The following is a 144,179-nucleotide window of genomic DNA, read 5'->3' as shown; positions in this document are numbered from 1 at the left end:
TCTTATACCTCTTACTCTTCTATCTACGTTAGATTTCAGGAAATGATGGCTATTGTTTTCCTTTGACTCCTTTGTTTTCTTAAGATTTATCTTTTTTGTTTTTTCACATAAATGTTACCTTACTCTTTTAATTTAGGCTTGACTCCTCAAGCAGAATATTGTACATGAGCTTGCCTCAGTAGGCCTGGTGGCCAGAACTAATCCTTGACTTGGTGGGAGGAAAAGCCCCTGGATAATGGTGTATGAAATTGACCAGATAAATATAGGATGATATTTGAGTAATTTTTATCTAATAACTGTTTAATATGAGATACTAATGAGGAGATTAATTAAGAGCATTTATCTCACACTATCCATCTATAAGCAGGCCAGTTGCCAAGTCCAACACTACTTATAAAAATTCTGTATGTCTCTAGCACATTATGATATTTTCTCCAGTTTAAAAGTAAATAAATTGCTGTCAATAGCATTACAATGCATAAGCTTAGTTTTAATTGATGGTTCGAGATGTTAGAGAAGAAATTATATAGTTTCAGGATAAGAAAATAGTAATAATAATAATATGTATTATATAATAATAATAAAAATCTCAGTTCAATCAATGAAGGCATCAGCACATTTTTGGACTGTTTGATTATAGGAGCCTATTAGGATGCAAAGAAGATTGTATAACCTGAAGGTAGAAGTAAGAACCATGTGCATCTATAATATAGCAGCAAATAATATCACTCCAAGTATCACTGCAAAACAATGAAGCCGAATAAAGATAATTTCCTCACACTAAATGTGATGGTTAATTTTATATATCAACTTGATTGGGATAAGAGATGTCCATATAGCTGGTGAAACATTGTTTCTGGATGTGTCAGTGAGGGTGACTCTGGAAGAGGATAGTATTTGAATCAGCACACTGAGCAAGGAAATCTGCCCTCTCCAATGAAGTTGGACATCCTCCAATCTGTTGAGAGCTTGATTAGAACAAAAAGGCAGAGAATGGGTGAATTCAGTCTCTCTGTTTAAGCTGAGCTATCCATCATCCTTTGCTCTCAAACACAGGTGCTCCTTGTTCTTGAGATTTTTGATTCAGACTGAGACATACCATTGCCCCTCCAAAGATTCTCAAGATTTCAGATATCAACTGAATTATACCACCTGCTTTACTAGTTCTCCAACTCACAGGTTGTAGGATTCTCTCTCTCTCCCTCCCTCTCTCTCTCTCTCCCCCCCAATTAGTTCTATTTCTCTGGAGAACCCTGCCTAATATACTAAGTTATATTTGCATTTTTGTTTAACCAATATATAAAATGACCACATACTTAGAAAAGTAGTAGGAAGTTTGTGTTCCTCATGTATTTAAAACTAAACCAAACAATGGTGTGGAACAACTGTACTAAAACTTCAACTATTATGCTTTAATATTTACATCTTAGAAATGTTAGCAAGAAGGAGCTATTTTATCAAGCTGTACGTACTGTTCTTTACATATAAAGATTCTTTACTTTTCTAAGGTATAGTAGAAACTCCAAGGTGTGTGTGTGCATATATGTGTGTATTTATATATTATAGTAATTGTATTGGACAATTGCCATGTTCAAGGCACTGTTGTAGATAAAAAGGATAAAGAAGTGAACAGGATAGATGAATATTCTTTCTTCAAGAAGTGGATATACTCGTGTGGGAGACAGATAATATAAACATGAACAAACAAAACGAACAAAAACACAAACATTTGAGGTTATTTCAAATAGTAATAATTGCTATAAAAGGGGAAAGTAAAATCAGAAAAAGAAATCAAGGGTTATATGTCTTGGAAATTACATCGTATATAAAGGATGGGATGATGATGGGAGAGGTGGTTGGGCATGGTTCTAAATGATAAGAAGGAGGTGGTGATCTGGAGATCTGGAACACTGTGCATCAGCACACCTAGCACACATGTATTTGTTGAACATGATACAATCAACATTTCATAGTATTGATTAGCAATTCAATAGCAGAGCCAAAACACTACTAAGAAGGAACATCCCAATTCAGCAACATTTTTAGACACTCCAGAAATGTGCTATGGTTATGAAGGATCTGAACATGTTAATTGACGAGTGCATCTTTAGGAGGTGTTTGTACTTTGTGGTGCAAAATAAATAACCTATCATATGTAGTGCCTAGGGTTTTTACTCAAGAAAAAGTAGCTATTTTTCTGATGTGGAAAGATTCATAGGCTTTGGACTCAGAAAGAGTTGCTTTTGAATCTTGACTTTGCTTCTCAATAGTCATGTCTTTTACCAGTAGTTCAACTCAGTGCTACACATTCTCTACTTTTAGATGGAATTATTGTCATTTTCCCATAGGTCTGCTGGATAAAATTTATGAGATAAGGCATAAAAAATACTCCAATGTCTGGTCCATTAATTACTTGGTGGTTAATAGTGACTAGGTAATATTAGTATGGAAAGAATCACAGAGCATTGTAGGATTATTTAATGAAATATAGGATCTTATATGTATAGACAAACATGTTTCTTCACTAATTTCCCCTCTGTATATAACATATACGTACTTATTTTACCTGCCAATGTCTGTATCTACAGTTATAGAAAAGTTGTTGGTGTTCAATAAATACTGTGTTACATGCAAAATTGATCAATTTCTTCAAATTTATATAATAGTATAGTTAGAAAAATATATAGATAGCATAAGAATGTGAAAAGAAAAACCTAGATTAATATTACTTGATTAAAAATGTGGATACATAAGTAGCTCCAAAACTCAGTATAAGCCAGTAATAAGGAAGAACACACGTAATCTCATTTTCCATTTATAGAAATACAGATTGAACTTTTTATATTTTAGTAGATTTATATTTTTATCAATGATATATGCTGCAAAAAGTAACAACACTTCTTGAGGGAAATAAGGATGATGAAGAGGTGAAAAAACACACCATCTGAAGTATTTTTGATAGTATCCAATGGAAAAATTAAATATGGGCATGATAGCTGACTATACATTTGTGAAGATACAACAGAGAAAAATTGTTGATGTTATTCTGTATAGCTTTGAAAGTAAAATTAATATCAACTGCAAGAAGTTTGAGGCAAATATTGACTGACAACTTAAGATGGATCACAGAAGAGCCAGCTCCCTTTTAGAAATCAAACCCCAAAAGTGTTCAGTAAAACTGAGTAATCATCCGTTAGAAAAATCATAATCAGATTTCCTCCTCCAGGTTCTGAGTTGGACAACATAACTCCTATGACAGTTTCAAATTAAGGAAGTATAAAACGTAAGCAATTAATGTGAGCTCAGACTTCTTCATTCTTTGATTAAATCTTGAGAACCCTAAAAATTTCTCCCATCTCCAGACTCAGTGAATCTGAAGTAAAATAAGTTGGGAAGTGTTATTATCTCTCCGACCCCTGCCTGGTGTACTCAGTTGTCTGCATCTGAGACAAAAAAGACAGCAAGGAGCAAAGTTACCTCTCTAGATTCTCTGATGAATTTTTCAACAAATTTCAAATCAATTTCAACTAGAAAAAAAAGTATTAGAATTACTGAAGAGTAACCCTGCTTCTTTTCAGCATAAAAGACAATGACATTTTCTTCATTAGTTGACAAAACTAGATGAATAACTGAGTCTCAGATTGCTCCTCCTATTTACATTAGTAAAGATGCAATTCAAACTCAATATAGCTAATGCAATTCTAAACTTAAGTGAAATTTATTATCATTTTCCCGGCATAAAATCTTATTAAAATATTAGAAAATTAATTATTTTAGAGTAAATTAAACTTCAAATCAATGTGTTCTATTTCCTATGATTGTTATAAATCACATGATTTTCTTAGCAAAAATGATTGAGAGTATATGTGAGCTTTTTTATTCCTTTTGCATGCTATTTTGAGTGAAAGTCACACTTCTGTAGCTATCTAAATTTTTAAAACGTATCAGTCCTCAACTTACTTTTAAATACAAAAACTATTTACTCTTCTGAAATTCAGGAAAAAAAAACAATTATTGTTTTTACAGAAGATAAGATAATTGAATTCATAAACTGAAAGAGGAGTCAATATTTGCTGCTTCTTATTTAACAAATAGATTTTCAAAATGAAAGAGGGAACAGTTTAAATCATTATCCTTTTTTTCAGTGTTGATTATTGACCATCAGATCAAGTATATCATGATGACAATAAAATAAAAATATTCTTAAGTAAATTATTCATAATTATTTTACTATAATGGAGGATGATATTAAATAATTATGGATAAGGTAATAAAATAATATAAACTTTCAGAAACATAGCCATGACAAAATGTAATATGAGTATAATGTATGCATATATGTATATATATACATAATACATGAGTAAATGCTAAAATTGTTATACAATATTTAAATATTTAAGAAACCCACAAGACTATTATATAACTCACCAAAAAAATGTTTCTTTACTTCTTTCTTTAGTTTTGTTGTTGTTGTTTTGTTTTTAGTTTTTCCCTTGACAGTTTCAGGGGAGTTCCCTGCAGGAACCAGTCAGATGTCAATTCTTACAATCAAACTGAGCCATTTTAAATTACTTTTGGGATATTTAAAGATAAAAATGCAAGGTTTTTAAGTTCCATACAAGCATTTTTGTATAAAATTAATACAGTGGAAATATTACTACCATATACCAGTCTGGTGAATTATCAGTACACAAGTTAATTACCTTAATCTGCCCAAGTCTGACATTCTATATCTATAATAAGAGTACTAGTGCCTTCTTTGCACATTAATTGAAAGATTTAATAAGAAATATTTTAAAACACTGATTCCGATATTATGATTCAACCATTTGTAATATTTTACTTTATTTTGAAACAGGAAATAAATATCTCAAGCTTTCTAGCAATAAAGATACAGATGATTTCAATTCTGCTTTGCCAAGAATATGATAAGGTTCCTAATCCTATGCACTAAAATGTGGAATGCATTGCATAGAAAGAGAAATTGAATTTGGTTCTTATAAAGAAAACTTTTCCAGGAATAATAGCTGTCTAATAATGTGATGAATTTTCTTAATGGGGGAAGGGTGATGAATTGATTTCATTGGAGCTTGAATTCCCCAGTGTGTACTCAGGAGTAGGAAAAATATGCCAAGTATCTTAACAAAAATAATTTAAATCAAAAAAGTTTTAATCAAGTATTAAGAAACTGATAAAGAACAAAATAAGACAGGGACAGAAGTACCTTATAAATAATACCCTAAGGGGGAAGAAAAAGTTACCATCCTTACAGCAGTGCGAACAATGCCAAAGAGGTTGGGCTAATTGAATTTAAGTTGTGGAAAAGAGGGTGTAGCACAATTAGGCTGTTTCTGTGAATGTTGGAAACACTGCAAACAGGAATCAGTTGGAGATAAGGGAACAACGGCTACTGCCAGAGTGAAAAAAAGCAATGCTGGGGCAAAGCTACCAGGGACAAGCAGACTGAAGGAGCATGCTACTTCCTCTTTCTGCCTTGCAGTCTCCCTCTACTGCCTCTGAGGGACAAAGTCTAACTGGGGGTCACTGGCAAAGAAGCAGTGTCATTGTCAAAGTTTCTGCCCAGCCAAGTATATGATTGTGTGTTTAAATGTGAGAGATGACAGTTTAATGAAAAACACAGGGTTGATGAGAAATCACCAGGAATGTGCTAAAACATGGATTCTCAACTTTCTCTATGATAGAAACTATTTGGAGAGGCTTGTTGAAAATAAAGATGCTATGCTCCATCTCCCAGAGTTTACGATTTAGTCTGTGTTAGCCTGGGGATGTGCAGGCAAACCAATACTTCATGTGATTCTAATTTAGATGCACTTTGAGAAGGAATCATTGTTTCAGAGGAACTTCAAGACCAGATGGTGACACGGGATAGACCACTTCACACTTGATTTTTTATATTTCTAACTGTAGAGGCAAAAATTAAGCAATCCAAATTTTATTGGCAGTCCTCAACATATGAATACAACTGAAGTCAAATATTAATAATGTTGTAATGTGGTTGTTTGTAGTATAGTATGCATTTTAAAGCCCTTTGTGGTTGTGAATTCACAGACCATGTCAACAATGTTGAAATATTAGTGGTTGCTTATGGCAATAATTCAGGTTGTATTTACAGACCTGTCTCAGATTCTTAAGATTACATGTCAGGACAAGAAACATCTAAATTAGATAATTAAGCTCATATTATTTTTACCTTCTATTTTACTTTGGCCCATAAAAAGAGAGAAGGGGAGATCCCTAGATGGAGGACAAACTACACCACTTATAATTCCTCTGGTTATTGGAGACGAACCAAGACAGAGGGAAGAAGCTCATCTTGGCAGCCTGTGAATCCTCACTGTGCTCCAAGTTATACAGCGATTCTGTCAGAAGTCCCAGCAGCTTCGGCAGTGCCATTGTGGTCTTGCCTTTTTAGCAGACCAAACAAAGCTATATAGTTGTTGCTGGAGCCTTTTCTCATCAAATCCTGGACATCTCTGAGCATCACTTCAACATTTAATTGTCTTGATATTCAAATTCAAATTCATACAGACATCACCCCCATAAGAATCTTTTCAATTTATTCTATATTATAAGGTCCACCTTAAATGTTTTACTTATCTACTAAGTTTACCTGTGTTTTTCTCCAGCAACTATAGGCTCAAGAGGGGTTGTCTTCTGACCCTGGCTCATTTAATCCACAAAATTTTCAATGTTTCCCAGTGAATGCCACCTTTACTTCCACTATAGGTACTGTTCTTAGTATTAAATAAAGACTTAGAAAGCACAGTGTTTTAGGCTGACATCCACATAAGTAGGGTCTGGGTTAAGGGAGGAGATTGGAACCACTTCAGTGGCAGTCAAGTATCCTTAAAGAATTCATGTTTTCTCAAATGAGCAGTCATTATGTAGCAACTCGCCTCTTTCAGGTGCGGATAGTGATCAAAATTAAAAACAAAAAAGTCTATGTTATTTTATTCAAAGATAGGAAGCTCACTATACTCTAAGAAGAATCAAATATGAAGGAGACATGGGCAACTCAAAATTAACAAGCCTGGGTAAATTATTAAATGCTATTTATAAGTGTAAATAGTCAGTGACATGTTTTAGAAAGAACATGGACTAGGGATTTAGACACAGAGGTTTAAATCTCAGCTTTGTGTAAACCTGGAAAATTATGTAACGCTTCATTGCATTTGAACTTATGTGAGACTATAGGTATAAGGTAGTGACTGACATCTCTGGTAAATAATAAGCGCTCAAAAATATCATCCAGAGTAGCATGTTGATGAAGATAATGGTTGTGACGGTAAAGATAAAGAGCTGGAGACTACTAAACCATGAATCTATTGCTAAACTATTCTGTCCTAAAAACAAGGTCAATATGATCTAACAAAATTTGATATCAGAGTTCTACTTTGAATTGTGAACACATTTATCACAGTCATGATATGCACCATTGCCATTCTTGTTTATTACATAAAATAAAGTTCTTTATGCAGTAAGCTTTTCTTGAACTCTCATTTTTATCATTCTTTGGGCTTTCTTTTATCACCCTTGTAATATTCCCTCCAATATTTTAAATATATCTTATGAAATAATTACATCATAGAAAACAAATTCCACCCATATTCTCATACTTATTCAGAATGCTTATTCCACTTCTTGGCACCTCCAACTTATTTAAAACCTAGCTTATTCTTAAAATTAATTAGAAGGAAAATATTTTAACCACTAAGATTTTAAAAAGTGCAAGAAAGAGAATTGAACATTGTTTCCTCAAATAGAAGACTGAAAATTCTATAGTAAGTTTACTGAATTATATATGTGATATTTTAGAAAATCTCAGCAACACAAAATGACTCTGTTACTGGAAAGTTTACTTAGGGAGCATAAGATTGGTAAAGATTTAGAAAAATTATTCCATGAAATTAAAGAGGGCATTGACTTAGAAGAAATAAAGCGGATATCAATACATTTATCAAACTTCTGAGAGTAGCACACATAGATTTACAGTAAACATTTAGCATAGGAGACCTTTCAGATAATCTCCAGGTTTGTAATCATCAATTTCCCTGAGATTCTGCTCCTTAAAGATATGATTTCTTTGTCACATTTTCTCATAAGTGAGTGGAAATATAGGCAAAAATGTGGCAGAGGAGCCTCTCTAGTTATTAAAAAAAAAAAAAAAAGAAAAGAAAAAAGAAAGAAAGAAAGAAAAGAAAAGGAGAAAGTCAGGTCTGCAATTACTAAGAGGATTAGCTTAACTAAAATCATGGAGTAGATAACTAAAATGAGGATATACCATGTAAGATCTAGAAATCCAAGAGAAGTGTTAGAATTCCAGGTACCAGGAAAAGAAGAAAAAATACACACTTTTCTATTATAGAAATAATCATATTGAAAAGGATTTGATAGTCTTCATTTCAACTGATGAATAGTATCATTAAGAATATCTTTGATTTAGAATTCTATTGATGCCTATTAGCAAGAGAGTTTAACTGTTGGATATCATTTTGGATCCCCCATATATAAAATGGGACCTATATGTTCTGAGGTCACTAGGGGTCAAAGTACAGCATTACTCAAACAAGTTAGCTAGAAATATGTCCTAAGACAAATGATAATCAGGTCCTACTTAGAATATAGAAAATTATTATTTTATCCCCTAAACCATACATTTAAAGAGGTTAATATGTTGGCACTTTTGTGTAGTTAGCCTGAAAGATATTTATACAGAAGGGTGGTTCCTTTAAATGAACATTGTACAAAATAATCTTGCATCTAAAAGTTAACAGCAATTTCATGGAAAACTGTTTTCCAGAATACACAGAGAGCCAACAATAGCAAATTACAAGTGCACAAATTACCTAAGTTGTCTCCAGTTGCTTTTTAGATACATTTGAAAAGAAACATTTGTTTGCTTGCAATATTAAATATTCTATTAAATTAGCTGACACCTAAACAAATATCATCTTCCATTCACAACGGATTCCAGAAGCACTGGTAAGAATTTTTAGAGATTATTTCCAATTACCAGATGACAAAAGCAATAGACAAATGCTGAACTATTTTCCAAGAAGAATATTGAAGTTAAAAAAATAAAGTGTCCTAATGAAAAAGAATATTATCTGGAAAGTCTGACTTTGGAGATTTCCACTATTTCATTGGTTTCTGTCTTAGCACCAGATCTTATTATAGGGGTAGGAAAAATTAGTTTCTTTGGTCTAAAATAACAAATAAAATCTGTCATATCTGTGGGAGAATGCTGGAACTCATCTAGAAGAAGATGGTCTTCTGAGAATAAGGTATTTAAAAACATTTTCACTTACTCACGCTCTCAGACTTAGGGACCCAGAATGGGCAGGAAAAACCAATGTTTTTCTTCTAATAAATATATACATGGGTTCCCCATGAGGATTCCATCGTAGAACATGGACTGAGGATGAGTAGTTATACTCCCATAAGAATTCCCTGAGAGAACTTACCCCAGGAGAGACGTACACTTCCTCTAAGATGTAAAATACTTAGCTATGACTGCCATATATTATCAGTAGGAAAGAAAATTGTTACTAACTTTCAGGACAGTGAATTGCCAATTTATAACAAAGTCATAAAAGACTGTGTTTAACTTCACTTTTAGAAGTTTTTTAAAAATCTGAAAAGAAACATACTCTGTAGGCTCAAAGATAACACTTCAGAGAATTAATCTGAAAAGGTTCATAGTAGATTTCTTACAAATGTATGCATAAGGACATTCCCTGAGGTATATTTTATATGAGAAAAATAGGACCAACCAATACAGTCAACAAATGGCGATTTGTTAAATATATTATATATCTATAAAATTTATTTTCATTAAATTAATAATTCTAGTATAGATACACAGTTATATACACATGAAGTTATTTCTGCATATTTTTGGTTGAAGGAAAAATAGTATGCATAACATGACCACATCCAAAAAAATAACTTGTCCTTATATATGCATAGAAAAAAAAGCTGTAAGATTTACAGCAAAGAAAAAAAGTGTTTAATTCTGGATTTTGAAATTACAGGTAATAAATATTCCTATTATCTCCATTATCCATTTTGAATGCAATAAAATATACATTCTTGCAAAATAAATTAAAAATGTTTAAACAAAAAAGACAAATCAAGTAAATTTCAGCAATGTTAAAAGTAGTTATCATCAGGACAAAAGATACAAGAGTGTTAAAAACAAAAGACAAAGCCTTCCTCTCTCACCTAGGGAAAAGAAAAGAAGACAGTCAACAAGGCACAGGACATCAAGCAAAAATATTGAGATTGCTGCAGCTGGGGAAGGGAGTAGAGGGTGGTTTTGTGGGAGAGTAGACATATGTGTGGAGGAGGAACAGAAACACTTGTAAAGGACACACTCAGGAGACACAAGCCCACTAACATACTGAGATTTGATCAGAAGATTATAGAATACACCCTAAATCTAAAACTATACATTTTAGTTAAGCACATGCTACTTCTACACAAACAGGGCTCCAGAATAACAACAGTGGATTGTAGCTGAAAGTGCCTCAGGATGCAGACACTCAGCAGAAGTACTTAGGGAAACCCTAAGTCAAGATAGGAGATGAAAGCAAGGACACTAGAAGAATTTGAAGTCTCTGGTACTAATACCTACAACAAACATTAAACACACCAACACCTAGCCAGATTAACATCACTTCTCATACTAAAAGGCTATTTAACTCAGTTATGTTGCTGACACAGTGTTTCTGGCTTTCAGCAGAAAATTACAAGGTGTGAAAAAAGGCCAGAAAAACAAAGTCTGGAAAGACAAAGCATCCACCAGAGCCAGATTCGAATGTGATGCAAATGTTGGCAATTTCAGTCATGGAATTTAAAATAACTATGATTAATATGTTAGGGGTTCTATTGACAAAAGGAGACAACATTCAAAGCTAGATGAATAAAGTCAGCAGAGATATGGAAATTATGAGAAAGAATCAAAAGGCAATGCTAAACAAGTACTCTTACAACTCAATAAGTAAATAAACAACTCAATTAAAAAAATGGGTAAAATATCTGAGCAAACACCTCACCAAAGAAGATATATAAATGGAAAATAAACATATGAAAGAAGTTCCACATCACTTGTCATAAAGGATATGCAAAATTAAAATAACAATGAACTCTAGCCACACTCCTATTAGAATGGCTAAAAGCCAAAGAACTGACAATTCCAATTGCTGTCAAGGATGTAGAGCAATAGGGAATCTCATTCACTGCTCATAACTTGTAAAAAGCTAGAGTTAACCATATGATACAGGATTGGAGTTGGAGATATAGAAGGGTAAATATAGACAAATTAAAGATATGTGTATATATACAGATTCATATATTTCCAGGTTCTGCCCACTGAGAAAGCCTAGAAACAAACATATCTCAGGAACAGTGACAAGCACCAATACCCAGAAGTTGGCTCTAATTCCATTCTCTAATAAAATGAACAAGGTTTTCTTGGAGAAAGGACTGATTCTACGGCCGGGGCAGGGAGTACACAAGATGAGCCTCGATCCACTTGTAGTTCCAAAAGATAAGGAAGTACTCAAAAAAGATGACGATGATATGCCAAGCATGCAGAGAAGACAAACAAACAAAAAATTCTTCTAACAGCCAAACTAAAATCAGAGAAACAGAATAAAAAATATACAAATAAAAATACATCTATAGTATTGGATTATAACTCGTTATAAAATAAATATTCATGATTTCATAATGATTTAAATAAATAACAAAGTACATTTTAAAAACAGATAAATGGTGGAGAATAAGAAAATCTCACATATCACATAATTCAAAACAACTTATGTAGATATCCTTCTTCAAGGCCGTGGAGCATAGCTTTCACCACTTAAATGTGGTCTGAACATCACGACTTCCTTCCAAAGAGTACCATAAGGGAAAGGGGGAAACAGTGTAACTTTACTCTGCAAAAACATTATAGGGGACTTCCCTGGTGGTTAAGACTCCATGCTGCCAATGCAGGGGGCGCAGGTTTGATCCCTGGTCGGGAACTAAGATCCCACATGCCATGCGGCCAAGATAAAACAACAACAAATATATATATATGTGTATGCATATATATATATATATATATATATATATATATATATATGCATACACATATATATGGAACAAATGGGGAAGAAATATTTGTAACATATATTGGGTTGGCCAAAAATTTCGTTCGGTTTTTTTCCGAAATTTTTGGCCTACCCAATATAATAAAAAAATTCTTTTAAAAGCCTTAAAAATACCTTACAAACATGACCTCAGTCAGGTGATGAAGGTCAATATTAACAGTGATGAGTCACTTTTAAAAAAAAAATTTATTGGGGTGTAAATGATTTACAAAGTGACTCTGTTATACAAATATGTCATGTTAATTACACGTAACTTTGACATGATGAAGAGAATAGTCCTTTATATTTGCAGTCTTCCTCCTAAGAGCTCATGACTTCTGTGCAATCATCAAGAAAACATTAGCAAAACCTAACTGAGACACACTCTACAAAATACCTCACCAGTCCTCCTCAAAACAGACAAGCTCATCAAATGAAAGTCTGAGAAATTATTCCAGTATAGAGAAGCCTGAAGAGACATAATCACCAAATGTAATGTGGTGATATGGATGGTAACCTGAAACAAAAAAAGGACATTATGGAATAACTAAGGAAATTCAAATGAAGTATAATATTTAGATAATGATAATATATCAATATTATTGATATATCAGTTCATTAATATATTAATTCATTAATTGTGACAAATGCGTCATATCAATGTAATACGTTTACAATAAGGGAACTGAGTATAAAGTACACTGAAATCCTTGGTGCTATTTTTGCAACTTTTCTGTAAATCTAAACCTATTCTTTAAAGCCTACTTTTAAAAAACAAAATCAAATATTCCAAAATTTTTATCAAAATATTTCATGATCAGATTTTCCTCTTTATTTTATTGCTTTAAATGTTATAATTATGTCTTGTTCTAGGAACAGTGGTTATTTTCATCATCTGCTTCCTAGAAATCCTAAGCATAAGGGCCTAGCTCAGTCTGTCAGGTGACTGCTTCTGCTGGCTAGATTCACTGGGAAGCATGTACCCAGGAGTGTATTTCTTGAGGTATCATTTGCCAAGAAAATTTAATAAATCTTTTTCATTGAGAACCTAAGGCTAACTGGCTTTGCTTTTTCTGCTGGAAGACTCTATTTCTAGTCAAAGGTTCTGGTAGAGGCCTCAGGCAAATTTGAAGGGAGAACCCTAACCATCTGATGATTCTAAGTCTGACTGTTTCAGGTTGATTCATCACAGAAACTGAAATAATCAGAATGGGAGAAAGTTGAATCCCTTTTTGGAGATTATAGTACCTGAGGGCATAAGCCTACCCTTAATTATTTCATAAGGACTCAGACAATGATTTCCCCGAAGAGAAGAATGCATTCTAGACAGAAAAGGAATGAGACAAATTTCCCAGCTCTTAAAATCTATCTTACAAGGGTGTGTACAACTGGAAGTAAAATCTCAGATTAAAAAAAAATTCTTAGAGTTAAGAGAGAATAAATTTAGCTCCCACCTCATCTCCATTCGTATATTTTCACTTCTCTTCATTTTTTCTAGAAGAATACTCTTGTCATTTGTGCATCTTTTTAATGTTTGTGAAAATATAAGAAAATATGAATATGTATCTCCCCATTTCTTACACAAAGATAGCATTACATATGTACTCTTGTGCACCTTGCTTTTGTCATTTCTGGTGATGCTTCAAGAGCTCCATTCAAAACGGAGGTCTACTAATTTCCATCGCTTGTGCCTTTCCTTTAATGTGGTTTAGTTATTCTCTGTAATGGCTTCTTTAGAGTATCTCCTATGTCTTCTCTTCTTCAAAGCCTGCTGCAAACTTTCAGTTTCCTGGTGCCACCTATTTAAATTTCTGGATACAGAACATCTGTTGAATTAAAGGAATTGCCTAGACTTGAATGCAGCCTTTATACTCAACCACCTCATAAGCATAGAATTCCCATCTCTTTAAATTAGCTGTAGTCAGATGTTTGAGGTCAGGTGAAAGCAGCTTGATCATTATTCATACAAAAATGGAATCAACCTGGGATGCTCCATGAATAGAGGTTGTGGACCTGGCTGTTTCCATCAGAAGGGTGGTAAGCATGAGAGGAAACGTGATTGTCCAAACTTTGTACCTATCTTAGTTGTCTCTTCTATTACCTGTCAAATAAAAAAGAGATAATTAACATGTCATTCTAGATTTTTTGGAACTGCTTCATTCTTGCTTTCCAGCTTCACTCTGTATTTCGCACTTCTCTGAGAACTATGTTCAAACCACATCAGTATAACAAATCTCATTCCCTGAAGATATTCAGCTTTTCTCATACTTTTTCCTGGCTTTTATCAAATATCAGGAAATACCCCTCATCTCCTGAATCAATATTAATTACTCTTTCACATGCAAACCCAAGGGTACATGTTTTTATTTTAACTTTATGTAGACTAGGAGAAATTATAAGCAAAAAATAATAGAATGAGTGTATAGAACATAACATATTTAAAGAGTTAACTTGGTTCTATCAATGCATGAGAGCTTCTAAGTACTACTGTTCACTCACTCCTCCCACTGATACTGGTCAGAGATTGTTGGAAATAAATTGAGTAAGTATACGTCTGTGATGACTTGCATCTTTGATTTTTTTCTTTATTGAGAGAGAATTAATATGCAACATTATATTAATTTGCATATTTTTTATTGGCATTTTTGCCTGGAAGAAATCACAGAATAGGTAGAGACAAAAATTGACTACCTTATTCCCCTTACTTATTTAGTGAGAAGCTTCTGTCAGCTGCCTAAGTTTGCTATCCATGTCCTTAATATTTGTCAGGAGTTTTGAAACCAAAAAAAAAAAAAAAAAAGTAGAAATGAAAGCAAATAAAGTGTATAGCAAACACATTAATTTTTCTTCTTCTTTTCTCTAGGTGTAAAGGGGACATATTTATGCAAATAAGTCACCAGAAACAACTCTATTCAGGAACAACACCCGTTTAGAAATGACTGCAGCTTCACAGTTCCACCTTCAGAACCAATTTCCAGTTCACTTTACAGTTGCTGGAGATGAAATTGCTTCATTTCTCAAGAAAGTAAAAGAAGATTTCCATATCCCTTAGATGTACAGCCTACAAATATGTTACTTTGAGTCAATTCAATTTCTACTGATAGGTCCAGGTTTAAAATTTCAAAGAAAATTAATTAGACCATGTATTTAGGGATTATGTAATCTAACTTCCAAGGAGTTAATCTGGTTATTTTAACCTTTTAAAAATACACTCTGAATTCCATGTATTCATCCTAAAGAATTATTGCTCAGTGGGTCAGGGAAATAATTGAAAATACTGAACTAACAGTGTTGTAATCAGTTTAGTTACTTACATTGAGTATGGCACAATGAACCCTGTCTATTGCAGGGTAGAAGTTCAAGGAGAGTTAGCCAGATTTTGGCTCAATTGTAGAAATGAAATTGGGTTCTAGAAGCCTAAAGCCAACATAAGGAAGTAAAAAGCAACCAGAAAACTCTAAAGAGATAATAGGTAGATACAAATACAGAAATAGACAGATAGCAAGGGTAGGGAAATGAACTACACTAATGAGTTCAACTGACACAAGAAATTGGAAGCCTTTGCAGCTGGTATCAGAGAAAATAATATTTTGAAAACAAAATGGAGACTGCAAGAAATATTGGGATTTTGAATATTAATGGATATATTTTGTTGCAAATATTGTTTGCAGATAAGTTGACCTTACTAGGCGAGAGCAGGGAGGAAGAAAGATACGTATTTTAAAGTTGGAATGAAACTCCGATATACAAAATTCTATCTAGGTAAAATCAATTTAGCATCTTTGTTAACTGGCGGTCATGCCGCTTCAGTCTAGACCAGGGTTTGATTTCTCTCTTTTCAACACCAAAAGACTATAATCAATTCTATCAGAAAGTTTCACTTTGATGGATGGAACTGAATTACTGAAAATGACCCTAGGCACTCACTCTGCATTTCCTGGACAATAAGCTACATCGTAATGGGGATTTCTCCTTCTCCAAGTAGGAATGTGTTCCGGTACCTTCCTTTCCTAAACAGAAGGGTTGTAATTTTCAATAGCTCCAAGGTGAACACGTGCCGGGCAGTTGGGGTTCCTAAACACCTATGAAACACTGGCAGACAATACAGACTGTGCAGCATCCAAATAGTTTATGTGTTCATTTTTGAAAAAGGCTAACTTCTTATAAGAAGGAATAGGAGCAAGTGTTGAGAGATGCCTTCATGGGAAAGCAGATACTCCCTTTGGGTTTAGCCCTGGCTCCAGGAATCATACCCACGTGTTAATTTGGGGAATCATGCCTTGTTTTCTTGCACTAACACCAGCTTTTAAGTTTCTCCATTGAATCCTATCCCTTAGCCCATGTTATAAGACACTGTAGAATTCTTCCCTTACTCTATTACATGAGAGGTGGCTAATAATAAATGACCCACTTTGACACCCAAATGGTGACAATGAAGGGGTTCTTCTTACAAAATACTTGTTAATTATGCCTTCAAAATATATTTAAAGTGTTACAAAAGCAAAAATAAGCAAAGGTGACCTAATTAAATTTAAAACCTTTTGCACAGCAAAGGAAACTATAAACAAAACATAAAGACAACCTACTGAATGGGAGAAATATTTGCAAATGATATGACAAATAAGGGGTTAATATATGAAATATATAAACAGTTCATACAATTCAATATCAAAAAGAAAGAGAAAATCTGATTAAAAAATAAGAAGAAGACCTGAACAGATATTTTTCCAAAGAAGACATGCAAACAGCCAACAGGCACATGAAAAGATGCTAAAAATTACTAATCATCAGAGAAATGCAAATCAAAACCACAATGAGGTATCACCTCACACTGGTCAGAATGACTATCATTAAAATGTCTACAAATAACAAATGTTGGTGAGGATGTGGAGAAAAGTGAACCCTAGTACACTGTTGGTGAGAATTTAAATTGGTGCAGCCACTATGGAAAACACTAAGGAGGTTCATCAAAAAACTAAAAATAGAACTATCATAAGATCTGGATATTCCACTCCTGGGTATATATCTAAAGAAAATGAAAACACTAATTCAAAAAGATATATGCACCCCAATGTTCATAACAGCATTAATTATAACAGCCAAGATAGGTAAGCAAGCTTAGTGACCATCCACAGGTGAATGGATAAGTAATACATATATTGGTATACATACATAATAGAATATTACTCACCATAAAAAAGAATGAAATTCTGCCATTTGCAACTATATGGATGGATCTAGAGGGTATTATGCTTAGTGAAATAAGTCATACAGAGAAAAACAAATACTGTATATTATCACATGTGGAATCTAAAAAAATAAAACAAATAAATGAATATAACAGAACAGAACACAGACTCACTAGTGTTTACCAGTGGGTAGAGGGAAGGGAGGAGGGGCAAGATAGGGGTTTAAGGGATTAAGAGATACAAAAACCACTATGTTGAAATAAATGAGCTACAAGTATATGTTGTAAAGCACAGGAAAATATAGCTATTATTTTATAATAACTTTAAATGGAGTATAATCTCAAAAAATATTGAATCACCATGTTGTATACCAGAAACTAATCTGATACTGTGAATTTTATATATATTATATATATGTGTGTGTGTGTGTATGTGTGTGTATATATATATGTATATATATATATATATACACATATATATTTAAATGTTTCTATTCTATCTCTACTGACAGCATCATGTACAAAATTGCTACCATTTTCTTCTTGCATGATTGCAAGTATTTCCTGGTTTTCCTGCTTTCAGTCTTCTGAAATTTGTCCATCCCTCTAATTTGAGGGATCTTTTCAAAATGTAAAAGAATTGTATGTCACTCTTCCTTTAAAATCTCACTAATCATGTCCCATTACTCTTAAAATAAAATCCAGACTTTCTACTGAGACATATAACAACATTATTTTCCTTTGCCTACATCTCTACATCTTCTCAGTTCACCTTCCTCTCATGCTCTATATCCAGTCCCAGCTTTTGAATAATTCTTAGAATAAACTAATTTCTTTACTGTTTCTGGAAAGTTCTAATTTTTTAATGCTATGTAACAAACTACCGGCAAACTGCATTATATCTTAATAATGCTTTTGCCCTGAATTTCAACAGAACTCAACAGAATGGTTCTTTTATTCCATGTGACATTGGAGGCCGTAGTTTTCAGCTGCTGGGTGGTCCAGAATGGAGAGTACACAATGGCTTTACTTATATTGCCTTTACTGCTGTTGCCTTGATGTGGATGGCTGAAAGGCTAGACTCGGCTTGGTCCCTCTTTCTCTCCATATTGTCTTAGAGCCTCTACACCTGGTCAATCGTGCTAGGTACTCTGATTTTTACAGGGTATCTCAGGGCTCCAAGAGAATATCTTAAAAGGCAGGAAGTGGAAACTGCCAATCTTTTCGGCCTGACCCATGTACTGGCCAGCATTAATTCTGCCATATTTTATGATTAAAATAGTCACAGAATCTGCCCAGATTCAAGGTAGGGGAAAGACCCCATTTCTCACAGGGAACAAGGTTAAAGAATTTAGGCCACCTTTAATCCTACTCATGGGAACTTACATTTCTGAGTCTTTGCCTAGAATCCTCTCACTAGGTTGACCTCATCACTTCCCTCAAACTAAGCAAAAATGCTGATGCCTTAGATTAAAATACCATATTATACCCATCAAAAGTAGAATCTTCCAAAATTATTCATTATGACAATATCCTATTTATTGACTTTAGATTCCTCAGTGCATTCTTAATTGATTTCGTTGTTTACTTGCATTATTCACAGTCTCTTGTACTAAATGAAATTGCCGCAATGAACACAACTTTATTTTGTTCACTATTTTTTTCTCTAGCTTCCAGCAATTTATTTAATACAAGGTAGACACTAATTTTTTGAATAACTGAGACAGTGATTCCCAGAACATGAAATAATATTCCTGACTATAGAATATTATATACTGGCAGATTCAAGACAGCAGCTATCAAAGAAAACTAACACTGTGCAAGATAAACAGGTAAGGAATAATTTATTCAAAACTACTGCAATGTGGGGAGAGACTGACTCAACCCTGCCGAAAGGAAAGCCTGAAGAGTTTTTAAGCAATGGGATAAACTAGGAGAAAAGTACTGGAAGACTTTTCCAGAAAAGTATCGGAAACTAGGAGAAAAGTACTGGAAAACATACGGGGAGGTAGGGCTGGTCAATGTGATTAGGCCTTCTGTGTTTGCTAATTAATACTTATGAAATTAAGTTCCTACCTTTCATCAGAAACTGGGAGATAGGATGCTATCTTTCTTCATAACTGCATTGCAAAGGGATGGCTTCAGGTCCTTGAAAAACACATGCCATTGGTCTTAAAACTCGCAAAAAGCTGGGAGAAGATTTCACCACACAGGAGCAGAGAAATAATTTGCAATTCCAAGTTTTCTAAATATATTCTCTAAGAAAAGAGAGGTCATGGACCTATAGTCAAGGAGAAAACTATCTAATGTTAATTACACTGAAGGGAATCTTTTTTTGTTGTTTTTGTTTTTATTGGAGTATAGTTGCTTTAAAATATTTTGTTAGTTTATACTGTACAGCAAAATGAATCAGTTATACATATACATATATCCCTTCTTTTTTGGATTTCCTTCTCGTTTAGTTCACCACAGAGCACTGAGTAGAGTTCCCTGTGCTATAGAGTAAGTTCTCATTAGTTATCTATTATATATATATATTATCAATAGCGTGTATATGTCAATCTCAGTCTCCCAATTCATCCCAGTCCCCCCCTTCCCCCTTGGGATCCATACATTTGTTCTCTACGTCTGTGTCTCTATTTCTGCTTTGTAAATAAGATCATCTATGCCAATTTTTTCAGATTCCACATATATGCGTTAATATACTATGTTTGTTTTTCTCTTTCTGACTTACTTCACTCTGTATGACAGTCTCTAGGTCCATCCATTCTCTGCAGATGACCCAATTTCATTCCTTTTTATGGCTGAGTAAAGTTCCATTGTATATATGTACCACATCTTCTTTATCCATTTCTCTGTTGATGGACATTTAGGTTGCTTCCATGTCCTGGCTATTGTAATAGTGCTGCGATGAACATCAGGGTGCATAAATCACAGCAAGATCTTTTTTGGCCCACCTCCTAGAGTAATGAGAATAAAAACAGAAATAAAGCAATGAGACTTAATAAAACTTAAAAGCTTTTGTACAGCAAAGGAAACCATAAACAAGACAAAAGGCAACCCTCAGAATGGGAGAAAATATTTGCCAGTGAAGCAACTGACAAAGGATTAATACCCCAAATATACAAACAGCTCATGCAGTTCAATATCAGAAAAACAAAAAACCCAATCAAAAAACGGGCAGAAGACCTGAATAGGCATTTCAACAAAGAAGATATACAGATGGCCAAGAGGCACATGAAAATATGCTCAGCATCACTAACTATTAGAGAAACACAAATCAAAACTACAATGAAGTATCACCTCACACTGTTCAGAATGGACATCATCAAAAAATCTACAAACAATAAATGCTGGAGAGGGTGTGGAGAAAAGGGAGCCCTCATGCATTGTTAGTGGGAGTGTAAATTGATACAGCCACTATGGAGAACAGTATGGAGACTACTTAAAAAATTAAAAATAGAACTAGCATATGACTCAGCAATCCTACTACTGGACATATACCCAGAGAAAACCATGTTCACACTGAATGGAATCTCGATACTATTCTTAGGCTTCTAAACCCTGCTACAGTTACGATCTATTTAAATACCTCTTTGGCATCCAAACGAGTATGTTATTTATATATATATATGTTTATATATATATGTTTTAACATATGTAATTTCCCACTATACATAATAAATGTAAAATATACTAGCAATTTAACATATACTGTAACAGGGTTGCTATCTTCAAAAAGGAACACAATTCATGATGAGAAATAAACTTGACAAAAATGTGGTCGAGAACCTTCATCTTTTGAAAAGTTGTTAAAATACACTGTATAGACCTAGAAATAATGTTACTTTTTTTATCAGCGAAGAATAAAAATTTAATGGTTATAAATTTATGAGGGATGATGTGTATATAAAAAGATGTTTACATATTTCCATTACTTAAGCTGTTACTTAAATTCAATTGATGCTTAATTATAAGAAGGAACTGTAGGATATTTTTTTAGCAGTAGAAATACACAATCCAGGAGGAGATGATGAGTAGTAATAGCATGCTATGTGAACTTATTTTTTTAATTAAAGTATAGGCGATATACAATATGGTTTTATTTTCAGGTGTACAAGATAGTGATTTAACATTTATATTAAGAATTGATCACCACAAGAAGTCTAGTAGCAATTTGACACCACACAAAGTTATTGCAATATAACTGACTGTATTCACTATATTATACTACATCCCCATGACTTAATTATTTTGTAACTGGACATTTGTAACATTTAATAATCATCATTTACTTTACCATGCCCTCCACTCTGGTGATCATCAGTTTGTTCTCTCTATCACTGAGTCTCTTTCTGTTTTGTTTCCTTTGTTCATATGCTTTGTTTTTTAGATTCCACATATAAGAGAAATCATATGCTATTTTTCTTTCCATATCAGACATATATATATATATATATATATATATATATATATATACACATATACACATACTATACATATATATATCACTTCTTTTTTATCCATGAATCTTACGATAGACACTTAGGTTGCTTCCACATCTTGGCTATTATAAATATTGCTGCAAAGAATATAGGGGTGCATATACTGTTTCAAATTAGTGTTTTTATTTTCTTCAGATAAATAATCAGAAGTGGAATTGCTGGAATGTATGGTAGTTCTATTTTTAGTTTAATAAGGAATCTCCATATTGTTTTCCACAGTAGTTCCACCAGTACATTCTATAAACAGTGTATGAAGGTTCGCTTTTCTATACGTCCTCAGAATCACCTGTTTTATGTTTTTGTTTTGATAATAGTCTTCTGACAAACTTGAGGTGATAACTCATTGTAGTTTTGGTTTGCATTTCCCTGATGATTAGTGATGTTGAACATCTTTTCTTGTGCCTGTTGTCCATTTGTATGTCTTTCTTTGAAAAATGTCTATTCATGTCCTCTTTCCATTTTTTCTTTGGATTGTTTGCTGTTTTCGTATTGAGTTGTGTGAGTTCCTTATATCTTTTATATATTAATGTCTTATTGAATATCATTTGCAAATATCTTCTTGCAGTAGGCTGCTTTTCATTTCTTTGATAGTTTCCTTCAGTGTGGAAAGCTATTTAGTTTCACATAGTTCCATTTGTTTATGTTTGCTTTTGTTTCCCTTGCCTGAGGAGACAGATCAAATAAATTATTTCTAACATCAATTTAAAAGAGTTTACTCTCACCACTATTACTCAACATAGTTTTGGAAGATTTAGCCACAGCAATCAGAGAAGAAAAAGAAATAAAAGGAATCCAAATCAGAAAAGAAGAAGTAAAGCTGTCACTATTTGCAGATGACATGATACTATACATACAGAATCCTAAAGATGCTACCAGAAAACTACTAGAGCTAATCAATGAATTTGGTAAAGTAGCAGGATACAAAATTAATGCACAGAAATCTCTTGCATTCCTATACACTAATGATGAAAAATCTGAAAGTGAAATTAAGACAACACTCCCATTTACCACTGCAACAAAAAGAATAAATTATCTAGGAATAAACCTACCTAAGGAGACAAAAGACTTGTATGCAGAAAATTATAAGACACTGATGAAAGAAATTAAAGATGATACAAATAGATGGAGAGATATACCATGTTCTTGGATTGGAAGAATCAACATTGTGAAAATGACTCTACTACCCAAAGCAATCTACAGATTCAATGCAATCCCTATCAGACTACCACTGGCATTTTTCACAGAACTAGAACAAAAAATTTCACAATTTGTATGGAAACACAAAAGACCCTGAATAGCCAAAACAATCTTGAGAAAGAAAAACGGAGCTGGAGGAATCAGGCTCCCTGACTTCAGACTATACTACAAAGCTACAGTAATCAAGACAGATTGGTACTGGCACAAAAACAGAAATATAGATCAATGGAACAGGATAGAAAGCCCAGAGATAAACCCACACACATATGGTCACCTTATCTTCGATAAAGGAGGCAAACATATACAGTGGAGAAAAGACAGCCTCTTCAATAAGTGGTACTGGGAAAACAGGACAGGTACGTGTAAAAGTATGAAATTAGAACACTCCCTTACACCATACACAAAATAGATTAAAGATCTATTTTTAAATAGATCAAAATAGATTAAAAACCTAAATGTAAGGCCAGACACTATCAAATTCTTAGAGGAAAACATAGGCAGAACACTCGATGACATAAATCACAGCAAGATCATTTTTGACCCAACTCCTAGAGAAATGGAAATAAAAACAAAAATAAACAAATGGGACCTAATGAAACTTAAAAGCTTTTGCACAACAAAGGAAACCATAAACAAGACCAAAAGACAGCCCTCAGAATGGGAGAAAATATTTGTAAATGAAGCAACTGACAAAGGATTAATCTCCAAAATTTACAAGCAGCTCATGCAGCGCAATAACTAAAAAACAAACAACCCAATCCAAAAATGGGCAGAAGACCTAAATAGACATTTATCCAAAGAAGATATACAGATTGCCAACAAACAGTTGAAGGAATGGTCAACATCATTAATCATTAGAGAAATGCAAATCAAAGCTACAATGACATATCATCTCTACACCGGTCAGAATGGCCATCATCAAAAAATCTAGAAACAATACAGGCTGGAGACAGTGTGGAGGAAAGGGAACACTCTTGCACTGTTGGTGGGAATGTAAATTGATACAGCCACTATGGAGAACAGTATGGAGGTTCCTTAAAAAACTAAAAATAGAACTACCATACGACCCAGCAATCCCACTGCTGGGCATATACCTTGAGAAAACCATAATTCAAAAAGAGTCATGTATCAAAATGTTCATTGCAGCTCTATTTACAATAGCCAGGACATGGAAGCAACCTAAGTGTCCATCCACAGATGAATGGATAAAGAAGATGTGGCACATATATACAATAGAATATTACTCAGCCATAAAAAGAAACGAAATGGAGTTATTTGTAGCAAGGTGGATGGACCTAGAGTCTGTCATACAGAGTGAAGTAAGTCAGAAAGAGAAAAACAAATACAGTATGCTAACACATATATATGGAATCTAAGGAAAAAAAAAAAAAGGTCACGAAGAACCTAGGGGCAAGATGGGAATAAAGACCCAGACCTACTAGAGAATGGACTTGAGGATATGGGGAGGGGGAAGGGTAAGCTGTGACAAAGTTAGAGAGTGGCATGGACATATGTACTCTACCAAACGTAAAATAGCTAGCTAGTGGGAAGCAACCACATAGCACAGGGAGATCAGCTTGGTGCTTTGTGACCACCTGGAGGGGTGGGATGGGGAGGGTGGGAGGGAGGGAGGTGCAAGAGGGAAGAGATATGGGAACATATGTATATGTATAACTGATTCACTTTGTTATAAAGCAGAAACTAACACACCATAGAAAAACAATTATACTCCAATAAAGACGTTAAAAAAAATAAAGTTATTACAAAAAAAAAAAAGAGTTTACGGACTACATTTTCTTCTAGGAATTTTATGGCTACAGGTCTTATATTTAAGTCTTTTTTTTTTAATTTTTATTTTTGGTTGCGTTGGGTCTTTGTCGCTATGTGCGGGCTTTCTCTAGTTGTGGCAAGCAGGGACCACTCTTAATTGCAGTGTGCAGGCTTCCCATTGCAGTGGCTTCCCTTGTGGCAGATCATGGTCTCTAGGCACAGGGGCTTCAGTAGTTGCAGCACACAGGCCCTAGGGTACATGGGCTTCAGTAGTTGAGGTGTGCGAGCTCTAGAACGCAGGTTCAGTTGTTATGGTGCATAGAGTTAGTTGCTCCGTAGCATGTGGGATCTTCCCAGACCAGGTATCAAACCTGTGTCCCCTGCATTGGGAGGCAGATTCTTAACCATTATGCCACCAGGGAAGTCCACATTTAAATCTTTAAATAATTTTTTAACATCTTTATTGGAGTGTAATTGCTTTACAATGGTGTGTTAGTTTCTGCTTTATAACAAAGTGAATCAGCTATACATATACATATATCCTCCCTCTTGCGTCTCCCTCCCACCCTCCCTATCCTACCCCTCTAGGTGGACACAAAGCACTGAGCTGATCTCCCTGTGCTATGTGGCTCCTTCCCACTAGCTATCTATTTTACATTTGGTAGTGTATATATGTCCATGCCACGTTCTCACTTTGTCCCAGCTTACCCGCCCACTCCCTGTGTCCTGATGTCCACTCTCCACATTTGCGTTTTTATTCCTTTCCTGACCCTAGGTTCTTCAGAACCTTTTTTTTTTTTTTAAGATTCCGTATATATGTGTTAGCACATGGTATTTGTTTTTCTCTTCCTGACTTACTTCACTCTGTATGACAGACTCTAGGTCCATCCACCTTGCTACAAATAACTCCATTTCGTTTCTTTTTATGGCTGAGTAATATTCCATGTAAATATGTGCCACATCTTCTTTATCAATTCATCTGTCGATGGACACTTAGGTTACTTCCATGTCCTGGCTATGGTAAATAGAGCTGCAGTGAACTTTGTGGTACATGACTCTTTTTGAATTATGGTTTTCTCAGGGTATATGCCCAGTAGTGGGATTGCTGGGTCAAATGGTAGTTCTATTTTTAATTTTATAAGGAACCTTCATACTATTCTCCATAGTGGCTGTATCAATTTACATTCTGACCAAAAGTGCAAGAGGGTTCCCTTTTCTCAACACCCTCTCCAGCATTTATTGTTTGTAGATTTTTGATGATGGCCACTCTGACTGGTGTGAGGTGTTACCTCACTGTAGTTTTGATTTGCATTTCTCTAATGATTAGTGATGTTGAGCATCCTTTCATGTGTTTGTTGGCAAGCTGTATATCTTCTTTGGAGAAATGTCTATTTAGGTCTTCTGCCTATTTTTGGATTGGGTTGTTTGTTTTTCTGCTATTGAGCTGCATGAGCTGCTTGTATATTTTGGAGATTAATCCTTTGTCAGTTGCTTCATTTACAAATATTTTCTCCCATTCTGAGGGCTGTCTTTTGGTCTTGTTTATGGTTTCCTTTGTTGTGCAAAAGCTTTTAAGTTTCATTAGGTCCCATTTGTTTATTTTTGTTTTTATTTCCATTTCCCTAAGAGGTGGGTTAAAAAGGATGTTGCTGTGATTTATGTCCAAGAGTATTCTGCCTATGTTTTCCTCTAAGAGTTTGATAGTGTCTGGCCTTACATTTAGGTCTTTAATCCATTTTGAGTTTATTTTTGTGTATGGTTTTAGGAAGTGTTCTAATTTAATTATTTTCCATGTAGCTGTCGAGTTTTCCCATCACTTATTGAAGATGCTGTCTTTTCTTCACTGTATATTCTTGCCCGCTTTATCAAAAATAAGGTACCCATATGTCCGTGGGTTTATCTTTGGGCTTTCTATCCTGTTTCATTGATCTATATTTCTGCTTTTGTGCCAGTACCATACTGTCTTGATTACTGTACCTTTGTAGTATAGTCTGAAGTCCAGGAGCCTGATTCCTCCAGCTACGTTTTTCTTTCTCCAGATTGCTTTGGCTGTTCAGGGTCTTTTATGTTCCACACAAATTGTGAAAATTTTTGCTCTTGTTCTGTGAAAAATGCCATTGATAGTTTGATAAGGATTACATTGAATCTGTAGATTGCTTTGGGTAGTAGAGTCATTTTCACAATATTGATTCTTCCAATCCAAGAACATGGTATATCTCTCCATCTGTTTGTATCATCTTTAATTATTTTCATCAGTGTCTTATAGTTTTCTGCATACAGGTCTTTTGTCTCCTTAGGTGGGTTTATTCCTAGGTATTTTCTTGTTCTTGTGGAAATTATAAATGGGAGTGTTTCCTTAATTTCTCTTTCAGATTTTTCATCATTAGTGTATAGGAATGCAAGAGGTTTCTGTGCATTAATTTTGTATCCTGCTACTTTACTAAATTCATTGATTAGCTCTAGTAGTTTTCTGGTAGCATCTTTAGGTTTCTCTAGGTGTAGTATCAGGTCATTTGCAAACATTGGCAGCTTTACTTCTTCTTTTCCAATTTGGATTCATTTTATTTCTGTTTCTTCTCTGACTGCTGTGGCTAAAACTTCCAAAACTATGTTGAATAATAGTGGTGAGAGTGGGCAACCTTGTCTTGTTCCTGATCTTAGAGGAAATGGTTTCAGTTTTTCACCATTGAGAATGATGTTGGCTGTGGGTTTGTCATATATGGCTTTTATTATGTTGAGGTAAGTTCCCTCTATGCCTACTTTCTGGAGGGTTTTTATCATAAATGAGTGTTGAATTTTGTTGAAAGCTTTTTCTATATCTATTGAGATGATCATATGGTTTTTCTCCTTCAATTTGTTAATGTGGTTTATCACACTGATTGATTTGCATATATTGAAGAATCCTTGCATTCCTTAATCTTTAAATAATTTTGAGTTTACTTTTGTTTATGGTTCATGAAAGTTCTTTGTGTCTAGCTGTCCAGTTCTCCCAACACCATTTATTGAAGATAGTGCGCTTTACACATTGTATATTCTTGTTTTCTGTGTTGTAAATTAATTAACCATATAAACGTTGGTTTATTTCTGGGGTCTCCATTGTGTTCCACTGATGTATGTTTCTGTTTTTGTGCCTTTACCATACTATTGTGATTACTGTAGCTTTGCAGTATAGTTTGAAATCAAGGAGTGTATTACCTACAGTTTTGTTCTTCTTTCTTAACATTGCTTTTGCTATTCAGGGTTTTTGTGGTTCTATACAAACTTTAGGGTTATTTGTTCTAGTTCTGTGACAAGTGCCACAGGTATTTTGAGAGGGATTGCATTGAATCTTTAGGTATCTTTGGGTAGTATGGATATATTAACAATATTAATCCATCCAATCCTTGAGCACTGTGTATCTTCCTATTTGTGTTGTCTTCAATTTCTTTCTTAAATGTATTTCAGCTTTCAGAGTACAGAAATTTTATCTCCTCGGTTAAATTTACTCCTAGTTATATTATTTTTTTTGATGCAATTGTAAATGGGATTTTTTTTTCTTAATTTCTCTTTATGATAGTTCATTTTTAGTGCATGGAAATGCAACAGATATCTGTATATGGATTTTCCAACCTGCAACTTTACTGCACTCATCTATTCTAATTCTACAGTTTTTTGGTTGGGTCTTTAGTGTTTTCTACATATGTCATCTGCAAATAGTGACAGTTTTACACATTTGTTTCCACTTAGGATGACTTTTATCTTTTTTTTTTTCTTTTGTGTGATTGCTGTGGCTAGGACTTACAAAGCTATATTGAATTAACATGGCTAGAGCAGGTGTCCTTGTCTTGTTCCTGATCCTAGAGGAAATTTTCAAGTCTTTTTGCAGTGAGTATTATGTTAGCTGTGGGCTTGCCAGGAATGGCCTTTATTATGTTTATGTATGTTCCTTCTATAACCACTTTGTTCAGAGTTTTATTGTAAATGGAAGTTGAATTTTGTCAAATGCATTTTTGTACCTATTGATATGATCCTTTGATTTTTATCCTTTGTTTTGTTAATGTGGTATATCACATTGATTGATTTGTGGATATTGAACTGTACTTGTGTCCCTGGAATAAATTCCACTTGATCATGGAGTATGATCCTTTTAATGCATTGTTGGATTCGGTTTGCTAATATTTTGTTGAAAAATTTTGCATCTATGTTCATCAAGAATCTTGGCCTGTCATTTTTTTGTAGTCTCTTTATATGGTTTTGGTATCAGAGTAATGTAGGACTCATAGAATGCATTTGGATGCATTCTTTCTATGTCAATTTTTTGGAAAAGTTTGGGAAGGATAATTATTAAATCTTTTTTAAATGTGGTAGAAGGCACCAGAGAATCCATCTGTTCCTGGACATTTTTCTGGGAATTTTAAAAATACTTTCTAAATTTCATGACTTGTTATCAATCTGTTCAGATTTTCTTTCATTGATTATTCAAACATGGACGATTTTAATGGCTCTTGGAATTTATTGATTTCTTCAAGATTGTCCAATATGTTGACATATACTTTTTTATAGCAATTGCTCATAATCTTTTGTATAACTGTAGTGTCTATTGTAAATTCTCTTCTTTCATTTTTGATTTTATTTATTTGGTCCCTCTTCCATTCTTTTCTGGGTGATTCTGGCTAAAGATTTATCAACTTTGTTTATCTTTTCAGAAAACCAGCTCCTATTTCCATTTATCTTTTCTATGTTTTTTTGCCTCTATTTTATTCATTTCCAATCTGATCTTCATTATTTCCTTCCTTCTAATAACTTTGGGCTTTGTTTTTTATTATTTTTCTAGTTCATTTTGGTGTAAGGTTAGATCTTGTTTCATGAGTTAGGCCTGTATTGCTATAAACTTCCCCTTTAGAGCTCTTTTTGCTATGTCCCATGGCTTTTAAATTGTGTTACCATTTTTGTTGTCTCACAGTATTTTTTATTTCTTCTTTGATTTCTTCCTTTATCCATTGGTTGTGTAGTAGCATGTTGTTTAGCCTCCACATGTTCATGAGTTTTCCAATTCTTATCATTGATTTATAATTTCATAACTTTGTGGTTGGAAAAGATATTTGATGTGATTTCAATCTTTTAAAATTTATTTGGACTTTTTTGGTGGCTTACTGTCATTACCTCCCTTTATGTCCATCAATATTTGCTTTATGTATTTACGTGGTTGGGTACATAGGTATTTACAAGTGTTATACCCTCTTGTTTGATTGATCCCTTTATCATTATATAATGTCATTCTTGGTTTCTTGTTACACTATTTGTTTTAAAGTTTATTTTGTGTGATAAAGTATTGCTACCCCAGCTTTCCTTTTGCTGTTCTTTTGCATGGAATATCTTTATCCATTCCATCACTTTCAGTCTGTGTGTGTCTTTAGATATGAAGTGAGTCTCTTATAAGCAGTATATATATATGACTGTTGTTTTTAACCATTCAGCCACCCTATGCTTTTGATTAAAGCATTTAGTTCATTTACATATAAAGTAAATATTGATAAACTTATTTTTATTGTAATTTTGTTAATTGTTTCCTGGTTGTTTTTGTAATTCTTCTCTATTTCTTTCATTCTCTTGTTAGCTTCCCTTGTGCTTTGATGACTTTCTTTAGTGCTATGTTCATATTCCTTTTTCTTCTTATTTATGTATCTGTTATAGGTTTATGGTTTGTGGTTACCATTAGGTTCATATATAACAACCTATGTATATAGCAGTGTGTTTTAAGTTGATGGTTGCTTAAATTTGAGCACATTCTAAAATCACTACATTTTCATTACCTCCTCATGTTTTATGCTTTTGACATCATATTTTACATCTCTCTAATTTGTGCACTGCTTAACTTATTATTTTATATATAAATAATTTTACTATTTTTTTTCTTTTAATCTTCACACCAGCTTTATAGATGTTTGGTGGTTGACCCACTACCTTTACTATACATTAGCCTTTATCAATGTGTATTTTCATTCATAACTTTCTTGTTTCTAGTTATGGCCTTTTCTTTTCCATTAAAGAAGTCCCTTTAACATTTCTTGTAAGTCAGGTTTAGAGGTGATGTCCTTTAGCTTTTGCTTTTCTATGACTCTTTTTTTCTCCTTCAATGTTGAATGATAATTCTTGCCAAGTAGAGTATTCTTGGTTGTAATTATTTTTTTTTCCTTTCAGTACTTTAAAGAGATTATTCCAGTCCCTTGTGGCTTGTAAAGTTTCTGCTGAAAATTTAGTTCATAATGTTAAGGGGATTCTCTAGTAAGTAGCTGTTACTCTCTTGCTGCTTTTAAGATTCTTTATTTTGAAATTTGAGGTTTTAATCATAATCTATCTTGATGTGGATCTCTTTGGCTTCATCTTGTTTGGAACTCTCTTTGCTTCCTGGACCTGGATATCTGTTTCCTTCAACAGGTCAGAGATATTTTCAGCCATTATTTATTCAAATAGTTTTTCTGTCCTTTTCTCTTTCTTTATCTCTCTCCTGTTCTGGAGGCCCTATAAATAGAATGGTAGTATACAAGATGTTGTCCCATAGGCCCCTTAAACTATCCTCATTTTTTAAGTTCTTTTTTATTTTTGCTGTTCCAATTGGGTGATCTCAACTGCCCTGTCTTCCGGATTGCTTATCTGTTCTACATCCTCTAACCAGCTGTTAATTTCGTCTAGTGTATTTTTCACTTCAGTTATTGTATTCTTCACTTCTGATTGGTTCTATTTTTATATTATCTATCTCTTTATTGATGTTTTCTCTGAGTTCATTCACTTTTATCCCAAGTTCAGAGAGCATCTTTAGTACTATTTATTACTATTACTTTGAACTCTTTGTCTGGTAAATTGCTTATTTTCATTCTATTGTTTTTTTCTTTTTTTTCCCCTCTGAGGTTTTGTCTTGTTCTTTCACTGGGAAGTTATTCTTCTGTCTCCTCATTTTGCCCAACTCCCTGTGTTTTTTGTTTGTTTGTTTTTTGCTTGTTTTTGTTGTTGTTTTTGTTCTTATATATATATATATATATATATATATATATATATATATATATATATGCTAGGTGTATCAGCTACATCTCCCAGTCTTGAAAGAGTGGCCTTATGTAGAAGGTATCCTGTGGAGCAGTGTCATAATCACCCCTTTTCACTAGGCCCAACTGCTCCAGGGATAGTCCCCATGTGGGTTTTGTACTCCCTTCTATTGTGGTTGGACTGTGATTGCTACAAACATACTGGTGGGCAAGGTTGAGCCTCAAGGAGGCAGGCTGTAAGTCCTGGACATGACTGCTATGGACATACTGGTGAGCAGGGCTGGCGTCTGTCCTGGTTATAGATGAAGATTGGCTGTGACTGCTGTAGGCATGCTGATGGATGGGGCTGGCTGCAGCATGACTGACTGTGAGACACATAATTGACTTTTGTGTGTATGCTGGTGTGTTCAGGGCTGGAACTGCTTTGGAAAGGAGCTGTTGCCAGCTCAGGGCTTCCTGCTGAGCATGCTACATGAACTCTTATCAGAGGATCTAACTCAATCCAATAATATCAAGCAAAATTTACCTTAAGAGTTATTTTTCATTCATTCACTCACTCATTTATTCATTGAACAAACATCTAATTAACCGCTACTTTGTGTCAGGAACTGTTCTAAGTTTTAAAGATAAAGCAGTGAGTCAAACATTCAATCTTGCTCTCATGGAGCTTATATTGTAGTTGGAGAACATGATGGTAAGCAAATGTATGAGGGGATAATAATGAAAAAATAAAGCCAGTGTTTAATATAGTATCTGAAAAGAGAGTATAGTGTAGCTAAGCAAAATAAGTGTTAGGAAGAATATTCCAGTCAGAGGCTGCTATCATGCACACAGTACCTGAGATAAGGATAGTATGCAAATTTCAAGAAATGTGGCTGGAACAAAGATTTCCAGATGTATGGGGAGTATTATGAAGGAAATTTGAAAGGAAAATAAGACCTACACTATTCCAAGGTTGGTAGTCCTTTGTGAGGATTTTGCACTTTATCTTAATGAAATTGAAAGCTACTAAAAGGTTCTAAGAATGGAAAAGATATTAATTTTTTAAATATATTAATTTCTGAGTACAGAGACAACTATTGCATTTTAATGCAAAAAATAAAGAAGATGTGCTGATGAAGCCATTATATTTGCCTATCAAAAGCATCAGTCCCTGGCACAAAAACAGAAATATAGATCAATGGAACAGGATAGAAAGCCCAGAGATAAACCCACACACATATGGGCACCTTATTTTTGATAAAGGAGGCAAGCATATACAGTGGAGAAAAGACAGCCTCTTCAATAAGTGGTGCTGGGAAAATTGGACAGGTACATGTAAAAGTATGAAATTAGAACACTCCCTGACACCATGCACAAAAATAAACTCAAAATGGATTAAAGACCTAAGTGTAAGGGCAGACACTATCAAACTCTTAGAGGAAAACATAGGCAGAACACTCTATGACATACATCACAGCAAGATTCTTTTTGACCCAGCTCCCAGAGAAATGGAAATAAGAACACAAATAAACAAATGGGACCTAATGAAACTTAAAAGCTTTTGCACAGCAAAGGAAACCATAAACAAGACCAAAAGACAACCATCAGAATGGGAGAAAATATTTGCAAATGAAGCAACTGACAAAGGATTAATCTCCAAGATTTACAAGCAGCTCATGCAGCTCAATAACAAAAAAACGAACAACCCAATCCAAAAATGGGCCGAAGACCTAAATAGGCATTTCTCCAAAGAAGATATGCAGATGGCCTACAGACACATGAAAGAATGCTCAACATCATTAATCATTAGAGAAATGCAAATCAAAACTACAATGAGATATCATCTCACACCGGTCAGAATGGCCATCATCAAAAAATCTAGAAACAATAAATGCTGGAGAGGGTGTGGAGGAAAGGGAACACTCTTGCACTGTTGGTGGGAATGTAAATTGATACAGCCACTATGGAGAACAGTATGGAGGTTCCTTAAAAAACTAAAAATAGAACTACCATACGACCCAGCAATCCCACTACTGGGCATATACCCTGAGAAAACCATAGGTCAAAAAGAGTCATGTACCAAAATGTTCATTGCAGCTCTATTTACAATAGCCAGGACATGGAAGCAACCTAAATGTCCATCGACAGATGAATGGATAAAGAAGATGTGGCACATATATACAATGGAATATTACTCAGCCATAAAAAGAAATGAAATGGAGGTATTTGTAATGAGGTGGATGGAGTTAGAGTCTGTCATACAGAGTGAAGTAAGTCAGAAAGAGAAAAACAAATACAGTATGCTAACACATATATATACGGAATCTAAGGGAAAAAAAAAAAAAGGCCATGAAGAACCTAGTGGCAAGACGGGAATAAAGACACAGACCTACTAGAGAATGGACTTGAGGATATGGGGAGGGGGTGGGGTGAGATGTGACAGGGTAAGAGAGTGTCATGGGCATATATACACTACCAAATGTAAAATAGATAACTAGTGGGAAGCAGCCGCATAGCACAGGGAGATCAGCTCGGTGCTTTGTGACCACCTAGAGGGATGGGATGGGGAGGGTGGGAGGGAGGGAGATGCAAGAGGGAAGAGAAATGGGAACATATTGTATATGTATAACTGATTCACTTTGTTATAAAGCAGAAGCTAACACACCATTATAAGGCAATTATACTTCAATAAAGATGTTAAAAAAAAAAAAAAAAAAAAAAAAAGCTTCAGTCCCCATTGCAATTAACAGGCTGAAAGACTGTCCATCATTGGCAGTGACTAAATTAATTTTACCTCTCTCCTTAAGGAGGTTTCTATATGAACAACAATAAACAATATTCCAATATTTCCTAATAATGCATCACTTGATTTATTATGCCAACAAAATCATATTGGATTTATACTGTGATGTAAGGGAGACCATTTACATGTTTAAAAGCCATTTTTGGCACCCAAAAAGCTATGGGATTTATTTTACAATGTGAGGAACATTTATGACAAGAGTCAATTTACAATTGCTAAAATTGCATTAGCAGTAAACATGCAAACTATGGTGATTGTAAACCTTTAAACTTATTATTATTGGAAATATTTCTCAGCCTCTAATCCCTGAGTACATCAAACTGTATATTTATTTTCTTTCTTCTTCTTTTTTAAAATAATTACTAGACTTTATCATTTTTAGTATAGTTTTAGATTACAGAATTCCATACACCTCCTCAACAGCCCCCCCACCTTTCCTTTGAGGTACATTTGTTAACATTAATGAGCTAATATTAATATATTATTATTAACTATAGTCTATAGTTTACCTTAAGATTCACTTTTGTAGTGTACAGCTCTATGGGTTTTGACAAGTGCATAATCTCTACCATTAGATATTTAATATCTATAATTAAATTTTCATGCAGAAGAGTTTCAATTTCCTAAAAATCACCTATTTGTCCTTTCTACCCACTCCCTGAATCACTAACAACCACTGAGCTGTTTACTGTATCTATGATTTTACCTTTTCCAAAATGTGATATAGTTGAAAATCATAGAGTATATAGCTTTTGATAAGGTCTCATTTAATTTAGAAATAGGCATTTAACGTTCCACCATATCTTTTTGTAGCTTGATAACTCACTTTAAACAAATTGAATCATATTCCATTTTTTTCTAAATGAAACATATATTGACAAAAGATATTTTTATTATCCAGAATGTCTTTTTTTTAATGGGTGAAAATATATACCTGGCTCACTGTTGCTACTTTGATTATCTCTCATGTGCAGAGTTGAGTGATACTATAGATATGGTCAAAGAATAAGGCCAAAAGAAAAACTATAATGAATGGAATCAGAGTGACGAGCAGAAACAAATAAAGAACAGAGCATAGCCCTAGAGGGAAGCTTGAGGTACAAAGATAGATAATAGGGTTCATTATATATCTCAAGATTAATATCCTTGATGAAAAGAATAGAGAAATGAGACCAGGTAGGGGAACAGGGACTCTCAGAGAAACCACAAAACAAGCTTAACCAAGGAGATAAGGGCTAGAGGTAAAAAATGGAGAAAGGAAACTTGATAATCTATATTGTAAACACAGTGTGTGCCTGAAGACAGAATACATTAGTTTTTTTGTTTTTCTTTAGTAAGTTTACCTCTTATAGGCAGGGGGTCGAGAGAGGGAGAATTATATGAAGGCAGTCAAAAGTTACTACAAACTTCCAGTTATAAGATAAACAAGAACTATGGAAGCAATGTATAACATAATAAATATAATTAACACTGCTATGTGTTATATATGAAAGTTGTCAAAAAAGTAAATCATAGGAGTACTCATCACAAAATTTTTTTTCTGTTTCTTTAATCTTGTATGTATACGAGATGACAAATGTTCATTAAATTTATTGTGGAAATTATTTTATGATGTATGTAAATAAGATAATTATGTTGTAAACTTATAGAGTGCTGTTTGTCAAGTATATTTCAATAAAACTGGAAGAAAAAAAGGTATAGAGCAATAGGAAGAAAAAAAGGAACCACACAAACCCATAAGACTCACTTTCTTCATTTGTAATATCCAATGTCTTTTTAATTGGTGAGATTCTGTGAATATTTCTCCCCACGGGAAAATGACATTTTATTGTTAAAATTCTAACTTGAGAACACACTTATAAGAAAGAAAATATATGTTTTTCATAAATAAACTACCGTTTTCCTGAAAAAAAAATAATTTTACCTATTGAGGGTTAATGTTTATTCTATGCATAAACCTTATGCATGTTCCTGAAAAAGAAGAAATGGGTTGGAAGAAAAGTTGGTCTGTCTTTGCTACTTTATATTAATTGCATATAGGGATCACGTTTTTGCTCCCTTAAGAGAAAAGAAAAAGAAAATAAATTTAAATAATAGAATATTACTATCTATATCTTAGAGCAGAAGAAATTACTTGGAAAGATGAGGAAATGGGAGGAACAGAAAGAAGACAGAATGCATTTCTGCTTCCTACATTTCATAAATATATGAAGAGTAGGTCGGAATAAAACAAGAGCAGAATAAGCTTCCTTGTCCTGAAAACCATCTAATGCCTATTAGCAAATAGTCTGATGTTCTTTTGTGTAGCAAGATCAAGGATATGAGGGCTGATCAAGGAAAAATATATGACCATGTAGTGGTAGTATTAAACAATGGGCTTTGTTTGGGTGGACTTTGACATGATTGCATGCAAGTGGAGGTCCCTCACATCAAAAGACCTTCCAGAAACAACCCAGTGTTACCAAATGCAAGTTCATGTGCCGGACACATAGTGAGGCCAAACAATACTGAAACATTGGAGTTTGGAGCAGAGAAAGTTTTGTTAAAGGACTATGCAAGGAGACAGGTGGTTCATGCCCAGAAAAACCCCAAACTCTCCAAAGGGTTTTAGCAAAGCAGTTTTAAAGGCAAGGTGAGGGAGGGGTGCAAACTTCCTGGTGTAAGAATCCTTTGTTCTTGTAGCTGTCCACTTAGGCCAGGTCACAAAGTTCCTGTAAACCTCCAACAAGACACATGTTATTCTCTGTTCTGCAAATTTTATCTTTATATGAATGGACTCCTAAAGGTCATAGCCTTGAGAATAGGTTAACCTGTATATTTCAGGCTATAGACAACATTGTCTTACAAAAGATGCAGAGCCAGCATGACTCAGCACAGGCAGCAAAGCACAAAGGTTAAAGCAAAAGGAACAGCTCTAATATGGAGTCAGATTTGTTCTTCCCTATTACACCAGGAAGCAAAGAAGGCTAGAGAACTCCTGAGGGAGAGGTTTATTAGAGGGTAACTTTCTAGGTGATGGCACTCAGCAGCAAAATGGAGAGGGGGAGGTCAGAGGACTCAGAAAGGCTGCAGTGGCCTGGGGTCTTTTATAGCCCCAAGGTTTGTATTATTTATGGCTAGCAGATATTGGGTGCTGTTTTGTGGATGATCCAAAGCAAGCAGGCACTAATATGCTTATTGGAGCTATTTTTAAAGCAATTAGAGGTATAAAATTTTTAGTTTTCCCAGCCAGCTGTGGAGAAGTAAACAACATAGGACCAATATACAAGGGCATCTTCAACCCATTTATATACACATGGGCTTTATGATACATGGAAGCCCTTGACTACTACATTCTGCTTTCCTTTTTCTGGTATATGGGACAAGTGGCTGAGGTTCTTTTGCACATTTCCCTGTGCAAAAATGTTTATTTCCAAAGTCTGATATTGAAGGCCTGTATGAATATGGTCCAGCTATAGGCAAATGGATAGATGATAGATAGATAGATAGATAGATAGATAGATAGATAGATAGATAGATAGATATAGCCAAACAGACAGACAGACAGAGAGATAGATTGTACCTTGTAAATTCCACATGGCCTTGTTAAGATTCATTGATTGCAACCATTTCTGGCTTAAAATTCAAATCTTTTCAGATAATTTTCACCCTCACTCCCTCTCTCTTAAGTTTATTCTAGCTCTGAAGCTTACCTAAACTGGAGTGTTGGTGTGGAATATGTCTCCCCTTGCTGGTCCTGATCAACAGTACACCAGATTAATCTACCTGTCATCAGGTAGAAAAAGTGATTGAGATAAAACTTATTCTGCTCTATAGGATAATTTTTTTAAACTTAGGTTTGTTTTTTATCAACGTTTTTGACTTGTAAAAATAATATCTGCACTATATTTATTTTATATACCACTTTTGCTCCCTGTTTCCTCTTCTTAGGGATGCCTGCCTTCTTCTTCTGCCCCTCAGTTTCCTCCAGTCACTCTGTGTATCTCCAAGAAACCTCCTCTGTCTACCCAGCTGCAGAGAAATCTACTTTTTGAGTTCCTAGAGAAATAATTAGCTTTACCCCTTACTCATTACTTTTTATCTATAATCTATTATTGTCAGACAAGATATGTGCATATTTTTGTTCCCCCTGCAACATCCCTTCATTCATTTGAATATATTTATTAAATGCCTACTATGTATCAAACACTGTTTTATGCATTGGGAATATAGCAGAGCACAAAAAGGAAAAAAAATCTCTTTCTTTTTGGAGCTTATACTTCAATGACACAGGCAGACAATACACATGATAAATAAGTAATTATTTGTTATGTTATGTTAGATAGGGATAGCTGCTAAGGAGAAAATAATTAGATGCTAAAAGAGAATTGGAGGTATCAGGAAGGAAGGTAAATTTTTTAAAATGTGTTGAGCAGAGAGGGATTCACTGAGAAGGTGAGAATGATGTTAGTGGGCTTGTCATGTGGATAGCTTGGGGAACAACATAGAGGATAGAGGAAACATCAAGTTCAAAATCCTGTAGTTGAGCCATACGTGGAATTTTTGAGAAACAACAAGAATCTCAGTGTTCAAAATGATTAAGTAAGAGAATAAAGCGTATAAAGTCAGAGAGGCAGTTTCAGGGGGGGAGAGGGAGGCAGATCATGTGAGGGATTTTTAGATCAGAACACAGGTATACATGTTTACTTTGAGTGAAATGGGAAAACAAAAGAATTTTAAACAGAAGAGTGATATAATTTGATTCATGTTTTAAAAGGATCCCACTCTGTTGGGAAGAGACTGCAAGGAGAGAAGGACAGAAGGGGACCTAGCTGGAAGACTTGAAATTATCAATGTTCAAGATAAAGATATATTGGGCCAGAGTGGTAGCAGCATTAGCTGGTGAATGAGGTCAGGTTTTGGGGATATCTAAAAGTAGAGCTAATCAGATTTGATGGTAAATTGCATGTGAGGTATGAATAAAGGAGAATCAAGAGTAGGACCACAGTTTTCAAAACATTTTATTGAAGCATAGTTGATTTACAATATTGTGTTAATTTCAGCTGTAAAGCAAAGTGATTCATATATATATATATATATATATATATATATATATATGTATATATATATTCTTTTTCATATTCTTTTCCCTCATGGTTTATCACTGGATATGGAATATAGTTCCCTGTGCTAAACAGTAGGACTTTGTTGCTTATCCAATCTATATATAATAGTTTGGATCTGCTAATCCCAAACTCCCAATCCATCCCTCCGCCACCACACCCCTTGGTAACCACAAGTCTGTTCTCTATGTCTGTGAATCTGTCTCTGTTTTGTAGGCAAGTTCATTTGTGTCATAGTTTAGATTCCACGCATAAGTGATATCATGTGGTATTTGTCTTTCTCTTTCTGACTTACTTCACTTCGTATGATAATCTCTAGGTCAATCCATGTTGCTGCAGATGCCATTATTTTACTCTTTTTTATGGCTGAGTAGCATCCCATTGTATATATGTACCACATCTTCTTTATCCATTCATCTGTCCATGGACATTTAGGTTATTTCCATGTCTTGGGTATTGTGAAGAGTGCTGCTATGAACATAGGGGGCTCATGTATCTTTTTGAATTATAGTTTTGTTTGGATATTTACCTAGGAGTGGGATGGCTGGATCATATAGCAACTTTATTTTTAGTTTTTTGAGGAGCCTCCATAGTGTTTTCCATAGTGGCTGCACCAATTTACATTCCCACCAACAGTGTAGGAGAGTTCCCTTTTCTCCACACCCTCTCTAACATTTGTTATTTGTAGACCTTTTAATGATGATTATTCTGACTGGTGTGAGGTGGTACCTCGTTGTAGTTTTGATTTGCATTTCTCTAAAAATTAACAATGCTGAGCATCTTTTCATGTCACACTGTTTAATATCAATTAGTTTTCTATGTAAGTATATATCTGTCTTCCCCATATTTCATTAAATGCTCTTTGAGGGCATGGCCTTTGATTTCTCCATAATGCTCTGCAAAAACCAATAACCAATAAATATGGATTTAAATAGTTCATTTCTTTGTCTAATCAATTTCCTTAAATTGTACGTATATATGTGTTTTCTGGTTCAAAGTTCTGAGATAGAAAATGTTAATTCGTGTTGCCCTTCTTCCCCGAAGTGACCATTGCCCTCCATGTAGCATCTTCTCCTTGTGCCTGGCAAAGAAAGTCCTCATTGCAGTTGCTTTATGCAATTGGAAGTCCATTTAATATGTTTTGATCATTAAACAATGGAATTAATAAATATTAAAAGTGGAAGTAACCTTAGAGGATGGATATTTTACTGTATCTGAGAAATCTCTATAACTACACTCTCCAAGCCAGTAGCCACTGGGCATGTGTAACTGTTAAAATATGACTAATCCATATTTCAAGGAAAACTGAAGTTCACATGGAATTTCAAAAATTTAGTACAAAATTGTAAAAATCTCATTTTTATATTCATTGCATGTTGTAATGATAATATTTTGGATATATTAGGTCTAATCCAATACATTATTTAATTAATTTCTACTTTTTAAAGTTATTTTTAAATGAGAATACTGGAAATCTCATAATTACATATATGGCTGGCACTTCTGATTCACGTTTTGTTTCCTTTGTACAGTGCTATTCTATAATATGCATTGCAGCCTAAGTGTTTGTGATGACAAAGAGTCCACTGCTTATCTAGGCAGCAATGCACCCACCATCATTAGACAACTCCAGACTTTGACTTCGTCTTTCTTATTGTGAGCAAAATCTGCTTTCTTAAAATTTAGCTCTATAGATTTTATTGATGTTCTCTCCATTTATGAAGAACCGGTAAAACTTTTCAAATATGCTAAGTCCATTCAATTTATATAATGTATTAATTTAATCTGCATTGCTGTAATAAACCTTCCAGGAGTTATATTTATATTTTACTATGTGCTTTAATCCAACAGAATAAATTTTGTTTGAGTTTCTGGGACAGTTTTAAGCTAATAGGTGAGGTCTTTTGGGATAGATGAACCTTGGAGTCTCTGCCAAATTGTAGCATGTGAGTAGAAGACTACTACTTTTCTGGCTACTAGGTTATCCTGAAGTCTGGGCACTGCTTTCTCTAAGCTTTTCTTGATTCTTCTCATATCCCCGTTTGCCCTGTTGAAATCCTTGTGATTTCTTTTTACATTAGGCAAAGGCAAAAAACAGCCTTTACTTACTAACACCATACACAAAAATAAACTCAAAATGGATTAAAGACCTAAATGTAAGGCCAGACACTATAAAACTCTTAGAGGAAAACAGAAGCAGAACACTCATAAAGCACAGCAAGATCATTTTGACCCACCTCCTAGAGAAATGGAAATAAAAACAAAAATTAACCAATGGGACCTAATGAAACTTAAGCTTTTGCACAGCAAAGGGAACCATAAAAAAGACAAAAAGACAGCACTCAGAATGGGAGAAAATATTTGCAAATGAAGCAACTGACAAAGGATTAATCTCCAAAATATACAAGCTGCTCATGAAGTTCAATATCAAAAAAACAAACAACCCAATCCAAAAATGGGCAGAAGACCTAAATAGACATTACTCCAAAGAAGTCATACAGATTGCCAACAAACACATGAAAGGATGCTCAATATCACTAATCATTAGAGAAATGCAAATCAAAACCACAATGAGGTATCACCTCACACTGGTCAGAATGGCCATCATCAAAAATCTACAAACAATAAATGCTGGAGTGTGTGTGGAGAAAATGGAACCCTCTTGCACTGTTGATGGGAATGTAAGTTGATACAGCCACTATGGATAACAGTATGGAGGTTCCTTAAAAAACTAAAAATAGAACTACCATATGACCCACCAATCCCACTATTGGGCATATACCCTGAGAAAACCATAATTCAAAAAGAGTCACGTACCACAATGTTCATTGCAGCACTATTTACAATAGCCTGGACTTGGAAGCAACCTAAGTGTCCATCAGCAGATGAATGGATAAAGAAGATGTGGTACATATACACAATGGAATATTACTCAGCCATAAAAAGAAATGAAATTTGTAGAAATGAAATTTGTAGTGAGGTGGATGGACTTAGAGTCTGTCATACAGAGTGAAGTAAGTCAGAAAGAAAAAGACAAATACTGCAGGCTAACACATATATATGGAATCTAAAAAAAAAGAAAAAAAAAATTGTTCTGATGAATCTAGGAGCAGGACAGGAATAAAGACGCAGATGTAGAGAATGGACTTCAGGACATGGAGAGGGGATACGTTAAGCTGGGATGAAGTGAGAGAGTACCACTGACATATATACACTACGAAATGTAAAATAGATAGCTAGTGGGAAGGAGCTGCATAGCACAGGGAGATCAGCTTGGTGCTTTGTGACCACCTAGAGGGGTGGGATAGGGAGGGTGGGAGGGAGGTGCAAGAGGGAGGGGATATGGGGATATATGTATACATATAGCTGATTCACTTTGTTATACAGCAGAAACTAACACAACATTGTAAAGTAATTATACTCCAATAAAGATGTTAAAAATAATAATAATAAAAAAATTTTAAAAACAGCCTTTGCAAATGTTTCTTCTGCATGATAAACTCCCTTGATTATGGAGGATGCAAGGAAGGTACTGTAGAAGAACTAGGGGAAGATCAATTGAGTTAATTAAAAACACATATATATATCAGCAGTTCAAATTCAACCAACTGGGCTGGTTTCTTCTAACTCTGTTCCACCACATTAACTCTCTTCAAAATCACTGGTATCTGGAGTGAATATCAACTTTAGAGTTATTTTCTCCCAATTTTAAAGTGCTCTGGTAGTATCACAGACTCCACAGAACTCTGTGACCTTCATGCGTGCTTTTCTGAAGGCATAATTGCTTGCTAAATTCTGGATCTGACAGTCACGATGCATTTTGGTTGTAAACCTGTAATATGTAAACTTGACAATTTTTGCTGCTATACGGAGATGGAAGTGGGTGTGAGAAATACTTTTCTCCGTAATTAAGAGGAAGTATATGATTTGGCTTGACCCTTTATATTCAGAACAATGCTAGACCCTGCTTCAATCCAGAGAGAAGGGTAATCTTTTTCAGGAGTTATCCCATCCATCTGGTGTGAGAAGTAGGCCCTAACCCCAGTCAGAAAATAAAGTGCATAATATGAGAGGTGACATAAGGCTCTAAGTAGAGTAGAAACAGCAGTTAGAACACTTGACAGTCCCATACATTTGAAGAGTACTTTTGAGGTAATAGCGTGGTTTTCTATATATAATTTATTTTGTCCATTTCAATTAATGTTACAGGTAAGTTCAGTATTATCTTTAATATTAATATATAATAATATAATATTATTATAATGTATATAATAAATTGATAGTAGGAAAGGGTAACGAAGTTAATGTGTGGTAGAAGGGGCTGTATGAGGTTCTCTCTTAGACAATATTCACTCTTTAATATGCCTCTTGGAACTGCCATTTATATTTTGGCTTATTAATTTTTTTAATGAAATATGCACAAGTTACAAAGACAGTAGAAGGATGAAAATGGGAGGTCTCTGGTGAATATAACAACTAAGATTTATTTATTAGATTATCAGCCAAATTCAAAAATAGTAATCGGAATTGAAGAGGATAGTTAAATGTTGGGGTGGCATTCAGGGAGTGAGGGCACATGATGTGACACAGCACTTTTTGCCTGAAAGAGGGTAAATGCATGGAAAAACAGAAGTGTGATTCAACAGACATAGTGTGGCCTAGTGTTGACCCTTGTTAAAAGCATGTCAATTTTCGATGAGGAAATTTCCCATCAAACCTAGGGTAAAAGAAGAATTTTTAGAGGAGGAGTGCTGGCATGAGATTTTTGAAGAAATGAAACCTGTTTCACTTAATAGTTCAGAGGTTGTGGACAAAACACCTTCATTGCACTGACATGACATGACAAATAATAATAATTAACAGGGCAAACAAGGGGCTTTGTGAAAGTAGTTGGGCAAAATTATTTTATAAAGGGGTCAGTTTCTGTTACAGTAGGGGATTTTGAGGCCCCTTCAATTTGGAACACTTTATATAAAAGGCTTATCTGTGGTTCATATTTAGCTCAGACTGATATAAAACTGAATCAGAGGAGTTATTTTTGAAACTGGCGTTCTATAGCCAGTGACTATGTCCAGTCAAGAGTGACATATCTGAAAAGTGTGTCCTAAAGCAAGTAGTCTAATGTTGCTGGAAAGTGGCTGAAGATGTCAGAGCTGAAATCCCTAATGCAAAGTAATAGAAGACAATGCACACACCTCAAGATTATGCAGTGTCTCCTTTATGAAGCATCATCAAAGATCATTCTACTTACATAAATGTAACCAAAAATTCTTGTGATTCAGTTGAAGAGAAATAGAAAGTGAAGAAACATTTATTGTTCTCTCTGTAAAAGTAAAGCTATTTGAAAGAAGGCGGTGCTGTAGTAAAAATTATGATTGGAACTCGGCAGACAGTGTCATTGCTTCTAATTTACTAGTATTTAGCCATAGGAATAGCTAACAAATCAACACAGAAATGCTAATCAGTGTGCAGGTATGCACAATGCCATCTGACACTAATCATATGTGACAGGATTGAATGAATACAGGCATTTGGGGAAGAAACAGAGCAGGCAGATTCTCAAAGATGACTGTGTCAGGGGTGGGATCCACAGTTACCTGTAGGAGGTATACAAACAGGTGAAAAATTATATACTTCCTTCCCTCCTTATTAGTAATGCTTCTAATAAGCCAAACCTACTATATGTCAATCGCAGTATTCATGCATATTTGAACAAAGGATTATGCTAGCAAATGGTAAAGTCAGATCCTGTCTCTAGTTCATGTTACTCCAAAACTGGATACATTTTTTTCCTTATAATCCACATCTTCCAAAAGAAAAGTATTTCTAAAACATCCACCCCAGCTGTCCATGAAAGGTGAGCATGAGGTAAGAAAGTGAGTCTCATTTTCAACTTGATAGAGGAGGAAATGAAATGCTAAGATACTGGATTATATATTAAATATATTTATACCACAGACTATCTTTATAAGAAGCTGGTGTAGCTATCAGACCAAACCAGAAAGCAGTCTATGTCTTTACAAAGTTGGTGCCTGGTATAATGCCCCAGTTCCAAATTTTCTGAACTCTAGGGATCCCTGTATTGGCTGCCAAGTAGATTATTATCTCAGAAAAGTGCACAAATCAGGTCATTAGACATTTTCTGATATTACTGCCTATCTTTTGTTTGGTGCTTCTAATTGATACATTTTTCCATTTAGCATTATTGATAAAGTGTTTATATTTTACTAAAAGTTTTATGCACTAAAGTTAAATCAAGGACAAGACAGAAAACGATCCTGCCCTTATAAACCCTGTTTTCTGGAGAAAGAGATGGAAGCACAGGTATACATACATGTAAGAGCGACAGGTGCTATAAAGAAAAACAAAGTATGCCAATACATGATAAGAGTGTGACTCAGAATGCAAAGGGAATTTTTCTTGAGAAGAATGAGAAAATGAGCAATGTTGGGAAAGCAAGTAAATACCAAGTGAAAGTTCCTGAGATGGAAGCAAGGTTGGCTAATTTAAGGAACCACAAAAAGCTAATGGGACTAGAGTTATGTAAGCAAGAAAGAAAATGTTAGGGGGGTCGTTTGGAAAGGCATGCCAGAGCCAGGTCATGTAGGAGAATGTTTTTCAACTATGGGGAGCTATAAAAAAATGAATACTCAGACCTCTCCCCAGAGAGTCTGATTTATCTGGTCTTGGGTAGGTCCTGGGCATCGGTATGCTATCAAAGCAGTCCAGGCAATCTTAATGTAAACCTAAGCTTGAGAAAAATGGAAGCAGGGTGAGTAGATCATCTTTCTCCCCTTAAATATGATGGGAAATTCTTCATGGGTTTTGACTGAGAGAGTAAAAAGATCTGAGTCATCTGCTAAATGTAAAATTTTGGAAAGATTGACACCATGAGTAAGAGCATTGAAACGATAATCTTGTAAAGAATCAAGGTAATCCTGGAAATGGTTGAATTTACTCTTTAAGTTTTCATGATATACTTTGTTCAGAAAGCAGTAAAAAAAGAAAGAAAAAAAAAAAGCACTGTGGACCACTATGTTTGTTGGAAGAGTGGGCAGCAAAAATATGTTTCTCAAAATGTTGGCTGATATGATTCATTTCATATTTTTCAGCTTAGAATTAAATGGAGTAATTTCTTTAGCCATTGAAGATAATCGTTCTTGCTACAGGCAATATTTAAACTGTTTTTAGAATAAATTAAGATTTATAATCCAGGCAGTAATTTATTTTTAATTACACATTCATTCATACTGGCATAATGTAAAAAACATTAATGCACATGTGCACCAGATATCAAAAACCTTGGAGATGTACTGGTAAATAAGACACAATTTTGTCTCATATTTTATATATAAACAGGCAAAATATTGTGAGATTTGTACTGATATCAAGGAAAATGTAAAGGAAAGGAGAGAATAGAGTAAAAGGGAAATATCAATACCTTAAAAAAATAACTTTTTTTAATGCATAAAGAACTGTATTAGTCAAGGTTCTCCAGAGAAACAGAACCAAGTGTTTTGTGTGTGTGTGTGTGTGTGTGTGTGTGTGTGTGTGTGTCCCAGTTCTAGTCTGAAGGTCAGAACCTGCTGTAGAACCAGGAAAAGCCAACATTCCAGTACAAAGACCATCAGTCAGGAAAATTCTCTTACTTGGGTGAGGGTCAGCCTTTTGCTGTATTCAAGCCTTCATCTGACTGAATGAAGCCCACCCACATTATGAAGGTCAATCCATTTTACTTTGTCTACTATTAAAAACATTAATCCTATCCATCACAACCTTCATAGAACACCTAGAATAATGTTTGACCAAATATCTAAGAACTCTGTGTCCCATTCTAATTGACGTAAAATATTAAACATCACAAGAACTTTAAGGATTACCTTTTCCTCACTTATTTATAAATAAAATCTAATAAATTAATTAAGATTATTGCTAACTTAAGGAAGTAACTATCCAGGGAATCAATAAAAATTTTTGAGTGTAGTGATTTTATTGTTTGTTTATCTGTTTTGTTTACTGTAAAGCAAGTGCTGTCTCTGCCTCAAGAACGTACCTAATGGCTGGGTCACTGGTGGCCAGGCAAGCACATGCACGGTGGCTTGCTGTTCCAAGATATTAAATTCAGATCACTAAATATTTCATATTTTAAGAGCAGCAGGCATTACTAGTATTCATTTATACAATACACTTTTGCTCTCTCTCTCTATAGATAGATAGATATAGATAGATGATAGATAATAGATGCATATATATATATATATATATACACACACGTACACACATATGCATATATGTATGTATACATATATGCACTATGTGTATGTATGTGCATGTGTGTATATATATATACATACATATGTAAATATATGTGTGTGTGTATATTTATATATATATATAAAATGTATATATATTCCAAACATTACCACAGTAAATGTATCCAGACATTTCCAAATGTCCCTGGGGAACAGAATTTCCCCAGCTGAGAACCATTGACCTAGATAGATGCCTGAACACACAGTGGGTTCTATTACAGGAGAACAATGAGCCTGGGGAATCCACTGCTTTATAGCAGCCTGTTAGTAAGTTTGTTCTTTTCTGCAGAGAGACATTACCTCATTCCTCAAGGTTGCTTATCACAAACACAATGATGGCCTGAACAAAGAGTAGTTTTGGGCTTGAATTTGGGGTATAACCGGAAAACAGGCTGGAATACAAGAGACTCATGACAAGTGTCTCCTGACAGCCACACAGTCGACTATAGAGTTTCATTTATTAGTAAATGCCCAGTGATAAAGTAAGCCCAAAATACAGTCCCCTCTAATTTGCAATGTTTCCAAATTTAACACCAAGATCCTATGTTCAAAAATTTTAGTTCCTTTTTTTTCAGAAAAAAGAGCCACATTTAGACAATCTGGATTAATTCATCACTTGGGCTTCCTTCCAGTGTAGGAAAATGAGCTAGTTCAGCACTCCTAACTGCTTACATTGAATTATAGATAACCCGCAACATAGAAATAATAAATATGTCTTAATCATTGATTATTTTCTGTGATAGTTTGGACATCTCGTCATCATATGTAATGGCTGTCATGAGAAATGATTACTTCCTTGAAGGATGTGGTTGATAATGGTCTTTTCCAATGACAGACCCACATGATCAAGATAGAAAAATGCAGTAAGTCCAATGCATTTGACTTTAACTTACCAGATCTTGCACATGGGAGCAGAAAACACTAGGTCACCTCATTATCAGTATACAATCTACAAGACCCACATTGCTGCTGTGGACCAGGACCAAAGCAGAGACTGACTTACTGTTGTGGGCAGAAAGGAAGGAAGCAGAGGCAAGGGGAATACTTGCCAGTACTCCATTCACAGGGAATTCATTAGGATTTATTAACGACTCTCTAAGGGAATTGAATTTTAAATGCTTCTTTCTTCTGTGAATTCATAAATTTAGAAATTTGTATTATTATCAGCTTTGGTCTCCAGATCCTAAATATGGTTCTTTCCTTCCTAAAAATGTCCCCCATGAACCTTTAAAACCTTGAAAATTTCATCTTCCATTATTTGGTGCTTATTTTCTTTTTGCAAGTTGCTCAGATGAACATGAGCTCAAGGCAGAATATGCAGTAATCTAAACAGGGTCCTCAAAATTATACTTGCAAGTTCTGTACACTTATCAGTGGTCTCCCTGTCAAATCATCCCAGGTTTAATGCAGCTATACAGTATGGTTCCCAGAGATTTAAAGGTATGTTTCCCCTTTTTAATATATATTTTTAGCTTTAAACATTTTAATGTTTTTGAATCAAGTAATTATTTTGAATGTCATTTAAATTCATACTTTTAAATTGTCTCTTCTGGAACTTCCCTGTTTGTCCAGTGGGTAAGACTCTGTGCTCCCAATGCAGGGGGCCTGGGTTCAACCCCTGGTCAGGGAGCTAAATCCCACACACATGCCACAACTAAGAGTACGCGTGCCACAACTGAGAAGTCTCGATGCCACAACTAAGAATTCCGTATGCTGAAACTAAAAGATCCCACATACTGCAACTAAGACCCAGTGCAGCCAAAATAAATAAATAAATAAATAAATAAATAAACATTTAAAAATAAATAAAAAATAATAAATTGTCTCTTCTGTTATCTATCTGTGTATCTATGTATTATCTATCTATCTATCTATCTATCTGTGTTTTCAAACCCATTTACCCTATCTGATCCAGAATTAAAGAGAAATTGACTAATTTTTTTTAAAGCAGTCAAATATGAATGTATCCCTACTTTTTTTTTTTTTTGAAGTTTAATCTAGACTTTCATCTTAAGATCTGAAGCTCTCAATTAAAGAGTTTTCCCTTTGTCTTCTTAAAGTAGATTTATAGTAGATAGTAGTACTAGTAGTAGTAATTTTTTCTATTGCTTTCTTTTTCAGTATCAGTAGCTTTGTCAGTTTTCAGTATCTTGAAAATTTTCATTAAGCTTCTTCTGGATCTCATCCCAAACACTCATCTACTGCATAATAAAGACCTATTCTTTACTTAACCCTCTCAAGGTTTCAGACTGTTTTTTCAAGGCAAAGTTTTTTGTACTCCTTATTTATTCAACATGCTCCTTTGCCCACCAGAATTAAATCTTAGCATCAGAAAACTGTAGAATAGCTCATGTACATGTCCTATTGACTACCCATGTTTTCTATCTTTCATCATTGTTAATCCCCACTTCTTTCAATCCCATGAATTAAGAATTTAGCACTTTTAGGTCCTGTGACATACTAGAAAATAAATATTGGTCTCTGCCCACTCCCGTTCCTAGCACAGACCTCCTGAAACCCTCGTAGTTTCCTGGATGAGAGGAACATCTTTGTTCTAATGAAATGACTCAAGTTTGGCTCTTGCTGGCCACCAGAAAGAACAAACCATAACTGGAAGCTTGGGATTTTTAGCCCCCCCTCCCATTCTATTAAGAAGAGAGAAAGACTGGAAATGGAATTAATGATTTATCATATTGTTACTGAACTCAGGTTTGGCTGCTCGCTGCTCAAAAGCAAGTAATCAAGAGTCAAGTGTCAGTAGAAAGGAAAGGTGCTTTATTCAGAAAAGCTGGCAATCTAGGGAGAAGGTAGACTCTTGTTTGGAAAGCAACTCCAAAGATTCTGCTCAGCCATGACAATTTTTAAAGGGAAAAAAAGGGAAACAATCTGAATTACTAAGGTAGGAGGTCAGATTCTTCATTATATTTCCATTGCATGAAGACTCACTGACTTCTCCTGATCTTCTTTTGGATGCTATTTTGCCTACGTGGTCTGCCTGCAAATTTGCTAAGGGATAACTGGGGGTAGAGAGTCAGCTCCTGAAGCTACAAAGTTACTTCTTTCCTAGTAACTGCCAATAGATTTGCACATAAAACCCAACCATTCTTTAAAATGGAGTTAAAATTGGTTTTATTTAAATGTATTTTTCTGACTCAATTCCAGATGAGTTCTATTTGCAATAATATGCCAGGAAACCAGAAACCTAGAAAAGAAAGTATTTGTGTTTGATGTGTATGTGCATTTGTACACATGCGGGGCTATGTAGTTTAAGAACTGAGTTTTCAGAAAAGAATCCAGGTAGAAAGAACTTTTTAAAACAAAGAAACAAGAAACAAAAGCCTTTTAACATACTATGCTGGCACACACAATGGTCTACTTCATAAGTGGCATGCAGCGTGTCTTTTATTGGGTTACATGTGCATTTTAATGGCATTCTTTTACGACCATAGCAGACTGGCTCAAAGGGAGTAGATATCATTATCCACTGGCCACCCAAAGGATTCAAGAGCATCCAAAACTCAGATGGGGGATTTTAACTTTTGAGATATGAGCCAAAGGATTCATTTACATTAGAGTCCTTTTGAGATTTAAGAGTTCCAATGTGTTCATCATCAGTGAATGAGGGAAGCTGTCCCAGACAGAAGTCTCACATTTGAGCCCTCAGTAAGGCACTCAGATTAATTCCAAACATGAATAGGGCCTATTCATGCACTCAGGCAAGAACAAACACTAATACTCCCTGACCAAAGAAAACTGTGGATGGATCTATAACCCCTGCTTTTTAATTTCACCTTTTTAAAAAATTTACATAGAGCATAATAAGGATTACAAATGTATAATCAATAAATGTTCACAATACATACACCTATGTGGCCATAATTCAACCTCAGTTGCAGAAAAATTTCAATACCCCAGAAACTTTTGTTGTGTACCTTCTAGTCAATATCCCTCACACATAGTGAACCATTCTTTTTTTTGCTATTCTTTTTATAAAATTTATTTTATTGAAGTATAGTTGATTTACAATGTTGTGCTAATTTCTGCTGTACAGCAAAGTTATTCAGTTATACTTATATATACATTCTGTTCATGTTCTTTTCCATTATGGTTTATCACAGGATATTGAATATAGTTCCCTGTGCTATACATTAGGACCTTATTGTTTATCCATTCTATATGTAATAGTTTGCATCTGCTAATCCCAAACTTTTGTTGTTCTTGACTTTCATATAAGGGAAATATACAGAATGCCAAAATAGTATCTTTTCTTAAATCTGTATCATTTTCTAAAAACTTTTACTAAATCACTTTTTGGGTGATAGTATGCAGGTCTTGATGAACTTGCCAAAACTACAGAAGGTCATCTATAGTGTTCTAAGTCACGACTAGATACTGACACTTGGCCTAGAATTATTTTATCATTTATTTTACTATTACAATAGTAGGTCAATGATATTAAACAAGAAAGGTTTAAGAGAACAAGGTAAAAAAAAAAAAAAAAAATGGTAGGCGGAAGTGCATACCAGTGGAGGTAGTATAAAAACTTGAGACTCATAATGTGCAAGATAAGCAGGTGATAGCTGAAAGAGTATTACTGTAGTACGCTTTCCTAGTAAGCTCAGTTTTCCCATTGAAGGAAGCCCTTCACACAGAGAAAAAGACAAAATACCCATTCTTCTGTGACTTCACCTATTTGAGCTTTTATGAAATTTAATTACAGAGGACAGAGAAAAGCCCTCCACATGTGTCATTTCTTGTTAAAGAATCGCCTCTGGTTGTTTAATAGAAATAGGCATCCATGCTCTAATCATTATTTTCTTTTAATAGAGGAGAATGTTTTTCTGTCTCTAAACAGTGACCTTGCATTGAACACACACACACACACACACACACACACACACACAAATACACACACAAGAGAAAACATTTATATTCCTCTAACCAAGATGTTCTTATTATGTCTGTTTCCCAGGAAGATAATTATGGTGCAACACATAGAAAATATGGGTATCAAGAGCTGCATTGTCAGCTTAGCTTACTGAAGGTCCAAGTGGGATAACCTCACAGAGGAAAGCCCTCTAGTATGAGCACATCATTCATTGCATTATGGGCAGCAAAGATAACATTAGCTTTTGTGATTTCTGTCCTGTGCTTGAAGGGGATAATCAGGAAAGGACATCTTTGAAACATTCAATCAGCTTTGGCTTGGTTCATATGTACCGACTTTCAGAATAGGATGGTATTGCCACTGATGAGTTTCTTTTAAATGACTGTCTTCTCCAGCTGTATTTTATAAATGGTTGTTGCATTAAAGAGTAAATGAAACTTCCCTGAAGAACACACTCCACCATGACTTTAGTGTCTTTACTGACACATCTGTGAAGATGGATGGACCCTAAAGAGCTAGCTGCAAACTGAGTGAGTCATATTTGTCTCTCAGGAATGTTTTATATGCTGCAAAATGTGACAAAGGCCATTACAGAGATTATATTTCCCAGCAATAAATCTGTTGTCCATCCTCTGCTATTTCAAACATTCAGACAATTGCTATGGAATTACTCATGGCCCCTGAAAGCTAGCAGTCATTGACTAGCTGCCCTGGTATTTTCCCTGAAGATAGGGCAATGTCAGTAAATTTCTGAAATTGAGAATGGGTGTTGAAAAATATATTTAAAAATTACTTTCTAAATCCTACTCATTCAAAGTTTTAAAAAAAGTTTTCCAGAGTTTATGTTGATAATTAAGTATATGTTCCTGATGATCAATTAAATGAAAATCTTCAATTCCACAAAATATAGTTAGTTGTCCTCTAAAATGGGCATCCATGAAAACTGTTTACAGATGTTAAATTGGTCAAGTCAAGGCAAGTAAAATTCTTCTTCTATTTATTAAGATGTTCTAAGCTGGGAACTTGTCTCTGACCTTGAGGGGATGATGATAGTAAAAAGAGATCACACATAGCTGCAAAAGCATACAATCAAGTAGCTGATTATTTGATGCCTATCTGAAAGCATTCACAGTAGCACACTTACTAAATGCAATAATTACCAATGTTTCCAGGAAATAAGGTCAATTCAAGGTGGTTGTTAAAGGATGAATTGATTTGACAAGTGTGAAATTAGACTATGGTTTTAAGACACATGGATGCAGGAAAAATGCCTGTAACTGCTTATTAGAGCCACATCAGACCCAGGAATGAAAGGTGCTGTTTGGCCCAGCATACCCATCTCCGTCTATGGTTTAGATCTCCGTCTATGGTTTCTCATGTTGCTATTGGCTCACATCCTGTGTCTGTTCCCAAATTCCTCAGTTTTGTGGCATACTCTGAACCATAACTCTTGGCATCTCCACAATTGTGTCCATTGTATCTCCCATGGAGTTTCACTTTATACCCAAGACTCCTTTTCTCACATCAGGGACAGAATCTTCTGTTTTCTCTTCACTGACCTTTGGTACTACTTTCATGTGCTCCTGGAATAGGGCCATGTTGAACTTAGTTGAAATAAATGCGAAGTGGAATATTAGTCTGAATGGACCCAAAAGTAACGAAACAAGCAAAAACAACAACACCAATGCATTTTTTTTTTTACCTGTGTACTAATTCTCCTGAAACTAATTGTTTACACATATTAGAATGACTGTAATGATATAGTCATATCATTATATATGATATATACGTATATATCATATATATTAGAATGATGTTATGATATAGTTTCATCATGTTTTTCTTTTTAATAAATAACAAAAACTCTGTATCTTCATCCTGCCCTTTGCCACATGAGCTGAGAGAAGCCATAATATTCAGTGGAGAACCTGGTGCATCCCCATCAGTAAAATCACATGAAAACAGCAAAAAGTAGTGAACAAACCCACTTTCTGTCATCTTAGAAGACCAATCAACTTCTTTCAGGAACAGTCTTATATTTAAAGGACTTGGGGTGGGCATGGCAGGCAGGGGAAAACATAACATGGCTGAGACTGAATATGATAAAGAATTAAACTTGCATTCCTGGGAAATGTCTAGCTCCTGCTTGTTCCCTTGTTACTGGAGAACTCTGAACCTACTTCTTCTATGTAGACCCCAAAATCACTTATTGCCATGCTGGCTAACAGTTAGTTACTTAGAAATAATCAATACAGTTTGTTGTAATGCATTTCTCCTTCACCCTTAAAAAAGTGTGTGTATGTGTATATAATATAAGCATAACATGTAGACATTCACCTTTATTATACAACTTGGACAGTTCTGATAAGCTGCTGAGAAAGAATTAATAATCAGGGCTTGGTGTGGGTGGTGAGGAAAAACCTACATTTCAACGACTAGATCAGGGGCAAAAACCAGTTGACTAAATTGACTTAGAACATAGCAGAAAAATGGAAGTAATATCAGGAGCTCGGGAGAGCAGAGTAAAGTTGATAATTCAAAATTTTACATATGTAAGATCATTTTCAGAAAGAACACTGAAAACATTATGAAGTATGTAGAGTAGAGCTAGATGAATCAGTTTTTATCCAGGAGCCCTAAAGATCTTAAATTGTTCAATGAGCCTTGAGTGTTCTCTGCTTCTACCTCTATTTCAAACCCAACCCACTATTTAAAACAAACAAAAAAAAGGAAAAATTAAAACAAACTCCATAACTGGAATTTCTGCTGCTGTAAAAGGAGGTAGCAGAAGAAAACAAAGCATGAGTTTTTCATATATAATTTTTCATGTTCTGTTTAGGAAATATTCATAACTACAATGTGTCATTAAATACGTGTATAACATCAAAATATCTGCCTATATTTTATAATTATAAATGTATATAATTCATTTCTCAATTTTTATGGAGAGAGGAAGAAAAAGTGTAAAAGTGAAGATTTGGGAAGTCTGAGACATTTTGAAATGGGATTGTATGGGAAATCCAAAGAACAAATGTATCTAAAAATGGCTTAACGAATTTGGAAGAGGGAAACAGGTAGATATCACAGTGGGTGTCCATGTGTTCAATGAAGGTTGAGGAATAATCAAATAGCCCTCTGGAGATTGTCTCTGCCAAGCATCTTCCTATTTGCCACATTCTTTTGTTAGTGCCACCAGTTAATAACTAGGGAAAACCATAACTATACATAGTTCTATGCTACCTGTAGCCTAGCATTATCTCAGCAAGTGACTACTGAACAGCTCTGCAGTTTAAATCCATGTTGTTCATCATCCTTCCAAACTTTATCCTTAGAATTACAGGAGAATTTCAGGGCAGCCTCATTTTACAGTTTTCCCCCTCTAGAATGTTTTGCTTTGCATTATTTAAAATGATTGATGTAGATTCACTTAGTATATAATGTCATTATGTTACCACTCTTTGGGTCATTTAATCTTACTTAGCACATACTGCATTTTATCACAAATGAATGCACAAGAGTATGAAATATGTGCCCCTAGCAAATCAAGATTACATGAGGTCATTCAATTTTATTTTATTTCACAAGGGAATTAGGAAGGACTTGTCTGAATAAGCAGCAGTCTTGAACACTTTGCACTGGAATGTCCAATGATGAGACCAGCTGGTGAAACAAAAATCAAACTAGGAAGCATAGTTATTTTAGATTATTCCCACCTGGCAACTTGTTTTAGTGCTTCCTCTAGTCCCCATAAAAAATGTCCACTTCATATTTCATTTAAGGTCTCTCTGATGAAAGGAATGTCTCTCCTTTTTCTCAGCTCCCATATTGTGTTTATAGTTGTCTGCTTAGTTTAACTCTGGAATAGAAATGATATGTTTTAAAGAACATAACTATAGAAGATAATATGAGTTAAGGAGTTCCTAAACTTGTTGTGTTGTTGGAATCACACTTGATTCCTCTATTAAGAACCCTTTTCACCCCTCAGGAGTTCACCATTAAAGGTGTTTTCCCTTCAATTTAGGATTTAACTTCTTGCTAAAATCCAAAAAAAAGGCTATGGATTATGTAACCATTTAAACTGTCCTCAATTACTTATACTGTACAGTAATTGAAGGATATGGAAATCAGTATTTATAGGAAGATCAAGTTATTCTTTGTTGTATTTACTCCCTTTCTGGTAGTGAAGGAAAGACACTCAGTAACGTTTATACCTTTAACTTAAAAAACTATATGTGAAGTTGCTATACAAAGTGTAAAGTAGATATCCAAACTGAGCTATTGTGTACAAAGGTAACTGGTATTCTTTGTATTCAGCACATTAACCCCAAACCTCCACATTATAAATCAATTTAAGTAGTTGGAAAATAAGTGCAGTACAAGATATTAAGACAGTTTTGTGTTCAGAGACACGGAAAGAACATGGTCTTACGATTTGACCAAAGCTACATTGGAATCTCATTTCTCTCATTGACTTTGTTACCTTGCACACACTTTATATCACTAGTTTCCTTCTCTTCAGCTATAAAATAGGAGGAATGATAGATAAGCCATTGTCTGCTGCAATTTATTGTGTATATTCGGTAGTGTATGATAAGTGCTCAATGGAAGATAATCATGTTGGAAGTAGTATGATAATGAGAGCTCAGGAAACATTGGCTGGTAGACAGGCAGTGTACTGCACACCATTGTAATGCAGCATGTTAAATACCAAATATCGGGGCTTCCCTGGTGGCACAGTGGTTGAGAATCTGCCTGCCAATGCAGAGGACATGAGTTCGAGCCCTGGTCTGGGAAGATCCCACATGCTGCGGAGCAACTAGGCCTGTGAGCCACAACTACTGAGCCTGCGCGTCTGGAGCCTGTGCTCCGCAACAAGAGAGGCCGCGACAGTGAGAGGCCCGCGCACTGCGATGAAGAGTGGCCCCCGCTCGCCGCAACTAGAGAAAGCCCTCGCACAGAAACGAAGACCCAACACAGCCGAAAATAAATAAATAAATAAATAAATTTATTTTTAAAAAAACCAAAACAAAAACAAACAAATATCATCTGTACTTAAACCACCAAAATCTCTAAATTGCCCCTCAGGAGACAAGAACTGCAAATTCACTCTTTCTACAATTTCAATTAGGAAAAATATTCTACATCTGGAGAGTTCTTAAGAAAACAATTTCACAGTTTCAGAGAAACCATGAAAAGTAATAAAAGAGAGAGTCAATCATTTGAGAATCAAGGCAAGAACCCAACTGCTAAAACTAAGGTATTTAATGTTTTTCATTTAATCACAACAGAAAACCCATTGTCATTATTATTGTTGTCATTATTACTATTAGCTTACAGTTTAGAAAATGTATTCTATACTAAGCATTGTGTTGGGAAATCTTCACTCTCACAACAACTCGAGGTTCATCATCAATAGGATCATCTCTGTTTTACAAATGTGACCTTTGAGGCACCACACTTAGAGCAGAAATCCACTAGATGTGTTAAGTAAACAAATGAATATATGAATGAATTCACTAAATGACCATTCCTGTCAGAAAAATTACCCAGTGCTATACAATTTGGAGTTTGGAAGCACTTAAAACTAGGGTCCTATGTAGGAGTGGAAACAGAAGAAATACTGACCTGATTGAATGTTGTTGGTGAGTGCCATTGCTGAAATTACAGTGAAATCAACCCCTAGACCTGTGCCAGGCTTGGGTCTCTGTGTGCCCAGGGGAGGGAAGGTCAAGGATTTGAAGACCAGAGCCATTGAGGACTTTGCATCTGGGTACACAATCCACAGAGATCAGTGACTGTGATGAGTTGTTCCTGGCATTCCTCTGTTTCCACCTTTGGAACATTTTAGACATACTCCTGGGTCCCACTCCACAGACACAAACACAGGGTGTCAGGAGGCTGAGGCATTTCATTGATCAGCCAGAATTGGGAATAACTGAGATTCTTACCAACCCTGAGGATAAAGTTGAATGTTAAAGTTTTCCCTCTATCTGTCTCATGCCTAAAACAACAGAACTCTATTAGATGTGTTGAGTAAATAAATGAGTAGGTGACTTAATTAACTGAATATCCCTGACAGACTTCCTAAATTAATATTTGCATTTTCATGTCTAATCTTAAACACAGTCAATGGCTTCCTATAACCACTCTGACCAATTTTCCAATCTCTTCCCAACTTGACTCAGCCTCACACCCCTTAGTGCTCACAATCCCCTAACTCCTTCCCTCTAGTCAATACCCCAGGGACAAGCAATAATAGACATTACCATTCACTGATCATTTCAATTATTCGAGGCACTTTAAAAGCCAGATGCTATAAGTTCCTATAGTCTCATTTCCCACTTATAACCAATATACTTGCAGTCTATTGATAGCAAAATATTCACCCCAGACACACAACCTCACAGCTCCTCACCCAAGGCTTTTGCTCATGCTGGTTCCTCTGTTGGCCTCTAGTTGCTAATGAGACAAGCTGAGGCTCTCTCCTCCTATCTCCAAGGGACCAGTACCTGAAAGCTAAAAGGACTCATTGCCTTCATCAATCTTGATCATAGTCATCTGTCATTCGGATAGACCACCATTAATCATGGGCTTCAAGGAAATCCTCCCTGCTCATGGAAACCCTCACATACCATGGTGAACTTTAAATCACACCAGTGAATAAACAATATTTAACAGACTGCTACTACTTTGTCACTTACCTCTTTGTCTGGCTAAGCAGTACTATTTTGGAAACTTTAAAAGGAAATATGACTTAAATTACACATTTATAATGCTTCATCTTCAGTAACACTTTTGGGTTTGAGATACTTGCTTAGTCTTGGATTGTAAAGAAAACATGTTCAAGGATATCTACTTATAATGAAAGCAGTACAGCTGAAACATTCTTTAAAACAAATTAACAGGAGGGATATATCACATTGGAGATAAAATATAGAGCTAAATTAATTTGGCATAACATATGAATCCAGACATATTTCTTATAATCCTACATTAGTTTGTGGAATGAAAGCATTACTATTTAGTGATGATAATGATGATGGTGATGATGATGACATTAACCACTATAATTTTTGGCTTCTGTACTAGATTCTTTTAACTCAAATCTCAAAATAAAGATATATAATATCAATTTATTAGTGAGTTGAAAACATCACTAATGGAGGTTAATTCATTTAAATATTGTTGCTGAGGTACTCAACTGTGATTTCACAATTTGATTCAATTATGTATTACCATCCAAAAAGACCTACCATTGTATTTAATGCTCTACTTTTCTATAGATAGAAATAATGATGAAGTTTTAATTGGAAATTTTTATGGTTCCTAATCATAAATAATTGGAAATTTAGTGCTATTTGATAATTAATTTAGCCTAAAATCTAGTTAAGTTAATGAGAAAATATTTCAAAAACTATATCATTTATAACTAAGAGAAAAAAGAAACTAGTATCAAACACTAAAAATAATAGCTATATGGAGAGCCTTTGTAATGTCTTTGTGATTGTGAGATTCTTTCTTTATTATTTTGGTTTAAATCTTTATTTAGATGTGTAATTTGGACAACCTTCAGCTTCCCAAAAATAATAGAAGGCAAAATATGAAGTTTAAGAAGAGAGTCTCAAAACAAGTACCTTTAAAGAAGAAACATGAATTGATTGCTCTAATTACCTTAGAAAAAGAGAGAAAATCCCACTGCAGTTTGTGAATTCATCAAAATAAAGTGGATGGAAGAGAGAATTTCACATGATTTCTTTCCTTTGTTTAAACTCAGGTACTATAAAATATAAAAATATGAAAGAAATTTCTCATGGTTATGGACTCTCTGAAGGGAAGAAAAACAAAAATACAACACATAATTAAAAAATGAGTGTACTATTAGCAGAAAATAAAATTTAATGAAAAGAAAGTTACCAAACACATATGACTTTGGATTTTTTGTTTTTGCTTTTGTGTTGTATGGTTAATTACACTTTGCTGCAGATTTATAGTCTTACACATTTAAGGAGGAAAAAAAATCTGGACTGACATCATCTTGATCTGAGGAATGAACTCCTAGCTCACATTGTCAACTTTGATTATTAATGCGTTCTGACAAATGAATTGATTAAAATTGTACTTATATATTCTCATTTATCTCATTCTTTGTTAAAATCAACTATTTTCTCACTTAAGTAACTCAATAATCTATCTAATTCCAGCAGAAATCCTCTGAATGTAAACATGTATCAGTAGATTTAATGGTATAAGCAACTCTATGAATGCCCTTATGTAATCTCTATTACTTGAAGCTGGAATTGTTTAGTGGTTAAAAACATGAATTTTCACATTGAGCATATATGGGTTTAAGTTGGTATTCTTCCACAATGTAACCTTAGGCAAATAACTTAAAAACACTAACTCTCAACATTCTCATATATTAAAAATGTGGATAATATCACCTTAGGTATTTTTTGTGAAAATTGAATAACATTTTCCATACTAGGCACATACTAAGCACTCCATAAATGGTGCTTTATTAAAAGCATCATCATTGTCAATATAAAAAGATATATTCACCTTATATTTGTTAAGCAACTACCATATACTCTTCTAGGTGTTCCAGACACAACTATGAACAAAAAGTGAAAATTTCTACTCTTGTAGATCATTTGTTCTTCTGTGAGAAGATATCTAAATAAAAGTTAACAAGAACAATCTGTAGTGTTTTAGATGGTATTGAGTACTATGGTGAAAATAAAATAGGAAAGTTTAACCAGGCTTAAAAAGAGGAAGGGAATGTTTGTAATTTTAAGTGAGGTGGATTGGCTAGGCTTCACTGAGACTATGATATTTTAAAATATGTATGTTCCCAAATTTGTATGTGTGTGTCAAAACACAAAATTGCTAATACAGTAAATTTCCCACTCTATTTTATTTTCTGTTTTGGTATGAAAAAATATATGTCCAGTGTAAATTACAGTTGACCCTTGAACAACAGATTTGAACTGTGTGGATCCAGTTATAGGTGGATTTTTTTTGTAGTAAATATCACAGTACTATACCACCTACAGTTGGTTGAATTCACACATGCGGAACTGTGGATATGAAGGAACAAAATATATGGAGGGCCAACTACAAATTGTAAGCCGATATGAGCGCACAGAGTATTCTTACACCAACACTCACATTGTTCAAGGGCCAACAGTATTTACATATGTACTTCTGTACCACATTGCCCTTATTAATTTACACACACAAAAACATGCATTTTATATATATATATATATATGTTTTTATATATGTTATATGTTTATGTATTTACACTTTTTATGTCCTTATACATAATGTCACGTATTTATACATAGTTGTATACCCTTATTTTTATATGTACCTAATATTTTTCACAGCATTTTCACAAACATTATCAAATGTTGCTTTAGGAATGGACAATCTGACTTTACATTTTTAACTTAGTTTTTGCTAGATAAAGTTGTTCTCTAAAAGTGAGTATTAGCATTTTTCCATTAGCATTAAGGAAGTTCTAGAAATATAATTGTGCATGCAGAGTAGGTACAGTGAAGCCTAGGATTGCTATTATTTGAGAAGCAAAATTGCTCTGGGCTTTGAGCATTGGTAAAAAAGAAGGGTGGGTATCTATCTGAACAAATTACTGGAGGTCTAAGACAAAAGTAAAAACAAAGTCATTGGGAATTCCAGAGAACATCATGAAAAGTATTATGAAGAAAGTATCAAGTCAGTCTAATTCAGTAAAATGCTCATGGCGTTAAAGGCATATAGAATGAGAGAAAGTCAAGAAGACTTTTTTAGGTTATTGAGCTCCATCTCAGACAGACTTTTGTATGACTTTCATGGAGTCTTTGAAACCAAGCACTAACCAGACACTATCCCAGGAGGGTACTGCACACCATAGCCCAACCAATTCTGTGCCTGACAGATGGAGGTGGAGAGGCCTTGAGATTCATTATTAAACAAACAAAAAAGCATACTAGATAATTGCTTTTGTTTTATGCACAATACAAGAAAAGATAAATCTCCTCTTTTAAACGAAAGAAAATTGAAAAAGAAAAGAAAAACCAGATAGAGTACTTTGCCCATCAGAAAAAGGTAATCAGCATTTTGCTTGGCAATGCAGGTTTAATTACATAAGTTAATGTAGGAGGTGAAATTAAGGAGCAAGGTCTTATGTTGAATTAAAATTGATTGACTCTAGAACATGTCCTTAAATTGAAGAAAAGTAATAACTTGACCTTTGAAGTCATCAAAGTTATAAAACTTCTTTAAAAATATAATTTTCTCTTGGGGAAATTTGATTGATCATTTCTAAGCGGCTGTCAGCAAATGTTATAATTTTTCCATAATTTGGACAAGCCTCATGTAAAGATGGAGATTGTTATTCAGACAAAAGTGGAGGAAACGTTATTTGCAAGCCAGGTAGGGGAAAGGAATAATTTTCAATCTATATGCAAAACAACAAATATGTATAATCCATTCCTTCTGGCTCAATTAGTTAAAAAGTAAAAGAGAGTGGATGAGAGAGACTGACTTAGCAACACTGTATTCTACGCATAATATTGGTGGTTCTAAAGGGAGCCAACTAATTGGTTACATCAGTACTTTGCCAGCCAAGCAAGTCACACATGAGTTGTGCCATGTCCCTGATTGAAAAACATAAAAGCCAAAGCTCATGGAAGACAAGGAGAGAGGAACATTGGAATATATTTCTGAATATGTACTTAAAGACTTACCAGACATAAGGTTAAATCAGACATTGAGTTGGCAATAAAGGAGAATGTTGATCTCTAGTTGCATTTTCTATTGTATTTCTAGGAAAAAAAACACCTCCTTAATTTTTAATTTATTCTAAATAAAGCTGTGTCCTAGCTCTTGTTCAAACTTGTTCTCTGCCCCCATCTCTCTTTCCATCTCTCTCTCTCTTTCTTTCACACACACACACACACACACACACATACACACACACACAAAGTAAACATTAAGTTTATGCTTACATGAACTTAATAGAGAAATTAAATGGGGGAAATCTGGTGCTCTAGCATTCATATGGTTGAAAAAAATAGCACTATAATGCAGTCTTATTTACACTTGTGCAGATATCCTGCAGTTTGAATTATTTCAGGAAGAGTCCATCTTTACATTTTAATGCAAATCCAAGGTATATACTTATCTATACTGTGATCAAATGTAAAGTAGAAAAAGTGCTGTTGGAAAAATGAGAGTAGGCTAAATAGGAGAAGGTGCCTTATGCTATTGGTATCTTTAAATATTCAGTGACTCCAAAAGACTACCAAAATGTCCTCTGAATTTTTGATGAAACTGGCTTGGGTCAGGTCCAATACTCTGAAATCCAGCATTCTTTTCTTGATGTCTATCCTTTTTCCTTAATATGTGTCCTACCCTAATAGATAGGTCCATACCACTCTGTCCATCCTAGATCTTTTATTGCTTGTACTAAAGGTGTGTTTATATGTATATGAGTGTGTTTGTGTGGGGTAAGTGGGTGGGGGGAGTTAATGATAAAAAATTTTTATTGGAGCAAACCCGGCTAGCACTCAACATCTGTACCTGGTGGTTGGCATATCCTAATCTGTAGTTTTAGTTATCTATCTTGTATCTTCCCAATATTTCTGCCACTTGCTTGTAAGCTCCCTGTATATTTCTGCCACTGTTTATGCTCTCAGAAACTCCAGCTAAATTCCCAAGAAAAGTTGTATAGTGGAATAACAATGAACTTGGAATATAACATCATCTATGAGATAATGTAGTTTAAGAAAACACAGGATTTGTAATCCCAAAGACTTGGATTTTGAGTTCTTATTGTGACAAACTTGACATGGGAAAAAATAATTTAACCTTTCCTCATCTATAAAATGGAAAATTTTGAGTAATTGTTGAGGTATTCAATTAAAGTGTGTTTAGAATGTAAAGGAAGTGATGTTAAATTAATTCACTAAGTGGAGTTAAGTTACAGAAATCATGCCTTTTAATTCAGCAATTTTTTTTGCCTCTTAGCAAATTCAGGTACATAATAGTATCAAGATGCATTTTACTTTAAATTATTAACCATTACTAGGATTATGTCTATATGACACTCACTAATAATACAATAAAACTTAGAGCATTGTAAAGCCTTGTATATTTTGATGTTCTTCATCAATGAGGCAAGATTTACTATATTTTTTCACTTAATTCCAATCTGTTGCCCTTGTTATTAAATACAGTGTATGACTAAGATCTTAAAATGTTACTTAGTTATTATTCTGTCATATCTCCTCTTGGCTTAATCTCTGGAAGAATTATCAGTATTTGGAAGATAGCTAAAGGTTTGAAGAGAAGCAGCATGCATTCTAAAATGGAATTTTATTAAACACATTTGTATTTGCTACAAAGAGCAAGGAGCAAGTGCAGTTTCAAATGTCTGCATATTAGAGGTATATTTCTAGGAGCAATATTATTATTTCTTCATAGCAATATTAAATTAAATGGTTATATCCATAATAATTATCTGAGTGCTTACACAAGCATTATATCATGTAACTGTAGGAAGTCAGGAGGGAATCTGTGACTGGTTCTCGTTCAATGTGTGAAGAAAATAGTGTAGATTCATTTGTGTAAATAGTCATTTGTTAAATGCCTACCATATGTAAAGCATTATAATGGGTACTGGGAAAGGAAAATGCAGTATTAACAAAGCAGCCCAGGCTTTCAAGAAGTTTACAGTCAAAACAGAGAAAAAAAATATGTATGAACAATTATCCATATTAGGTAGGAATCAATAAAACCACCTTCCTCTGGGCTACTTCACATGCATAGTGTTGTGTATCAGCAAAACTTTCTTTACCTAATGTATTTTTGCCAAGAAGTTACCCTACACTCACCTTCTGTTTGGGACTCTTTTCTTTTTTTTTTTTTTTTCAGATTTTTCTAGTATTTTCTTTCCCTTTCTTTTCTAGCATTTCCTCACTTTACATCTCTTATTACTTGCTAGGGTTCTCTCCTTCAATAGGACATATTTTGAATAGTGCTATATTTTCTGTGACAACATACTTGCTTTAAAAATTCATTTGTGTAATAGTGCACTCTGATGTGTATCTCCATCTCCAAATATTTTGTCTTAGTGGTAGTTTGCTCTCAAAATGTTCAAAGCAGGTATTCCAGAAAACATATTCAACCTTCAAAATTCTTCATATATCTTTATAGCAAAAGTTTTGTTAATTAACATAAAAATTTAAAAACTACATTTTTTTTTGTATGAAATGAGTAAAGCTCAAGAAGAATGTTTGGTTAGAAACATAGTAAGGACTCCTCCACTTTTCATGAACTAGGCAGAAAATCTTGCAGGCACTTCTCGCCATTGGGCAGTCAAGCAGATTCTTCAGTCTTGGAGGATACTCTTCCCTTGGTCCACATACAAAGCTTGCTACTCGTCATCAGAATATTGCTGTGTTTTCCTTGGAATGAGCTCTTCAAACTGTGTGCTATTTTGAAAATGTCTAATAATGTATTCTCTGTGATACTAAAAGGAAACTTACTTTTTGGTATGTCCACTTACCTGTTTTCTAGAGTTTGGTCTAAGATTTGCTTTCATTGTGCTTACCACCCATAATGAGATTGAAAAAGGGAGACTTATAATCTTCAAGTATCTGCAAACATGCTCTGCCACCAATACTTATGAAATTATTTGATATTTCCTAATAACCAAAGAGGATTAGTTACAGATGACCCACCAGGTTTAACTTGGTATTTTCCTGGATGTGGTCCCTCTACTCCACTCCTTCCCTCCTAAAGTAAAGGGGCTGCACTGACAAAGTATTTTGATCTGGACTCATCATTTCAGGACTCCACTTGCCTGGTTGGGGAAAATGTTCAATTAATGCTATATAGAACTAACTATACACAATGTACTTTTGAGTGAAAAATAAGAAGTGTTAATGAGAAGCCATAGACATCTTCACAGATGAGTTCACTTGAAATGATCCTTAAATAATGAGTATAATTGCTGTAAAAGTAACAGGAAAGATCATTCTGGGCAGAGGGACTAGCCTGAGACAAGGCATGGAAGCCTGAAAATACATGATAATTTTTAAATTGTGATTAATACACATTTGGATATATTTGAAGATGTGTGTGGAAGCTTGTTACACTAAGAGGATAGTTTCCAACTCTTAAACACTACTAGATCAATATTTTTCCTATCTTTATAAAATATATAATAAAATTGGATTAATACATATTTTAGTTCTATCTCACATAGAGAATTGGAATATAGGATTGTGAAGAAATGCAGGTAGCAGAATCAATTGGGATTTTTTTAATTGTAAGAGACAAAGGAGAGGTTTCAGGGACTCTAAAAACTGATACCATGTGGGAGGCCTACACATCCAGTGATAGAGAAAAACATGGAGGAAACCCACTCTGATGTGGCTCACACAGTTCTACTCACTACAAAGTCCTTAAATCTCTCCAGTTTCCATTCAGATTTTACCCATCTCTCAAGGACCTTTCAATCCCACCTCTTCTGAGTATAATGCCTTTTCTAATATTATCATTATTGCCCTTCAAATTACTTTTAGTACCCCTAACATATCTCTTTAGTACATAACACCATGCATATAATTAAGAATTTCAGAGGAGAACACCTTATTTTTGTAATCACACTATGAACTATTAAGGAGATAAAAGCAATGGTTGCTTTAAATATAACCTTGTAACATATTAAGGCTTGATCAAATATTTGTTTAGGAATAATTATTACAGAGAATCTAGGAAGTAATATTATAGTTCTTAATCAATTACATGTTTGAATGCAGGTAATTTTAAAATGCAATGACACCTACAGCAAATTAATACCAAGTAGAAGAAACCCTTAAATAGCATTTAATTTTAGAAAGAAGGATAAAGCATAAGAAAATATTCCAAATATTTTGGGATTTTATTTAAGAAAATAACTTCGTAGAACTGACTGGAGTAAAGCCACATAAAGTTCAGTATCACAGCCTTCTCTATCTTTTCTTGTCTCCATCGGTTAGAAGGATGCATTCCCCATGCTTCCCCTTTTTCAGTGTGTGGAGCCCATTTGTGTAGGTCCTTTTATTTGATGCAAATTGTTACCTTGAGAAGTCAAGACAGGTAACATTATTAGAATCTTTTAATATGAGAAAATCAGTTAGTTCTTCAAATTCATATATCTACTGAGAAAGGTACATTCTAAAACAGAACCCAGACCTTATGTATTTTGAATTACTTTTTTTCTAAAACAAGAAAGTAGACTCAACATATTATATAGATTGCTAACAAAAAAAAAAAATGATTTTGAATTAAATGCTCAGTTAACCTGACGTTTTGAATAATCACACACCCCCATCCATTAAGCAGTTCTTTTAATTTAAATGTTCTTATATAAAATGTATGATAATATAGTATTTAGAAAAAATAATAAACATTGAAATTTTATGCTGTATCCCCTCTGCAAATTTCCTTGTATATATTGTTTTCCAAATAACGAGAGTTTACAGAGTAGTAAACAGAATTTTTAGAAAGAATATCACAATTCTGTCTGCTTGTTTGAGTGATGCCATGATCAAGCAGTGTGAGTTTTATTTATATCTTAAAGAGATGTAATTTAATATTAATAATATTAATAATAGTAGCTCAGATTTCTCCAATTTTGATGGCTGGATAAGTTCATTTTTGAATAATGACATAGGCACAGTTTTTAGAAATATATATATATATATATATACACATACATGTATTTACTTCATCAATTATATGTCCAATATATATTTAGTGAATACCCACCAGATGAGAGGCACTATAATACATGCATGTGATACAAGGAAAAGCAAACCTGAGATGGTTCCATTGCTAGTGGAACTTTGTTTCCTACCATTTGAGTATATTTTGCCATAACTTTCCCCTATTATTTCTGTTTGTATAAGAATATCACATGCATAAATTTAGGGAGAAAGTAATTTGACAAACGAATTGTTATTTTTGTGATTATAAATCACTTATCCTTAAATAAATTGTATACATGTAACTTCTCCTATGTAGCAATACCTAACTTATTTGGTGGGGGGGAGTTGGTTGTGTCTATTAAAGTAGATATTGGCTGGTCAAAACATTAATCCCTAATATTATCAATCTAATTGTTCTACTTTAATGTAGTTTTTGTCATAAAATATAGTCACAGAATATTAGCACATAAAGGTACCCAGAGTTCATGTAGTCCAAATCCCAATTTTAGTATAAACTATTGCCTAGAGAAGCAAAGTAAATCATTAAACATCATAAACCAAATTATTTGTGACTAAACATGGCCACTTTGATGCATTGCAGTGGAATGCAGAGAGAATTCACTGCATGCCTGATATTTGAATGGCACATGGTATGTGTTTGTATCCCTGCCATGATGTCCCATTGCCCTCAAGTAGATTATACAGAATGTAGTATCATTTTGAGAAGCTTATTTTTGGCATGGATGACTTTATTTAGCAATTTGTGTGACAAAAATATTTATTTAAATATCTATTTAAAACTGATAATTAACAAGCAATAAAAATAAATGAAAATTACTTTTTTAATTTGCTTGAATGTTCTAAATATAGATTTTTTTAAACAGTTAACACCAACATATTCCTTAAAGAGAAAGGACATTCAGCCTTTACTCTATGTGCCTGTATTCTCCTAATATAACATCAAATAATAGATTATTGTAATTTCTTAGCTCTATACACTCATGCTATTAAAGGAATGTGACTCTTCTATTAGCCAGCTGTGACATTGCTATGAAGTTTTTATGATAGCACGTGAGAGACACACACACTGCTACTCCCTGTGCAAGGCCCAAGTCAGAGATACTTCAATTCATCATTGTTCTTTCCACTTCTGGGTCAACCCAAAGATTCTCCAAGACTTTTGCAACAGAGTAAGCTTGGCAGCCACTTTAACTAATCACTTCTGGCAAATGAAGTGAAATCTATTTGATTTCCTTTGGATAAATAATAATATTAACATAAATTTACTGTTGTCTTCCTCTTTTCTTTCTGTTTAGTTAATTTTTTTAGAATCTGACACAAGTTTAATTCAATAGAAAATCACATGCTATTTTTCTGGCCAACATAGTGCAATACAGTGCAGTAGTATATGTCCCACATGAATATAAAAAAAATCGAATGAACAGGTTTTTGTTGTGCATTAAGTATGTGTTGAACACTGAGTTCCATTTTTAATATCAGAGATCAGATTCTGGCGGGGAGCATATGAAAATACATTATGTGATTAAAAGACTAAAATGAATTTTAGGGTCTAAATTTTGTAAAAGTTCAAAGATGGGAAAAATCACTTTGGTTTTAGTAGTTTCAAAGGCTTTATAAAAAAATGTGACATTTATATTAGACTTGGGAATGTTGGTAAATTTTTAATTTTCTGCAAAGATAATAGAAAAAGCAGTGATGGTTAAGGAAAGGCTGCATCCTTTTTTACTATATATACATATATATATATATATATATATATACACAATTTAATTCTTATGAAAACAAGAAGAAATGTAAGAAGTCATTTATTACATATTCATTTGGGGATCACTATTGTTATAATCTATGAGGCAAGGTTTACCTCATTTATAAAAACTTTGGGAAAACTAGAAAAACTGCAGGCACCTTTTTGAATATAAAGCAAGCCATTCATTTGTTATTCACTTAATCTATATACACCCTGAAAATATGGTTTTAGGTGAAACTATCAATAGATTAATATGAATTAAATATCCTTGAATAATAGAAGTAGAAGCAAAATGTTTTTAGTGATTACTCTTGGCCAGATACTGTTAAGTATTTTTTTTTTTTTTTTTTTTAACATCTTTATTGAAGTATAATTGCCTTACAATGGTGTGTTAGCTTCTGCTTTATAACAAAGTGAATCAGTTATACATATACAATATGTTCCCATTTCTCTTCCCTCTTGCATCTCCCTCCCTCCCACCCTCCCCATCCCATCCCTCTAGATGGTCACAAAGCACCGAGCTGATCTCCCTGTGCTATGCGGCTGCTTCCCACTAGTTATCTATTTTACATTTGGTAGTGTATATATGTCCATGACACTCTCTTACCCTGTCACATCTCACCCCACCCCCTCCCCATATCCTCAAGTCCATTGTCTAGTAGGTCTGTGTCTTTATTCCCGTCTTGCCACTAGGTTCTTCATGGCCTTTTTTTTTTTTTTTTCTTTTTTTTTTTTTTTCCCCTTAGATTCCGTATATATGTGTTAGCATACTGTATTTGTTTTTCTCTTTCTGACTTACTTCACTCTGTATGACAGACTCTAACTCCATCCACCTCATTACAAATACCTCCATTTCATTTCTTTTTATGGCTGAGTAATATTCCATTGTATATATGTGCCACATCTTCTTTATCCATTCATCTGTCGATGGACATTTAGATTGCTTCCATGTCCTGGCTATTGTAAATAGAGCTGCAATGAACATTTTGGTACATGACTCTTTTTGACCTATGGTTTTCTCAGGGTATATGCCCAGTAGTGGGATTGCTGGGTCGTATGGTAGTTCTATTTTTAGTTTTTTAAGGAACCTCCATACTGTTCTCCATAGTGGCTGTATCAATTTACATTCCCACCAACAGTGCAAGAGTGTTCCCTTTCCTCCACACCCTCTCCAGCATTTATTGTTTCTAGATTTTTTGATGATGGCCATTCTGACCGGTGTGAGATGATATCTCATTGTAGTTTTGATTTGCATTTCTCTAATGATTAATGATGTTGAGCATTCTTTCATGTGTCTGTAGGCCATCTGTATATCTTCTTTGGAGAAATGTCTACTTAGGTCTTCGGCCCATTTTTGGATTGGGTTGTTCGTTTTTTTGTTATTGAGCTGCATGAGCTGCTTGTAAATCTTGGAGATTAATCCTTTGTCAGTTGCTTCATTTGCAAATATTTTCTCCCATTCTGATGGTTGTCTTTTGGTCTTGTTTATGGTTTCCTTTGCTGTGCAAAAGCTTTTAAGTTTCATTAGGTCCCATTTGTTTATTTGTGTTCTTATTTCCATTTCTCTGGGAGCTGGGTCAAAAAGAATCTTGCTGTGATGTATGTCATAGAGTGTTCTGCCTATGTTTTCCTCTAAGAGTTTGATAGTGTCTGCCCTTACACTTAGGTCTTTAATCCATTTTGAGTTTATTTTTGTGCATGGCATCAGGGAGTGTTCTATTTTCATACTTTTACATGTACCTGTCCAATTTTCCCAGCACCACTTATTGAAGAGGCTGTCTTTTCTCCACTGTATATGCTTGCCTCCTTTATCAAAAATAAGGTGCCCATATGTGTGTGGGTTTATCTCTGGGCTTTCTATCCTGTTCCATTGATCTATATTTCTGTTTTTGTGCCAGTACCAAACTGTCTTGATTACTGAAGCTTTGTAATATAGTCTGAAGTCAGGGAGCCTGATTCCCCCAGCTCCATTTTTCGTTCTCAAGATTGCTTTGGCTATTCGGGGTCTTTTGTGTTTCCATACAAATTGTGAAATTTTTTGTTCTAGTTCTGTGAAAAATGCCAGTGGTAGTTTGATAGGGATTGCATTGAATCTGTAGATTGCTTTGGGTAGTAGAGTCATTTTCACAATGTTGATTCTTCCAATCCAGGAACATGGTATATCTCTCCATCTATTTGTATCATCTTTAATTTCTTTCATCAGTGTCTTATAATTTTCTGCATACAGGTCTTTTGTCTCCTTAGGTAGGTTTATTCCTAGATATTTTATTCTTTTTGTTGCATTGGTAAATGGGAGTGTTTTCTTAATTTCACTTTCAGATTTTTCGTCATTAGTGTATAGAAATGCAAGAGATTTCTGTGCATTAATTTTGTATCCTGCTACTTTACCAAATTCATTGATTAGCTCTAGGAGTTTTCTGGTAGCATCTTTAGGATTCTCTATGTATAGTATCATGTCATCTGCAAATAGTGACAGCTTTACTTCTTCTTTTCCGATTTGGATTCCTTTTATTTCTTTGTCTTCTCTGATTGCTGTGGCTAACACTTCCAAAACTATGTTGAATAATAGTGGTGAGAGTGGGCAACCTTGTCTTGTTCCTGATCTTAGTGGAAATGGTTTCAGTTTTTCACCATTGAGGACAATGTTGGCTGTGGGTTTGTCATATATGGCCTTTATTATGTTGAGGAAAGTTCCCTCTATGCCTACTTTCTGCAGGGCTTTTATCATAAATGGGTGTTGAATTTTGTTGAAAGCTTTCTCTGCATCTATTGAGATGATCATATGGTTTTTCTCCTTCAGTTTGTTAATATGATGTATCACATTGATTGATTTGCGTATATTGAAGAATCCTTGCATTCCTGGGATAAACCCCACTTGATCATGGTGTATGATCCTTTTAATGTGCTGTTGGATTCTGTTTGCTAGTATTTTGTTGAGGATTTTTGCATCTATGTTCATCAGTGATATTGGCCTGTAGTTTTCTTTCTTTGTGACATCTTTGTCTGGTTTTGGTATCAGGGTGATGGTGGCCTCGTAGAATGAGTTTGGGAGTGTTCCTCCCTCTGCAATATTTTGGAAGAGTTTGAGAAGGATAGGTGTTAGCTCTTCTCTAAATGTTTGATAGAATTCACCTGTGAAGCCATCTGGTCCTGGGCTTTTGTTTGTTGGAAGGTTTTTAATCACAGTTTCAATTTCAGTGCTTGTGATTGGTCTGTTCATATTTTCTATTTCTTCCTGGTTCAGTCTCGGCAGTTTGTGCCTTTCTAAGAATCTGTCCATTTCTTCCAGGTTGTCCATTTTATTGGCATAGAGTTGCTTGTAGTAATCTCTCATGATCTTTTGTATTTCTGCAGTGTCAGTGGTTACTTCTCCTTTTTCATTTCTAATTCTATTGATCTGAGTCTTCTCCCTTTTTCTCTTGATGAGTCTGGCTAATGGTTTATCAATTTTGTTTATCTTCTCAAAGAACCAGCTTTTAGTTTCATTGATTTTTGCTATTGTTTCCTTTATTTCTTTTTCATTTATTTCTGACCTGATCTTTATAATTTCTTTCCTTCTGCTGGCTTTGGGGTTTTTTTGTTCTTCTTTCTCTAATTGCTTTAGGTGCAAGGTTAGGTTGTTTATTCGAGATGTTTCCTGTTTCTTGAGGTAGGCTTGTATTGCTATAAACTTCCCTCTTAGCACTGCTTTTGCTGCGTCCCATAGGTTTTGGGTCGTCGTATCTCCATTGTCATTTGTTTCTAGGTATTTTTTGATTTCCCCTTTGATTTCTTCAGTGATCACTTCGTTATTAAGTAATGTATTGTGTAGCCTCCATGTGTTTGTATTTTTTACAGGTCTTTTCCTGTAATTGATATCTAGTCTCATAGCGTTGTGGTCGGAAAAGATACTTGATACGATTTCAATTTTCTTAAATTTACCAAGGCTTGATTTGTGACCCAAGATATGATCTATCCTGGAGAATGTTCCATGAGCACTTGAGAAAAATGTGTATTCTGTTGTTTTTGGATGGAATGTCCTATAAATATCAATTAAGTCAATCTTGTTTAATGTATCATTTAAAGCTTGTGTTTCCTTATTTATTTTCATTTTGGATGATCTGTCCATTGGTGAGAGTGGGGTGTTAAAGTCCCCTACTATGATTGTGTTGCTGTCGATTTCCCCTTTTATGGCTGTTAGTATTTGCCTTATGTATTGAGGTGCTCCTATGTTGGGTGCATAAATATTTACAATTGTTATACCTTCCTCTTGTATCGATCCCTTGATCATTATATAGTGTCCTTCTTTGTCTCTTGTAATAGTCTTTATTTTAAAGTCTATTTTGTCTGATATGAGAATTGCTACTCCAGCTTTCTTTTGATTTCCATTTGCATGGAATATCTTTTTCCATCCCCTCACTTTCAGTCTATATGTGTCTCTAGGTCTGAAGTGGGTCTCTTGTAGACAGCATATATATGGGTCTTGTTTTTGTATCCATTCAGCCAGCCTGTGTCTTTTGGTGGGAGCATTTAATCCATTTACATTCAAGGTAATTATCGATATGTATGTTCCTATTCCCATTTTCTTAAATGTTTTGGGTTTGTTATTGTAGGTGTTTTCCTTCTCTTGTGTTTCTTGCCTAGAGAAGTTCCTTTAGCATTTGTTGTAAAGCTGGTTTGGTGGTGCTGAACTCTCTCAGCTTTTGCTTGTCTGTAAAGGTTTTAATTTCTCCATCGAATCTGAATGAGATCCTTGCTGGGTAGTGTAATCTTGGTTGCAGGTTTTTCTCCTTCATCACTTTAAGTATTTCCTGCCACTCCCTTCTGGCTTGCAGAGTTTCTGCTGAAAGATCAGATGTTAACCTTATGGGGATTCCCTTGTGTGTTATTTGTTTTTTTTCCCTTGCTGCCTTTAATATGTTTTCCTTATATTTAATTTTTGACAGTTTGATTAATATGTGTCTTGGTGTGTTTCTCCTTGGGTTTATCCTGTATGGGACTCTCTGTGCTTCCAGGACTTGATTAACTATTTCCTTTCCCATATTAGGGAAGTTTTCAACTATAAACTCTTCAAATATCTTCTCAGTCCCTTTCTTTTTCTCTTCTTCTTCTGGGACCCCTATAATTCGAATGTTGGCGCGTTTAATGTTGTCCCAGAGGTCTCTGAGACTGTCCTCAGTTCTTTTCATTCTTTTTTCTTTATCCTGCTCTGCAGTAGTTATTTCCACCATTTTATCTTCCAGGTCACTTATCCTTTCTTCTGCCTCAGTTATTCTGCTATTGATCCCATCTAGAGTATTTTTAATTTCATTTATTGTGGTTTTCATCATTGCTTGGTTCCTCTTTAGTTCTTCTACGTCCTTGTTAAATGTTTCTTGCATTTTGTCTATTCTATTTCCAAGATTTTGGATCATCCTTACTATCATTATTCTGAATTCTTTTTCAGGTAGACTACCTATTTCCTCTTCATTTGTTAAGTCTGGTATGTTCTGACCCTGCTCCTTCATCTGCTGTGTGTTTTTCTGTCGTCTCATTTTGCTTATCTTACTGTGTTTGGGGTCTCCTTTTCACAGGCTGCAGGTTCGTAGTTCCTGTTGTTTTTGGTATCTGTCCCCAGTGGCTAAGGTTGGTTCAGTGGGTTGTGTAGGCTTCCTGGTGGAGGGAACTAGTGCCTGAGCTCTGGTGGATGAGGTTGGCTCTTGTCTTTCTGGTGGGCACGTCCACGTCTGGTGGTGTATTTTGGGGTGTCTGTGGCCTTATTATGATTTTAGGCAGCCTCTCTGCTAATGGATGGGGCTGTGTTCCTGTCTTGCTAGTTGTTTGGCATATGGTGTCCAGCACTGTAGCTTGTTGGTCGTTGAGTGAAGCTGGGTCTTGATGTTGAGATAGAGATCTCTGAGAGATTTTTGCCATTTGGTATTACGTGAAGCTGGGAGGTCTCTTGTGGACCAGTGTCCTGAAGTTGGCTCTCCCACCTCAGAGGCACGGCCCTGATGCCTGGCTGGAGCACCAAGAGCCTTTCGTCCACACGGCTCAGAGTAAAAGGGAGAAAAAATAGAAAGAAAGACAGAAAGAAAGAAAGAGGCTATAATATAGTGAAGTAAAATAAAGCTATTGTAAAGCAAAGCTATACAGACAAAATCGCACCCAGAAGCATATACATATACACTCACAAATAAAGGAAAAGGGGAAAAATTAATATATCCTGCTCCCAAAGTCCACCTCCTGAATTTGGGATGATTCGTTGTCTATTCAGGTATTCACCAGATGCAGGCACATCAAGTTGTTTGTGGAGTTTTAATCCGCTGCTTCTAAGGCTGCTGGGAGAGATTTACCCTTATCTTCCCTGTTCGCACAGTTCCTGGGGTTCAGCTTTGGATTTGGACCCGCCTCTGCGTGTAGGTCGCCTGAGGGCGTCTATTCCCCGCACAGACAGGACGGGGTTAAAGGAGCAGCTGCTTCGGGGGCTCTGGCTGACTCAGGCCGCGGGGAGGGAGGTGTACAGAGGAGGCGGGGTGAGCCTGCGGCGGCCGAGGCCGGCGTGACGTTGCACCAGCCTGAGGCGGGCAGTGCGTTCTCCCGGGGAACTTGTCCCCGGATCACGGGACCCTGGCAGTGGCGGGCTGCACAGGCTCCCGGAAGGGGCGATGTGGAGAGTGACTTGTGCTCACACACAGGCTTTTTGGAGGCGGCAGCAGCAGCCCCAGCGTCTCACGCCCGTCTCTGGGGTCCGTGCTGATCGCCGCGGCTCACGCCTTTCTCTGGAGTTCGTTTAGGCGGCACTCTGAATCCCCTCTCCTTGCGCGCCGCGAAACAAAGAGGCAAGAAAAAGTCTCTTGCCTCTTCGGCAGCTGCAGACTTTTTCCCGGACTCCCTACCAGCCAGCTGTTGTGCGCTAATCCCTTCAGGCTGTGTTCACGCCGCCAGCCCCAGTCCTCTCCCTGCGATCCGACCGAAGCCGAGCCTCAGCTCCCAGCCCCGCCCGCCCCGGCGGGGGAGCAGACAAGCCTCTCGGGCTGGAGAGTGCTGCTCGGCGCCGAGCCTCCGTGCGGGAACCTCTCCGCTTTGCCCTCCGCACCCCTGTGGCTGCGCTCTCCTCCGTGGCTCCGAAGCTTCCCCCCCCTGCCACCCGCAGTCTCCGCCCGCGAAGGGGCTTCCTAGTGCGTGGAAATCTTTCCTCCTTCACGGCTCCCTCCCACTAGTGCAGGTGCCGTCCCTATTCTTTTGTCTCTGTTATTTCTTTTTTCTTTTGCCCTACCCAAGTATGGGGGGAGTTTCTTGCCTTTTTGGAGGTCGGACGTTTTCTGCCAGCGTTCAGTGGGTGTTCTGTAGGAGCAGTTCCACGTGTAGATGTATTTCTACTGTATCTGTGGGAAGGAAGGTGATCTCCGCGTCTTACTCTTCCGCCATCTTCCCGAGGACCTGTTAAGTATTTTTATGCATTATCTCCATCTTCATAACAGATGAAAAATTTGAGGATTAGAGATTACATGGAATGATCGTGGTCATATACTTAGTAAGTGGCAAAACCTGGACTCGATTTCATGTTTTAGTGGTTACAAAAGTATCATAGGATGAGGTATTGAATTAAGGAGCTCTTGTTTCAAATCACCGTCAGTCTCACAGTCTGAGTGAGTTCACGGAAGCATCTTCTTTTCTTATCATTTGTCATCAGCAGTCACCTTTTTTAGTCCAGTGTTTGACCCTCTGTGTCAAAAGCCAATGTTAGTCATGTACAGATCCAAGAAAACAGTACTTCATTTATTATAGCTGATTATTATAACCACATAATATCCATAGGAATTATCAGAGGTAAAGGAAGAAGATAAGCATTTCATTTTTCAGGGTGGACTGTTGGAATTATTTGTTTTTAAAAAGAGGATCCTAAGGCTTTGGTTATGTTATTGTGTTTCAAGCACATTAAAATTTGTACAAAAAGCTAAAGTTTTGAAGCATATTTTATAAGCTGGTTTTTGTAGAAATATCTTACTTTATGGAAAATCAGTATCAAATCTGTGTTTCCTTTATGCAAACTTATGGTGTTTTTTAAAGTTATATTTCTAATAAATTTACTAAAAGATTGTGCTGGATTAGTCATACCTAAAGAGGGAAGAAATTTAAATTCATGAAAAAAATAATTATCTCAAAGGATCAGAGTTAACAGAATTTCTATTTAGGATTGGTCCTTAATAGTATTAAGGAATAAGTTGTGATGTTATGTGTAAGATTTTTTCACCTGTTTCAAAAATCTCTACAATTCATGTTCATATTTTTCCCTAGGGAAGAGCATCCATTAAAAATAACTTTTTCTAATATTTTCAAAAATTCTTGATAAACATAATTTATTAATTTTTGGATACTATTTTTAATTTGAAACATTTTATAATTTCACTTATCACATATTGAGATGATAAATTCAACAAGGCTATACCCCTTGTTATGTAAATGTTTGTTCTGTTAAACTTTCAATTTTCAAGGCCCTTGTGGTAGGGCTATTTAAGATGTTTTTTTCTGATAGGACATGAAAACATGCTTAATTTGGTGAATGGCAAATGAATGGCAAAGATGTTAAGAGGTATAAAATTTAAGAAGTTGAATATTATCAAAAACTTTTTATCTCAGTAATATACTATTCAAAACTAGGTCTTATTTACCAGCTAATTTTTCCCAGATGTTTATCCTTTAAAAAAGGAGTCTTCATGGCTTCAAAAGACAGATAGTTGGAATTCTCTACATTAAATAATTCCTATATCAACCTAGACACAAAAGTTGAGATTGATTAAATGAGTAACACCAAATCATAGTAAGGCTATGGCAAAGCCTAGAATTAAATTATTCTAATACTTCCTATCTCAATTTCACACTTTCCAGGAGAACCAAACTTTCTTAATTATTTAGTCTGTGCTTAGAAAGCAACATATCTTTGTTCATTACTCAGGTCAATTTAGTTGTTTAATTATATATGTATATATAAATATATATAATATATATAAGTATGCATATAGTTTCCCTGCAGAACTCTCTTGAGACCAGGTCACCAGGACTGAGTGATATTCAAGATGTGAAATTTCATGATGTAGTCTCATTCCTTAACATCTTGCCTAGTATATAATACATATTTAACTAAAGGTATATTTTTATTTGAAAAAGGGGTGGAATTTATTTTGTTCTATTCCTTTGTAAAAGGAAATAGAATGAGAGATTCCTTGTGAGCAACCTGTTCAGTAAACAATGCACTGTTCTATCCAGAAACACATAAACACATAAAGTGGACTACTTTCCTCCTGATAGGAACCATGATCCTATAAAAGGAGATGTCCTCTTAAAACTCCAAGATTAATTTTATTTGTTCTAATTATAATTAAAATTATAATTATAATTAAAAATAATCAATTCACAAGAGTGGAAGCTTTATTACATATTTATTTTATAGTCCCAGGCACTACTTATTAAGCAGTCCATTTTGCAGTGCCATCAAAAAAGTCCTAAGTTAGATATGTACATAGTTGCTTTGTGTTAAACAATGTTGGCATTTTAGATCTATAATTTGGGGTTGAGAATTAATTCATTTAAATGATAGTTTAAAAATCCAATAGTCATTTCCTTAAAATAAATATGAACAAGAAAACAAACTCAGGCATTTTATTTCATGTCTTCTGTGGGTTTCATGATAAAGTAGTTATGAAATCAGTAATTAATCACCTCTAGAGAACAATAAGGGTATTGTAATTCTGGAAAATAATGTATTCTGCTTAAATGGTTGGATAATAACCAACTGAGCTTAACACAAACATTGAGATAATAAAGATGAGAAAATGAAAATAAAGCATGATCTTATGGAAAAGCAAAGACAAAGTAAATTAATATGCAAATATGCAAATTAGTGCATGTTATTCCTGGATGAATATTAAAATTGAACACATATTGCTAGAGAAGTTTCAGCTGGGTTTCCTTGTAGGTCCATAGACATAGAATATTTTGATAAGATTATGAGATTGAAAACCTTTATTCTAATGTCATGTATTCATTTGAACAGGGAAATTACAAATTTGTGTGATATATATAGAGTGAAGACAATATGTTGTTACTATTATTTTTTTTGTTTATATTCCACATAAATTATGTTCCATTGAAAGATTTTATCTCCAGTGATGACTCTTAGGCTTATTGGTCAGTAAGTAGAAAGAGAATCCAACTTCCAAAGCAATGAAAAATATGAAAACCTTGATAAGAAAAAAATGGATTCCCCAAATTCAAATTAAACCCTCATTTTACATATAAAAATTCAGACTAGATGAGGACAAATTCAGGTTATAAACCAGAACTAAGAGCAAGCTGGATTTTCTAATCTCAAATTATCAAACAAAAGAATATTTAATGAGTTTGAAGGCAGGTGATGAAATGTGAGTTCTGATGATTCTGTACCTTCTGCACCTCAATTATTGTTAGCAGGAGATGGTAAAGCCAAAAACAGAGGATTTCTTGAGGAGTTTTTGTCTGGACCTCATGGCAACGAGAGGAAACCCCATAGTCAGGTACTCCCAAAGAAACCTGAGGAAATCATATTATTAGGTAGAGAGTAAGCTCATATCTGCATTTTCAAGTCACATAGGTGCCAATGAATGTGAAAAGAATATGCACATATCAAGGAATGTCCAGGTTTCCTGTTACTGGGGAAGGAAAAAAAGTCAGAAAGAAGGGAAGATCAGTAGTGGGTGAGAAATTTAGGGACTATATATGATGAGTAAGAAGTGAACCTGTGACCCAAGTGGCAGGACAGATCTATGGACAGTGGATTGGGTGAGAGTGGAGGTAGGATTGACTAGGCACCTAGTACTCTTAAGCATCAAGTTGAGACCTTCTTGGCACAGAGGACCAGAGGTCCTTAGTTGAGGAGACAAATCTCTTTGAGGTCATTATACTTAGTCTTTGGGCAGAAAAGCCTTCAGGGTGACTGACATCCAGAAAGAAGGATCACTGACAGAGACATCAGAACAGGAATAGGACAGGACAAACACTTGTACCTGTTAACAAAATTCCTCTCTTCATCTTTGATATGAGCTTCTGAAAGCTTCCCTTCTTCATACACTCAGACACCATCTTGAAGAGTAGCAGTGTATAAGAAAGAAGGTCTGAAGGAGTAGGGGTTTATCAAAAAAGGTAATGTATCATAAGCTATTGCAACTGAATGACTAATTTTTTTTCCACATTTTCAAGATGGAAATTCAAAAGACGAGCAAGTCACCTAAGGTCAAAGAGGTTATCACTTCTTAAACAGCTGCAGATGCATTTGACACTCACAAACCAAGTGTAATACCCAGCCTGTAGCTTTGATGTAAATAAGCTGGTGTGGAGTTAAGCACAGCACCCAGGGGAGTTCATTTTATGCCATAGACAGAACAACTGATCTAAAAGTTATGGAGCTTTTATGGGAACTTCTATGCTCAAATGTCCTTGCAAACATGGTACCCAGAAACTCCATGGTAAATGATCTGAATTCTGGTCTCAATTGGGGTTGGATATAGGCTGACCTTATACATAAATTTAGAGTAATAAGTTGATTTATGCAACACCGAAAAACTGGTAATAAAATGTCTGATTAAAAGAGGGAGAGAAAGAGAGAGAGGGAGAAGAGAGAAGAGAAGAGAAAAAGCAATTAAAAACAGTATTAAATAGATGGATTTCTCTTTCCAGAAACATGGGGTAAATAGACTTTTCCCTATTACTCCTCCTAAGTACAAACCCTGAAAATTACAGGTAAAACAAACATAATAAGCCTTTGGAAGTTGGGAAGAATGTTAAAAAGCCAGGGACCTCAGAACCAGGAGAACAACATGGCAGTGAGTTTCCTCATTTTTTTGCCTCATATATCACCACATAGAACTGAAAAAACAAACAAAAAAAATCAACTTCCAGTAGGTACAGATAAAAAGCCCTAACAAGAGCCTCCTTTCTCTACCCAAAGGACTAGAAAGGGGCCAAGAGGATCAAGAAAGTGACAATTATGTACATATAATGTACTACTTAGAGCAACCAGTAAAAAAGCCATACAAATGTATACACTGAAACACACTACAGATAAATCAAAATGGAATTATAAAACTGTGTAAACAACTCAAAGGAAGGCAGGAAAACAAACCAAAAAAAAAAAAAAAGTGATAAGCAAATAAAAAATAAATCGTTTGACTTAAATTCTAAAATCTCAATAATTACATGTGAATGGCTTAAATATACCGATTAAAAGAGATATTATCTGAGTAGATTATAAACAAACAAACAAAAAATGTGATTATTATAACCTATATACTGTGCACAAGGAACCTATTTTAACTATAATGGAATAGGTAGGTTGAAAGTAAAAGAATGGAAAATATTAATCTAAAAAATCAGAAATGGCTATATTGATGAAGTATATTTCAGAGCAAAAAAAAAAAAGTGAGATAGAGACATTATGCAAAAAGTTATTTCACCAGTAAGACAAAGTAACCCTAGCTGTATATACACCAAAAAATAGACCTACAAAATAGGTGAAACAAAACTGACAACTGAAAGAGGAAATAGACAAATCTACCATTGTAGTTGAAGACATCAATATCCCTTTCTTAGAAATAGATAGAAAACTAGATATAAAATCAGCAGAGATATACAAGAACTAAACATACCATCAACCAACAAGATCTAATCAAAGTTTACAGAAAATTCCATCCAAAAGGAGACTACAGTCTTTTCAAGTTCCATGGAATATATATCAAGATAGCCTATATCCTGAGCCACTAAACAAACATTGGCAGTTTCTAAAGGATTAAAATAATACAGACTGTGATCTTCAATCACAGTGAAATCAGACTAGAAATCAATAACATAAAAATAACAGGAAAGTTTCCAAACCCTTGTGAACTAAATAACACACTTCTAAATAATCCCCAGGTCAAAGAAGAAGTCGCAAAGGAACTCAAGATTTATATTGAACTGAATGAAAGTGAAAATACAATATACCAAAGTAGGATGGACACAGTTAAAGTAGTGTTGAAAGGGAAACTTAAAGCAATATATGTATGTGTTAGAATAGAGAAACTGTCACAATTTAAATAATCTAATCTCCCACCACAAAAACCTAGAAAAAAATGAAGCAAACTAAACCCCAAGTGAGCAATAGAAGGGATATCAAAATGATAAAAGTGGAATATATAAAGAACTCACAGAATATAAATTAAAAAACAAACAATCTAATTAGAAAATGAGCAAAATACATGAATCAGTAGTGATCAGGAAAATGTTATTGATATGTGCAACAACCTGGATGTATCTCCAGAGAATAAAGTTAAGTGAAAGAATCTAATCCATTAAGGTTACATACTGCATGCTTCCACTTACATAACATATATTTTTTTTACATCTTTATTGGACTATAATTGCTTTACAATATTGTGTTAATTTCTGCTGTACAACAAAGTGAATCAGCTATATGTATACATATATCCCCATATCTCTTCCCTCTTGAGCCTCCCTCCTACCCTCCCTATTCCACCCCTCTAGGTCATCACAAAGCATGGAGCTGATCTCCCTGTGCTAAAAAAAATTAGAATAGGTAAACAGATAAGTGATTTCAAGGCATTCAGACAAAGGTTGGGGGATGGGACTGAATACAGCTATAAAATAATAGTATGAAGAATTCTTGTTGTGATGAAAGTGTTCTGTAACCTTTGTCTAAGTCCTCTTTCAACTCTAAAAATTCTCAAATAATAAAAGTGAATAGGGTTCATTGTTGCCATGAAATACAGGTAACTATACAGTGATTGAGATGATAAATTAATTGTCTGATATTCCATTTGATTGTGGATGTAACTACAAGATCTTTAGATTGAATACCACTAAATATAGCTACCTGAAATAAAGAAAATTCACAAATATGTTGCAAGTGGAAAATAGAGATAACCGTGAGACACTGTAAGACCAGTAGTCACTAAATAAGAAGATCTGTGGTATCAGAAATCTTCTCAACAGCAGACACACGGTCAGGGACAAAGCATAGCATATAAGTAAAAGGTGTTAAATGAAAATGAGAATTGATTTTATTTTGAAATACCTGTGGTTTCAAATATGTACTTTTTTCTGGAAAAAAAAATCCTTATTATCTGATCTTAGGGCTCTTAGTTCATGAGAAAGTTGATTTTGTTACCATGAGATATTGAACAAGAGGAAAAGGATTTTTCATGTTTATTAGAACTCCTCACTTTTCTACCATTGTTGCTCCCCATAAAAAGGTTTGGTGAAATGTCATTTGAACAGAAGAAAAAGATAATTTCTCTCTGCATCAAATATACGTGCAAAGCAAAACACTCTGCTTGAATACTTAAATATTTAGCTGAAAAATGTAGCAAAAATAAGCTGCTTTACTGTACAAGTTAATAACCAATCATTCATAGGTAGAGAGATGGATAGATAGATAGATAGATAAATAGATAGATAGGATCAAACCTCCCTCAATACTGGATCACAAGGAAAGAGAATTGGGAGAGAGAGTCTTTATACCAATTAATATTAGAAAGAGATCAATATCGGGCAGTATGTTTCCTTCCTGGTAGGTTAGAGGACCACGGAAGAATTTAAAGATAAGCTAGCCTGAACTTAAAGCAGTTTCTAAAATATGAGACAGGAACTAAATATTTATCAAAGAGAGTGTGATACAACATGACCTCACTGAAAATCAATCAACCATTCATGCAACAAACATCCCTGAACTCAACTTCCTGGCACAGAGCTAGGTATGCTGGATACAAATGACTATTATCTGAGTTCCTATGGAACTGGAGTCTTGACATGTCCCCAGTCCTGTTCTTCTGGGGACATGTGTTCTTTCCTGATCATAAAGACAGGTTCCTGATTTTTTTCACCTTGAGGCAGGGAACTATAATTAATGGATTTTTGTTTGGGTTTCATTTCCTGCATCTTAAAGTATTAAAAATGCCATTAAATCTGGTGTAAGTTGAATGGTGAGGAAACTGATGGTAGTAAGGAAGTTTGGGAGTAAGAATTAAATGTTATAATTTATTTGGTAAAAATTTGAGTTTTTAACTGGATAACTAGTTGATCAAATGTGTGTCCTAAAAGAATGACGGCAAAAGTTGAGATTACACCCAATCTTCTGGAATGCCTACTATGTCGTACATGATCTCGGAGAGTTTCATGTGCAATGCAACCTTTGAAAAAGTATTATTGCTTCCACTTTTGGAAGAATCTGATGTTCAATGAATTCATATTACTTTACCAAATAAAATGCACTAAATAATGGTAGAGCTGTCAAACCCCTGCCTTTGTGATTCAAATAAAAAACACCAGGACTACTTTTAAGAAAGGCCCAAAATATCCAAGAGATTTTTCAAAGTTTCAGAATAAATAGGAAGAAGTTTGTAGTAAGTCTTTGGTGGTGGGATATAAACTAATAAAGCAATCTTTCCATGATTTAGGGGGGAGGATAGTTGATTAATTAAATATTGGATTTAAGTGTGAAGGAGCAGGAACAGTTAAGGATAGTCACAAGCTCTATAATTTGGAAGACTGGGGAGTAAATGAAGGAATATAGACGAAACATTTTTAGCAAATATAAAAATAAAAGAGCAATTTGGGAAAGAATGAGTGGCCTATAGAAGAGTCAGTTGGAGATCATTTATGCTTGTTAAGTCCGTGTTGCTGAATGCTGTGATAATTACAAATCACTTGAGGAATTAATCTCACTCAGACTCAAAAACAGCAAAACCCTAATTGATAGAATATCTGTTGTTTACTGTATTAATTAGCCAGTGGGGTTTTACAATTCTCTCATCTTCAGCAGCCTGGTTTCTGTGCTCTAGGTGTCTGAAAATAAGCAGAAAGCCAGTTCAAATAATAACATTGTAGCCCTCCTACTTAGATGGTTTACCTAGCAGATTCATCAGCCTAGCTTATCTTTAAGCCTGTAGCCCAAGTAACTAAATCCTCTAAAAATTCATCAATTTGATTGCTCTGGATGCTTTTACCTTCCTAGCCTGGACTTGAAATGTCATGTAGTTTCATCACTTTCCTTTGAGGCCCAGAGTCCCTCCTTGAAGGTTGGCTTATTTCTCCCCAATATTTTACTCATACTTGTTTGGAGCCCTCATTTCAACACATGCCCACTTATTTTTAAGATATAGTATTCATCAGGGAAACATGTATATTTATGAGGAAAAGTTCCAGAAGTTGATAAGCAACATGCATTTTGTTTTTCAGAAGACAGGTAGTGTTACCAAGCAAGAGCTTAAGTGCCTACAGTTCAGAAAGTCAAACTCTTGCTTGCAACAAAGTAAGGGTTTATTTGCAGGGCAACAAGAAAGGAGAATGAGAAGCTCTTGCTCAGAAGACCAGAACTACCCAATGGCTTTCAGGCAAGGGTTTTAAAGACAGTGTTAGGGGAGAGGTTGTAGCATGCTTGATCAGCTTCTTGACGGTATTCCGATTGGTTGGTTGTGAGGTAACAGGGTGATGTTTCTGGAATTTCAACCTTCTGGTTCCAACCAGTCTGAAGTCTATGTGCTTGTGCTTAGCATGTTGACCTGGGCGGGGTGGGGGAGGGAGGGGCCTAGTTTCTGCAGAAAAACTCAAAGATATGCATCAGATTGTTATCTATATCCCATCAGAAGGAGCTAAGAGTCTGGTGATTCTATTGTCCTGATAATTAACTGCTTGAGCTTGCTCTTGGGGAATTCCGGGAAGGCCTAGGAGACTAAAGACTTTTTTTTTTTTTTCTACAAACAAGAAACAGGGGGCAATGAGAGGCTTTTGTACCTTGGAAGGCCTCACAGGGACCTTCTTGGTTTCAATCCACCTTTTCTTTGATATTCATCAATCCCGAGGAGAACAGGGACAGGACAAGAATGAGAATAAAGTTTTGGATGGAGAGACTAATCATGAACTCAGCAGGGGAACTCAGCTTTAGGGGTCTCAGTAACACAATTTACATCTGGTAGAACAAGTCATGAGAGGATATTCAAACGTGGAAAAAAAAATACAAGACTCAAAAAAACTAACTCAAAATCCACAGTTAGAAACTGCTCTGTAAAATTATTACTAGACAATTTTTACATTCAAGTGGCAAAAATATATCTTGAATATTGTAATTGTTATATCCCTATTTAACTAAAATTTTTGAATTGTTTAACAATGTGATTCTTTTTTCATTATTGAATCACCTATAGGATGTGAGCCTTCACACCCCACGAGAGAGAAGAAAAGAGAAAACACAAGAGATAAAAAGAGAGATTCTTTCATTACTATTTGGCACTTATGTTCCTATATTTTTAATCTAGTCCACTAAGATAATTCAACAAAATCCTATTAAAAATGTTCATGTGTTTGTTTGCCCAGAATGGCTATAAATACATCAAGCCAGTAGGAAACAATTTTATTTTTATTAGCAGTATCTTATATTTTTCATTGTAGTATTTTCAATCATTCAATTTTATCATCTTATGTTATACTATGGTATATTCTGTGGTCCTGTATATTTCTTCTATCAGTCCCAATATAGATAGGCACTAAGTTATTAGCCATGTCTTCTATGGATTAGAACAATGAATCCTCACTTTAAAAAGCAATTACATAATTTGGATAGGTTATCATGTTTGCTTGCCAATATCAAAATAATATGGATGTAGGGAGAAACTTAACAAAGGAGAAAAGTATCCCCAAGAAAGTTAAATACAGATAGGTAAATTTTAATTACTATTATACAAATGGAGTAGGGACTAGGAGTTTTCAGTTGTTGTGTCATAAAGGAAAGCAAAATCTCTATCTCCTGGGGAAGAAGTAGGTGTGCTTTGGAATTCATCAAATCTGGATCTTAATTCTGGATGTGCTGCTTTCTACTTGTGTGACCTTAGACATGAAACTTAATCTCCGTGAATCTCAATTTCACTCAGTAAAATTGGGATAATTATATATATTTGCTCAAGTCAATATAAAGATTAAAAATAAATATATATGTAAATATATATATATATATATATTAAAAATAAATGCTTAACTTAGTACCTGGCTTAACTCATTACCTGGCTTAAAGTGCTTAATAAATGGATATTTCATATTATTTTTTTTTTCCAGGAATGATGTTTTTATATGTAGGTGTGGAAAAGTAGAAAGATAACCAATGAATGGATAATGTAAACTGGGTAGGATATGGGAGGAGAGACTAATGGAAACTGAGAAAACAAGCTCCACCCATTTCACAGTGTTACCTGGGGCTGGGCTTGCCTGAAGAAATTCTAACTGTATCTTTCCAAAAAGTTCCTAGTGTACTGATTCAATTTTGGTCATTTATAGAAAAATATCTTTTTTTTTCACACTGTTAATATTCAGATAACTGGAAATGGGAATAAGCTGACTTCAACTTTCTATCCTAATAGCCATACTAAACTCTTATGAAAATAAAGGATGAACAAAGGAAGAAAGGATAAAATAACTGCAGTTTCTTGCTCTGGCTCAATTGAACTCTAACCTGACCTCTTTATCATCATAATTAGAATCATTGTTTCACTGCTTTGTTCTTCAATGAAGGTTCTGTAGATAAGAATAGAGTTCAGTGTTATTCCTTCATTATTCCCACATGCTGAATGAATTTAGATGCACAACGTTAGTGTCTAGGGTAAGTAGTCTCTGAGATTCCCTACCCCTATCTTCGTTCCTCTGCCAAGGTTGAGGAATGATCAGAGGAAAAGGCATTCTACCGAGGTGCAGTGTATGTGAGTAAAATTTTAATGTAAGAATTACAGTGATTCAAGTTTTAGCCTGAATAAGGTTTTTATACCCTATTAATGATCTTCTTTCTTGAAAAATGTTTGAAGTATGGACTAGAGGGCAGTTCTTTTTTGGGAAATATCCGGGAAATATCCCAGTCTGAAAATGTCCAAGGTGAGTAGTTTTGTTTTGATGCCTTAATAAAATGATGTTTCCTCATACTGAATCATTTACTGTCACTTAATGGCCTAGTCGGTTCTTACCATATGGTGGTAAGTTGCAGAGGATAATAGATTAGGTCCTGGCTAAGTAGGGAACTCGGTATCTGGTCCTACCTCTAAACTGAGAAAAATAAATACTTCATTTGACCTGCACAGTAGATCTCAACTTGGCCAGCATGTGGAGGTTTATAATAATACCTATTCCTGGCTCCTACTCCACACAAGTCAATTAAATCAGAGTTTATGTGTGTGGAGCCCAAATACGGGTATACTTTTTATAAAAATATCTTAGGTTATTTTAATATGTGGTCAAGTTGGAGAACCCTTGCCTTATAGTCTTAAGTCATTCAAGTTGTACTCTAGAATTTAGGGCTCAATCTAATGTAGGGCTAGTAGAATGCTCAGTTTATGCCTCTGTGCTCATTTCTCTGTTGTAGCTTTTAGAAGAGTGAATGAGTCATTTGTAGATGAGATTTAAGATTGCAGGTTCCTGAGTTCCGGTGACTTCTCTCCACACTTCACATGGTATATCCTTCAGAATTCAAGCCACAAAGCAGAACAAATAGAATACACACACACACACGCACACACACACATATATTTTTTATATTTATATAACTTAACTGCTTAGAAACACTTGTCTTTTTCATAATTGGATCACTCACAGGGTGTAAGCCTTCATGTGCAGGAGAGAAAAAAAAGGAAAAGAAAAAAGAGAGAAATTTATAGTTATATAATCTATACATGCATGTATAATATATATTTACTTTATTTACATATTTATTGTATATAAAAATTAAAACAAATTATTTATGTATTTATAATATATAAAATAAAATATATATTTATTTTTGTAAGAAATTATGGGAGCTGGCTAAGCAGTCATAAGACTGTCCTCACATAACTAATATTGTAATCCAGAGTCCACAGACAGGCAGGAAGGGAAGATTATGTGAAACCTGGACCCCCATGAGCATGAGCAGGAACCCTAACAATTCTTGATGCCTCTGACCTAATAAGTTATCCTGCAGAAGTCGGAAATCTCTGTCACGGAGCTAAACACACATACACACCTGGCTCAAGATCAGTTACTTCTCTCAAAATCAACTAATCCACGATTTGAATTACATCTGCAAAATACCTTTATAGTAGCATCTATACTATACCAGTGTTTGATTGAATCACTAGGAGACAAAATGACATGCTACAAAATGGCTGCTGCCTTCCACTGCCCACCTAATCTCAGGAGAGAATCTCCTTCGTGGTCCACTCCACAAAAAATACTAGGAAGGGAATTCTGGGGAATATATTTCAGCCTAACCAAGTCGACACATCACAAAGCCATCCTTCATGGCTTTCATGACTCAATAGAGTGTTCTAAACATTTTGGGTATGAAAGAAATCTCGGGTTTAGCTTCATAGCTAGTCAAGAAATATCTGTACACCAGAGTACTTAGACTGTACAGCTGGTATTTGGAAGCATTGCTTCAGATATAATGAGCGCTACCTTTCTAAAGAGAAGCACCTCAGATTGAAGCTTTATGTCTCCCTTAACCCTTGCTTTCCTGTCTATATTCTTTGTGTCTTCCAAGTTTCATACAGGTAATTAATAGAAGTATCAGAACTCAAAATGGCCTCTTGAGACTTAGTTTCATTCTCTTTATGTTTCTATCACTAGTATAAAGAAATCAAAATGCTATTGATGTGTTAGAACCTTTATACAGGCATCCCAGAACTCCTGTGATGTGCTTAACTCCACTGATAGGAGAGACCTGGTTTTTTTGAAGCATGTTCAAATTGCTTGTGGGATTGAATTGATTGTGCAATAATTTGTTCAGTTACTCATTCATTGACCTGCAAAGAATCACTCTAGTTAGCCAAGTAGATATGACGCCCACTCTCATTAATTACTGTAAATAAATCCAGTTTCTGTTTAAAATAGTCATAAAGAGGAGGATTCAGCAAAAAATGACAGAAAGTAAAGAGCTGTTTGGAAGGACATCATTCACTCTCTCCCACTAATATGGTAGCTTGAATTGCAATTGCACATGGCTAGTGAATGTGTTGTAAAGATAGGGCTACTTATATGTCCTCAGAATAGACTGATCCTAACCAAATTTACAAAATGACATTTTATTTTCCTTTAGTGCCCCAAATCTACCCTTTAGACAAAACTTGCAAAAAATAATGTTTCAAATACATTCTGGTGGATAGTAGCTTACTATCTTCTCCCATCTTCTCTCTTTTCAAAACTGTTTTGAATCTGTATGAATATGTTCCAACTCAGTTTGAATACATTTAAAATTTTATATCTTAGAAGAACCTGTTTTAAGGTGGACAAAATACCTACTGGGATTAAATAAAATAAAATAAAATTTTCATGATGGAATTTAAAGCATAATTAGTAAGTAGAAACAAAAACAATTTGCTAGGCAGAACACATTTAAACTCATTATGCAGGCATTTATATACTGAGACTCTAAGAATGCCTAAAATTTATTAAATTCTTCTAACGGCTCATATAAGTATTGATAGGAGGTATGTACCACTGGATTTAGCAGACAGGGCAGTGGGATAGATAAAACATTGGAAAAGTCATTAACATATATTTAAATTTTGCCCCAGAGTTGTATGACCTGAGATAATTCATCTTAAACTCAAATACTCACATCTCTGAACTTAAAATATGACATTTTCTTTTCCTCTTTTTGTGTATGTACTTCATAACATTTCTGTTAGACTCAAAAACCCAAATGCAATAGTATATTGGAAAGAGCTATGGATATTACATTATACTGTATTTTAACGGTATAATGTCACATTTAAAATCCTCTATATTATAAACAGGAGAATAAAATCCCCAAAGAATGTGTACAAATATAGTGCATGATTTAATTTATGTATTGTACTTTTGCTAGATCTTGCATAATCAATAAAAATGTTCCATTGATTATTGTCCTTAATTGTCTTAATGAGAATCTATAAACTAGAAGCAACATGAGTTCCACAGACAGGTTCTGTGTCTGTGACTGCATTGTCTTAAAAGACAGTGCAATTTGCAAGGACTTAAACTCAGTGCAATACAAGCAGCTTGGCCCCTAGTTTCTTACAACAACCAGCTGCCTTTAGAGTATGTGAAGTTGCCATCTCTACCCTAAGGGAGTGATACATTTTAAAAGAATGAAAATAAACCTAACTTCAAAGTCGAACATAGCACTCTATTATAGTTACTGACATAATCATGCAAACGTATCTCCTTTTTTTTCTAAGGCTATACTAAAATTATGCAAAAAAATTAAAAGGTATAAATCCAAAATGATAAGAAAACATGATGAGGTCATTAACTACTAAGCATTCAACAAATTTCTACATCAAGAGAGAATAAATGGAAGAATAGTTGATAAATCTATGGAGAAGAAGCTGTATCCTTAATCATGTGACATGAAGGATCAGAGCCAATGAAAGAGGTGGTCAGCACAGCAGAAACCTTGGAAAGTTGTGATGTGCTGGGTTCCAAGGAGGTGAACGTGAGACCTGGGGTCAAAAGGACAGGTTAATTAAAGATTTGGGTATGTAAATGTCTACCAATCCTTTTCTACACCTGTGTGGGCTTCTGGGCAAGGAAACCTGTGGTAAAATCTTCCATTCAACAAGTTCTAGAGACCTCTGTTAACTTCTAACAGATTAATTTTAAAACACACCCACACATGCACAAAAATGAAAATATGCAGAAATGTGTTAGAATATACTGATTGGAAGCATTCTTGCACATCTAACACATAGTCAATAAAAGAGAAGAAGAGATAAAGAAGAAAAAATCAAAAGAAAATGGTATTAAGTTCATCTGAAATACATTTTTTCATTTAAAGTTAGTAATACAAATTAATGCTGTGTGTGAATGTCCTTGCTCACAGGTACCTGCATGAAAACAAACCAAGTCAAGGAAAAAATGTAAAAAACCTAAAATAAGTAACCATTAGGATAATCAAAGCCATTAGACCTGTATTAGATCAAATAGACTGACAAGACACAGAAGGGGAAATGTATGATTCTGTTATCTATATGGTCCCCTTCAAGGAATACAGAAATTTCCAGGTGAATAAAACATATATAGAACATCAGTCTCATGGCCTTCATACTCTCTGACATTGTAGAATTAAGAAAACACCTCTCAGAGGCTTCTTGAGGGCCTGCATTATTGGATTTATTTCCCTTATTTATTTATTCATCTATTTATCCAACAAATAGTTAAAGGGAGTGTCTTCTCTGCCAGGAACTGTGCTAAGCAATGGGAAATGAGCAAAAGATGGACGTGACTGGTCAACATTGACTGAGTTCCGTACACTGATGCTAACATAGTGGGGAGAAGAACAAAGAGAAGTATGAGTGTCCTTGGGCCCACAGTCCAGACAGATTCATAACAGCTGGTTGGTGTTGCATGAATTCACATCAACAAACGTTTGTTTAGGGATCTCTGTACGGACTTTGTGTCTGAGCCTATAAAATACCTAAAGATTGACAGTTGTGTTCTCTGAGATCTCTTCCATCTTGTTTCTTTCACAAAAAGTTGCTAACCAGAAATATTTAAACATGTTCAAGTCTCTCCCATCTTAAAACAAAGGAGTTTAAGCAGGCAAACGTTGAAACAACCAAAAAAACACATACAACTTGCTCAGTTCTTCTTTATTTTGGTGGGGAATGGGGTTGGGGGTTGTAATGTTTTTTCCCCTCCCTTCGAAGACAAACTTTTCCAAAAAATGTTTTTCTACACTTAGTTTTCATTTTTTCACCTCCTATCTTTTATTCCTTACTCAATCTACCATCATTCCCCTTTGGCCCCAGGCATGACAAACACAAGTACTCTTGCTAAAGTCACCATGTAACTATACGTTGCTAAACCCCAGAAGCACCTCAAATATATCTTATTAACCATTTCTTAAAATTTTCTTTCTTTGTCTTCCATGATATTGAAGCCTCTTTCTCCTGCTCTGGAAGCTCTTTCTCAGTCTGTGTCTCATTATTCTCTACCATGATGGTGAATAATGGAATTTCCAAGCCTCATTTCTATGATTCTTTGTTTTTCTCCCTAGGCCACCTTATCTATGCCTATGGTGCAGATTACTCAACACTGATAACTTCTAAACTATTATTCCCTGCACAAACATCTTTCTGACCTAAAAAGTCATATATTATATATAACCTGATAAAATATTTCATTCAGACGCTTCAAGAATACTTCAAAAGAAGAGTCCCCAAACTGAATTCATGCTTTCTCCAAGCCTCTCTTCTCCTCTGTCTATTTTCATAATCAGCACAAACATTCATCCAAATGCCCAAACTGAAAACCTGAATTATCCTTGAAACTTCTTTTTCCCTCCCTGCTCACATATAACTCATAACAAAGGCCTATTAATTTTGTCTCATAGAACTATTTTGAATGTGTCCACTTCCCTCCTCCATTGAGACCACTTTTATATAGAGTAATAACTGTATTACTGGCATCACCATCCAATTACATATCATGAAAATTTATTATCCATTTTGTAGCCAGAAAGGGCATATGCATGTGGAAATTTCATTGTCATTTTACTGCTTAAAATAGTTAAATAGTTTCCCAAATTCCTAAACAATGCCTACGACTTTGCTCTATGAATCTTTGTGATCATGGGGAGCTTATCAAGGATTTGTAAGCTTTTGTTTATCATCTCTCTGTGTGCTTCACACATTCAACACATAATTTTTGAATTTCTACTACATAAAAGGCATTGTGCTGTGCACTAAAACATTGCTGAAAATGAAAAAGCCCTCATGAAAATTATCTTCTCAGGTGGGAGACTGGCGGGGGTGTGGGTGGAGATGTCACTTTTGTAATTGTAATAGAGAAAAATGCCATGGAAATAAATTCACTTTACTTGCTCTCAGGAGACATCAGTGGCTGGCATAAGTGTGGTTCCTCAGAACAGGGAAAATACACTGAGTCAATGTGAAAGGAGAATTCCCCTTAGGCCTAGACAAAGGCACACTTAAGTCCCCAGAATAGATCCTTCATTCTTATGGTCCCAGTTTGGCTCCCAAAATAGGATACATTTTCCAGTGAGACTGAGGTTGCACCAAGCCCATCTTGCCACACCACTCTTATAGTTCCTAGAAAGAGAATGCAAATAAGACAACATAATTTTAGAAAGAAGGAGTTTAAGAACTAGATTCTAAAGTAAATATGTATGCCCTGCAGACACAACAATGTTTAATATGTTTCTCTTTCACAATCAAACTTGTCCTATTAATGCCCAATATTTTTCTAATATTTGAATCATGTCAGAGCTCCTCCTTGGCAGATATAAGGGAGTATGGAGTGGATAAAAGAATACATTACATAAAAATATAAGAAAGATAGAAGGAACATCATCATCAATATGGAGATAAGCCCACACATGGAAAACTAAGGGAAATGGGAAACTATGTAATATATGACATATTTGGAATAGAGATAAAGAGATTTTGTTAAAAATAAAGCTCGACATGTACTTAGAAACAAGATCATAATTATTCTGAATAGCACATAAGGAAACATGGATTTTAGTCAAAAGGCAGTTAAGAGGTTTATAATTTTTTAAAAGAATGTAATAAGATAAAATGTAGGAAAACTGTTCTAAACTCAGAAAATTAATATTTGTATTAGAGACCCAATTGAGTACTTTATATTAAAAACTATTATGTTCCATTAGGGCAGTCCAGAAGCCAAGTTTCAGATTAGGAAAATATTTTGTAAGTAGAAAAATGTGAAACAGTAGAGCATTCTATCAGGCTACTCATCATAATTTCTCAATTTTACTGCTGGCTGCACAAGCCTTTCTTCCCCAAGCATATCTTGAAGAGGACTTCTCAGTTTTACCAATCTAACTCTACTTCTTACTCTCTGGACATATTCTAGTCATCTCTATAATTGTATTTTTTAATTTTTTAATTTTCATTGTTTTCCATTTTATAATTATTATAGTTGACTTAAAAGATTATACTAGGTTCAAGTGTATAGCATAGGGATTCAATGTTTTATAGATTATACTTCATAAAAAATTATCATAAATAATATCTGTATTCCCTGCATTGTACATTACATCCTTGTATCTTATTTATTTTATACTTAATAGTTTGTATCTCTTGATCCCCTTCACCTACCTTGCCATCCTTCCACCTGCTCCCTGCTGGTAACTGCTAGTTTGTATCTGTGAGTCTGTTTCTGTTTTGTTATATTCATTCATTTGTTTTATTTTTTAGATACCACATAAAAGTGAAAACATACACATATTTGTCTTTCTCTGTCTAACTTATTTCACTAAGCATAATACCCTCCATGTCCATCCATGTTGCTGCAAATGGCAAAAGTTTAATTCTTTTCTATGACTGAGTTATAATATATATAAATATAAATATATATATACACATATATAGATATATACACACATATATATGTGTGTGTGTATATATATATATATATATATATATATATATATATATATATAATTTTCTCTATCCATTCATCTGTTTCTGGATAATTAAGTTGCTTTCATATCTTGGTTATTGTAAATAAAGTCCCCTATGAACATTGGGGTGCATATATCTTTTCAAATTAGTGTTTGCATTTTCTTCAGATATATACAAAGAAATGGAATTCCTGGACCATATGGTAGTTCTATTTTTTGTTTTTTTCAGAACCTCCATACAGTTTTCCATAGTAGTTGCTCCAATTCACATTCTCACCAAGAGTATACTAGGGTTCCATTTTCTCCTCATCCTCACCAATATTTGTTACTTCATTTTTTGGATGATAGCCATTCTGACAGGTATGAGGTGATATCTCATTGTGGTTTTGATTTACATTTCCTTGATAATTAGTGATGTTGAGCATCTTTTTATGTGTCTGTTGGCCACCTGTCTATCTTCCTTGGAAAAATGTCTGCCCATTTTTAAATCTGATTGTTTGTTTTTTTGATACTGAGTTTTTTGAGTTTCTTATATATTTTGTGGTATCAGTTGTAACTTCACCACTTCCATTTTTAATTTTGTTCATGTGGAACCTCTCTGTCTCTTTTTTAATGAGCCTGGCTATAGGTTTGTCACTTTTGTTTATCTTTTCAAAAAACCAAGTCTTAGTTTCATTGATCTTTTCTTTTTTGGGGAGGGGGTTACCATTTTAGTTATTTCCCCTCTGATCTTTTTATTTCCTCCCTTCAGCTATGTTTGAGCTCTTATCATAATTTCTCTAATTCATTTAGGTGGAAAGTTAGGTTGCTTATTTGCAATTTTTCTTGTTTCTTGAGGTAGGCCTGTGTTGCTGTAAACTTCCCTTTTAGAACTGCTATTGCTGTGTCCCATAGATTTTATAAAGTTGTGTTTCTATTTTCATTCATCTCATGGTATTTTCTGATTTCCTATTTGATTTCTTCATTAACCCATTGGTATTTCACTTGCAAGCTGTTTATTATCTATGTGTTTGGGTTTTTTTTTTTTTCCATTTGTCTTCTATAATTTATTTTTTAGTTTCATACCATTGTGTCAGAAAAGGTGCTTGATATAATTTTAATCTTCTTATATTTATTGAAATTTGTTTTGTGCCTAGCATGTGATCTATCTTGGAGAAAGCTCCATGTGCACTTAAAAAGACTGTGCATTCTGCTGCTATGCAGATGGAATGTCCTGTATATATCATTTAAATCAAGCTGGTATGATGTATCATTTAAGATCACTGTCTCTGATTGTCTGTCTGGATGATCTATCTAGTGAAGTAAGTAGAGTGTTAAAGTCTCTTACTGTGTTACTGTCTATTTTTTTTTCCTTTATGTCTCTTGATATTTGTTTTATATATTTAGTCACTCCTATAATAGATGAATATATGTTTAAAAATGTTATTACCTCTTCTTGGATTGATATCTTTATCATTACATAATGTCCTTATTAGTATTTTATTATAGACTTTGTTATAAAATATAATTTGTCTAATCTGAGTATTGCTACCCCAGCTTTCTTTTTGTTTCCATTTGCATGGAATAGCGTTTTCTATCCCTTCACTTTCCATCTGTGTGTGTCTTTAGCTCTGAAATGAGTCTCTTGTAGGCAGTGTATAGATGAGTCTTGTTTTTTATTCAATTAGCCACCCTATGTCTTTTGCTTGGAGCATTTATTTCATTGACATTTAAAGTGATTAGTATGTACTTCTTGCCATTTTATTACTTGTTTTATGGTTATTTTTGTAGTTCTTCTCTGTTCTTTTATTCTTTTTGTTTCTTCCCTTGTGGTTTTATGATTTTCTTTAGTGGTATGCTTGTGTTCCTTTCTTTCTTGCTTTCATTTATCTATTGTAGGTTTTGATTTGTGGTTACCATGGGATTTATATATGTTGACATATAACAATAGCTACTTGTTTACACTGATAGTAATTTAAGTACAAACATATTCTGAAAGACCTAAATTTTTCACTCATGCACACGTTTTGTGTTTTTGATGTCATATTTTACATTTTCATGTCTATGCCTTAACTGTGTATTGTAATTATTATTGATTTTACAATTTTTGTCTTTTAACATTTTCAGTAGCTTATTTAAGTTGTTGATCCACTGCCTTTATATTTGCCTTTACCAGTGAGACTTTCCCCTTCCTTATACTTTCTTAGTTTTTGTTAAAGTCTTTTCTTTTTCACTGAAAGAAACCCGTTTAAAATTTCTTGTAAGTTTGGTTCAGTGATGACGAACTCTTTGTTTTTGTTTGTCAGGGAAACCTTTTCATCAATTCTGAATGATAAACTTGCTAGTAGAGTATACTTTTTTGTAGGTTATTCCATTCAGAACTTTAAATATATCATGCCACATCCTTCTGGTCTGCAAAGTTTCTACTGAAAAATCAGCTGAGAGCCTTATGGGAGTTCCCTTGTTGTGATTCTTTGTTCCTCTCTTCCTGCTTTTAAAATTCTCTTTATCTTTAGCTTTTGCCATTTTAATTATGATATGTTTTGGTGTGGTTCTCTTCAGATTCATCTTGTTTGGAACTCTCTGTGCTTCCTGAACCTGCATATTTATTTCATTTTCTGGTTAGGAATGCTTTGAGTCATAATTTCATCAAATATATTTTATGCCTCTTTCTCGCTGTCTTCTCCTTCTGTGACCCCTATAATGCACATGTTAGTACACGTGACGATGTCTCAGATGTCCCTTAAACTATCCTCATTTAATTTTTTTCTTTTTGTTGTTCTGGTTGGATGATTTCCACTAGTGTATCTTTCGGGTTATTTATGCATTTTTCTGTATCACCTAAGCTGCTGTTAATTCTTCCTAGAGTATTTTTCATTCCAGTTATTGTATTCTTCATCTCTGACTGGTTCTTTTTTATATTTTCTAGTTCTTTGTTGAAGTTTTTTCTGTTTTCATCTATTCCATTCCTAAGTTCAGTTAGCATTTTTTATTACTATTGCTTTGAAATCTTTGTTACATTATTTATCTCTGTTTCATTAGGTTTTTTATTTCTCTTTTTTGTGTTCTTTCATTTGAAACATATTCCTCTGTCTCTGTCTTCTCTCTTTTTTTTTTTTTTTACTTTCTTTGTGTGCCTCTATGAAATTAGGTGAGAGTTACCTATTTTTGTCTAAAAGACATGTCCTTGCGTGGAGGCATCCCTATGCAAACCGTGTGCTCAGTGACTTTGATAGGAGAGCTGGATCTGAAGTGAGCACTGGTTGCATGTTTTCTTGGTGTGCACTGGCAGCCTTTTCCTAAGTGGGAGTTAAGGATGTAGTGGGAGGAGCTAGAGCAAGAGCCAGGTACCAGCCAGGGTCTCTCTTAGGCTCAATGGTTATCACCACTCTATCAAGATGGGGCTGGGGCCCAAGTGGCTGGAGCAGGAGCCCTGAAGGTGTAAGGCTTCTCCCTGGAGTGATGGCAGATTGGTTCAGGTCATTTCAAGAGTCCAGGGGCTTGGGACTACACTTCTGAACTGGCTACACTTTTTCTCCAGTGTGCTGCATGCACTTTGGTTAAAGGTGGGGTTGGAGCCCCAGGCATTTGAGTTGCACTTCTAAGCTATTTGTTTTGTTTGTTTGTTTTCTCCAGAAACATGTGCACGTTTACATGCAATAGTAATGGTGGACTCTGCCATGGCTAGAGGCAGGACTGGACCCAAGCTGGCTCTGCTCCTCACCCTGTGCACAGGTATGTGTTGGCAGTGGTGGTCTCCATCTTAGCAAGGAGCAGTGTTAGAGCAGGAAGGGCTGGAGTAGGAGTCAGGTGTGGGCTGGGGAGCACTGGAGTGGTTCTGGCAGGCCTGTTAGAACAACAGGCAATTTTCAATCTACTGCCTCTGTACTGGGACTGGGAGCAAGCAAGTCTGTGCTATGCTGTTCAAGAGCAGAGTCTCAGTTTTTTACAACCTCCAATAGCCCAACCGATTTTCAAATCAACTAAGGGGGCTCATCTTCCCAGTGTCAAATCCAAGGGCTGGAGTGCCTAATATGGGGCTCAAATTCCTCTCTCCTTAAGGAGGACCCCTGAGCCTGTGATATCTCCTTCTCCTTCTAGGGGTGTGGGTCCCAACAAGATTGCTTCTCCTGCCATCTGACCAGGCTCCATGTGGTTCTTTCTTTATAGCCTTCATTATAGAAGAGCTATTCCACCAGTCTTCACATCATTCTTAGTGAGTGTTACTTTCTATATGTAGTTCTAGTTTTGCTGTATTCATGGGGATAGGTGAGCTCAGGGTCTTTCTACTCTGCCATCTTGACCACCCCCATCTCCATGTTTGTATTTTAATCTAAGAATTCTAATTTTTACTCATCTATGAGTTTCTTCACGCCTGACTCAAGCCACATTTCCTCAAAACATATTGGCTAGCTTCATTTTGAATATCATCCTATGAAGTGTTTCTGTGTTTATTCTTGTGGTCTCCATTTCAATTTTATTATACCCCCTTATATTCATTTCCCCACAGCAATGACTGCATTGTTGGGCAGAGGAGAGGCAACTCCTCTTTTCACACACTGTTTTTCCTCAGTATAAATAATCTACCAATCAATATATGTATGTATAGTCATACATAATTATAAATTATAAGTATAATTAAATATAAAAATATTTTTATTTTTTCACACACATTATTGCATAGTAAGAAGAATTTAGAGTTGACTTAAAGTCTATATAAAGATAACAATTTATAATAGCAGATGGATTTAGAAACCAAGAGCCCTTGTAAGAATAACTGAAGGAGAAGCTAAGAAAGAGAGAGAACATGCATTTTATAACCTAGATGATATGGACCAATTCCTTGAAGACACAATTTGCTAAAAGTCACACAAGAAACAAATAGACTATCTGAATAGGCCTATATCTATCAAAGAAATTGAATCAATAATTATAAACAATAATTGAAACCACAAACATGACTGAGTTTACCAATATAAATAGGCAAATTGGAATTTAAGGAGCCCACATCTTTCCTGACATTGACATCTTTAAACATGTATGTCTCTATTTCAGAAATGCTTAATTCAGAATATCTCTTTGTAGCATACTGTATTTCCCCTTGATAGCAGCTTTATTCTTGAACTTCACTGATTCTTAAACTTCAATTTGCGGCATTTACTTACACAGGCCTGCCTCCTCGTGATTGGTTTAAACTCTTCCTTTAACATTATGTATTTAAAATTTGGTTAGTTATCTGTTATTTTAAGATGTCTACACCCTAGATTCAGATTGATAATAGGCCTCACTTTGTTTTACATATTTTTGATCTTTGACTTTCTGAAAAGATATTTAAGCTAAATGACTCAAACCATGATTAGCTCGAGATTACAAATAATTTTCCACAACTACTTTTTTTGTTTTTAACATCTTTATTGGAGCATAATTGCTTTACAATGGTGTGTTAGATTCTGCTTTATAACAAAGTGAATCAGCTATACATAAAGATATATATCCCCATATCTCCTCCCTCTTGTGTCTCCCTCCCATCTTCTGTAGCCCACCCCTCTAGGTGGTCACAGAGCACCAGGTTGATCACCCTGTGCTATGTGGCTGCTTCCCACTAGCTATCTATTTTATATTTGGTAGTGTATATATGTCCATACCACTCTCTCACTTGGTCCCAATTTACCCTTCCCATCCCCGTGTCCTCAAAGACATTCTCTACATTTGTGTCTTTATTCCTGTCCTGCCCCTAGGTTCATCAGAACCTTTTTTGTTTGCTTGTTTTGTTTCCATATATATGGGTTAGCATACAGTATTTGTTTTTCTCTTTCTGACTTACTTCACTCTGTATGACAGACTCTAGGTCCATCCACCACACTACCAAGAAACTCAATTTCATTTATTTTATGGCTGAGTAATATTCCACTGTATATATGTGCCACATCTTCTTTATCCATTCATCTGTCGATGGACACTTAGGTTGCTTCCATGTCCTGGTTATTGTACATAGAGCTGCAATGAACTTTGTGGTACATGACTCTTTTTGAATTATGGTTTTCTCAGGGTATATGCCCAGTAGTGGGATTGCTGGGTCATATGGTAGTTCAATATTTAGTTTTTTAAGGAACCTCCATACTGTTCTCCATAGTGGCTGTATCAGCTTTCATTCCCACCAACAGTGCAAGAGGGTTCCCTTTTCTCCACACCCTCTCCAGCATTGATTGTTTGTAAATTTTTGATGATGGCCATTCTGAGTGCTGTGAGGTGATACCTCATTGTCGTTTTGATTTGCATTTGTCTAATGATTAGGGATGTTGAGCATCCTTTCATATGTTTCTTGGCAATCTGTATATCTTCTTTGGAGAAATGTCTATTTAGGCCTTCTGCCCATTTTTGGATTGGGTTGTTTGTTTTTTGATATTGGGCTGCATGAGCTGCTTGTAAATTTTGGAGATTAATCCTTTGTCACTTGCTTCATTTGCAAATATTTTCTCCCATTCTAAGGGTTGTCTTTTAATCTTGTTTATGGTTTCCTTTGCTGTGCAAAAGCTTTTAAGTTTCATTAGGTCTCATTTTTTTAATTTTTGTTTTAATTTCCATTTCTCTAGGAGGTGGGTCAAAAAGGATCTTGCTGTGATTTATGTCATAGAGAGTTCTGCTTATGTTTTCCTCTAAGAGTTTTATAGTGTCTGGCCTTAATAGGTCTTTAATCCATTTTGAGTTTATTTTTGTGTATGGTGTTAGGGAGTGTTCTAATTTCATTCTTTTACATGTAGCTGTCCAGTTTTCCCAGCACCAATTGTTGAAGAGGCTGTCTTTTCTCCACTGTATATTCTTGCCTCCTTTATCAAAAATAAGGTGACTATATGTGCATGGGTTTATCTCTGTGCTTTCTATCCTGTTCCATTGGTTTATATTTCTGTTTTTGTGCCAGTACCATACTGTCTTGATTACTGTAGCTTTGTAGTATAGTCTGAAGTACAGGAACCTGATTCCTCCAGCTCTGGTTTTCTTTCTCAAGATTGTTTTGGTTATTTGGGGTCTTTTGTGTTTCCATACAAATTGTAAAATGTTTTGTCCTAGTTCTGTGAAAAATGCCATTGGTAGTTTGATAGAGATTGCATTGAATCTGTAGACTGCTTAGATAGTATAGTCATTTTCACAATGTTGATTCTTCCTATCCAAGAACATGGTATATCTCTCCATCTGTTTGTATCATCTTTAACTTCTTTGATCAGTGTAATAGTTTTCTGCATACAGGTCTTTTGTCTCCCTAGTTAGGTTTATTCCTAGGTATTTTATTCTTCTTGTTGCAATGGTAAATGTGAGTGTTTCCTTAATTTCTCTTTCAGATTTTTCATCATTAGTGTATAGGAATGCCAGAGATTTCTTTGCATTAATTTTGTATCCTGCTACTTTCCTAAATTCGTTGATCAGCTCTAGTAGTTTTCTGGTAGCATCTTTAGGATTCTCTAGGTGTAGTATCATGTCATTTGCAAACAGTAGCAGCTTTACTTCTTCCTTTCCGATTTGGATTCCTTTTATTTCTTTTTCTTCTCTGATTGCTGTGGCTTAAACTTCCAAAATTATGTTGAATAATAGTAGTGAGATTGGATAACCTTGTCTTGTTCCTGATCTTAGTGGAAATGGTTTCAGTTTTTCACCATTGAGAATGATGTTGGCTGTGGTTTTGTCATGTATGGCCTTTATTATGTTGAGGTAAGTTCCCTCTATGTCTACTTACTGGAGGTTTTTTAGCATAAATTGGTGTTGAATCTTGTCGAAAGGTTTTTCTGCATCTATTGAGATGATCATATGTTTTTTCTCCTTCAATTTGTTAATATGGTTTATCGCATTGATTGATTTGTGTATATTGAAGAATCCTTGCATTCCTGGGATAAACCCCACTTGATCATGGTGTATGAACATTTTAATCTGCTGTTGGATTCTGTTTGCTAATATTTTATTGAGGATTTTTGCATCTATGTTCATCAGTGATATTGGCCTGTAGTTTTCTTTTTTTGTGACATCTTTTTCTGGTTTTGGTATCAGGGTGATGGTGGCCTCATAGAATGAGTTTGGGAGTGTTCTTCCCTCTTCTATATTTTGGAAGAGTTTGAGAAGGATAGGTGTTAGCTCGTCTCTAAATGTTTGATAGAATTCACCTGTGAAGCCATCTGGTCCTGGGCTTTTGTTTGTTGGAAGATTTTTAAACACAGTCTCAATTTCAGTGCTTGTGATTGATCTGTTTATATTTTCTGTTTCTTCCTGGTTCAGTCTTGGAAGGTTGTGCTTTTCTAAGAATGTGTCCATTTCTTCCAGGTTGTCCATTTTATTGCCATACACTTGTTTGTAGTAATCTCTCATGATCATTTGTATTTCTTCAGTCTCAGGTGTTACTTCTCCTATTTCATTTCTTATTGTATTGCTTTGAATTTTCTCCCTTTTTTTCTTGATGGGTCTGGCTAATGGTTTATCTATTTTGTTTATCTTCTCAAAGAACCAGCTTTTAGTTTTATAGATCTTTGCTATTGTTTCCTTAATTTCTTTTTCATTTATTTCTCTTCTAGTCTTTATGATTTCTTTCCTTTTGCTAACTTTAGGGTTTTCTTTGTTCTTCTTTCTCTAATTCCTTTTAGTGTAAGGTGAAGTTGCTTATTTGAGATGTTTCTTGTTTCCTGAGGAAGGATTGCTATAAACTTCCCTCTTAGAACTGTTTTTGCTGCATCCCAAAGGTTTTGGATCATTGTGTTTTCTTTGTCATTTGTTTCTAACTGTTTTTTAATTTCCTCTTTGATTTCTTCAGTGATCTCTTGGGTATTTAGTATTTTATTGCTTATCCTCCATGTGTGTGTATTTTTTACAGTTTTTTTTTCCTGTAATTGATATCTGGGCTCATAACATTGTGGTCAGAAAAGATACTGATAAGATTTCAATTTTCTTAAATTAACCAAGATTTAATTAGTGACCCAATATATGATCTATCCTGGAAAATGTTCCATGAGCACTAGAGAAGAAAGTGTGTTCTGTTGTTTTGGTATGGAATGTCCTATAAATATCGATTAAGTCCATCTCGTTTAAAGTGTCACTTAAAGCTTTTGTTTCCTTATTTATTTTCATTTTGGATGATCTGTCCATTGGTGAAAGTGGGGTGTTAAAGTCCCCTACTAATATTATGTTACTGTCGATTTCCCCTTTTAGGGCTGTTAACATTTATTTGCCTTATGTATTGAGGTGCTCCTATGTTGGGTGCATAAATATTTACAATTGTTATATCTTCTTCTTGTATTGATCCCTTGATCATTATGTAGTGTCCTTCTTTGTCTCTTGTAATAGTCTTTTATTTTAAAGTCTATTTTGTCTGATATGAGAACTGCTACTCCAGCTTTATTTTGATTTCCACTTGCATGGTATATTTTTTCCATCCCCTCACTTTTTCTGTATGTGTCCCTAGGTCTGAAGTGGGTCTGTTGTAGACAGCATATATATGGGTCTTGTTTTTGTATCCATTCAGCCAGTCTATGTCTTTTGGTTAGAGCATTTAATCCATTTACATTTAAGTAGTTATCAATGTGTATGTTCCTGTTACCATTTTCTGAATTGTTTTGGGTTTGTTATTGTAGGTCATTTTCTTCTCTTGTGTTTCCCACTTAGAGAAGTTCCTTTAGCATTTGTTGTATAGCTGGTTTGTTGGTGCTGAATTCTCTTAGCTTTTGTTTTTCTGAAAAGGTTTTAATTTCTCATTCAGATCTGAATGAGATCCTTGCTGGGTAGAGTAATCTTGGTTGTATCTTGTTCCCTTTCATCACTTTAAGTATATCCTGCCACTTCCTTCTGGTTTGCATAGTTTCTGCTGAAAGATCAGCTGTTAACCTTATGGGGATTTCCTAGTATGTTATTTGTTATTTTTCCCTTGCTGCTTTTAATATTTCTTCTTTTTATTTAATTTTTGATAGTTTGTTTAATATGTGTCTTGTGTTTTTCCTTGGATTTATCCTGTATGGTACTCTCTGTGCTTCCTGGACTTGATTGACTATTTCCTTTTCCAGTTTAGAGAAGTTTTCAACTATATTCCCTTCAAATATTTTCTCAGTCTCTTTTTTTTTCTCTTCTTCTCCTTGGACCCCTATAATTTGAATGTTGGTGTGTTTAATGTTTTCCCAGAGGTCTCGGAGACTGTCCTCAATTCTTTTCATTCTTTTTTCTTTAATCTGCTCTGCAGTAGTTATTTCCAATATTTTATCTTCCAGGCCACTTAGCCATTCTTCTGCTTCAGTTCGTCTGCTATTGATTCCTTCTAGAGAATTTTAAATTTTATTTATTTTATTTTTCTTCATTGTGTGTTTGCTCTTTTGTTCTTCTAGGTCCTTGTTAAACGTGTCTTGTATTTTGTCCATTCTTTTTCCAAGATTTTTGATCATGTTTACTATCATTACTCTGAATTCTTTTTCAGGTAGACTGCCTATTTCCTCTTCAATTGTTTGGTCTGGTGGGTTTTTACTTTGCTCTTTCATCTGCTGTGTGTTTCTCTGTCTTTTCATTATGCTTAACTTACTGTGTTTGGGGTCTCCTTTTCGCAGGCTGCAGGTTTGTAGTTCCTGTTGTTTTTGGTGTCTGCCCCCAGTGGCTAAGGTTGGTTCAGTGGGCTGTGTAGGCTTCCTGTTGGAGGGGACTGGTTCCTGTGTTCTGTTGGATGAGGCTGGATATTGTCTTTCTGGTGTGCAGGACCACATCCGGTGATGTGTTTTATGGTGTCTGTGACCTTATTATGATTTTAGGCAGCCTCTCTGCTAATGGGTGGTGTTGTGTTCCTGTCTTGCTAGTTTTTTTGGCATAGGGTGGCCAGCACTATAGCTTGCTGGTCATTGAGTAGAGCACAGTCTTAGCATTGAGATGGAGATCTCTGGGTGAGCTTTTGCCATGATATTACGTGGAGCCAGGAGGTCGCTGGTGGACCAGTGTCCTGAACTTGGCTCCCCCACCTCAGAGCACAGGCTTGACACCCAGCCAGAGCACAAAGACCCTGTCAGCCACACGACTCAGAAGAAAAGGGAGAAAAAAAGAAAGAAAGAAAAACTAAAATAAAATAAAGTTATTAAAATTAAAAATAAAAAAATTAAAAATTAAAAAATTAAAATGTAATAAAAAAAAGAAAGAAAGAAAGAAAAAAGAGAGCAACCAAACTGAAAAGCAAATCCACCAATGATAACAAGTGCAAAAAGTATACTAAAAAAAACAAAAACAAAAAACAGAGAGACAGAACCCTAGGACAAATTGTAAAAGCAAAGCTAAACAGGCAAAATCACACAAAGAAGTTTACACATACACATTCACAAAAAGAGAAAAAGGAAAAAAATATATATATTTTTTTTTTAAAGGAAGAGAGCAACCAAATCAATAAACAAATCTACTAATTATAATAAAGTCTGATTATTTAACCAAGATGAACATAAAACCAGAAATAAATTAGATGCAGGAAGCTAAATCCAAGTCTACAGTTGCTCCCAAAGTCTAGCTCCTCAATTTTGGGATGATTCATTGTCTATTCAGGTATTCCAGAGATACAGGGTACATCAAGTTGATTGTGGAGATTTAATCTGCTGCTCCTGAGGCTGCTGGGAGAAATTCCCTTTTCTCTTCTTTGTTCACACAGCTCCTGGGGTTCAAACTTGGATTTGGCCCCGCCTCTGAGTGTAGGCTGCCTGAGGGCAACTGTTCTTCGTTCAGACAGGATGGGGTTAAAGTAGCAGCTGATTCTGGGGCTCTGCCTCACTCAGGCCAGTGGGAGGGAGGGGTACGGAATGCAGGGCGGGCCTGCGACAGCAGAGGCCAGCGTGATGTTGCAACAGCCTGAGGCGCACCATGTGTTCTCCCAGGGAAGTTGTCCCTGGATCACGGGATCCTGGCAGTGGAGGGCTGCACAGTCTCCTGGGAGGGGAAGTGTGGATAGTGACCTGTGCTTGCACACAGGTTTCCTGGTGGCTGCAGCAGCAGCCTTAGCGTTTCATGCCCGTCTCTGGTATCTGTGTTGATAGCCACAGCTCGTGCCCATCTCTGGAGCTCATTTAGGCAGTGCACTGAATCCCCTCCCCTTGAGTACCCTGAAACAATGGTCTCTTGACTCTTAGGCAGTTCCAGACTCTTTCCTAGACTCCCTCCTGACTAGCTGTGCTGCACTAGCCCCCTTCAGGCTGTGTTCATGCAGCCAACCCCAGTCCTCTCCCTGGGATCTGACATCTAAATCCGGAGCCTCAACTCCCAGCCCACACCTGCCCTGGTGGGTGAGCAGACAAGCCTCTCAGGCTGTTGAGTGCTGGTAGGCCCTGATCCTCTGTGCGGGAATCTCTCCACTTTGCCCTCTGCACCCCTATTGTTGCGCTCTCCTCTGTGGTTCTGAAGCCTCCCCCCCACCACTCCCTTTCTCCGCCAGTGAAGGGGCTTTGTAGTTTGTGGAAACTTTTCCTCCTTCACAGCTCCCTCAAAGAGGTGCAGGTCTTGTCCCTATACTTTTGTCTCTCTTTTTTCTTTTGCCCTAGCTAGGTATATGGGGAGTTTCTTGTCTTTTGGGAAGTCTGAGGTCTTCTGCCAGCATTCAGTAAATGTTCTGTAGGAGTTGTTCCACATGTAGTTGTATTTCTGATGTACTTGTGGAGAGGAAGGTGATCTCCACGTCTTACTCCTCTGCCATCCTTAAGGTCCCCTCCCCAACTACTTTATAAAATTTATTTTATGTTCTGTGTGACTGAGAATAGCAAAAGTCTCAGAGTTTAAAGTAGGTCTTTCAGGGGAATTCCTTGTGGTCCAGTGGTCAGGACTTGGTGTTTTCACTGCTCAGGACTTTGTGGGGGAACTAACATCCCTCAAGCTGCATGGCATGATAAAAAAAAAAAAAAAAAGTAGCTCTTTCTCACAAAGGTAAAACAAGAATGAGTGTGAAAAATAATGCATCACTTGCCCAGTGAAAATATATATCCTAGTTCCTCACTATGTTGAGTCTCATAAGTCTAGTATCCTTACATAAGTTGCAGGAAGGTTCAGTCCCATTAATCTTCTTGTGTGTATTTACTCTTTCGACAAATATTGATCAATAAACTTCTGAATTAGCCTTACCACATATTCATAAATAATTTCACAGAGTCAACTTTAACATATATATTAAGTTTTTGTTGGATTTGTTTGTTTTTATCTGCATTTTGTCATGTAATCCTCATATCACCCTTTGAAAAACACAAAGTAGGTGGAAATGTATGGAACTATAAGTAACTCACCAAAGCCTAGAGGCCCTAGAAACATTCTTTTTAATCCTAAGATTGTGTATTGCACAGGTTGCTAACCAAAGATCAGAGATTACTTCCTTGGCACTGAATTATGCCCTGGGTTTAAAGGTAGAAATCAGAGCTTACCTACATAGAAGGAAATGGGCCAAATATTGAGTAGAGGAAATAAATTCTTATCTGTTTCCAAAGTGTAATTTTTTTTGACAAATGCAATTTCCCATTATGAAGTGTTTTTCTTTTTCTTTTTGTGACACATGGAATAATGAACTCTATTAATATTTGCTGGGTAGAAGACCATGTAGAACAGTTATTTGGTATAATGAAAAATCTATTTGCTTTACACCTGAAACATTGTAAATCAACTATACTTCAATACAAAAAAAAAAAAAAATTGACCTATCTTAATGAAATTAAATGGATGGCTTAAAAGAGTTAAAGTAATTAAACAAGTGCCTTAGACCTTGTAAAGAAGTAGGTTATTTCTTTATTTTCATTGTCAAGTAGAAGACACATAAGATCAGACTAGTATAAGGGATTCATTTTACAATATTAAACATATTGGTCTATTAAATTTCTGTAGCCAGAAATATTTAGAGGTAAGAATAGCAAGGATCACATAATGTAAAGAATAATGTTTCAAAAGTCCATTTATCTCCCAAGTTTTTATTGGTTATCCAGTACATTACTAGACATCACCAATATCAAAGTTTATCATTTTCTCCTTGGAACATTGCTAATTGATATTTCTTGCCTCTCTTCCATTTGGTAGAAACAATGAAACTTGTTCTTATTAACAAAATTTTCTTCTAAAATTAGGTGACTAAAATCATATCTACCCTTTCTTCTCTGAAGGCTATATGTATAGTATTAAGTGACAAAACTAGAGACACTAGAAGCCACCACATGAAAAGGTATTATTTACTGAATGACCCCTAACTAACTGTGATTTGATTAAAAAATAAACATTATTGACTGAGCCACTTGCATTTTGCATGAATGCTTATTTAAGTGGTTTCTGTTATTTACCTAAACAAAGGCAGATTTTCACTTGTCACTATTACAATAAAAATTGAGTAACCAACCATACTAATTTGGAGATGTGTATCAGATTTACATGGGAAACTTTTGAAAAAAAGAAAAATGATTATCTGTACCAGTCAGCTTAGGTTGATGTTAAAAAGCATAGCAGGCATGTATATGTCTCAAAAAAAAAATCACATATGATTTTGATATTCACTTCCAGTTAAGAATCATACTATGATTTCTTATCTCTTAAGGTGTATATTATTCTTCACAAAGACTGTCTTAAATAAGTCAATTCAAATTCATTACATATATCACTGCAAGATTTGGAGATTTAGTATTATAATTTAAAATAATTATAACTGACTTCTTCTAGCTCAAAATTCTCTATAATATATTCAATGAATATATTATATATACAACTCTTCCAGTTTGGATGCAAAAGAAAAAAATGGATGAAATGAAGAAAAGTACTCATTTTATTTTTTATTTTATTTTATTTTTTTAGTGTGGCATTGTGGATGAGTTGAAGTGTAGTTTTATGCAAAGATATATTAAAGGTAGGGTTATTTCATTGGTGAGTTGTACATGTCAAAGTTATCAGTAGAAACTTGGTAATTTCGGAGTGTATGCCAGAAGATAAATATGGTCAACAGTGGCCTTTAGACAGTCACATATGTCAACAATATATTCTGAACAATGTGATGGGTTCTCCACCTGAATGTATGAAAAACAATAGGTTTGTGTAAATTTAGTTATGGTAAGTAAAAACTTGAGCAGTAACGACAAACTGCTTTACATATTTTAGGACTAATCTGGAACATGGTCATTGATTCCATCTGGTTTCTCTCACAGTCCTGGTCTCTGCCAGTTGATCAGGCCAGAATATGTGATGTTCTTTGATATAAAAGTAAATGGGATAATTCATGTGGAAACACTCTGAAAGTTGTTGACTGAGCACTGGTTTATATACTGCATTATTCATGAATAAGTGTGATGTTCCAAACCTGGTAGTAGATCACTCGTTATTTTTTTGGCACTGGGAATGAATCCCTGCCTACTAATAGTCACAGAAATTTGTCATAGGGGCCTCTACTTGGGGGTTAGAGATTATCCCTAAAGGAAAACATGTGTCCTATTTGAATGTCATGTTCTTGGGGAAGCTAATACACTAAGTAACTGGTAATTTTCATATTAGAATAAAATAACATATTTTTTTCCCTTTGTTAGCAAGACATTGAAGAAGTGAGGATTTGTAGGAAAAAAATTGAGTAAGAATGTGTAGCAGAGTCGTCTTCTCTAAAGAGGGCAAAAGTAAATAAATTTCCCTTGAGAACAGAAGGAAATTGGAATGAATGAGCACTGGTCAAGGGGTCAGCAGAATCCTGTTTGCATCTTGGCTTTATTACTGATTAGTTTTATTACCTTTGGAATTTATAATTCTAAATATACATATTTTAATAGCAATATTGTGAAAGTTTAAAACTTCTAAACAGTTAAGAAGATGCACAAACATCCTAGGAAACATTTATTTCTATACAAAAGATATGATGATAAATAGATTTAGGGTCAATTATCTCAATGAAACCTCAGTAAATATTGCTTCCATGATTAAATGCAAATGAGTAAGTAACATATAGATTAGGTGCCTTTAAAGAGAAGTAAAAGAAGTATTGCAGACAAAACACTATTTGAATGGACAAAATGTGTTGAGTTTAAGATGTAGACAATGTTAGATTTATTCTAGCTCTGCATACAGCTACAAAGAATCATTTTTTTAATGACTTTTTAAAAAAATTTTTTTGGCCGCTCAGCATGTGGGATCTTAGTTCCCTGACCAGGAATCAAACCTGAACCCCCTGCATTGGAAGTGCACATTCTAAACCACTGGACCTCCAGAGAAGTCGCTACAATGAACCTTTTCAGGGAGTATCCTCTATGTGTATCTAGGGAGTAATTGATTAGATTTACCATCAACTATTCATCCATTTATATTATCACTTATACCCCCAAGGTTTAGTATATTTCTTAGAGTCAACATGTTAGTAGTTAGAGGCAGAACACATGCAGAATCAATTGGAAAATAAAATGTCAAACTGAGAGAGAAATTTATGCTCTAAAGCAACTTTTTCAGAGGAAACTCAGCTTTGCTTTACATGTCATATTACTTCTTCAAGCCACTTCCCTGTCCTCTGATGCTCAGTCACACTCTTCTGCTTCAGTGTCTCCTGTCTTGTTTTCATGGATTATGTTTATAAAGGAAAGACCAAGTAGTCAAAGGGAGGAATGTAAAATTTTATTTTGTTTGGTTTTACATCAGTTATTACATGTTTAAGCCATCTCCCAAAATATACAATTTTTAATGCCCTGTAAAGCCATGTACATATCCAGAGTTGTGCATATGTCCAAGAATGACTAAAGAAGGTCCTAATCTCTCACCTCTAGCTGACCTTAAATCTCTGTACAAACAGGAAGTGAAGACTAAGACAGTGATACCTGACAGAAGTTTTAAGTGGTATCACAACACACACATGGGCTGTGAAAATTATTCATCTAATATATTTAAGGATATTTAAAGAATATCTTCCCTATCAGTGACTGACCAAAATGAAATCCAAGCAGAGAATTGCACACAAGAAACAATAAAATTTTGGAAAATTAGTCTGTGAAAATTACTAAACTAACAAATGGCCAAAAGAACAACAAATAGCAAAAGCAATAAAATCTTAGGATCTAATTTCCAGGATTGACATATTATATTATTAAAAATGTCTGATTTTAAACAAAAATTTATGAAAGCTACGAAGAGTAAAGTGTGATCCATGCAGAGGATTAATAAAATTTGTCAATAGAAACAAATCCCTGAGGAGACGCAGATATTGGATTTACTAGACAAAGACTTTAAAGCAGCTATTATAAAAATGTACAAACACCTAAACAAAATCATGAATAAGAATTAAAGGAAAACATGAGAACTATGACTCACCAGAGAGAAAATACCAATAAAGAGATAGACACTATAAAAAGAGAGTACTATTATGAAGTTGAAATTAAAATAACAGTAATTAAAATGTTATAGAAGGGCTCAGCCGCAGATTTCACCTTGAAGAAGAAGGCATCAGCAAACTTGAGTACAGGTTAATTAAAATATATCAGCCTGAGAAACAGAAATGAAAATGTACAAAAAATTGAATAAAGGCTCAGAGTCTATGGGCACCATCAATTATATCAACATAGGCAATATGGGTGCCCAAGAAGAAGAGAAACAGAGAAAAAGGGGATTAAGGAAGAATATTTGAAAAAAAAATTCCTGAAAATATCTCCAGTTTGATGAAAGATGAATTTACACATCTAAGAATCTCAACAAAATCCAAGTAGGATACAATTGAAAAGATCACACTGAAACACATCATAATCAAACTGTTGAAATCTAAAAGACAAAGAAAGAATCTGGTCTGTTTGTTTGAACATCTGGAAATCGATAAAATATCTATCAAAATACTAGCTGAACACAGCTAAGGAACAGAGACTTCACTGACATTGCACAAAAAAGTATACAGTCTCTGAAAAAATAATTGAGAAAAGTAAGTTCCCAGCCTTCAATAATTTTTTTTTAAAAAGAAAATCCTTGAGTAAGTATGAGAATATTATTTCCAGAGTTATCACATTATAATATTCAAATGTTCGGTTTTACATTAACAAAAAATGCAAACCATACAAAGACACAGGAAAATATGGCCCTTTCAAAAGAACAAGATAAATAAACAGTAATTGTCTTCAAATGAACTCAGCTATCAAAATTACTAGAAAAATACTTCAAAACAACTGTCTTAAATATGCTGAAAAGACAAAATAATACCATGGACAAAGAACTACAGAAAATCAGGTAAATAATGTATGAACAAAATGCAAATGTTAAAGAGTTGGAAATGATATTAAGGAATAGAACCGAAATCCTGTAACTGGGAAGTATAATAACTAAAATGAAAATTTATTAGATGAATTCAGTAGCGATATGAGCAGACAAAAGACAGAAAGAGTAAACTTGAGAACAAGGTCATTGAATTTATCCAGTCTGGAGAAAAGTAAGAAAAAAATAAACAAAGAAAAGTGAACAGAGCCGAAAGGTCCTGTGGGATACCCTCAAGTTATTCCCAGAATGAGAAGAAATATTTTAACAGTATTAATTCTTAAAACTTTTGAACATGGGATGTCTTTCTATTTATCTATGTGCCTTCTTTAATTTTCTTCATCAACACTTTATATTTTCAGTGTGCAAATTTTTCATCTCTTTGGTTAAGTTTATTCCTAATTGTTTTCTTATTTGTGTTGCTACTTTGAGTGGGATTGTTTCATTAATTTTATCTTCAGATAGTTAATTGTTTATGTATAGAAACATGAATGAGTTCAGTATGTTGACTTTGTACCTTTCACCTTGCCTGAATTCACATTTTAATTCTAAAAGAAACTTTTGGTTAGGGTTTTCTACATATATGACCATGTCATCTGCAAAGATAATTTTATTTCTTCCTTCTTTACTTATTTCTAAATCTTTAAGTTCTACTTATTTTTTGCTTTACAATTCAACCTTTAACTAATTTTCTCTTCTGGAATTTTATTCTAAGCCATCAGGAGGAACCAGGCTGCTCCAACAACACTTTGCTTAGAGAGTTCCTTGGCCAAATATCCAATTTTATCACTTGCAATTTCAACCTTCCACAAAACACTAAGACACAGACACAATTCAGTCAAGATCTTTGCCAAATTATAATAAAGATGGCCTTTCCTCTAGTGTCCAATAACATGTTCATCATTTCCATCTGAGACCTCATCAGAATGGGCTTTACCATCCATATTTCTGCCCACATTCTGTGCAGGATTACTTATGTATTCTCTAAGAAGATTGAGACTTTCTCTACAGCTCCCCTGTTTTCTTTCTAAGAGCTCACTAGAATTGCCCTTAATGGACCATTCACAGAAATATGGACTGTTTCTAGCATACACCTCCAAAGTCTTTTAGCCTCTACCCATTTCCCAGTTCTAAAGCTGTTTCTACATTTTTAGGTATCTGTTACAGTAGCACCTGTATTTCTCCATACCAATTTTCTGCCTTAGTCTCCTGCTGTAACAGAAAATGCCATAGACTGGGTGACTTATAAGCAATAATCATTTATTTGTCAGTGTCTGGTGATAACCAGCTTCCTGGCTCATAAACTGCTGTCTTTTTGCCATGACCTCACATGGCAGGAAGGACAGGAGAGGTCTCCGGTGTTTCTTTTATAAGGACTCTAAACCTATTCTATCTGCTTTCATGACCTAATTGCTCCCCAAAGGCTCCACCTCCAAATACCATCACATTGTGGAATAAGTTTCAATATATGAATTTGGGTGGGACACAAATATTCAGTCTATAGCAATTATTCAAGATGACTTGTTCAGGAGATAGTGGGACTGGAGAAATCTGAACACTCCTAGGTTTCTGTTTCTCTCTTAAGGCTCTTATTTCACAGTGTCTTGCAGTATTATTATTACTATCAGCTGGTCAACTTTTATTTGATATATTACTGAAACATTTTATTCTTATCTGTGTCCAAATTAGTTTTCACAATTTATTTGCAAATATCTTGCAGTCAGAATATGAATTATATTACTTAGTATCATATAATGTGAAGCAAAGTCTATTATTTACTGTAAAAAGTCAGTTATATTTAAAAAGAATAGAGGGCCCAGGTTTTTAGTAATTTGAATTCTACTCTAAGATGGTAGCAATAGAAACAGAGGAAATAGGATGTGCAACAGAACCTTGGAAGAAAAGGTGAAAATCCAGTTTAGATAATTGTATATGGGGCACTGAAGGGATCTGCCCAAGATCTTTTTAGGCAACTCCAGGATCCATGTAATGTTTGAAGTACTTGACTTTCTGACAGCAGAGAGCTACTTGAGGAAAGATACTCTTAGAAGCAAAAGCAGAAGAGGGATATCTTGAAGAAGGGATGTTAGGCTGAAATGCCTCCTTGTGATATCCCAGCAGATGTTTCCAAAAACATAGTCCCTACAGAACTTTCACAGCTTTCTAAGTATATGACTTATAATTATCAAATGGGGAGTATTTGCAGTTATCATTTTATAACCTCTATTACCTCATTTGTTATGAAGTGCAAGCAACATTTCTCTCATGATTAACATAGACCAGGCATGAGAGGAGGAATGGAAAGTGAGGGAGAAAGGAACAAGACACAGTCTCTGATATCAAAGTGCTTACAGTCTAGAGGGTTTAAAAGATAAATAATCATAATGAATCAGGATAACTGCTATAATGGAAGTGCTTCTCTAGGTGAAGGGAGCATGTACTGTGAGTCATTCTGTTTGAATCCATTGATAAAAAGGACGGCTCATATATTATGTGATCTAGGGGGCAATGAGAACTCTGTTTCCCCAAATCTCCATGACCTGATTAAAAAAAAAACAAAACCTGCTTGAGAGCTATAGATGGGAAAAGTGAAGTCAGTATCAGGGAGACTCTCTGATAAAATCTTGCCTGCTTGGCGTGCAATGCCAAGAATCTGGGCTGATCTTATTTAGAAAACCATATTAATGAAGTTATAAGGATCAGAGATTTTATTAAATTTGGCAATGCTTATTTCATTAATTAATTTGATCAACACCTGCATTCATTCTTTCATCAATTAAGGAAAAATTATTAAATAATTTCTGTGAGTATACCAAGCTATCATCAAGGGTCTGTACATGTTTAAAACTTACCTCATTTTAAAGCTTCTCACTATATACCTAAATTTAGTTATTTATCTGAAAATGATGAAACATTCATAACAAATAATTTCATAAACTGTTAACAGCAAACCCTTCCTGTTAAATGTGAAAAGTCAAATTCTTTTTTTCACATCATCATAAAAGATCACCAGACTGTAGCAACTTAGAGGCCATAGAGAAGCAAAACTGAGACCCACAGAGGGAGAGTGACTTGGCAAAGTCACATTGCTAATTGGCAGGCATTACATTTAGAATTTAAGGTTTGCTTCACTGAGCTTCTTTTTGAGAAGATAGATTTTGTTTTCAGAAATCAAACAAATAATTTGACAGCATAGAGATTTCACTGATGGTGAAAAAAAAAGCTTCCGACAAGAGAGCAGGAGAGGCAGAGAAGAATGGTTGGTATGTGTCATGTGCCTGTTAGAAGTTATTGATAAGAACCCTCCACTCTTCATCAGCAAAGTAGCACAGCATAGTGTTTAGAAGGACAGATGCTGGAGATGCTGAACTTTGAATCCCAGCTCAACCTCTTACTATCTATGCAACCTTCACTTATGTACATAAACTCTCTGTGTCTCTGATGTTTCCTCTGAAAAATGGGGAAAATAAACTATCTCATAAATTACTGTGCAGATTCAATATGTTAATATATTTTAGAGGAAGGATATGACATATTGTAATCCCCAAGTTGTGTTTATTCTTATTAATTGTGACAATGGCCTCCAGGAGGACTGTGTCTGTCCTGACCTTTCTGATCCAAAAGAGAGTTAGGAATCATTGATAAGGAAAGCTTGAATGATGAAGAACTTAGAGACTAACTTCTCAACATACACATTTGAAGTTTGAGGTGAGAGATGAAGTTGTGGAGTACATGTTTCTCTATGTCACTAGAAAATAAATCATGTAGATGTGAGTGAGCACAGCAATACAATCTGCAAGTACAGGGAGAAACAATTTAAAAAGCACTTGTAGCACAAATGGAAGAAAGACGATAAGCACAGTGTCCTTGTTTTCCATGGTAAAATTGTGAAACCCTAAAATATCAGATGTTTGTGATTATTATGAGTATATTAGAGATTATTTAGTCCAGAAGACCATTCTACAGTTCTATAATATAAAACTTGATATTTAGGGAAATGATTTTATCAATATCACATCTTAACTCATGGAAGAATTGGAAGAAAATCACTGTTCCTGCCTCTCAGTCTAATGAGCTCAGATAAACACAGTTGACCCTAACCAAACTGGCATTGGCAACATTCATCTATTTTACATCTTAATTTCTTTTGTGTACCCCAACCCAACAGTCTGGATTTCAGTTTTATAGAATGCACCAAGCCAGAAGCTGTAGGGGGATGGTAACTAGGCAGCTTCCAGGCACAGAACGCTAGCCAGGAGTCCCAGGGGTTGAGCCTTCCACGTGGAGCAGCAAGTTCATCAAGCAAACATGTTATTGGCACAGCCAGTGGGGCCCAACCTGAGACTAGCAAATAGAATTCATACTCCAAATTGATACTGTAGAGAACCAAGCAGAAGCACTGCCTCAGAAGTATTGAAATATTGCATTATGAATAAACAGTGAGAGGGTTACTCCTTCTTAGAACAGTACAACAGTATAAAGTTGTGGGAACAAGAAATGGTACAAGAGCCCAGTAATTAGAACCAGGCAGTAGGATTATAGTAGAACCAGCTAACCGATTGACGTAATGCAGAGCCTCAAAGACACAGCCTCAGGTCCTTTACATCTCTGCTGATTTTAAGGACAGGTTGCTAAACACGGGGCACATCAGAACTTGCAGTGGATGAAGAGTCTTCAGCAATGTCACTTTAAGTGTATAGGGGCAGAGTCAGGAGAGTCATCAAAGCTGTTCCACACCTTTGGTTGTGTGACTGGAAGAGACCCACACCTGTACAGAGACTAACCTACTTTCTTTATTCTGCACCACAATCCAATAGTCTATGCCCACAGCTGTGCTTGCTTACAGAAAAGAAGGCAGATGGCCATATAAGTCAAACTGCAGAACCAGCCAGAGCCAGCACGGGCCAAGAGGGCAACAGTCAACTGCCCTGAACCAGTTCCAGCCTGACCATGAGGGTAGCACCCATGCAGATGAGACCCAAAATGTCCAAAAGTTGCCTTTGTCTTATTACCATGCTATGATCTCCACCCTAAGTGGGGACTTGCATTTAGCTAGGCAAAATTAGTGCCATGTGTAAAGAAGCCCAAAGGACTGTGCATGATCTGGCACTTTCTAGAAATTGCCTTCCTTTTTCTCGAATTCTGATGGAGTATCCACTTCTTACCCCTTAAAAGTTTCTCACTTCTCTCCCCCTAGGAAGAAGGGGTCTTTAGAGCATGAGATCTCCCTTCCCCATTCCTTGATCAACAAATAAAGTTTCTGCTCTGCTTTGCCAAACCTGGTCTCATTCAATTGGCTTGAGTGACAATGGGCAAGAAGAACCCAATTGGAGTCCACCCAATCCAAGAGGGTCAGCAACAGTTGGATGTCCTATGAGCTTATGGTCTTGAGTACAATTTAGTTCAATCATTCACACAAACTGATGTGTATCAACTTAGAGTTACTTAGAGATACTCTTGGGTAAAGGCAAAAGGGTCAAACAGTTGGATATCCCTTTCCTCATTCTCCTTTGTAATTTTTATATATAGGGTTTTACATAAATTTTATTTGAGGAACAACAATATTATCAAAATATAATAATAAAATTGAAAGACTATTATTGAATATCTTGATTTCCCCATTGTATCAAATTTTTCCTGTTCTGAGCTCCATTCTTTCAGAGTCTTGTTAAAATCTAACAAGGTTTATAAACTTACTTGAACTCAGTTTTTCACCAGTGATAATAGGTTTATTCATTCATTTCTTCATTTATCATCCATGGATACCCTCAGCAAACCCTGAGAAGATATAAAGCACATGAGAGTAACAGTCCTGTGTGCAGATAGACATCCAAAGGAACAATATAGCTTAAAACAAAAATATGCAGATATGGATTTCCATGGAGGAGCAAGCTCTGCAGGTAGGGGTTGATGTTAGGGGGCAGTTAGGGACCTCCTCGAGTATATATATTGGGAGAACAAAGATGTTTGTATTAATCACAAAAGAAGAAGTAACTTAGAGTCTAAGAAAATATGTTCAAGGGCACACTGAAGTAAAACAAAAAATCAGTAAATGGCTTCTGCTGGGTACTACATTATCATTGAAACAATGTTCTTCTCCTGACTCTGAAGCTAAGTTTTGTGAATGTGTCTGTAATAGTCTTTGTGGCAGGCTGGCTGGGATGCTATCTTGGGTATGACGCTCACCACCAGCCTAGCTCCTTTGTGTAGGTTATAGCTAGACCTGGACAGTACAACCTCTTGGCTTGCTTGTATCAATGGAGTTTGTCCTGATTTTTCTCTAACATATGAACCACTACTTCATGCAATTGTTAATAAACCCTTTTTTAGAAATACATCAGCCCAAGTGCGCCTTTAACAACAGAACAAGGAAATTCTTATGCTCACAAATATTTTTTTTTTTTTTTTTTTTTGCTCACAAATATTTTGACATTGGTACCATCACATGCCCAATTCTGCAGTGCATTGTCTACATTATTTTCACAGCAATTTTCTTGGGTCCCAGTCTCAGAAAGGACTCATCCAGCAGACAAATAAGTTCACCTTATCTCTCACAATTGGATATAGTGTGATATTTTCAGTTTTCTAAAAATAACAGGAACATTCATTAAAAGCTTGACTCACGAGCGGATGAATCCATTTATAGATACAACACAAAGACTGAGGAAGCTTTGAAATAGAAACTTCCAGAAGAAAGAACAGAACAGAGCATAGCAGGAGAAAAGGGGATTTTAACAAATAAAGATGCAGAGCTGTTTTGTGCCTCTGGGATGCCATCTTGTGTGTTGCCATCACAAACAAGGCAAGGAATCCGGAAGGTGTGTCCCTCTCCTGTATGCTTCCCCTTCCCTTGGGAGTCTACTTAACATTTGTTAGAGAAATCCGGGGGTTGTCTTCACTTTCACACCTGCATAGCAACTTCAGTTACTGATGAACCCCGTGAGCAAAGGTCTCCCAGCAGGAAGAGCAAGACAAGTCGCAGTGACAAAGAGCAAGAAGCAGAGAAGCACACACCTGTGATCTATGACTCAGCAGCTTTCTGGAAAGATTGTTTCCTGAATGTTGTTTTGTTTTTGTGTTTTGGTTTGTTTTTATTTTTACCTTTAAAAAAAAAATCTCCCCTGTAGTCTGAATCAGATTCACAGCATTTGTAATGCTTTTTGGTTTGTGACTTAGCTTAGCTCAGATAGTTAAAGCTAGTATAGAGTCCTAAAGAGACTAATTTCATGGGGTCAGGCCTCTGTTAAATGGGTTCTGTTAATTATACTACTCATCTGGTCCTGGGTCCCTTAAATGCTATTACAAGGTCAGGTAGGTGATGAGTCTGAATGACAAAAAAATTGAAAATCAGAACAAAAGCATCACATATACCAGAAAACATACACTAAAATAGCTTTTTTTTTCTTTCTTTCTTTCTCTCTCTTTTATTTTTTTCAGAAACAAAATGGGTTTAGGAAGGACATTACCTGTGGCAAAAGCAATGCAGTGAATATTCTTAGCCCATCCTGGTGCTGAAAAGAAGTAATAAATACCCAATAATAAGTCTATTCCAACTGCTTCTACTATGTTCTCAACTATCTCGTGCTTCTCCTTCAGTGACTGGAAGTCAATCAAAAATTCAACATTGGCCTAATTACCACCAGAGTTTTGATTTTATCCTCAGAAAGTTCAATCAGATCTTAGAAAGAGAAACAAACAAACAAATTTGAAACAATGCTTACTATGAAATACACAATGTAAATAAGTCACAAAAGTGGATTAGGAAACATATAATGTCATACTCCCAACTACCAATACCTCACAATGGAGCAATGCATTCAACACCATGAGAGAAAGTATTTTGAATTTTAAATTCTATATCCAGTTAAATAATCAAATATGAAGGGAAAGAAAAACATGAGTAGATATGCAAATACTAAAAAAAAAAACTTGAAACTTTTTTAGGAAAGTAGGAAGCTTAGCATGTGGTCCCTCAAAATCAAGGAAATAAAACAAAAACAAAGAACTCATGCCATCTACAAAGCAGGCAACTAAAAGTAGAAGTGAAGGGTGCCACGTGTGCATAGCTCTGTAGCAGCCTAGAGAACAATCAGTCCAAAATGGTGCCAGAGAACTCAGGCTCCATCACCAAAGGACAATAACAAAACAGAGATGATCAACTTATTACCAACCAGGGTCCTTGGTTTCCTTAATCAATAGAAATTGGTAAGAGGCCAGATAAGAAATTCAGGCAAGGCTTTATTGGGGCCCTTGATACAGTGGGGAGGGGCAGGGGGTGCAAAAACAAGTAACAGGTTCCCTTGCTTGCTCGCTGAGGGGGTGTGAGCTGATTCCCTAAGTGGGGTGAGGGAAGGAGGGGGTCCAGGGGTCAGGCCAGAGGGGTGGATTAGGTGGCCTAAATACCCCCTTGGTGGTGCTGTGTGGGGTTTTGGTTTTTTTGTATCCTGTTGTTCATAATTTGCCCCAACTGTGCATGCATGCAGTTATTTTTAGTCCCTCATAGTTTCTTTGTATTTTGTTGCTCCAGGGGATGTTTGTCCAGCTGCAAACACTGCAGCAAAGGGTCCCAGGTCCCAGGTCCCAGTCTGTCTCAAACTCTCTGAGTTTGCATTTAGGAACAGTTGATTTAGACTTTTATCAAAGAGCTTATGCAGGCAGTAGTGATAAACGTATAGAAATACCATAAAGAAAATAAATGGCAATTATTAATTACCTGTGAAAAATTCTCAAGAAAGAAATATAATCATAGCTTATGACAGACTCAGCAGTGAAGAATAATTTGCCCTCATGGTAATATAAAGAGAATACTCATTTAAGTAAATATGTAAAACATTCAGGGATGGAAAAAAGGCATACAGTTACATGAATGCAGTGTGTGTGTGTGTATGTTTTGTGTGTTATTTGGAGGAGAAACTGAATTTGGGCTTAGAGTGGACTTTAGGAAGAAACTGCTTTTCTTCATTTTAAGCCTTATTCTAAGATTTAACTTTAGAATTTCTACATGTTCTACTTTGATTAAAGCATAAAGTAAGATGTTAGGCATTTCTCCAGGGGCTGTTGACTCACTCAGATTGGGGTGTTGTAAAATTGAGGTTTTGAGGGAGTATATGTTGTCTCACATGTTGCATAATTTTGGCAAAGACACCTGAGAAAACTTGTGGAAATATGTAGGGATGGAAAGAAAAAAAAAAAAAAGGAAACAAAATGCTGATGGCTACTTCTCTCTTTATAATCAGCCTCTGTGCCATTCTGTCGTGCATGCTACAAATTGCTCAGCACTGATTCCAAAGTGTGTGTGTGCAGTCCAACTAGATCATTTTTATCCTCTCTCTGTTTTTTCTTTACTGCTTCCCAGTGGTTTCCCATATTAAAAATTACTCTTGGAAAATTCTCCATCTGTCCTCTTTTAAAAACTCTAAGGCAGGCACTGCTGTACTATGCAATAACTTGTTTGTTTCTTTTCTATATAACTTCCTTTTACTTTATTATGAGTATGTTGGTTATTTTTTAAAGACACATTCCAAAAATTTTAACAGGGTTTTGTGGCTTGGGATTTTAACTGAGTTTGCTTTTGTTTCATAGAAAACAGTTTTCCTCTTGGGAAATAAATTGTGCTAGCAAAATTAAGATTATCCTTTTTTCAAGCTATTTCTGCCTTACAGTTTGGCTTTTCAAATTGCATATATTTTTTCTCTGAGAAATGATAATGTCAAAAATGTGGTCAGGCTTCTTTCTGAAAATTAAAGACCCAGGAAGACTAATTTTTGATTTAGCAATGGATTACTATAGACTGATTCCAGAACTTCTTTTTAGGTTTCCAGTTTCACTGACTCACTAGGTTTATTATTGTTGAATATTTCACTACAGTAACAATTCATCCGATTTGCTAAAGAAGTATGTGACCCTCACTGTTTTTAACTCAATCTGAGACTCAGACATTTGTGAGGATTCAATATATTAAGGAATTAATATCTGGTGCAAAACCTATGGTGAGAAAATATGATGAACAACCCCATTTGTAAATGAGGTTGTAGAGGACGTGTTCAGCCTATTTAAAAGAACAAAACTATGTACTGGCTTTAACATATTAGTTATCTCTATGGAGATAAGTTCTGCTACTAATGTGGCTAATAGATTAAAAGGACTTGCTCCTTGGAAACAGCTCCTAAGCTAAATGTTCTGGTTACTGTGTGATTTGGAAAGTAAAGTTTTCTTTCATCTTAAAAGACTTTCCCTTCAGCTGGAAGTGATGTCTCCTTTTATCCAACAATTTCTTTATGTATTTAGTCAACACAAATTTATTTGGTGTTGAGGTTGCCAGGATGAATGAGACATGCTGTGTTCTCAGTTTTTTATAGCTCATTAGAAAGGGATGTATAAAGGATTGGAGCAAAATGTTTCTAATAAATGCAGTTTTTTACATTAAGATATGATATGGCTCAAAGGGGGAAATGCTAAGACTTTTTCCTAAAGGTATAGATAATGTAGTGTGTTCCAGATGGAGAGAATAGCACCTACAAAGCTCAAGGGAACACATTTCTTATGTGGAAAATAAGTAATTTTTATCTCTGTACAATGAATGAAGAGGCTAGAGATATAGTTGTATGCCATATCAAAAAAGGCCTTATAATAAATATTAAGACCTGAAAGTGTAGATAAAACAAATGGCAATAGAGATCCATTAAAGGTCTCAAATAGATGAGTAATATGAATAGAAATTAAATCAGGCAGCTGTGTAAGAGTAGCTACAAACCTAGGGTCAGGGAATTGAGAGACAAAATAAATCACACAAGAGAAAATGTAGACTTAGGGTAGCAGAAATTTGATAAACAATTATGTTAAGACAGTATAATGTAAAAAGACTTGTTGACCTGTAATGTAGGTGTATGTTTTTATGTATTTGAGTATTTGTGTGAAAGTGTGTACTATGGGAGGAGAGGTGATAAAATGGTGAAGTAAAAAGTCATTGATTATTACTATAAATTGTAGATCATCTTATATGTCTGTCTTTCTTCTCAAATAAATAACAAGTTCCTTAAAGTCGGTGACTCTCATGCATTTTTAAAAATTGTGGTGAAGTATAAGTAATAAAATGTGTTTAAATATTTTTAAGTCCATTTCCAAAAATTTTTGTCATCCTAAACAAAAACTCTATAACCATTAAGCAGTAATTCTCTATTTCCCCCTCCCTTTATCCCCTGGTAACTTATAATCTACTTTCTGTCTCTATGAATTTACTTTTCTAGATATTTCATGTAAGTGGAATCATATGAAGCAATTTCTTTTGGATCTGGCTTGTTTCACTTAGCATAAAGTTTTCAAGGCTCATCAATGTTCTAGCATGTATAGAACATTTTTTGGCTGGATAATATGTCAATGTATTTATCAATTCAACTGTTTTTTGAATAATATGTCATTGTATTTATCCATTCAACTGTTAATGGACACGGGTTGTTTGCACCTTCTGACTAATGTGAATAAAGCTACAATGGACATTGGCATACAAGCATCAGTTTTAGTCCTTCCTTTCAATTCTTTTCAGTATGTACCTAAGAGTAGAATTGCTGAGGGTAATTCTATGTTTAAATTTTTAAGAAACAACCAAACTTTTTTCCACAAAGCCTGCACCATTTTACATTCCAACCAGCAATGTACAAGGGTTCCAATTTGTCCACACCCTCTTAGTAAGTGTGAAGTGCTTTTTCTTATATTTTTATGCTCATTGTGTCTTATACTACCTCACATTGTATATTTATATGTATATACATATACATTCGTGTATATGTATATACATATATAACATGTATAAAATGACAGATACATAATTATATATATACATGTGTATATATGATAAATAAATTGTGGCTATTCATAGAAAGAAATGCTATACAAGAATAAGAATGAACTATTGCTACTACATCAAAAAAAATAGATAAAACTGCCATGATAATGATGAGAGAAAGATGCTACATACAAAAACTACCTAAAAATGTAATACTATGTACACTTCAAAAACAAGCAAAAACTAACTAACTAACTAAATAAATAAATAAGATTAAAAAACATAAAAAAGGGGCTTCCCTGGTGGTGCATTGGTTAAGAATTTGCCTATCAGTGCAGGGGACACGGGTTCAAGCCCTGGTCCGGGAAGATCCCACATGCCACGGAGCAGCTAAGCCCGTGCACCATAACTTCTGAGCCTGCGCTCTAGAGCCCATGAACCACAACTACTGAAGCCCACGCACTTATAGCCCGTGCTCTGCAACAAGAGAAGCCACTGCAATGAGAAGCCTGCGCACCGCAATGAAGGTAGTCCCCACTCACCGCAGCTAAAGAAAGCCTGCGTGCAGCAATGAAGACCCAACACAGCCAAAATAAATAAATAAATAATAAATAAATAAATATCAAAAACAGGCAAAAATATATCATGTTAAAAGTAAGGATAATTTTTATTTTTAGGCTTACGTGGCTAGTTCCTGGAAAATAACATAAGGAGGGTTTTTGGAGTGCTAGTCACATTCTGTCTCTTTAGGTCCTGGTCCACTTCATGAATATTCATCAAGCTGTATGTTTATAATTTTTGCACTTTTTCTTATAGAATATTTGTAATCAGCAAAAGAAATAAAGAGAGAAAGAAGCTGCAATAGTTTCCTATTTGGCAAAAAACAATATTCATGGATTTAAAAAAAAATTGAGCTATATGAGTTGAAATCTTGGCCAGCCTATTTTCAGACCTGGGGCATGGAATACTATATATCAAATATCAGTGCCTCAGTTACTGTAACTGTAAGATTAGGGAATGTATATTTCCATGAAGGATGTTTTAATGATGAAAAGATAGAGTATAGGTATTATTTCTGCCATTAATACACAAATAATAAATGCTGCTTCCCTTTCTCTCCATCCACCATATTTGTGATACTGCAAAGCTGAGGTTGTTATTGTGTACAACAAAGATGATAAAATTATAATATTATCTTGCAACCATTTAAGAACAGTAAATTTAGATGATTAGTCTTTCTTTCCATGAATACTAAGCATGGAAATAAATATTCATTTTTAGAAGATTTACTAACTAAATAACTAAAATGTATAAGTAAATATTCATTTTTAATTAAAAGATACTTTTGTGATTCCATGAGTTATTGTAAACTATAATTTAGGAATAGAAAAGAAATATATTATGAATTGATTTAGCATATATGGATAATATATATTAAAAATACATCAAAGAGAAATTATAAATTGAGTTTCAAATGAAAGGTACTAATCAATCCAATACTATTTACTCCACAACTGTTATTGTGCAAAAAATATTTGGTATATTACATAAAATGTAAGTTTAAAAAGTTCTAGAAAAAGTATGCAGACAGTAACCAAAACATGACCAGTCTATTAAGGTGATCATGCTTAATATTTCTGCAGGGAACAGTATAATGCGCTCATTAGAGTGGAACTGAATTTAATTGAGTTATTGTAGATAATTAAAATTATGAAAGCATGTTCAATGTTCTAATTTTTGATATCACACATTATCTCATTTAACTCTAGTAACATGGTAGTGTTCCTACTTTTAGATACAAAAAATGAGACTTAGAGAGTTTAACTAAACTTCCAAATGTCCCACAATCAATAAGGCAGACTTCGAGCGGAGGTCTTCTGATTCCTGACCAGTTTCTGATGAGCGAGAGCTCCAAAATTTTCCCATTTTGGAGCCCAAAAGAAATGTTTAGCTCATTAAATATGCAATTTTTGAATCATACTCAACCAACCTCTGGGGATTCTGAATAATTAATTCTGATTTCTGTCCCAGAAATCTGCATTTTCAACAGTTGCTGATTCTGTAATGGTTACTCTGTGGATCACATTTTGAGAAACACTTGTTCTGGTCTTCATGCTATTTTACCTCAATTCCTTGCTGTCCTCTGCTCAGTACTGCAGACACTGGCAGGAGATTACAGAGTGAGAGGAGAGAAAATTCAGAGTGCCCCCCTATTCCACCCCAGGCTGGGTATCTAACAGTCCTGGTGTATGTTGGGGGTACAGTCTCCTCCACAGCTCCAGCTCCCACCAGAAAGCTCCACCTTGGTTGTATCTTCCACCAGTTGACCCTTGGTGCCTGGTCCCCAGGAATATCGCCTCCTCTTTGTCCCTATGTTCCTAGAAGTGAAAGTATTTTCCTGCTTTTGCTAACGTTTGGGTTGCCACACCCTCCTTTTTTTGGCTTCTTAGTTATTCCCTCAGGTTTTTAACCAACTTTCTGTGTTAAATTTCATCTGTTTTAAATATTACAAGTAAGTTTCTCTTTTCCAGTTTGGAGTCTGAGTGATACAACTGCCATAGCTTTTTGCCTAAATGAAGTTAATTCATGATTTCAAATGTCATGTAAGGTAATTAATATTCCACACTGTTCCAAATCCAGGCCACACCTATTGACTGCCAACTGGAGCACAGGAATCTAATTGGTCACTTGGGGCCAAGTGTAAGAGTACAAAGGTTAAACAGAAGTGCTCCTATGAGATGTCCTAGTGAATTAGCGAGTAGAGATTTCATTTATTCATTTATATATGTATTTATTAAAGCACAAAAGATAGCACAAAGATGAATAAAAGGCCAAAAATATGATGAAAGCACTGGATGATTTTTCTTGCTCACTAAGGTTGCTATACAACATCAAGCTAATGAAATAAGATTCAAAGACTTGAGGAACTGGACTCGTTCTATCTTATAGGAGTCCACCATCATTTTTTGCCTTGAGGCTCCTATAGGGAGAGAGAACTCCAATGCCTTTCTTTATTTCTATTTCTTTCTGCAGAGAAAAGATACTAGACTAGTGTGTAAAGTTCTGGGTTCTTCTCCCAACTTTGTTGCCAATTCAATGAATGACTGTAGGCCTCACTGTGCTCATATTTAAAATGAGGAAATTCTGAGATATCTTCCTAATATACTATGATTCTTGCTTTTGTTTTCTTCTTGAGCAACAAGAAATCCTTGATAAGAGATAAATAAATATTTGTGAAATACATGACTGCTTATAATGCCAACAGAAACAAGTGAATGAGCTAAATATCTAGCAACAAATATGCTTTTTACATTCAGAGGCTTCTTTCCATATAGCAATCAGCTCATTCTCTACCACATCAGCCAGGCAACTTGAGTTGGACAGAATTATGATGCAAACTTGTTTAACTTATTAAGATAAGTATATTACATTTGCACCCAGAGTGTTTTATTCTGTAGTTAAAAAGACTGAGCTTTATACATGTCATCTTTGTAATATATTCTTAGGAAGTATATTCAAAGCAAAGCTTTGAGGAATTTAAAAATTTCCTTCCAAAAACATTTATTAGTCATGATACACAAAATATATCTAAATGGAGAATAGTGAGTTTTCTCATTTATCATTTTGATGTGCATATCAATTTAAAAATCTTTTAAAATGAATTCTCAAAATTAACCATGATGGGGGGCTTCCCTGGTGGCTCAGTGGTTGAGAATCTGCCTGCCAATGCAGGGGACACGGGTTCGAGTCCTGGTCTGGGAAGATCCCGCATGCCGCGGAGCAACTACGCCCATGAGCCACAATTACTGAGCCTGCGCGTCTGGAGCCTGTGCTCCGCAACAAGAGAGGCCGCGATAGTGAGAGGCCCGCGCACCGCGATGAAGAGTGGCCCCCACTTGCCGCAATTAGAGAAAGCCCTCTCACAGAAACGAAGACCCAACACAGCCATAAATAAAAAATAAATAAAATAAAAAAAAAAAAATTAACCATGATGAAAGAATGGAAGAACAAATAAAATATTCTTCTATTTTGGGTGAAACCTCATGTATACTGCCACCTATCCCTATAATTTCTCTAATCTAACATTTTGCCAATTTAGCTATCTGGAATTCTCAGAGGGTCTGACTCATCCAACATCTCCATTTTCCTTATTCAATTATCAATCTCCTTTAGCTTTTCTAGATCTTCCCTTCTAAGATTAACTCCATCACCCACTTTCATTCTTCTACCTAACTTATCATTATTATTTTACATTTGTCATCTTCCTTTACATGTTCTTTAAATCTTTATTCATTATTTTCATTTTCTTAGCATCATAAAGGGAGACCACACTACAATACCCTATTTTTCCATGTGCTACTTCTCTCTTTACTCTTCAGACGTGCATCTCTAGGTAGTGAAACTATATATATACCACCTAGAGTGAACAATTATTAACATTTTGCTATATTTGCTTTAGGTGTCATGTGTGTTTCACTTCTCATAGGCCATCAGTTACTACCTAATTACTAAATCCCAAAACCTATAGTCACTGTTCATTAAACTTTTGTGTATGTTGTGTGTGTGTGTGTGTGTGTGTGTGTGTGTGTGTGTGCGCGTGGTCATTTTTGAGTGAATATTACTCCTTGTAACTTTCTCCTCCTCATGTCCAATTTTACTTCCCTTCTTTGACATCCAGGAGAAGCTCCAATATTCTATTCAATTCAGCTCTAAACTCTTCTTAAACGTGGCTCAAGATGAGGGTAGGACAATTTATTGTATTAAAAGTACATTCTTTGGGGATTTTGAAGATCTGCTGTAGACCTTAGGGAAAAACCTTCTTTTGTGCTCCATTGATTTCCTTGGTTTGAATTTTTTGTATACCCCTTTCTTCATCATTGGATTAAGAAAATCTGGAGAGCCTAAGTTAAGGTACAAGCCTAATCAAACATACCAAGATGGAGATCTGACATGATTCTACAATTCTAAACCTTACTTTTACCTGGAGAAAAGACAGAAGAAAACCCTGTACTTCTGTATGATTCAGCAGAGTTACTTGGAGACTAGATTATGTCATGGGAAAAATGCATTAGGACAAATTTTTTAAAGAGACTTTGTTTTGAGCATTCTTTCAGCATCTCTCTCTTATAAATGTATTACAGATATAATCAGTTTCTCAGTGTCAAGTTCTCTGCTATCAGCCAAATGTATTTTGACTAACTTGCTTACCACTTTTTTAGTCTGGTCAGTTCACTTTTGCTAGTGCTTTTTTCCCTGTTCAATTCTTAAGAGTAACATCGTCCAGAGTAACATGAGTAGCCTCAAAATTCTAAACTTAATCCTTTTTTGTTCTTTGCTCCATACTCACCAAGTGGCCTTAATTATTTCCAGTTCTTCAACTACTACTCTGGGTTATTAAGTATAAAACCTGTAATTCTAATCTGATAATATGTCCATGACATAAACTCATTTCTTAATGCCTACTGGACATTTCTATCTGTAAATCCAGTAACACAATATTTCTGCAACAGAATTTAATTTATTTCTTACAGCTCATGTTCTACTTTTGACTCAATTCTTGTATTTATTTATATCTCTTAATGATACTACAGTCCAAAAAATTCCTTAAAGTTAAAAACAACAAAAAATAACAGCAAAAAACTTGGCAAACACCAATATGTCTCTCAACCTTATATAAACAGTCACATATTTGGTAATTTGTAATTTAGATGTATTTTTAAATGTGATTTTCCTTTCTATCCATGCTGTCACTCATTTATCCAGGGATCCTCATTATCTTGTGCTTGAACTTCTTAACTGCTCTTCATGCCAATGAGTTTATGCCCACTCCAATCCGTCTGCTAAATTGCTGTCATTATTTTCTGAATCAAAGGCAGAGCACTTCACTCTTCTGCTTAAAAAGAAAATACGTATATACATACATAAATACTTCTCTTTGACTTTCCACTTCCCAAAGTCATGGAATAAAACCTTTATTCCTATTCCTGTCAACATGTAAATTTTCATTTCTCACCATCAATATAACACTGAATTTCTCTTCATTACATTGAATAAATCAAACCAACTTTTAGCTCAATAACTTTGCTTTTTCAATGACTAATGTCATTCCTCTCATATGCATGGCAAGTTCATAATCATTTTTCAAGATTTAAAAATAAGTATATCTTAAAATAATTCTTTAGCCACTGAAAGGTGAATTAGTAGCTCACATATCACATTCAACTGATTTTATGTTAATAACACATCATATTTATTTAAAGATATTTATCTGGAAATTCAGGTGTACAGACGCCATCTCTTCTTCAACCCATCTACCCATCCTTGCACTTATTCAACTGTACGGAAAGTCTATTACATAACCAATACTTGAAAAAAAAATACAGAGGTAGAGGAATACCTATTCTATAAGCAAAAGGAATTCTCTCCAATTGCAGAAGAGACCCACATTTTAAAAGAGTGTATATGCACAACATAAAAGCATACATATGGTATCAAGATAGCTCAGAGGAAAGAGCAATTATCTCTGTTTTGGGGTATAACCAGGGAAGGATTCCTGTCAGTAGTGATGTCTGATATAAAATTTAAAGAACGAATTGGCATGGACCAGATGTATAGGGCATCAGATAGGGAGGACATTTTTCAGGCATAGACGATGACACATACAAAAGCAATATCTGCATTTAAATTAATTGTAATCTACCATTCAATCATTCAACCAACATTTTTGATAACTTACTGTATGTAAGAAACATGTGATATTAAGAACTCAAACATGCTCTTGCATTCAGAGATCACAGATTAATTATTTTTACTCAGTACACAAACGATAGTACAATTCAGTAATGCCCAGACAGTAGGGAACAGCTTTGTCCCCCACTAATGCTTGGCATGATTTCACAATAAGACAGCAAACACATTGCAAGCAATTCAGTATATGATTGTTTCCCACATTAGCTAACCTAAAATTATCAGAGAAAGCTCTGAAACACTCAAAATGCACTAAACTACCAAAGCTAGAAAGCAGTGTTCTACTAGTTGAACTCTCCAAACGGTTTATTTTCCCCCAGAAGCATAAAGATGAATGGGCTTTCTGATTTTTATCCCAGCACCTGTTAATTCTATTCACCAAGCTGCTTAATCATGTGCTTCTGCCAGAAGAATGACAGACCATATTTCCTAATATGTTTTAATGGTTAAAATTACAAAATATTAGATGTGATTTATTTGACATAGCAACTACAATTTGGGGCATTCCCAAATAATTCTCTTGGTTATTTTAGGCAAAAATTATCCTCTGGAAAATGGATATATTTTGTATCTATCCAGTCAAATCTTGATAGGATGCATTAAAATCTAGGGAGGAGAAGCTGTGGATAAAAAAAGGAGTTTTTTCTTTTTACCATATGCATGTAGTTGCTGTGTTTAACAACACATTTCTTTTTTATTTTCATTGACTATTAAGTTGGCTTACCATCTCTGGATAAACACCTACTGACAACAAACTACTTTTTAAAATGTTTGAGGCAATCAGTTTTGCCTGGCAGGAACACATAGAGCACATGTTTAGTTTTATGCATTTCACTGTCTGGTTGAGCTTCCATTGTATGTGGAGTTTCTCTCGAAGTACTGAGAGCATCTATTTAAGAGCTGACATGGCTTAACAGAGAGAACAGCAGAAGTAACAGGCAAGATTCTGACCATGGCTTGCAAGTACCTTCTGTCTCTGAGAAAAGCATTCCAGTTGGATTTAAAGAGTGGGAAATAAACACGCCAATAAGCAAAAGGCATTCAGCCAGTCTGGTGAGCTCAGATGATTTATCCCCACTCTAATTGTCCCAACATAGTTGAGCCAAACTTTTATCAGAATGCGTGAACACAATGAATAAAATATCCTCTTGCTTTGTCAGAGGACTTAAAATTCAGCAGTAAACCCACTGTATTGAACACGTAAAAAATAATAATTTTTTAAAACCCTCATTCTTTTGTATCATCTTTCTTCCTATATTACAAACTATGTTCACTGTACCTTCCAGCTGACCTTCCTATAAATTAATCATTCTTTGTTTAACTGCTTGACCTCATTAAAATCCTGAAAGTTCTGGTCTCACTAAATTTTGATAATGCCACACAGACTGAGCTGGAGGTTAGGGGTGGTTTTGATTGTTCTTTTATGAGGGGCTGTTAAGAATAAGTGTCTTAGACTTACCACATCATTGCAAGTTTCAAGTATACTTAGCAGCTTCAAATTCACTTACACACACATACACACACACAAACACACATATTAGGTTGGCTATTGTTGTTTTTGAGTTACTTTGTCTTTCCAGGTGAGAAAATGCCAACAAATTAGAACATAACTTAAACTCTGCATATTGAGTTTCCCAAACTTAATGATACTATTTAACTAATATAAAACACATCATATTAGCTTATTTTATAAATGGTAGTGATTCCTAGGAGGCTAGTATGAATGCTGTCTTTTCCTTATTCTCAAGGCTTAAGGCAATAGAGAATTAGTGCTGTGTTTTGTCCTCTCAGGTGATGAAGGGAAAGCTGGCATTGCATTTACCTTTTTTCCAAGAATGTGATTTGTCCTGTTATTTCAAACAGGGCAATCAACTAATTCTCAGTGGTTTCCCAGTATGAATGAAACAATGGGTTTCTGGACGACCTCTGCAGCAAAGTGGCTAAAGACTTCATTAGATATTTTGGTCACTTTGCTACCTAAATAGACCAGTTTATTTTTGTTTTCTTTATAATTTCCCATTTAAAATAATCTTGACATAGAAATTAGTTGTTTATCCATAGTTAATCTAGAAAACTTTATGGAAAACAGGTTTCTTCTGAAATCTGAGTCTGAGTGCCTGTATTCTGTCTGCTAACCACATACCATGTGTTCTTCCTCTTGCTCACTCTCTCATATACAGGAGCAGGAATGGAAGAAAGATCTGGGGAGGGAAGGATGACAGATCTTTCTCCAGGTCCCTAAAAACACAGTATATCTCACACCTAAAAACTGAATTGGCATTCATACCCTAGCCTTTAAGATGTAGTGTTAAGTTCACCAAAAAATGAGCTCCTTCCTGCTCAACAAAGCCTGTTTATGAAGAACTGACAAATGCTGGAACACCTTAGTGGAGAATTGTATATTCTCAATCTGTCCCAAGTTGATTAGGGTTATGCCCTTGGACACATCCTTTCATGTTTCTGAGGCTCATTTTCTACATCAGGAAAATCCAGATATTGCTTTACCTCCCTTCTACCTTCAAACTGCTATGGTTATATAATTTTATGAACAAATTTTTAGATGGACTTTCTATGGATATATTATGCTTTTATTATCGTATATTAATTCATTGATAAGGGGATGTGATAAATTATGTTATTCATTAACCAACAACAACAACAAAAAAATGAAGGGTCTTTCCCTTCCTCCCCTCCAAGAATGCTTGCATCCTCTACCATTGAGGATTGGCCACATGACTTTCTTTGGCCAATAAAATGTGAGCAACGATGACATTGTGCTCTCCATGTGGAAATTTTGTAAGCTTTACATGTTAGCATGTAGTTTGCCACGTCCCACTTTCCACTGTCAAAGAAACAGTCACATTCAGATTGAGCTTGTTCTGTCACCCTGGGGCTAGAGTGAAGGCGACATGGAGCAAAGCCATATCTGACCTGCAGTGGGCATGTGATGAAAGCAAAAAATAAGACTTTGTCATTGTAAGCCACAGGGACTTTTGTGTCCCTTGTTTCCATAGCATAATGTAACTTAAACAGACTAATCTATAAAGAGGTATTTCTAAACACTCTGTCCTGCTGCATTTTCTACTTGACTAGGAATACCTAGACATATCACTATTTCAATAAATGTATCACTTATATATCAGGGTTAATCATTATCTTTATTATATTTAGAAATATCTCTGGTACCTCTTAAAGATATTTTTTTTTATTGTGTCCATCCTCTCCCATCCATGCTCTTTAGTCTGACCCACTCCCTTCTGCCCTACGACTACTTTTTGGATTTGGACAATAGGTGACAGCAGCAGGAGGCAGCAGTGGTTAGGCAGGTGTCCCCTTCCCAGCCTTCCTCCTCACCATTCTGACAGAGGCTGCATTCCACAGGACAGATCCTCTCAGATGGACATCCCTCTTCCAAGGCGATGAGCTCTCTTCGGGCTCCAGCAACCCAGTTCATTCTCTGTTCCTTCTTGGGATGGTAAATTACTTCCTCTTCTTGTTGCCAGTCCCTGAAGACTTGACTACATTGTGTCTATTCCCTTAACACCGCTCATAATTCTTGAATAGCTTCTTTATTAATTCTATTCAGTTTGACCTTCAAGCCTAGAATCAGTTTCCTATGGGGGTCTCAATGCTACAGTGTCCTATATATACTCTATCCTGATAGTTCCTCCAAATAAACCACACATTATTTTTGTCTTATTTTAGAATGAAATTTATTTGAATTATTATAATTTTATTAATCACAAATCTTTGAATGGTACATTTGAAAAAAATCCATATTTAAACTCTTTAATCAATCCATTCAAATATACAGTACCAGTACGTTTCTCCTTTTAGACAAATATACATATTGTCTCCCCCCAAAAAAATTCTGCCTATTTTTCACTGGGATTATATTTTAGATATTTTTATGTATCTTTATATGTCTTATTGCCATTGGGAATGAGATTTCATTAAATTTTATCTTCTAACGTGTAATTTCTGGCATAGAGGCACACTACTTTAGGTAACTCTATTGTAGCCAGTCACTTCCGAACACTTTACTAAACCATTTTATATAAAATAATTATAACTTTTTTCTACTCTTGTTTTCTGCATTATACATACATGGGCTGGAACTTCCACAACGATGTTTAATGTAGATGCTTCACAATGATTGAAAGAAAAGCTAATCTTACCATCCTAGTGCTTTCCTAGAAGCTGGAGCTACTGTTTTCTTACAAAATCAAGGTCCCTCTGCACTCTTTTCATCGCATCCCATGAGAGGAATAACTTGGCAATTGGGTGAAACAGTAAGATCTTCATATGCGTTGGGCTGTGTGTCCCAGAAGACAGAGTCACTGCACTGAGAAGAGATGGTGGGACCTGCCCTGCCAGAACATGGTCTCTAAAGCATGGGTCTCTGTGTAGCTGGTTGGTAAGTGTATTTGACTGCATTACGACCTGGATTTCCCCATTCGTAAGTGCCAATATGTTAATTCCAGATGAGACAATAAGATATCCTTACTGGGGCTTTGGGCTGGGGAGATATTCTCCAATCTAGTATAAACGTGGTATCTTACCCTTTGAGAGTCTTCAGAGAGCTGATACTCAATCCACATTTCATTCATTGTATCCATTTTCTTTCTAAACACCAATCCAACCAGAGAGAAGTAGTACCTAATTGTTCCAACACACAGCTGCGTTGTTGTTTGCCTGATTTTAATAGAAAGGACTTTGGCATGTCACTATTCAACACAAAAATGACTAACATAGCCTGGATTCAAAGCCCTTCCATAAATTTCACATAGCAAACCTCACATACACATATCTCTCTACTCTGCCTCGCCAAATGCATGACCTGTCCAAATCAGAAGCCTCATCATTTTGTACATCTACATTATCTTTTTTTCACTTGACAGTCCATCTGCCTGGCATGCCATCCCTGACAATTTGAACTATTTGTTTTCAAAATTCTGTTTGGAAATTTTTCTTAATTATTCTTGTAAAATAACATCCTGGGTCATATTGAAATTCCAATGAAATTTCTTTGAATTAATACCACAGTTGCAATAGTAATTACAAGAAAAAAAACAATTATTATATCTAAAATATATGAAATGCTTAGCATTATCCAAATACTGGGCTAAGCAATTTATATGTGTATATATGCACACACAAGTATACACGTATAAACATATACATATATATTCATATACAAACATACACATACAGATGTGCTATATAATCATATTTGATAGTCACAATACACATGTGAGGTAGATTTTTTTATTTCTGTTTTGAAAAACAGAAACTTAGATTAAGAAATTAATATTAATCACTTTAATTTTATGTACTGACCAACAGAAATGACATGTAAGAGGTTTTTCTTTTTTTTAATCCTAAACAATTAGGTTTTACTTTATATGCAACTGGGGAGATTTGAAAGCATTTTTTACTGCACCCCATTCAACCTGGTAAATATTTGTCAGAAAGACAAATATTTGAGGCATTTGAAATGATTGGTGATATGTATTGGTCTCGAAGGATATTAATAAAGTTGAGAATATCCCTGGGAATAGAAGGGACAGGTGCAACAAAATGTAATCTGTTTGTTGATGTAAAATGCATAATGATTTTTTCTCCTGCTTTGTGAAAGGCATTCAGAGAGGCACACAGAGTGAAACTTGTTGACTGACCTGAAGGGAGAAATGGACAGAGGGAGCATTGACCACTGTCTCCAAGACTACATGAGCAAACATGCCCAGGCAAATCCATCTGAAAAAGTGCTCCAAGGGAAGATAGGCAGTTACGTAAAAGTTATCAAAAACAAAGTGCTCATTGATGGAGACATTTTCTTCTCTGGAATTCTCTGTTCTGGAGTTACTTTTTTGACAGAGAAGATGGTCCTGGTCTTCTCAAACATTTAAAGTACTTTACATAGGACTATATGTAAATGCAGTTTTGAATGAGTTAATCAGCCATGTGCACAGAGAAGTTTAGGGTAATCCTGCCTGGAGGGTCTTTGTGCAGCTGCCTGGGCAGATTCCCAGGTTGCTGTTGTGTGACGCAGTTTTTATTATTCAGCAGTGCATAACTTTGCTACTCCTGAAACTCTAAAGGTTCTGGCCAAATGAGAGATGGTTTACTGAGATGATACTTTGACTTCCACTCTTATCTCTTTCCATGGACATTTGACTCAAATATTCTCTAAAATCTACCATCATGGCATTTTTTTCAATTTTTTTGAATATTGCAGAATAGAAAAACATGAAATAGTCTATCACCTTAAATTCTTAAGAGAAATTCAAAAATAAATTTTTATGAAAGACAGAAATACTTCCCTCCTGATACAGCACAGTAATCATAATAAAAAGGATTCCAGTTGGGGATGTTAAAATGTTGAAGTGAGGAGTCATATTATTTGTTCTGCATTTATGAAGTGAAGGGATATATCAGCTCCTAACAGTTTGGTTGGATGGGCAATGTCACATTTAGGTAGTTTGACATGGTGATAATTACCCTGGTTATGTGACTTTCACCAGTGGGATGATGACTAAGATGACCTTGATGGCCCCCTCAGTTTGACTAAACTTTAGTCAAGTTTCTTCCTAAACATAGGTCTTCCCTTTCCTTAGAGCATTTACTTAAGAATATGTTTACTTTAGAATATGTTTAATTGCAAATGAGGTTCCCTGCTCCTTAGAGGTGTAACTATTCTTAAAATCCTCTTGCCAGTTTGGAAAATAATCTGGATGGAGTAAGAGTCCTGAGTAAATGTTAAATACTTTTCTTTCCTTTTTTTTTTTTTTTTAAATTGAGGTATAACTGACATATAGCATTATATTGGTAATCAGGTAATGACATGATTCAATATTTGTATATATTGCAAAATGATCACCACAATAAGTCTAGTTAACATCTGTCACTATACATAGTTACACATTTTTTTGTGTGTGATGAGAACTTTTAAGATCTTCTCTCTTGATAACTTTCAGATATGCAATGCAGTATTATTAATTATAGTCACTGTTCTGTACATTGCATCTCCATGACTTGTTTAGTTTATAATTGGAAGTTTGTACCTTTGACCTCCTTCACCCATTTCATCTTTCCCCCCAACCCCTACCCCTGGCAACCACACATTTATTCTCTTCTGTATCTATGAGCTTGAGATTTTTTTTTAAGATTCCACATTTAAGTGAGGTTATTCAATATTTACTTTTCTCTGTTTGACTTATTTAATTTAGCATAGTAACTTCAAAGTCCATCCATTTTGTCACAAACAACAAGATTTCATTCTTTTTTTATGGCTGAGTAATATTCCACTGTGTGTGTATGTGTGTGTCTTTATTCATTCATCTATAAATGGACACTTAGGTTGTTTCTATATCTTGTCTATTATAAATAATCCTGCACTGTACATGGAGATGCATGCATTTTTTTCATGTTAGTGTTTCATTTTCCCTGGATATATTCCCAAAAATGGAATTGCTAGATCCTGTAAAGCTTCCATTTTAATCTAAAGAACCTCCATATTGTTTTTCACAGTGACTGCACAAATTCACATTTCCAGCAACAGTACACAAGGACTCTCTTTCCTCCAGATCCTGACCAACACTTGTTACTTCTCATCTTTTTTATAATAGCCATTCTGACAGGTGTGAGGTGATATCTCATTGTGGTTTTGGCCTGCATTTCTCTGATGATTACTGATGTTGAGCATCTTTTCATGTTCATGTGGGCCATCTGCATATCTTCTTTGGAAAAAAGGCTATGCAAATCCTCTGCACATTTTTAAATCACACTTTGTGGGTTTTTTGCTATTGAGTTGTATGAGTTTTTAATATATTTTGGATATTAACACTTTACCTTTTCTTACACTGTAAACTACATGCACTCAGGCCTTTTGAGTTTGGCTTTAAGTAGAGAGCAACTCTTCAGGACCAGACAAAGGAAAAAAAAAAAAAAAATTCCCAGAGAAATCAGGCCGAAGGCTTATTGGGCTGTCATTTTGAGCTGGATTTTGAAAACCAGATAGCAGTTTGAAATGTGGGGAGAGAAGTTCATTTTCAGTGCACCTGCCTATGCAAGTATTGGTGTGATCTCTTCTAAATAATATTTAAACTAGATTCCTTGGTGCTGACATTTGGACTTTTGTATTTCTCATGTTCCTGACAGTTCTAACTTGAGGCCCCTTCTGCAGGTTCCTTTTTAATACATTCCTACATGGTCACAGTTAAATGTGACCAAATCTGAAAATTATCAATTGAACAAATCATACAACCAAGTACTGAGTATTGCAAAAGGAAGAGGTTTGAATAACTGAATATGTAATAATAGCTACGGACATTTTTAATTTTGTAAATAGAATTTTAAAATAATAATAAGATCAGCTAGGTCTGTATTTTTTTATGAAAGTTCATACTCCCTTTGGATGACTTTAATATTATGGTACAAAATAGCTAAGACTTTGAATCATAAAAAAGATTTCAGATATCATAAAAACAAAAGATATGTCTATTAAAATTGGATTAGACATGTGATTTAATATATAAATTGGGAGCTGATGAAGTTAGATCTATTAGCTTCATAAGCTGTGGTATCTTAGCCAATTCCTAATGAACTGAGAGCAGATTTTCCAAATAGTGTTTATAGCATGATATTGTTCATCAAGAGATTAACAAGCATTCAGAGAACTCAGACCCCTTTGTAAGATCCATATGGAATGCTAAAACCAATGAAATTTTCCAGAGGTGAAATAACTTCTGTAACAGATTTTAACCCATTGTATTACAATCTTATTGCCAAATCCCCTCTGGCTTTGGGATATTTTTTTCCTTCCGTTGAAGGTGTATTAAAATCTGCCACAGTACTAACGTTTACTGGACCTTATTTGGGGTAACATTGAGTCAGAATAGGAAGATTTGAATCATGTTTAATCAAAATATTTATTAAGCAATTATTATGTTAAAAATATTCTGCTACACGCTCTCTGTGAAACACATGTTTAAAAACAAGTTCTTGTCCTGAAATTGTTTACTTTCTTAGCAAGTTAGTTAGACATTGTTATGGGTTGAAGTGGGTCTCCCACAAAAGATATTAAAGCTCTAATACCCAATATCTGTGAATGTTACTTTATTTGAAAGTAGGGTCTTTGAAGATGTTTAAGTTAAGATGAGGTCGTTAGAATGGGCTTTAATCTAATATGATTATATCCTTACAAAAAGGAGAAATTTCGACACAGGAATATGCACACAGGGAGGACACAAAGTGAAGATTGGAATTAAGTTGTCACAAGTCAATGAGCTGTCAGAAGCTATGAGAGAAACCTGGAACAGATCCTTCACTATCACCTTCTAAGAGAGCATGGTCCTACAAACACCTTGATCTCAGACGTCTAGCCTCCAGAAATGCGAGAAGACAAATTTCTGTTGTTTAAGCCACCCAGAATATGGTACTTTGTTATGGAAGCTCTAAGAAACTAACACAGCCATATTCACAAAACAGTAACTAGCAATATGGCTCATTATCTATCTATGAAATGATAAAGCAATTCAGAGAAAGGATGACAGTAAGAAGACCACGTGTAAAGGGAAGGCTGAGGAAGGAAGCAGCGGAGAAGATGCTGTTGGTTACCCACCAAAAAGTCAACCTTTTCCTGTTTTTACTTGCTGACGGAGCCTGTCTTCTAAGATAAGTATTGAAAACACCGTATTTTTAATTTTCTACCATCCCCTCTTGAAACTAGAACAATGGCTTATGGTCCAGTGCTGGACAATGGGAACTCAGAGGGGCTTCTAGAAAATCTTCCTTCCTAGTAAAGGGACACAAGAAGGAAATGCTCCATTTCTTCTTAAGTGTATGTGGTCATATTCAAGTGAAGCTGGAACTTCTACATTGGATGTGCTCCTCCAAGGGAAGAAATTGCTGAAAGACTGAGGCTAACCTAGATAGGAAACATCAGAGCTCCTAGAAATGTCACTGTGTCATAGCCCTAACTCTCAGCACACCTTGTATCCAGATGTCTTACACATAAGCTAATGTAACTCCTTAACAGTCTTAGTTAAATGTTATATTACTTACAGAAGCAAAGATATTCTGAACGGTGGGAAAGGAAAGGAAGAACACAGAAAAGCAAGAGAATGGTGTGATGATGGATGTGGACTCAGGGGGCTCAAACTATCTTCAGAATCCACCTGAAAATTGTTAAAAAACAAAACAAAACAACTTTCCTATTCAAGGTTATAACTTGAATGCTGCATATTTTATTCAGATTGTCACTGATTTGCACTTTTAAAGATCATTCCCTCCTCCCCAATTCAGTTGCCGAAATACCTTATCTGTCTCCTTGAAATTTAATATTCTTTTCTCTGCATGTCATAGCTGCTAATGTACAACATCTTTGTCCAACTGTTTATCACACCACTCAGTACAGTGTCCAGTGTCATGTAGGACTTACTGAATAAATGAATGTATGAACAAATAAGAATGAATGGGGGTCTTGTTATTTCTTCAGTCATATAGACCTAGACAAAATTATTTCAGTCCAAATGGTTTATTTTTTCTGTTCTTTACTGTGCCAGACAAATACCTATGTGTTGGGG

This window comes from Balaenoptera physalus, assembly GCF_965194825.1.
Source record: "Balaenoptera physalus genome assembly, chromosome: 15".
Lineage (NCBI taxonomy): Eukaryota > Metazoa > Chordata > Mammalia > Artiodactyla > Balaenopteridae > Balaenoptera > Balaenoptera physalus.
The sequence above is the reverse complement of the archived record's forward strand: the minus strand, read 5'-3'. Positions refer to the sequence as shown.